This window comes from Cydia pomonella, chromosome 3, assembly GCF_033807575.1.
Source record: "Cydia pomonella isolate Wapato2018A chromosome 3, ilCydPomo1, whole genome shotgun sequence".
In the NCBI taxonomy this organism is placed as follows: Eukaryota; Metazoa; Arthropoda; class Insecta; order Lepidoptera; family Tortricidae; genus Cydia; species Cydia pomonella.
The window spans coordinates 25225751-25369929 of NC_084705.1; the positions used below are offsets into that span (position 1 = coordinate 25225751).

Sequence of the window (144179 nt, forward strand, 5' to 3'; positions counted from 1 at the left end):
TATTAGTGTATCGTTTACATTAATAATAACATACTAATCCTAAGCCATACTCTCAAAGACTGTTCCTAATGGATTAAAAATAAACTTTATTTAAAAAACTATATGTAGTTATTTAGATGTGTCCGAATTCAGAAGAGTGAAGTGGAAGATAAATCGTGGCTCGACGTTTAAGCTGGCCCTCACTGCACTGGTTACTGGAGCTACGTGTTTGCAGCCAGTGAGCTTCCTATTCCCATTGCCTACTAGCGTAGGCGGCTGTGCGCCTCTGACCAGGGGTGTATTTACCCTAGGGCCAACGGGGCCCGGTGCGGCAGGCTGAGAAAGGCGGCGCTGACCCCACATTTCCATAAGACGTCGTAAAAAAATGCTTTTGTGTTTATTACTTGGGGCGGCCCAGACCTACTAGTCTAGGGCGACCAATATTAAAATACACCTCTGCCTCTGACCTTCGAAATCTTTGAATACTAAAATAAGACACCTCGGGGTCCTATAGAAGCGGTGGCTTACAAAACCATGTTCCTTCTACTCTACTTTCAAATTCGTCGTAGAACGACTCTGACCTTGTGTTATATTCTAATCGATACCTGTATACCTACGTGCTTTATTCTGATTTAATTTCTTGTTCTGAAACCGTTATGGATTTGATTTATAAGCTGTCAACAGTGACATTTCTAATACAGAAATCTGGTAATAAAATCAGAATCGGGCTTGTGTCTATGATATATGAGGCCTCGGCCTCTTCAGCTTATGTCCAATTTGCACGATCAGACACGATGCACGATGTCTGTCTTCACCGAAAAGCGCTGGCAAATAAACTGATAATTTCATTATTTAAGTTCAGAATTCATGTTCGAATGCACAACCTTCGGGTTTGTTCCATCACCAATGCTTGGTTTCTTACTAAAATAAGTAGCTCTGTATTTTACGAAGTACCTCTGCTGCCTTGAATATCCAATAAGTACTTCAGTAAGTAATAGCTTATTATAGAATATGTATATCAAATTCTTAGTCTTTTAGAGTTAAGTTAAATATGATTATTCCAGAGATTGCATTTAAACTGGTTCATCTAAAACGCATCCTCGCCTATTGCAAGAACAGCCCTGAAACTGGGGCTTACAGTTGGAATGTGGGTCGCTCCTATTTGTTTCCACATAGTTTTTTCAAGCATTAGCGTACAGATCGAGGAACTTGCATTAACAAGTTTCTCCTTAGCTCTGAAATGGTTTCAACAATTCAAATTAGCTTATAGGTACAGTATAGACGTAGTAATCCTTTACCATCGTACCTATTTTCACGGAAACGCACGAACGTGTTATGATATTTCAGTCAGTCTCAGTACAAAAAGTACTGACGTTGACTGAAATAGCATGACAAATACGAAAGCTTTCGAGCAAATACGATGGCAAAGGATTATTGACTCCGTCTGCATTCTGGTATTTTCGTTTCTGAACTCTAGCAAATATGCACTGCAGCCACACATGCACCAACAAGCGCGAGTGAGATGCACGGCGAGTTGTGTCAAGTTCGTATCAATAGGCTTGCGAATGCATTTCGGTATGATTTTATTAGTTCTATTAGTAAGCTATTATGGCGTAGATGGAGGGATTCGCAGCAATCATGCGAAAGAGCGCAGCAATCATCGTGTCCCTGCTGGGTGGGGTCGGACATAATACTAATAGCATTCTGAATGTGATTGCAGAAAAATATGATTGCCCAATCGTTATCCACTGGATGGGACAAATCAAACAGCTTAGCCCCCCATTCAAGTATGTGTAAGTTTGAAAATGTAGGGTAACGGCGGCTATTAACGCGGGTATCAAAATCGACGTCTAATACCGCGGTGTTTACAAATACTCATTTTGCAAGCAAACAGATCTATTCCCTAAGAAATAAAGCATACACAAAACAAGCTCATTCATTGGTCTATCGTGTCCATTAGTGTGCATTTGTGTGAGTGTAACAAAAAACTCGCGATTCGTCAGTTTGTGCGACGGCGGCGCAAGAACCGGTTGTTCCATACAGACACGTGACACCACAGGTAAGTGCACTCCAATCTTACTTAGTGTTTTACGAAATAGTTATGGCAAATAAACTAGTGCAATGCCTTTTAAGAGGTTGTGTATTGTTTTCTACACGATTTTGAATTACTTTTAACTTAGTTTTTGACCGGGAAATACGTTTAAAATTGAAAATAAAATACAGCGGTGATAGGCGCCAATTATTTCTGTGGTAAGTAATTCCGTGGTATGCCACGGTAATAGAAAAAGTGGTAGTTTTGTTATTTACTCTTTAGTTTTGGTACAAATTATCAATTTTATAATTTCTTTTATTTACACGCTATTAAAGAGCTATTTCCGTGGTATGGAAAGTATTCAACTAACCCTTAATTTTTGACAAAAACTTCAGCACCGATTTCCTTGTTTCTATGGGAACCCTTAATCTGTCAACTTTTTTTTATTTTGAGTTAAAACCTAAAATTTACTTGCCAGTTATGTGATTTTGTCTTTACAAGAAGCTTGTAATATACGTGTTTGATTTGATTTGAAAAACCATCTGTGTTTTATTCTTTTTATGGGTCGGAATTAGGTTTAATTAAACTCCAAATTAAGCCTATTACCGATGGTATGATCAGATTACCCTCGGTAATAGAATGTATAGAAATCTATTACCGACCCAGAGAAATATCGAATGGGTCGGTAATAGGCTCTTAAAGAGTTATCTATTACCGAGTGACTATTTGGTATTGTATTGAAATATCGCATTTAGGGTACCGCAAGTACAGATTTCGTTGATAAAATTTAGACTTCAGTTATCATTATCAGATTTAAATTCTTCTGTTTTCTGATTCAGTTATTACTCTGACAAGGAAGGATACCCAACTGCCGGACAATTCCGATTAGATTTTTTTTTATATAATTTTATTTATACAGTAGTCCAAAATCTCAGACATGTTTTTTTTAGCTATAAGAATCAGCAATAAGAAAAGTACTGTGATTTGTTAATTATAAACGGGTAAATTATAACACATAATATGTGAGAGACTATTTAACTTAATTACCTTATCAAAAATATTAGAATTAAAAAATTTCATGTTTTTATATATAGTCGAAATTTTATGAGGTGGACGTTTACCATTTCACTGTGGTAAACTTTCACTCAGGTAGTAAACGTCCAGCTTATAAAATTTCGATTATAATTAATTTACGCTGTGCCTTATGAGAAAATGTTACTTACTTGTGTTTTTTTTGTGCAGCTAATTATGTCAGTAAGACACATTCTTATCAATCTTTATAGCATTTAAAAAATACTTTATTTAATAACAGGCAGGCCTATTTGTCATATACGTCCTTAGTAAAACTTTACTAACAATAATTTTTGTTGTTTTACATGTAAAACATTCAACTTATAAATTGTTATACAGGTACTCGTGGGTACTTGGTAAGTTAACTATTTAATAGTATTTGATTGTACCAAAGTGTAATAAAATTATAATCTCTTCGAATATATCTCTTATATTTAAACATACTCCTATAGTTTTATTTTTTATTTTTGTGTCATTATTAAACTTAATGATACAAAAATAATATACAGAACCCACGTCGTTATTATTGTTTTAACCCTCGGTATTAGGTTTCGAATTTTGAGTTTGGTTTCTATTAACGAGTGCAGAAAAATCATGCCAATTGTACCCTCAGTAATGAAAGCTCAATTCGCGATAATAGAATCACAGCCTGTCCCTTGCCACGGTAATAGAAGATTTGGTCATTTTGGCTTCAAAAAATATTTTAATACATATAATAAACCAAAATGAATCCAAAAACGTGTGAAACGGAAAGTTCATTAAATGCTCTGATGAAAAAAAAATATTCCTGGCTGTTAGACAGCATTGATACCCTTAATTTTAGGATCTCTTTTGAAAAGTTCCTTAACTACCACGGTAATAGGTGCCTTTACCCTATGTAAATATTGTAAACAAACAAAGCTTTTAAATCCATTTATAACTAACATCTGTGGAGTCTCAGTGCTTGGAAATAAAGAATTTATTATTTATTTTTGTTATAGATGATGATAACATCAAGAAAGTGTTCAAAATGGCTAACGTAATACGTTCAGCAGCAAATTAAATTGTCAAGCTGATAGTAATCGAGTTCCATGGACGCTTTGCCACATAATTTAGTCACCTGAAATGTAGTATCAAAAATAAAACTCTGTAGGTAGGTACCTACTTAAATGCAGTTACTAGCAGCAGATTGGTTTGATAGACTTTTTTCAAAATCCCTTTCAGTAACGAGAATAAAATCTGTATTTTTTAGACCGTAACTAAATAACGTAACGATTTTTACTCTATCTTTACATTTCCTGTAACGAACAACATTTTTGGAAACATGTAACAAAACATGGCAGAAAAAAGTTTTGCATTTCATCTCGTCGCAATATTCGCAAACATTGCTTTCGGCGCAACCTCTTTCAGAACCAAAAACTACGCAACTAAACAACAACAGTGCAATTACTTTTAGTTGGTGCCTGTTTGTGCTTGGTTTATCTCGAATACTTATCAGGTCCAGATCGGAAAATGGCATATAGCTTTCATACCTTACAGTTCCAAAAAGAAAACCTTATTCAGTATTTACGGAAATACTTGACGATGATACAAAAAGCCTAGTAAAACTAAACGATTTAATTTTTTTAATGGACCTCGCTTCATCTCGGCATATAAGAGATGAAGGTTGAAATGCTTCGAAAACAACTTTTTATTTGTGTTTCTTTCTATGATGCAAAGTGGCTTGCTTGCATCTTAAATTGAAACCATCAATTTAAGATGCAAGAATGCGTTGGAAAACATTTCAAACACATGTTCATCATCATATATTTAAGAGTAAGACTTTTGTCGGTGGAGCAACCCAAGCTCTACCTTCTCTTTGACAGCCCAATACGACACGACGTTGAGTTTTTACTTTATTTGATTCACGTACGCTCTCCTTGGTCTTTCCTTCCTCTTACTCTCTCTTCTATGATATGTTGTGTAACATATATCTTAAAGTAAATAGGTATGTGGTTTACGTTTGATCGTATATAAAGCCGCAGCCAAATATCCAAAGGTGACACGTGTATCCAATATCCTGCCGTCCTAAATGAACAGCCGCCTAGATCTGATTTAATCCCGGTTCATGCTAATAGGTTTGAACTAGAAGGCAATTCCAGTAAGACGTCTGGCAATTTCGGGGGTAGTTACATTAATACGAGCCGCTAGTCGCTTGCTAAATAAGTAACTAGCTTTTAATCGATTATTGCAAACAGTCAATTTTGGAATTTAACGATGTGTAATGTGCATATTTTTGGATATAAAATGTATATACGTAGATACCAGGGACGCAATATATATATATAGGCGAAGCTCTGAGTACATTTTTGACTTCAGTTATTAATGACAGTTATTCCTTTTCCATAAATAAGTATACCCCACCCACAAGCAATATTACCCAATACCCAATTTTCCGCTATTCTTCATAATTAACTATATCAAACTTGCGTCACGTTGTGTAAATCAGTATGGATACGATGGTTGCACTTTTATCGTCTATTGCTTCACTTTCGCACTTACATACCATTTGTTAGAACGCGAACTACCGAACCTATAGGTACTTGTATGAGGTATTTGTATCGCTATCATGGTTTACCGGTCCCCCGGGTGATTTTATAAAGCAGTCAGTCGGCTTGATGTGAATGAAGTGCTTCCTTCAGCTCACGCAAAGTACCTACCTCTTACGCACGAGATGTCGGCGGTCCCTTGACAATTTTTTGGATTCGAGCGTAACGTAGGAATGTCGATTTTTATTCTAGTATAGGAAGCAAATATTATCTGACGAACATATCGACGCAACTGTACTTACCTAGATAATTAGGACGATAATCAACTGTAGATGCATCTATAGCATAATTGTCAGCGACAGTTCTTGTCTAATGCCGTCACATGGTCGCCGTATTGATAGCTTCAGTAAGGGCAAAAGGCTATCTATCTTCTAGGAAATAGTTCGCAGAAAAACCAAATTACTTGATATCCAAGCGAATCATCATTAAGAGGAAATGTCCGGACTCGTACAAATTAACAGCCAGTGACCCACTAGGCTAGTTCTCTGTTCTGTTCTGTTTAATAAAACGTGGGGTAGAGTACTGTTTTTATATGCTCTGTCAATACTTTATGTAGTGAGATATATATATATGCATACAACTTCAATACTCAATCATTTACGTACACACCATTCAATCTATTTTATCAAAAACCACGTAAAAGCCGATTACATATGGAGAGAAATTATTCATCCGTATATTTCAGTAACAAATATGAAAACGATGTTACGAACTAAGAATAGAAGTTCCAAACCGCATCAATCCAATCCGAACAGCCGGAACATGCAAAGCTAGGCTTAAAATGTTTGGCGTTTCTGCATTTTCCGCTTTCCCCCCACATTTGAGCCGAACTCTCAATCCTTGGAAACCCATTGAAACAAACAAAATTCAACCTAGAATTTAACGTAATACGGTTGATGATTGATTAACTTGTTATATATCGGAGTCAGGGGTTGTAAATTCGGGCTACATCGGCCATAGTAATTAAGATTGCATGTCAGCCCTAAATTTAGATTTGGACCAAGTCTAATTTATGGCTGCGCTTATGTTCGGAGTTCGCTTAAGGTATTGGTTTGGGAATATACCTGATCAGGAACGCCCTGAGAATTTGAAACAGAATTCTTTCCAACAGACATGAAAGGCATGAAAGTTGATATACTGAGCCTCTTAGAGATCAGTACCCCTAGTGTAAATTTATTCGACAGCGAAACGTGACGTACGCGTTTGCGTGAAGTCTTATTTTGTATGGAATTTTGAGTTTCCGAAACGTCCCGATTGGCGCGCTGTTCCTAAACCCCATACAAAATGAGACTTAACCCAAACGCGTACGTCACGTTTCGCTGTCGAATAAATTTACACTAGGGGTACAGAAGACACAGTGAAAGAAATTATTGTTTGAAAATATAACTCTTTAGTAACATTTTTTTGAGGTACAACTTATTTTAATATGATGTGTATTTAGGAGTGCAGGCAGTTTGAAAATTGAATGTCGAGCGTTTTTATGATTAATAAAATTTTCGTGCTTGATTTTTATACAACTTTCAAAGAGCCTGTGGACGACCATATGTATACACCAGGATTCGAATATTATTTTATAATGAAGCCCAGTTCACGTGCGACTTTTTGCGAATTTAGTGGCTTTCATATTAATCTGATAATCGAGAAGTAAGTCTTTCAACAGCGACTCTCCAAACTAAAATCTCAGCTTATAGTGTGGTCAACAATAAAAAAACTACTACTACTACTACTACTACTACTACTTAATGGCGCAGCAACCCAAAATGAGTCTTGGCCTCCGACACGAGTACACACCAGTTGTCTCGATCCTGCGCCATCTTCCGCCAGTTGTCGGCCTGGAGATCGCGCAAGTCCGCTTCAACAGCATCGCCCCAGCGATATCTGGGACGTCCGATAGGCCTCCGCCCTACCGGGCGTCCCAGGTATGCCCTTTTAGCGCCGCGATCCTCCTCCATTCTCAAAACGTGGCCAAGCCAGCGGAGACGGTGAGCTTTTGTTTCGCCGACAATATTGGGTGTAGCCACAAGATCTTCAATCTCGACGTTTTTGCGGAGTCTAAGGCTGCCGAGTCTAACAAAAACAAACAGTTACATAAAAGTTGCATATCATCAGATCAGACAACCTTATGTATCCCACTGAGTCAAGTAAAAAAAAAACCTACATGCACGTCAGAAAACATGAATCTAAACAAACGCTATACAAAATCACTGAGGGCTCAAAATTTCATACCAAAAGTGCCTTAGGAAAAATTGGCCGTATACTTTTCAGGGTGATCCTATCGTAGAGAAAATTTGTACGCATTGTCAAAAACAGTAAAGAAAACAAAATGAAACAAAAAATGTTACATATCTATTACTACTATACTATACTACTTTACTTTACTATGACGTCTAGGCCACCAAAAAAAGAATTACTCGAATCGGACCTCGCAATTATCGGTGAACATACATTAACTCAGTTACAGTCAAAAGTCCCACAAAAGTGTGCAAACAGTTTTGTGGGACGTTGTATTTAATACTCTTATTAAGTCATTTTATTGAAATAAAATAAAAAACAATAACAATAAAGAAAACCGCAACCGAATACAGAACCGCCTTCTTCCTAGAATTTAAGTCTGTTGATAAACAAAAACAAGGTTAAACCACAATTAGCATGATAATTTTATAGAAGAGAAGGTTGATTAATTTTAAATGTCATCTAGTCATCTATCACAGAGCGATATAACAAAACTCAGTTGGGAGCGAGTAACAATAGGAAATGGCAATAAAACCCTTGATTCGGGCCATGATTTATTTTGACAGTTATTATAGACAGCTCTATGCGCGATAAAGCTCAAAATATTACTTTAGTAGCGTCTGCCCACGACATCGTTCGCGTAGAATTCGTTAGGCTATATTAGTATACAAACTTCATCCCTAATTTTATACTCCCACCCAAAAACAGTAGAATAGATTGGTATATGTAAAAGCTATGGGTGTTTTTTTGATAGTATCCCCATAATATAGATCTAATACTACGTTGGTGGCAAACAAGCATACGGCCCGCCTGATGGTAAGCAGTCTCCGTAGCCTATGTACGCCTGCAACTCCAGAGGAGTTACATGCGCGTTGCCGACCCTAAACCCCCCCCCCCCCCCCTCGTTGAGCTCTGGCAACCTTACTCACCGGCAGGAACACAACACTACAGCTACAGCAGTTGTTCCCAAAGTTGACTAGGCTCCGACACACCTAACAAAAACTGCCATTTTTGGGGCCCAACTCTTGGTCGTCTTAAAAAGGGGGTACTTATAAAATATTATTGGCAACCCTCAGATTTCCTAGTAGTTAAAGGGTCCACACAATTATCGCTTGCGACAAACCAATGGGTCACGACCCATAGTTTGTACATACACATAGTTACATGTAAGTAACGATAACGACGACGTTACTTACCTACAATGTGTACATTGTTTTAGCCAGTATACGCTAAAAGAGCAGTGCCGTAATTTAAGATCAGCTCAAGCTGATTTTGCGTCTGTAGATATGAAATTACTTCGTACATAAAATAAACTATTCATCGCTGGTTACACTTTTACAGATGTCAAAGTAATTTCCGTTACATTGCACACTTGTACTGGCCAAATTTTCGAATAAATAAGAAGCATAAACTGACCCTCGCTTACGTTTATGCATGCAGCGGCCATTCGGACTTAGCGGATTATCCGGATATAAGCTCAGTTTAACATCTGCGCGGTGAAGCTACGCAAAACGGGTGACGCAGTATAGCAACTCAACGGTTTACAGAAAAGGAACAAAGGCAATAGGCACGGTGGATCAACCCGTTGGACTTCATTTAATTCATCACTAAGATCCCAGTAAGCGACTCCTCATGATCACGAAAATTCAAGAAAGAGTGACAACATCTAATAAAACGGTTGTTTGCGGATAACGAGCGTGGAAGTGTGTGTGACCTATTGCTGCGTTCGACACTTGATTATGGTTTGCGGATCTGAAATGCATGGGAAGATCCGAGTATCCGGATCCAGATCCAGATAATTTCAAACATTTCGGATCCGGATTGCAAACCCTACTCGTGCTAAAATTGTTTTGTGTTTACACAGTTCTGAGGGCCTAGCCAAGATGACAATAGTACTCAAAAAATGTGTAGGGATGACAGAAGCTACGAATAAGGTAAGAAAATATACATTAAGTATTTAAGTTTCGATTGCCGTTTTCGATCAATAATTGTCATCTTGGCTGGCCCCCCTGAGGTTAGGTTCCTGGTTTTCGATTGGAAGGAATACAAAGTAATACCTACCTACATATTAAGTTTAACTACTGTAACGCGCTCCGTCCTGTGGCTTTCCGACGTCTGCTAATAGCACTACAGCCATAAATCGGACTCTGCGAAGTTTGTTAGCCATTTATAGCAAAACATACACAATTTTCATTAAATTTATTACCGTAATTGCTAAGGAAGTTTTTCAATTTCAGTCAGCTTACTTTTTTAGCCAACCACAATTCTAGGTGCTGTACACAGATCAAATAAAACATTCTGGACTCTGGTCCCGAAATGGATAACTCAAAATCAAACACCTCGTTTAATTATAAACAGTAGTATGTTTAATTAGGCTGAACTTGAACTCAATCATCTCCTCTTCCAAAAATAAAAGTCTTATGAAATCCACGATAGACAAACGTTAGCTGGTTATGGAAACTAAAAACGACATCTACCGGGAAATTTAGTAAACATATCTAATTAGGCGTTTTATACAAATTATTAAGTCTTACTCTAATTAACCACTGAATGTCGTCACCCTAGTTCTCAATTGTACTAATTACGGCGAAAATTACTACCATAGTACGCAAACAAAAGGTCTATATTACTGAACTAGGGTGACGCTGACGCTATTAGACCTTACCATGATATTGGTTATATCATAGTGATTACCATCATGTTTACCATTAATCAATGATCATCATCATCATATTGTTTAAGCCAACAACTGTGCTAACGATTAGTTAAACATGTAATAAAAGATAACCTAAAAACTGTTAATGATACCACGAGCGCGGTGAAGTCATAGAAGTCATACATATCCCTAGTGTGCATTTACATTAATCTGATCGCCAATTAGCATTGAAGTTATTGACTTATTTCACAGCTCCCTAATTAATTTCTATGTTATGATATCAGATAAGATGTAACTAGTATAAATTTCTTATTTGATAAAGAAATAGATGTATAGAATCATGTTTATAGTGGTTTTTTTTGTATTATATCTATATATAAGGTATATTATATCTGTATAAGGTAAGATAACATTGCCTGGTAATTCTGCGATTTTCTTGGTACGGTCACGTCTGAAAATATCGATACGAACAAAGTACCAAAAATATGTATACACTACTCTAATATATGGGCCATAAGGTCGTGTATACATAGTTTTGGCACTTCGATCGTGTTGATATTTTCAGACGTGACTATATTTAGGTGAAATGGATGATACTCACAAGGAAAGGTACCCAACTGTCCGGTTCCGATTTGATTTATATTTATATATATATCATAGAGAGTAGTCTAAAATACGTATAAAAAAACCTATTGGGAGAAATTGTCCTCCAAAGTACTAAAAAGTTACTAAATCTTCTAACTCCTATAGAAAGTGATGCTCAAGCAACTTGCTAGTTAATGGCTGGTTTGAGTATATGTTTAAAAGCAGCAAAAAATAATGAGCACGTGTTTTGTTATATCGGCTAAAACTAATTTTTTCCTAAAAAAATCGACATTCGAAGTTTTATAATATCTTATCGCTAAAGTTACACATAAAGACGGGTGTTTTTTTAGGAAAACTTGAGTTTAAGCAGATATAACAAAACACGCGTACATTATTCTTTCCTGTTCTCAAACATATACTCAAACAAGCCATTAACTAGCAAGTTGCTTGAGCATCACTTTCTATAGGAGTTAGAAGATTTAGTAACTTTTTAGTACTTTGGAGGACAATTTCTCCCGTTGAGTTTGGGCAGCTAAAAAAAATAAGCGCCCGTTATTTTAGAGTACTCTATAACATATATAAATATAAATCAAATCGGAACCGGACAGTGGGTACCTTGTCAGTATTAAGATGTCATTTGTTTTTCTAAAACAGGTAGGTATTTTTTATAGCAGAAAAGTATGCTTTGTATGACCCGCTAAAACCACAATAACGTTTGCTATTACGTAATAATGTTGTTATATATTCTATACTTTAGTGAAAAGAAGTAATCCTAATAAGTGTATGTACATTACATAAATAACTCATAAGTCTCATTACAAACATATGTATATACAAAGTAAAACGTCCTGATAACATGCCGCGCTACTTACGGGGATTATTTCTTATCACTAAAGTTCATTCAAACAGGGGAAGTACTTTAACAGGTCATGTTCATTTAGGTGCCTATATTATATTTTTCACGCATGTTAAGATGAATGCCAAAGGATTCCCCTTTGCATCTGGACTTGGTATAAATAGGTACGCATTTGAGACACTGGTATCATAAATCTACTTGTGTTCTTCGAAGTAACACTGAAGTCATATCAAATTTGGTGAGTAATATTAATTAGAATATATTTATTTTTTGTTGCCTACAGCTGCCTCTGACTAACTTACCCATTAAAGAATGGATCACACTAGACCGAGCCTGGGCCGGGCCGTAGCTTCCAGCGCTTCGTTTTTTAAAGCACCACGTGATCACCGATCAAACGTCATAGAAAATGACGTGTCGGACCCTCGGCCCGAGCACGGGGTGGTCTAGCCGTTATGGGAGTTGTATCAAAAGTCTTTTGTATAAGCCGCACAAACACGTGAAACTAAAATAAGCAACCGTTTTTCGGTTAATTAAGGTTCTTACCTGACGATCCTTACGATCCTTCGTACAGTTCATATCGATATGATATACGGAGAGTTTCTATCGAGTTTACTAACCAGTTTAAACTGATACGCCCTTGAAAGATCTAGACGTTAACCCTTAAATTATCTGTGAGTAAATTTCTGTAATTGCAGTAAACATGAAGATGCTGTGTATGTTCGCTGCTCTGATGGTGTGCGTGTTCGCACAGGAGTGGTACGAGGGCGATGAGCAAGCGTTCGTCGACAACAGGTGAGTTCAACGAATACTTACACAAACCGTTTTCTGTCCCTAAAACGATAGCGATAATTATTTAAAAATTTATCATTCACGTACTAGTGAGACTGGACAGACTTTAATATCACCATTTCAATCTATAGAGTATAGACCAACCTTATCCGCCACGTGACGTTTTTTCAGTATTTATGTTTATGTGGTGTGTATTCTATCTTTGCCTTTATCATGTTTAGCCCCAGTTCATAATAGTCTATTGATGTCTATTGCAATAAAACAATAGGGTATCCACCACACCTTTCAAACAGCCATACCATGTTACTAATTCAGTTCCCATTTTATTCTTACTTAACAAAATTAAACATACAGAGTACATTAGAAACCGCCCGGAGGCTTCGAATATTGGGTTACTGATAGGCGATGGATGTAGCTTCACTTCAAATCTGCCTTTTATTCAAATTATGCACCTACAAAGCCGTAATTCATATAAAATTCGATACCTAAAACAAGATTCGAATTTTATCCCACATTATATGACTATGAAAATCTACAACCACCTCCCAAACTCTATCAAAGATCTAGACAATGTAGGTCAATTTAAAAAAACAGCTGAAGCTGTTTTTAATTAATGGATGTTTTTATAATCTTAACGTATATTATGATAGATTCAAGAAATGAAAATATTACTGTGCTTTGTTTATGTAAGGAAATAATGTAATAATACAATCAAGTTATGATGCGTGAATGTATGTGTAATATTAATTTAATGAAATCTGCGAAATAATTGTAATTTAATCACCTACTTGTAGCCCTCTTATATTGCTGTGCCCTTACAGGGTGTCACATGTATACCTATATGTTCCATTCCATCCATGCTTGTAAGGTGATATGCAATAAACTATTCTATTCTATTCTATTCTATCCCTTCACGAATTTACGGCTTTTTTTTTTCAAACAAATGCTTACTACGCACTATATAAATATTCAGAGGTATACTTATTTCAATAATACCGATTAAATTATAAATACTGCTGTTACATCTAATTAGCAGATAAAACCGGAATTACCTAATTACAGGATAAATTGCAATTTACATAAATTGATACTATGATCGTCAATAAAATTATAGGGAGTAAGATCAATGAAATGTCAACTAACACTTTCACGTACGACATATTAGTGATACTCGTAGAGTTAGCATTAGAAAATATTGAACAGGTAATTTTATTATTATAGCGAGTACCAATACAGACTGGATCAGCTGAGAAAGCAGCGCGACAGGAGACCCAAGCGTGAGGTCAAGGGCTCTATTCCCGTCGGGGACAATGGGAAACTCATCGGAACCCTCGGGGATACGGCCAAGGGAGGACTATATGTGAGTACAATAAAACATCACATAACACATTACCATTACCAGCTAGGTACATAGATAGATATCTGCCATCATAGCACAATGTTCAAGTAGTTCAAGTTTAGAAGAACCAAAATTTGCAATTGTATTCACCTGAAAATCCAAGTGACAATGGCATTTTCACTTAGGTGAACGCCCTTGGACGATCATTAGAAAGTTCTAATCTATCTCTATCTCTGTCCTTCCATGTTACTAGTCAACAGTTTAAAAATTACCACGTGGCGCCCACCCGATTTAACATTTGAGTCGGCTAATCCGCATTTGACTTATCCTACACCCTTTGATTGAACAGTAATGTTATTGTGTTGTTTTACCAGGGCACCGGCGCCTACGAGCACACCCTCATCAACAACGACGGTGGGCGGCTAGCGGCGCAGGCGTACGGCACGCGCGTACTGAACCCCAACAAAGATTCCACATACTACGGCGGCAAGCTAGACTGGAGCGACTCCAACATGCACGCTTCTGCGGACGCCAGCCGGCGGATCGGAGGGCGCGCTAGAGTGAGTACTGTCTAATGACCAACGAGCTTTATTCAGAAATCGAGATTCGACCTACTACGACAGCAAGCTCGACTGGACCCTGGACTAACTCCGACATACATACTTCTGAGGACGCGAGGCAGCGTATCGGCGGGCGCGCTAGAGAGTGAGTAATGCCTCATTCCTTTGAAAGTCTACAGACGTAAAGGCACGCACGTCTTCAACCCAACTAGGAAGCTGAACTATGGAAGCTGAGCTTATGTCTGATGACTGAGAGTGTCTGAGTAGAGTGAGTAACTGTCGAGGAAGCAAAATAATCTACGACAGTTTTAGGGCGAGCTCATTGCTCATCGCTAACCGCAACAGAACCGATGACTACACCCAGAACACAAACAAGGTAGGACTAGGTTACAACTGCTATTTAGATACACGAGGTAAATTACAAAACCAAATAGTAATTTATTAAGGTAAAGTCGCGAATTCTTCATGTTAGTTGTACTTCATTTATAGCTTACTAGATTTTTTGTCTCCAGGTGGATTTGGAAGCCGGTGGTAGATGGGAGCCTTTCAAGAACGCAGATCTGACGGCCGGAGGCTACTACAGCCATCGCGAGGGCAGGCCGTCAGACTACGGTGGCCGTGCTAATTTTAACTATCGTTTCTAGATTGTCCCTAGGTCATATTTTATTGAAGAACTTAGGTCAAACTTATCATCATAAACCAAATTGTGCGAGGGACATATTTGCATTTCAGGCAAAATCCTCTTATTTTAAATAAATATCTGTGATGGTACTTTAATGTGTATTTCAATAATTCATATTGTTAAGTACGTTTACATTATTATTAAAAATATATTTATTACAAAAAGCACTTTATTTTGTTTTATTTATGTTTTGAAATTCGTGGGTAGCAGCACTGGCGCTGACACATCGCCACATTCAGTGGTAAAAAATCTGTCTTTTATAGATATTCTTAACCTTTACACACATAAACACACAGAGTCGTAGACGGTATACCACATGCAGGCTATTTCGTTAAGGCGCCATGAGTTCAGGTAGGGCCGTTAAGCACTGAGCGAACAGCCGTGCGCGCCGGGATCACCCATGTTTTTTTATTGAATAAGTATTTTTTAAGAAAAAGTAATCAATGAGTTTGATTAAAAATAGGATTGCGCGTAAGAGGGAGGCCTTTGCCCAGCAGTGGGACAATATAGGCTCATAATAAAAAAATAATTTCAAATTTACCTATACCTTTTGTGCAAAAATTGTTACAACAATTTAACAACCTTTGCTCTCCCTTTTTTTCTACCAATTTTAAGAAACTTTTACCTATTTTTACCAAAGGGCTATAATCTTCCAAAAACTGGATTGACGAAAATTATGTATTTAATCATAGAACTTGTTGTTTAAATTTTCGGACTTTACCCTAAAGGCACGGGTATTACTGGTTAGACTAGAGTAAATTTTAATTTAATTAACCTTCTAACATTACCTTTCACACAACCCGCAAGCCTTCCTGAATTTACTGTGGGCTAATTTGTGTTAGAATGTCCAAGTCATACTCATAACCCCTAGAGTGGCATTGTCTGACACCCGGTCTCTGCCACGTAAGATATATTAAAAAAAATGGTCGTGCCATTTCTCCTACCGTTCAACCGGAGGCGCTGCCACCCGAAGGGTTAAGTAATTTGTTCATAAAACCAATGTACACAAAAATATACCTCTACCCATTTATTCATAGTAGCCCCAATATATCTATTCTATACATAAAATCTTGAATTACATAATATATATAGTACACCAAGGTATTACTATAACTAACTTAAACGTAGAATAGGCCCTTGAGGCATCGTACCAAGGATGCTGGCGGCATTTGCTCGTTGTATCGCAATACCGATACGTTGTGCGAGGAAGCCGCCAGCTCTTCGGTCACCAGTTACATCAACCATCTATATATATATATATATATATATGTATAGGATATCCTTTACCATATCATATTATTATAAACATAATTAGACCCACCACCTAACTGAAATAGTTTTTAAACGTTATACTTCGGGCTCAAATATTCCTCAGGCAGTTTTATTTAACAAACAATTTACTTATTTTTTTACAGTACAGCGGTGTCATGCACACAAATTCGAGCCAACCGTGCAGTCTAACGCCACAACGCGATTGGTTGATGAGTTCACATCACGCGCACGATTGGTCGCAACTAGTTGCGTTAAACTGCACGATTGGCTTGAATTCGTGAGAGACACCTCTGAACTAGTACCATTCTTACGAGTAATAGTGCCCGTAAGGCCCGTCCTTAGATAGCCTGCCATAATAGTAGACTCATGTGCACTTCGTTATATGTAATTAGCCCAAACACGACCAAGATACGTTGCTTTATGGAGTTCCGTTGTCCATTTTTAGGGTTCCGTACCCAAAGGGTCAAACGGGACCCTATTACTGAGACTTCGCTGTCTGTCCGCCCGTCCGTCCGTCCGTCTGCCACCAGGCTGTATCTCATGAACCGTGATGGCTAGACCGTTGAAATTTTCACAAATGATGTATTATTTCTGTTGCTGCTATACCAATAAATACTAAAAACAGAATAAACTAAATATTTAAGGGGGGCTCCCATACAACAAACATATTTTTTTGCCGTTTTTATAAATAATGGTAAGGAACCCTTCGCGCGAGTCTGACTTGGCCGGATTTATGGTATTCATGATCAGCTCTACTTTATTCATTTCCACTCCAGTTAGCGGCTTGACTTACAGTGACGACTGAAGACTTGAACAGTTACAAGTCGGGTAGAATTATGATGATGATTAATTATGCTGCAATAAAAGTTATTTTTCTAAGTTCTGTCTTTTGTTAAACTTAGTTAAGTTCTTTTTTAGATATAATTATTCAATATTCGATCACTACAATTAATTAATATTCTACGACATTTGCTGGCATATGGCAAAAAAAATTGACATTGAGATCTGTATATTTAGTACACAAAGAAAAGATACTACCTAAGTATTTAATAACGCAGGTTAGGCTCCAAATAAGAGTAAGAATAAGAATACAAAAGTTTATTTCAATATAAGAAATATAAAAATCTTTGATAAATGTATAAGCCTGGAAGGATAAAAACCCCAGGTGTGCATGACAATGAGATCAAATCACCAGCCGTTATAACGGAAATTGACGAGGCCACCGTAATCGGAAGGCCTGCCCTCCCTCTTGCTGTAGAATCCTCCGGCTGTCACCTCGGAGTTCTTGAAGGGCTCCCATCTGCCGCCGGCTTCCACGTCCATCTGCAGACAAAACATGAGTTAGATGGGATATTAAGTCTAGTGTGGTGTAGTGAATCATATTGAGTAGCTTGTTTTATAACATGGAATGGAATAGACAAGCAGTATGACTGCTGCCTACTTTTTGCCGTAGTATATAGGTATTTATACTTCGATGAAATATTAGCATAATAGCACGGGCCTGGTAGATTGTTAACCAAGGGATGAAGGGCACTCATCTCGGTCTAGATAGTTTCCGTACTGCATCCGAGACTGCAATGGTGCCTTTCACCCGAGTAATACTAATCTACTACACTAGTTCATAAGTTAAACCAAATAAACTATTTTGTATTTTTTTTTATATTTTAAACACTCAACTCTTCATTTCGAATACGAGGACAGTAAAATACATATGTATTTAAAAAACATGACTATGTACAAACTTTTATAGTATTTCTTGAGGGATATTTTAGTTACAGGTAGCAGTTTAGGTAATAGTGAAAGAGATAGATGAAAATTGTATAATAAATCCCTGTAAATCCAAATATTAATTGTTTATCGTAAATAAATTTAACTAAACGTACCAGGAAAGTCAAATGCTCTAGTGCAGAAACGTGTCACTTTCTGCATACTTTTTAGACAATGACCCACTTTCAGAGCATGAGAAATGAAAAGTAATGTTACTGCGGGCACTAGGCGAAAGAAAATACAGAATTTGCTCAGCTTGACAGTACCCGCTCTAACATACCTTCCGCTCGCTGTTACCTTCAAAAACGTGATGCATGTTAGAATAACTTTAGTTCAACTCCTTCCCGCTTTAAGTACAGTCGAAATTAGGTTTAAGCATACACGTGTCGTAGGTAAGTCTCTTAAGACCTATACTTACTCTAGCGCGCCCGCCGAGCCGCTGTCTCGCGTCCACTGAAGCGTGCATGTTGGAGTCGCTCCAGTCCAGCTTGCCTCCGTAGTAGGTGGAGTCACGGTTCGGGTTCAACACGCGCGTGCTGTATGCCTGCCCCGCCAGCCGCCCGCCGTCGCCGTTGGTGAAGGTGTGCTCATAGGCGCCGGTGCCCTATACACACCGTCGTTCTATGTGAAAGTGCTCTTTCATACTGATCCAGTAGGGCTAAGATAGTCGGCTCTTTATCATTTGTCACCATGCCTGTCACGTTCTAACAAGTATGTAAAGCGCGAAAGTGACGGGCATTGACAACTGATAAAAATGGAGCCATGATGCCACCGCAGTATATACGATTACTTATAAATTTTATCTCCCATTTCATCTTAGGGGCGATTCTCGGAATAAGAAGTAGGTATCTTGTAATATCCTAATTCAGGTTTTAAGCTGTTAAAATTCAGGTTTAAGCTGTTAAAGCATTTATGCTTAGTCATTTTTGTGTGACTGATGAACAAAGGATATGGTAGGCTAGATCGTCATGTCATGTCGTCATGGTGTACTTACATAGAGCCCTCCCTTGGCGGTGTCCCCGAGGGTGCCTATAAGTTTCCCGTTGTTTCCAACCGGGTAAGAACCCGTAACTTCACGCTTATTTCTCCTTTCCTGCTGTTCACGCTCTAGCTCCCGCCTTTTCTGAGCAAGTCTATAGTAGTAATCGCTACAAAAAATAATAAATGTTATAGGGCATTATTTCACAAATTGACTAAGTCCCACAGTAAGCTCAATAAGGCTTGTGTTGAGGGTACTTATAAGACAACGATATATATAATTTGGGGGTATTATTTATTTATTATTTTAAACTTTATTGCACAATAAAAATAAGTACAAATGGCGGACTTAATGCCTTAAGGCACTTAATGGCTTAGGGTACTTTTTTTCTAAGCAAAAAAGTTTAATTAAAAAAAATAAGCAAGCGAATGGATAAGACTTCTGTGTGATAATCAGGTGATAATCAATCCAGCAACTAAAAATTGTCTAGTATACTTACAATCTATCCGACAAAAATTTTGGTTCCTCTGTGCCATACCACGCCTGGATGAAAACGCAGGAAAGCAGAACGACGAATACACACAACAGGTTCATTTTTCAGGAATCACAGAAATAAATTATTACGTTAATTATACATATATAATCAACTTTGTAGCGTTGTTCCTGCTATTTGTTTTGGCTTCTAAGGAAAACCCGGGATCCTGGCAACCTCTTCCCAAGGATTAGCGCAGGCACTAGCTATCACAAAAATGACTGCCATCTAAGTTTTTTTTATGATATTGGAGGCAAACGAGTAGACGAATCAGCTGATGGTAAGCATTTACCGTCACTTAGACTCCAGCAACACCTTCCAACCTAGATGGCAACTAGGCCTTATTATTGGGATAAGTCGGTTTTCCTAACGCTGTTTTCCGTTAAACGACATTGTATATAATAATATAATACTTCGCACCCGCAAGTTCCGGTCTGATTAAAAGATCAGAAAATGTAATTACTAATGGCTAGAAATATCACTAGGTTTAATATTAAATTATGTACATGTATATATATATATATATAACTTACTAGACTTATTTTTAAGTACCTTGTCTGTAAAAACTGTAAACACTGTGGTGAAGAACAGAAAATACTTAAATAACGTTATTCTCTCCTGGACCCCTTTATATAGCAGACCTGCGTGCTTAGCCAACGTTCCAGTCGTTAACGCTCCGTAGCGTAGCGTAGTCACCTCTCTCTATCACTCTTCCTTATTAGTGAAACAGTGACAGTTGCGGTTAGTTCGCTACGGAGCGTAAGCGATTGGCATCTTAGCTACGCACCCTGATAGCTCAGGGGATTCCTTTTGCATTTATCTTAACATGTCTTAGGTACTTAAATATATGTATGTAGGTACAATAAAATAAATGTCTACATAACCTAAGTCTATATAAGCTCCTTTTCTATAAGATTCACATTTTTACGAGACACTTCCACATTCTAGTTTTTTTTTTCAGACTTAACAAGCTTATAAACGCTTAATAGGGATTGTTTATGGTATTGAATTAAAAAGGATATAGGTATGTAACGGATGTTTTCGTGGAATCCTAATTAATTTTTGTTTATAAATAAAGCCAGTTGTACCTTACAATTCTTTAAGACAACAGTTAACAATGCCCCACGTGTCTTAAAGTTTGTCGTGGTACTTGAGGTTGCTAATAACTGGATAATACTGCAGGGCTAAGATGGTCGGATTTTTATCATTGGTAACCATGCCTATCACGTTGTAACAAGTATGATAGTGTGAAAAAAGCGCATAACATGACAAGTGATAAAAATGCGACCATGATACCGCCGTTGAACGACATTTTTTGGTTTAGTTTCCCAATAAATATAATACGTTCAGCGAGCTGCCAAATTGCATGTACACAATATGAATGAATTTATTTATATAGTGGCCATGCAATTTTGCAGCTTGGTGTACCTGCCTAAAATTGGGGTCTCGAGTATGTTTTAGAATTCGCATCTTATTCCATTAAGACGTAAAATGTTTTCTTTTTCATGGACAGACGTACTCGTACCTACCGGACTTCTTTCTTGTGCGGACAGTGATAATATATGTTAAATTCTTATTTTACGCACTTTTTAATTCGTACGTAAGTGTGACAAGGAGGCAACACATCGAACGTGGTTCACGGTAGGCCTACCGTGAACCACGTTCACTCAGAAGTGAATTTCATAGTGGGCCAGTGCCGTTGAATTTAAAACCAGATCTCACTGTCAGATGGAACGGGTATGCGAGCGGGCATTCCAGAAGAGGCAATCATTAAGATCGAATATCGTTACGTAGCTAAAAGTGTTATAAAAAATATACGTTTAAACTACCACGAGTGTTTGTCATCCTCATTGCTAGGACGCCCCTCTCTTACACTAGGTACATAATAACAATAAGAAATTGAAATAAAGACATTAACCTACAGCAATAAAATAAACGTTATAATCAATCTTAAAATAGAACATTGAAGCACCGGGTTCTTCCCCTTCTGTTGTTCTTACGCCAACGAATTTTCGTGATAAGGTATAATTCCCGCTTTAATTGCAGAAGTTATCGTTTTCCTTTCCCTTTGTCTTTTTATATTCAAAAGAATTCGTTGACATTAAGGTTTTTTGTTTAATACTAATGGAAAACGGATTCAATGCAATGATCAAATTTCATTAAAATAAAATCTTCATCATCTTCCTAGCGTTGTCCCGGCTTTTTGCCATGGCTGGCTATGAGTGCCTGGACCCAGAGAGGAAACTAGACCTTACTACGATTATTTCGTATTGGAGCAGCCGAACTGGTAACGTAAGTATAAACTATAACCAGCCTCCCTACTACATACTCCCTGCTCCCTGTACTCTATTATAGTTTGTGTCATCCACGATGACGCGCAGCTCTATCAAATCTAATCTTTAATAACATGAAAATATGAGTCAAGGCAAGTGTCTTCGTGAATGACACGATCTATACTATTGAAGCGTTCGTGTTAGTGTGTAAGATTGCCACCAACAATCATCCGTCTTAAAAGCACTGAATAATATCCAGAATTAAATTAGTAATTTATGAAGCACCTTTCAAAAAAGTTTTTTCTTATCGCTAAGCTACTTAAAACACGAAGTCGATTACGAAGTAAGTAGTTCAGTTAGGATTAATCGATATACATAGTACATTTATATAGTAACAATTCTGATCAACGGTGTTTGTGCGATCCACCACTGGTACCCAACATTTGTGTTTAATTTCCGGCGAAGGGTATGTGTGCCGGATGTGAACGTCGAACGGGGTCAGGCCCTTGCGTACGTATTTATTGAAGCCCAGAGTTGGTACAGGTATAGGATTTACACATATATTTCATTACGTATTGCATGCTAGCTTGAGACGGTCCTCAAACATATATTACTAAAGTGCCTATAACTAAACCTAAACCTCTCTGCTTTACCTATCTACAGCGATCGTTTTCATTCACAAAACAAAAAAACACCCACTTTCTACATTTAACCGTTTTGGCAAGAACCCTTGTAAACCAGTACCTTTTGGAAAATTATACTTCACTTCGTTATAAATCGAAGTTTTATTTGAGTCGTCGAGACCCTGACGTGCACGGCGGCTACATATGGTCCTTCGAGCCGGATACTAGCCGAGCCCGACGGCTGCGTTTAGCTACTGCATTGGGAATATTTTTATATAATAATAAGTTGCATTCGCAACATATAGTATAAAGTGTAGATAAAACGAAATCGACAGGTGCATAAAAAATAATTTAAATGTCTATACTATTAAGAATAATTTAATTAGAAATAGTTAATTTTCACCACAACAGCTAAAGGCCCTCTTGATTGTTCAAAAACTGATGAGAAAGTTGCATTTTATCCACACGTGTGGCAAGGTAGTTTATCAAATGCAAATTTTGAGTTGTTTCCTTATGTTGGCTGGTAGACTATTAAATTATGATTTTGAGTAATAAATGTGCAATAACACTCATTTTGAATTAATTATGCTAAAATAATACATAGAGGTTTTAGTGTTTTGGCATTTAACTCTATAATGAAGGTAAGTAACTAAAAGTTTTTTCAATTAGCAATTAATATAGCTTTGGTTTTAGTGTTTTGTCATTTAAATCTTTAAGGAGGTAGCTAGTTTGTTAAAAAGCATAACCTACTTTTGCAGACAGTTTTTACTGTAAAGTGCTGTACCGTTATTATACAAGCCTATTGGGTCTCTACGAGAACACTGGTTCAGGCCACATGCCTTTTTGAACAGATGTTTATTTTAGCCTAGTAACCTCTATCTATAGTGCGAAACGCTGGCCGATTCGCATCTCTTTGACTTTTTGACTGTGACAGCTTTCGGAGCCGCAAACCTCGGCCAATGGTCTTATATATTGTATGGACTGACGTTTATCTGACATGATTATGAATACGTTATGTACTTGTACAAATTGTACTATTTGTACAAATACATACCGTCCCCCCCCCCCCCCGCAAAATAGGCGTCTGCAGTTGCTAAATGCTCTAAGGTCACAGCGGAGTAACAAAAGGTGTGATGGTAGATGGAAGATAGTAGTAAAGATTATTTATGTCAAGGTGTTTGGGCAGAAGAAGCCTTGGCAGACTTATATATTCCTGAAATGGGGGTTAATATCTACCGGCTGGAATTGGTTTCATGGTGGTATCAGATGGGTGTATCTAGGGGTACCGATGTGACCATGCTTACATTATCTCGTCTGTCAAGTTGTGTCGGCAGGAAAAGCCTTGGCAGACTTATATATTCCTGAAATGGGGGTTCATACCTACCGAGTGGAATTGGTTTCATGGTGGTATCAGATGGATATATTTAGGGGTACTGATGGTGACCTCTTGCTTACATAATGTCGTCTGTCTAGGTGTTTCGGCAGGCAAACATTAACTGCTGTTGGTGCCGACGATCTAAAGTGGTAGCTGACCTAACCCAGGCCACTTTAAAAAGTTTATGAATACCCTATTCCAAGTGACTACCGTAGAGATAAGGATCTTACACCTGGGATTAAATTTTTTAAACAATGAATAGAATCAGGCGTTACTTTGCGGAAATCCATATTAATTAAAACAAAAAATATTACTTTGCAAATCCGCGAAAAGATAATGTCAATCAGTGCTAACCCGTTATACTTATTTGCGTATTTTACATGCAATTAATGTTCCCACGCTCCCACCGCAAAATAAATTCGCAAATAAATATAACAACCCTCCACCGGAAGTACAAAACTCGACACGTGTTTAGCCTCTCTACGAGGCATCCTCAGGAAATGTTGACGGTCCGAAGTCCGACGACTGAATAACGTTATCTTTTCGCGGATTAGCAACGTAATATTTTTGATTTTAATCAATATGGAACAAAACAAATCTGTAAAATAACAAAATACGTAGATGTAAGGGGTCATTATCCAGACAAAAATCTCGATATCACGATTCAGAAAGGGTATAGCAGGATAACCTAAGAAAAATTGCCCCCAGCGTTTCTGAGTCGAAACTATATTCAAACGATGCCTTTGGAGGAGGTAATACCCTGCACAAAGTTTCATCCCTCTGTTACCCCCCTGGGGTGATAAACACCCGATTAACTCCAAAACTGTTTTATTTTATTTTTTTCTAAACTATGAAAGTGACGAATTTCAAATTTTGTACAATCATTAATGAGACTAAAGGCTATATTTAAAAAAAAAGACACTCCTAACCAATTAATTGTTCCAAAAAAAATTTATCACTCTGTATAGGTAACAAGTTTGGCTCTTAGTACACACACACACGATTTTTCTTCCAAATATGAACCGATTTATATTCTACATCATACAAAAGTTTTATCGACCTAGCCCAGAAGGAACATTACGAAATTAATATGAACTGTCTCTTTGGTGCCTACTATTAACTCCTGCTAAGAGCCTTGCATTATTAATAAACAATGGCCTGCGACCGGACCGCTGCTTGTCTCCGATTTAAAAAAGGCGGGGATAAAGAAGTATAAATCAAACTCATTTGTACTTATAAAGTAAATTAAATTAAATATATCTTTTTCAGACCCAGAAGTCCATAAGTATATGGTTAGTAAAATTAACTTAAAACCTATATTATTTACAAAGGTTATGCTATGCCAATCAGACCTACTTGACACTTGACACAGATCAAAATACATCTGACCTGCTCCATCCAAGTATTGACATTAAGTTTCGACCCAAAAACGCTGGAGGCAATTTTTCATACCCTTTAATACATCGTATAGCGCCATCTAGAGTACGATTTGTTAACTAAAGTCTATAGATTTATGAGGTCATTATGAGAAAAATCTCGATAGCGCGATTCAGAATTTTATTACATGGCACAGCACCATCTAGCGTACGATTTCAAAACTTAAACAAAATCCGTAATCTGTTCGTGTCTGGGGTCATAATCCCGAAAAAATCTCGATAGCGGGATTCAGGATTTTTTACTACACGGTACAGCGCCATCTAATGTACAACTAGTAACCTAGAGATAGTCTGTATCCTGGTCGTGCCTAGGTCATCATCCCCCGAAAAATCTCAATAGCGTGATTCAAGAATTTAACTACACGGTACAGCGACAGCTAGTGTTCAATTTGTAAACTAAACAAAATCGCTACGTACCTAGGGTTGTTGTGATGTTGTCCCAAGATTTTAATGGCGCGATTCAGAGTTTACGAGATACAGGTTTTTTTTAATGATAGTTGACTTGTGCCCCCAATAGATACCCTAGTTCAGTATAAATTCATCAGTTCGCTCATTCGTTAGCTTGTGACCCTGAACATCGGTTATGTTAATCTGGCACGCGTGATTAATATTATTTGTCCCAAAATGTTTAATTGCTCGAACAAAACGTATGCATATTGCCAATACTTTGAATGTTTAATATTGAATAGTGTACGCGTTTGCGTGTGTAATTTGGAGTAAGTAATTAATGTAATAATATTTGGTCAAAAAAACAATGACTTTTCTTTTCTTGAACCCTTTATTTCTTACAAACCTTTCTAAACTATATTATGTACAATAGAAACCTTCACACGTGGAGTGTCAAAGAATAAAACATAATTAAATTATAAAATAAAGTCATCCAAATAAAAAACCGGCACGCGGCACATTAGTGAACCATATGAGGAATGAATTTTGAAAACTGCTGTTTCTTAAAAACATGAACTGTATTAAAAACGTTTAGAATTAAGTTTTTCGTTCGCAGATAGCCAAAAAATAATAGTCAGTTTTAAAAAGCCACTCCTCCCTTAGCCTTTACCAGAAATTCTGGCCACCTAAGCGTAGCTTTAATATATATTGAAATGTTACTTGTAGAACAGTTTCTTACTATGCTCGCGGTGCTCAGAATACGCTGGTAGGTTAGGTAACCCCGACCAGTAATATATGATCACGCGCCATGTTGCGGAATTTCACTGGAACTAATTTTCTCATACTAAACTGAACTGTCATCCTATACATGAGAATAACAGCGCCCTCTTGACAATGATCATATATTCCTGGTCGGGCTTTATATCTTAAAGGTAAAACGATTTTAGAGACAATTATGTACATGTTGATATTAATGAGGTAAAGCTGGCTGCATAGAATAATTATAAAAAAAAAGTAAATGCATTAACTTGGCCTGGGTGATTAGGCAACGTGCCAATCGTTAACGCTCCGTAGAGTAGCGTAGTCATCTCTGTCTATCACTGTTGCACTAATATGGAATGGTGTTGCGTAATGGGATATGTAAAACTCTCAGATATTGCGCACTATAACGACAGAGTTAATGTGACACATAAAAAAAAACCTCACGAATTCTAACAGATTAGAGAAAAAACCATACATAGTGCTGTTGCTCTTTGGTAAGAATTTTCTCATGACGATATTTTTACATCAGCACTTTTTTAATAACTCTGTAGATACTATGAAAATATCGATACAGACAAAGTGCCAAAAATACGTATACACTACCTTAATATATGGGCAATAAGTTCGTGTATACATATTTTTCACACTTCGTTCGTATCGATATTTCGAGACGTGACTGTACAACTAATGCAATGTTTGAATGTGCATATTGAATTGTATCACAAGGAAAATTATATACTGCGAATATTGTACAAACAGCAACACTCTTAAGCTCCTAACTGTGCATCTGTGGACCTTATGCCTTTTGTAATAAGGTCCACCGATGTACAATTAACAGTGTGGGTGGTACATAGCATTTCATTGTATGATTTCATGTTTACACATTTTGAAAACAATATGGTGTAACTGTATTTTAAGATAATGAATTACAAACACATGTAATTACTAAAATCGTTAAATACCCAAGATTTTACACGTACGAAGAGTTTATAAATAACTTATTAACATCAAATTATATATCTGTTGTAACCTATCCATGTTTCGTACAATGCTTATTACTTTACTTACTTAATTATGTAAGTAGATCATTTTTTTTTTTTTGAAAAGGAATAATATCTCCAGTGGTCAATGAATAAAAAATAAAATAGCTTTTCTTCGCTGTAAATTTTAAACCCCAAATAAAGCAAAATAACATTATGTTCTTTGAAGAATTATACCTATATTCTGCTACTAAACAAAATCAAAACTAAAATAATAGACATTACAAAGAAAAACATAAAATAAAGTTACTTTTTTATAATTAACGTAATAAAATCGACCATAAATATTGCTTCACTTAAATCACGGTACATTTAGCTTAAATTAGATACACAAGATTACTTAAATTAAAGATGACACCACAAAAAACTTAGACCAAAATTTTAACCTACTTATATACCGTGTTTTTTCTTATTTCCGTTAATTTCAAGGGTGCATTCCTGAGCTTAAATTAAGTTACTTTCTCAAAGACACCGGTATTCTAATTAAGTCTATTTCCAAGTAAATCAGTGTTTTTATCTGGTACCAGCGTGGGCCTGTTTGCATATTGATTATACATTTGCTACTAAACGTAAGTACTATCTCAGACGATCGATGTTCAAAATGACATAGATATGTCACAATTTTCAATTGTTTGGTTCAGTTAAATGTTACACTCATGTTACAACAGCTCTATATGCAACATTAAAATACTTTTTACAATATATATATATTTATAACTATATTTTTAATAACTAACTATGCAATTTAGCTTCCTTAAACGTACTCACCCATACCCCGTTAACGGAATTTAAAAAAAACACGGTGTACTAACAGACTTTAAAATCGTACCAGAGTAAATTAAAGCATGGAATCCAAACACGTGTAGGTACGGTCACGTCTGAAAATATCGATATGAAAAAAGTGCCAAAAATGTGTATACACGACTTTATTGCCCATATATTAAGGTAGAGTATACATATTTTTGGCACATTTTTCGTACCGATATTTTCAGACGTGACTGTACTTTGGTGTTAATAACACCTAAATACTCGTATATAAGGAAAAGATACAAGATTGATATATAGTAAAACAATATATCGCATGAACACTCGTTCACAAACACGCAAACATTAAATTTCTAAATGATTGTAAAGAATTCCAATATAAATCCAAGTGAAATCAAGACATTGTTATCATAATAGTAGGTATGTAATAGAATACTTAACTAACACGATAATCTAAAAGCGTAATGACGTGTTCACACACAAATATTAAAAAAAAGGAACCTTAAAATTATATAAATACTAGAAAATAACTATAATCAAATGTACTCACATGATACGAGCTATTAAAGATGGTAAGCCTGAATATAAGTTTTGTGGATAATGGAAGAATTCTTGAATATTAATCCCAAATACATAACTACAAAATGGTATCGATAACTTTGATTTAAACCTTTGACATAATAAGTGCAGAATCATACAAAATTATTGATAACTTCACTGCACTGTTCAATTAATATTGTATCACTTGTGATACATAATTACCATGGTGGATAGTGCTAGAACTTTTACTACGTAGAAGAATAATAAATGATTCTTAACATGCACATACATTCCATGCACCGTGTATAAAACGATATTAACATGCAAAAAACACGATGTAAAAAAAATATTTGTGACGATTCTGTTTTATATAGTGTTATCAAAAGTTGAGGGATCGTGGCTTGAGGGCAGTTTTCTTGAGGTACTGGTGGGCTAGCTTAGTTAGTTCTAGTTGGTCAAGCGTTTTGCCGCAAGCGAATGTCTTCCACCCGTCGTTCTGGAAAATAACACTCTATTATAGACGCAATAAGCGTAATAAATGAAAACTCGTGAAATAATGGTTATTTTATATCTACTCCGATATAGACGGTGCCATTTCGGTTTTTCGAGTTTGGTCTAACAATCTAAAGTAAATTTTGTGAGAAAAGGCCAGCCTTCCTAATAAAACTTCTAGTGTTATATTTCGTTTTGTTTCAGGAAGAAAGTAAGCGATCTTGACTTGTCTTTTTATTAAAAACACTTTTGAAAAACAAGTCACAACAAATATGTAACAATTATAAACGATTATTTACATTGTTTTGCTTTCATAAGTAATATAATATAAACAAATTAGCAAAAAGCGCTTTTTAATAATTTTCAGTAAAAAAACACGTCAAGATTGTTTACCTTTTTTTGTAATGCTAAAAAAAATTATGTACATTTGTATCAGAATCTATCACACTACACTTACACTTGTGACTAACATATATATTTCCATGGACTTTTCACATGATTGATATTTACTAGTATCTAATCATTAGGTGGACGCAATAGGGCTTTATACTATTGTATGTATAATACTAGAGTCAGACCAAGATAAGTTGGCAGCGATTTTCATACCCCAGACTGTGCAAGTGTTAAGTAAACGTCATAATTTCATAGAAATTTGACAGGGCTATCAAAATCGCTGCCAACTTATCTTGGTTTGACTCTATGGGTGTAAACATTTAAAGTGGTCGTCAATAGAACTTGCAAATTATGTAAACAAATATGACACATTTTGTTAGCATTTGACGTATAACCTAAAAGTTTTACGATAGTTGTTTTCATTGAAATATTAATAATTAACGTATATTTTAACTAGTAATAAATAAAAGATATAAATAAAAGATTTACGTATATAGACTGTTGATAAAATCGTAGTTGTCCACAAAAAGTTCGTGATCACGAAGAAATGAAGGTAAATTGGTTTGTTTACATTATTTGCAAGTTCTATTGACGTCCACTTTAGACTGTCCAACGCGTCCAATATTGACAAGTATGAAATTATTGATAAAATCAAAGGTTTTTTATCCCTTAAATTATATTCATCTTTCGAGTAAATCGTTGGAATCTTAACACATTCACTGCCAAGAACACGTATGTGTGTTTATTTTATTAGACACGGAGCACCCGGCACCGAAAGTGTAGCGTGTAGTACAAACCATAGACCTGAGGCCCTATTCGAAGAATGAAATATGGAAAAGATAAGATAACGATAAGTTCTGGTTTATATAAGTTCTCAATTAGATATCGTTTGTACGTCGTATAATTGGAGAAACAGTACGATTCGGGCAACCAATGACTTTGACGTTAGAAATATCGTAAATAGATCTTATTGATCTCACAGCAGAATCGAAATAAACGTCAATTTTGACATATCGTTGAGCTATCGATCTTTTCAATCTCCTTCCAAGATCTTAAGCATCTCTTAATCATTTTACGAATCGGGCCCCTAGCGTCGTAAGATTTTTATCTCCTTATTACACGTAATTGATCGATACTAACCAGTATGAACTCGACGGGCTCCTCCTTGACCTCCGGCTCCTTCTCGAACTTGATGGAGCGCACGGCGGACTTCTTCACCACGACCGGCTCGCCGGACATGCGGCGCACCTATAATACGAGCTCTATGCAATCTCTGCCTTCTTATCGACCAATCTGTTTTATAAACTATAATGCCCCTCGAATATCTTATCTAATTCTTGTGGAGAATTATGGTACAGATGAAAGCTCTAACAGTTGGTGATATCCCAGTTTTTTATTTATTGTTTCCTATTTCATAATTGCACAAGTGATTTTGGGTTGCTAACTACTGTAATTTTTTTCTCTGTTGTTACCACTAGAGACAAGTCAGAAAAAATCCCAGTTACTACTTGGTTTAAGTGCAAGTATTATTTTAAACGTCATAATTTCATAGATGTTTGACGTTTAAAATAACACTTGCACAATCTGTGCTATCAAAAGCTGCCGAGTTAGCTTGGTCTGACTGTATGTGCTCGGATCGCGCGGAACAAGAAATTACCGAGTTCAACATGTTTTATCGTCAAGGGCATTGATAGATGGCGCTGTACGCCGCGATACGTTTAGTTTAGTGGTAACCTAGGTGCCGCAAAACATACTGCACATTTGAGGCCACGGTATTCCTTACTTCGCGCATCTTACTTTTCCTTCATTTATGCCCAATAATATAGAAATTGCCTATAAACATTGTCCCGCAAGAAGTGAAAAGGCAGCTTTTATCTGTTTTCTTTAGTGTGTATGTCTTTAGGTATTTGGAATACTGATGGAAACTACGAAGGTATACGTATGTAGTGCATACTCGAACTATGGAGTGCGGAATTAAAAGGAGTGAAATCTCTTATGGTAGAACTGTTGCAAGTGTCCAGCTATCAGCTATAAATAATAGTTCCAAATCTCTCCAGAGTAGCGCTAGAGTAGCTAAGAACCTAGTTTTCAAGTGTTCTAGGTATTGTAGCACCACCTATTTAAGATTTCTTGATGACACTTTTTGGTACATGGAGATTTCGTTCCTTACCTCCATCTTCCATAACTCGAACAATTTGCAGCGAATAAAGTCAGTATCCATCACAACACGCGAAATTCTCTTCAATGTATAATGGAGTAGGTAATATCAGATTTGAAACGCAGCAATCGTCAGTTTCTAAACTTGTTTACCTTAGTTATTCAATTTAGGCGATATATTTTGTGACGAGTAATTGCGTTTCTACCAACCTAATATTAACCCTATTCAAGTATAGTAGATGGAATTCATTCCATGCACTTTTGCAGCTGGGTGTGCAAGCACGGTGTGGCCTCGAAATAAAAGGTTCCATTTAAAAAATATAATGATTTTAATTATTCGTTTTTTATCTCTTTTCATATAATTTTATTTAACTGAAGAAGGAGCCTTTGGTTTCAAGGTCATGAGAGGTATTTTAAAAATAAATCAACAGATTAATGTTCCAAAATACATTTATTGAAATAAAAAATGACATTGGATCTCTTTGGACAGTGGAGTGGAAATACAATTTACAATATTGACAGTGACATTAAACTACCAAGAAAAAAAATACGCAAATTAATACAAAATGTTGCCATAATACAGAGGCGCTACGACTATAAAATAAATTAAAACATTTTAAAGAATATAAATAGTAACAAAAAAAAAACAATTTAACAAGATAAATAAGTTTTTTATAAATAAAAAAAAACAACACTGGTCTGTCAATATTGTGGTGAGGTGAGGTGTGGGCAAGGAACGGGTATACGGGGTAATGTCATTTGTTTATTTCAAATAAAGTACTCGTTAAGTATAGCTGCCGATTTATATTTAAAATTGTTATAGTTTTAACAAAAGATGACAGAAATAAATAGTTTACACAATTCCACAACCAACGCGTCAGTGAGACGATTTTAGTCGAAATATTAGATAAATTAATAGAAAAACGTTAATTAATATTTGTACGCAAAATTACAAAGCAAAATGCTATTAACAAATTCTAAATAAATAAATACAGGACAGGATAGGGACGCCTACAGGGATATGTTAGTACATATTTCTATCGTTTTTAACTCGCGAGTTTTTGAACTTTTTACTTTTAGTTATTAAAAAAGATTTTTATAGCTATTTTTTGCAAGTATTTTGAATACTGCGATAACAGCCCATTCATTTGTAGTCCCGAAAATCCATTTTATACAAAAAAAAAACAAAGCATTTTAAACTTATCTTAATACTTGAAATTCTTAACCGAAAATAACACTAAAATAATTTGGTGCATGGTAAACTTGAGGTATATTTTTCGTTAATATTACATCACTTTATAATTAATTTTTACAACTAAAGTTTTACCAATATATTAAATTCACAACGATTCATCTGATGAAGTTTTCATCTTTGGTTCCTACGTTCTAATCTCGTTTAACGTTGTTTGGTGCTCTTACAACTAATAAAACCCTAAAACGTACTTAAAATCGACATAATTTAAACTTTTGAATTACGTTAGCTACGCAGTCCATAAAAATAATTAATACGTGCATTTATCTTAAATATAAATTCATTTAAAACGTAAATCCGTTAATTGGAATTAATAAAAATCTTACCGCGAATTTACATGTCGGAGAACACATAATAATCACTAGAAAACATTTCATCAGTTTGACCCGAATCCTTGTTCTCCATTTGCCACCATTGATTTTCTTTTTGCGTATAATCGGCGCTCCTACTCATTATTTTATTGGTTAAAATTTCATCTATCCTCGACGTCGACGGTTTCTGATTGGTTACCTTATAAATATGGTCCGCTAGAGCATTGGCTAGTATCTCTTTGGGAGCTATCAGATTCGAATTATTCTCACATGATAAATCATTTCCCGAAGTGATAGTTCTTAACCTATCTGCGTTTAACCTCGCGAAGGTTCTAGGGGATTCTATATTAGTTATGTTTCTAAAGACGGTAGGGTTACTATGTTCAGTAGTTACGTAGTAGTACATGTTAGGGTCTAGGTCGTCAGGTAAGGGATTAGTAGGGACATAGGACCTGTGTTGTACCTTTGTTTTTTCGACCGTTTCTATTTCAAGCTCCTCGTATTTGAGGGTTTCGGGGGTGTTTTCGGCGCTCATCAGGCTGTGCAGGCTGGTGGATTCTTCGGCGAGCGAGTTCTTGACGATGGAGGGTGGCGAGAACATCACTGAACTGTCACCGGCTAGGGTTTTGCTCTGAAACAAAATTACAATGCTCAAAACAAGTTTTTTAGGGCTGGGAAAGAAGACGTTTTATAATAATTATTTAAGTCTGGAAGAGAACTAAGATAAGACACACAAAGAAGCATGTCAAATAAAATCGGTTTCACAAAGTGTTGCTTGTGTACGCATTCCAGTAAATATGGTTTTACTAATATCTTACGAATGCAAGTGACGTAGTCGGGGATCAAGTGACAATCGGAAACAGAAATGTCTTTCATGTCTTTCATTTCATTTCAGATTTTCATTGGATAGTATGTTGATATCGGGATCGAATCCAGTACTTAATCTATAGGTCTACGACTTATTTAAGGCGATTGGTAAAAAAGTCAAGCATTGAACTAGTTGATGGTAGCTCAATTTTGTAGTTTAGTTTAGTAGTAGTACATTGTTAGTTATTTATTCAAACTGTATTAACATATCAGTTTCATGCATCCAAGCCGTCGAAAGTCCGTAATTGACCATAATAATTTCTTAGCAACCGCCTCAGTTAAACGATAAACATATTACGTCATTGTTATACGGTTTCTATCAAAACTGTGTAACAATGTAGCTACTAGTAGTATTGACTGACACTATTAGTAGTGTCCGACCGAAACCGGGTTCTTTGCCGAAACCGAAATTTCGGTTGGACACTAGAGCTTGTTCCCACTTGTCGGTTGTCGGGCCCGGATTTTAATCGGATGTCCCAGTGGCGGGCAAAAAGATGTCGGGCAAGTGTGAATAGCTTCATAGAAAGTGTTCTGCCACTGGGACATCCGATGAACCCTTTACTTCCAGTATAGTTATCAACAGAGTTAAAAATTATAACTGCCATATAGGGCTGCGTATGCGGTAAAGGGTAAAAATCCGGGCCTGACATCCGACAAGTGGTAGGATGACGAGTACCCGCTGGACTGACTGGCGTGTCGACGACGCGCCTTCTTGTGCGGCGCTACACCCGCGCTGGCGGTCGCCGCCCCCGGCTGGTGCTCCTCGCCCTGCTCGGTCGGTACTGTGGCGACACTCACCGGCGTCTCGACGATGAAGGCGACGTCGGGCACGCGCGCGGCGCTGGGCGTGGAGGTGGCGGCGCCCCAGGCGTGCGCCAGCGCCTTGCGCGCCTTCTTGTGCGGCGCTACACCCGCGCTGGCGGTCGCCGCCCCCGGCTGGTTCTCCTTGCCCTGCTCGGATGCGCGCCGCTTCAGGCTGCCTATGCCAGAGTCGTGAGCCTGCGAAACGGACGGGACGTTTAGTCCTTATGTCTGCCACGAACGTGCAAGCTCCCTGACCGCCATGCATTTGTGGCGGCGACATCGAACATGCACACGCTCCTGACGTTCCGGGCGTGCGTTCCCGACCCTCGGGTTAGAGTGGCATTAGCGTCCAGCACGCGATTGTTGATGATATAAACGCGATGCACGTCGATCGTTTTTTTTTTTCTGCAGGCACCTACAGTGCAGGATTTTAAAACCAAAATAGACCACCCAAATATTAAACCGTAGCATAGCCTAGTGTGGTAGTCATAGGTTAAGAAAAAATTGTACACTTTTTGGTAAATAAACTAAGCTTAACGGTTTATTTAAAAAATTAAACCGTTAAATAGCTGTGTTAAAAGTGCCTTATTAGCCGGGTCCACACTGAGCGAGCAAACGCGCGAGGCAATTTCCTCACGCACAATACGGCCAGTGTAGACGTGCCTGGGCCGAGGCGGCGCACTCTGCTATTGGATCGCAGATATATTTCATCGCCAGTCTATATAAACTGCTTTCACAGTTGAGCCACCGTCCTCTAATTGCCTTAAATTGTCCTCACACACGAATACACAGATCCCATCCAGCCGTCCAGCTGTTAAAATTAACTAGGTACTGAAAAAAAGAGTAGCAAAAGATACCAGTTCCAGTTATCTCAAACACTCGCGAATGTTGTTTTTAATGGTCTAAGAGAACTAAATGTCTAAACCCAAAAAAAATGTTTGGTAGCTCAAAGAGCCGCAAGCGAGCTTTAACTTGCCCTTAAGATTAGGAAAAAAATAATAATCATATATGTATACCTGAACAGCCGTCCCGTCTTGATCAGCCGTGGACGACAGCATGGAGTCGTTGAGCTGCACCGTGCTGTCGGACTCCTCCCGTTCGATGATCTCAGTGATGTCCTTCACGAGAAGACCCGGACTCGACGGCTCATAGTTAATTCCAGATTTCTTGCCAATCTCCGCCATTGCAATTTTGAAAGGGGTTGGAGTTCTGAAAATTAATAAAGTAGTATTGTTAACTACTAGTTCAGAATAACGGGAGTCTTAATCAATTAATAGGATCTTTTTTATTTATCCAATATTTTCAAACGATTGGTGATACTGATAACATGTCATACGTCAAAACCCCGTTGCATGGAACTTTAAATAGTTATAGCTACTTTTATATGTTTTATTTAGTTTCACCTGTCGCAGTGTCTCTAAACAAGTCTTGCGAGTTAATTTCACCCACTTTCCGGTTTCCGATAAAGCAAAAGCATACCTTCGCAACTTCAGTGACAAAGTAATGTTATGGTTCCATTAAGCGGATCTGATAATAAAAGGTGGCACGCTCTTTGAGACCCGTTTGAAGAAATTACTGTAAAAAATATTAAAAAGTTTGGGTCGACTAGACCCCATTGGTGCGTTGCGTTTCGTTTGCGTTGTCGCAGCGTCGCGAAAGTCCCCCTCTAAAGGGCCCCTCTCTAAAGCGACATCGGTCTTGGAACTCACTTGGGCGTGTTACTCTTGTGCTTGCTGTGGCTGTTGACGGGCGTGAGGTGGGGGCTGCAGCCCAGCGCGGGCGTGGGCGTGTGCAGCAAGGGACTCGCCAGCGGACCCCAATCCTGAAATATAGTACTACTCATTACGACCAATTCTATTCCCAAGAGAATAAAGAGTCATTGGTAAAGGCCTTTAACAATAAAAAGTTACCCCCTTATTCATGAACGTGTACTAAAGTTACGATGCCGCTAATCATCGTTTGTCCCTTTCCGACGTATTGGTATGATGGAAAGGGACAAACGATGATTAGCGGCATCGTAACTTTAGTACACGTTTATGAATAAGGGGGTTCGTATTTAACTCTTAAATGTTTGCAAAAATATTGTAAAAATAAGGTCCGGGAGACTTATAATAAAAACGACGCAGTCGTGAATTCGTCATTCTTCATCATACTGGTAAAGTGTAACTGAAGAAACTTGACAATGATATATTTAGTAAGTGCCACGTTATATGTATTATGTAAGCATCAATCGAGAATCAGTGCTTCGATCTGGGGCGCATTTTAAAATTTGGCGCCACGGGCCAGTAAGTTTCGCCACCCCAGAAGTCAAGGAAAAAAGTCGATTTATATGTGTATATCTATATGTTGCTTCTCACCTTAGTATGCAGTTGCTGCGAGAGCGAGGAAGGCGTGGCCTCGAACGGAGGGAACGAGAGCGCGGCGGGCGAGTTCAGGAACTGAGACGGACTGAACGGCAGCGCCTTGATGGGCGTCGCGCCGGTCGTCTCCATCGCTTTGTTTATGGTCTCGGACCACGCCTGGAATGTTAAAACTTCATACATCAGAGCTGCAAAAAATAAATGGCTCTTACACAGATTTAGCTTCCAATTTGTCTTTTCCTTAAGCAATAGTTAAGAACATTAGTATTACAAATGTCCAATATTTGGGTACAGTACGAACTTACGTTGGGGACAGTCTTGAACGATATCAGATACGAGCAGAAATTAGATTCCCAGTATCGTAAAGCCTTGGGAAAAGATGATATTATTTTTTTCTGCGTGTGACACGCAAATAAACAGAGAATTCGTAGTTCTCAATATAACATCATATACAATCAGGGCCCTTATTCGACATGCTAAAAGTGACGTTTCGTGTTGATTTCCATTTGATGTGAGAAATATTGTGACTTGTCGAATTGCTATTATCACCACCTGTCAGTGAACAATATCCACACTAGAGGCGGGGCGTTGTACCGGAATAGTTTTTGGAACAGGTTATTTGTAATAGACTACTTTTAGCTTATCGAGTATTTAAAAGTACGGACTTTGATTTCTGAAATAAAACAAATATGAAACTTTTATCACCTCGTACCTCCATTCATACCGTTACTTTAGGTAAAATAAAATTTTGTTAACAGATGGTCGTCTGGGTGTCTGTTGTATCTAAAAATAATGTAATAATATATAACAAAAATATGACAATAGATTCATAGCCTTCACTCAAAACGTCACCATATTTCCGACTCTTACCGAAATAATAAGTCGATATTTGTATAAATAATCCTTATTTGTAAGACGCCTAAGCACGGCAAATACGTAAACTGCCTATTGGGGGTCATACTCGTAAAACTGGTATTTTAGACGTACTTTTGGTACGAGTAACAGAGACGTACTTTTGGTACGCAGTCCCAGCTCTAGTCAGGATTCTAGTTGTCAAATATAAGCGTGTCGAATACGTATTAGTTAACTGTCAAATGAAATTAGATCAACGGTAGACTTTTTTGTCGATGGGTATGGCTGCCATGTTTGGATTTATGACATTTAAAAGGGGATCCTAAGGCAGAGAGTAGTTTTACCTGTACGATTTTGATTCTTCTACTGGACGCAAGATGGAGTTAGCTGCCAAATTCCGATCAGGCTGACGCAACTAGGAAGAAAAAAGTTTTGTATGGAATTTGTTTCGCAAATCATTGCCAACGAAGAAAAAGACAACGTCAGTGCTATTTATTCTGTCAAGTTTACATCAAGTCTACTGTCAGCCTAATTGCTTTGTTTGTTTTGAAGGCTTCAATGTTTTGTTCGGGTATTTCGTGTAATTTCTTTATTATTTAGTGCAAAAATCGAAAATAGTCAACCGTGATCAGAGTAAAGAGCGAGTTTGTTACAATGCCAGCGAGAAAACGATTTACTAAGTGTGAAATATGTGGCAAGCGAGCCACTCGAGAAAATCACGAAAAAAGGGATTTTATGGCGAAATTTCCCTTGGATGAAGACTGGTAAGTATTGCTTTAGATACTTTTGACCTTATTTTGGGTCAGCAGGCTATAAACACATCGAAAATTAGATATTTTACATTATTTTTCGTTGTGAACTAGGGATGTACTATAAGTATCGATAACTGTAGTTTTATTTGTATATCAGTGTAAATAATTAAATTAAATATGTGAAATTTCCTTAGAACTAGCATGCAATATGACCATAATTAATTCGTCGAAGATTAATAATGCATAAATTATCTATTACTTATGCATTAATGGTCGTTAGTTAACATATTTTTTTTATCTTTATTCTAAAATGTAAGAAAATTAATCTCTGTTTTTATGATAAATAAAGAAATATTATAGGACATTATTACACAAACTGACTTAGTACTAAAGTATGAATGGCATGTGTTGTGGGTACTTAGACAACAATATATATATATATACCCACAACACATGCCATTCATACTTTAGTACTAAGTCAGTTTGTGTAATAATGTATATATTTATAAATACATAGGAAATACCCATGTCTCAGGAACAAATATTCATGCTCATCACACTAATAAATGCCCGTTCCAGGATTTGAACCTGGGACCATCGGCTTCATAGGCAGGGTCGCTGCCAACAAGGCCAGACCCGTTCTCATGATTAACAGACATATAAATACATAAAAAGTTAAAGCATTGATAAAGGGTTGTTGATAACTGGATGCCGAAAAACATGATTTATAGATGCATATTAGCGCGAAATAATCAGTTGATCATCTCATTAGCAAACACATGGAATATAAACTGTAGATAAAGTCATGTTTTTCCAAGGCTGTATGTTTTCAGATGCAGGCAGTGGGCCAAATTTGTTGGGAACGAAGACCTGATACATCTTCCCATAGAAAAGTTACATTTATTCAAACATGTATGTGCACATAATTATGAAAATCAAGCATTTAATAAAATAAAAAAATACGACTTAAAAACTGTATTAAAATAATTCGGCTCCACATTAAGCCCGACCAGATAGTAGTCCAATTAAGAACTATCCACTATATAACATACAACTTAAATGTGGACTCGATGCTAACCTGATTTCGAGTACAAAGTTTGTAGACAGGAGCCTATGTTTCAACCCTCCCCATTTTATCGATATCGATAAGAATCGTAAGCGTGTAGCGTACTACACTATTTAAATCGCTTATGTTGGTACTATGGTTCTTTGACAGTTCTTTGTCGTACATTTTGGTAATGATTTGCGAAACAAACTGATTCCACTCGCTAGTATGAAAGTCCCGTCTCTTAAAACGTAGTGATTATATGCTCTTTGACAATGACATGCAGTTGCGTCGATGTAGATCTATCATAAAACGTACATGTGACGCATGTGACAATTGTCCAGGATGAAAGAACTATCTTGACAATTAACATAAAGCAATACAATACCACAAAATGTCAACAAGAAAACAGATTTATTATAAAAATACAAATTATATACAAAGCTTCATTTTAAAACCAATGGTCGTGGGTTCTAACCCCGGCTCTTAACAATGTGCATCTTGTAACATGTACCGATTGCTTTTCAGTAAAGTAAAATATATTATCATGAGGAAGATGAAGTAGCCCCAATAAGGTATATTTTCCCCTCTGGGTTAGAAGGTCAGATAGTAGTGAGACAGGGAGTTAACAAGCATTTATTGTGTTGTTAGGCTAGTTCTTTTTTTCAAAATTTGAAAACGAACGCAACAGCATGCTCAAAGCCCCCTGTGAGTCAGAATCTGTTCAATTCAGGCTTAAGACGAAACAGGAGCTGAGCCCGTACACAAATTTGAGATTTTTAGGTAAAAGGTAAAAAATATCGCCGTCGCGCTGACGAGTGTGGCACCCCGTACCTAGCTAGAGACTATCCCTTGTGTGTGTACCAACAAACCAAATTTTAGACAAATATGATACCTCTTCTTCTTCTTTGTCGTTGTACTCTTTGCAGAGCGTCGTGGTCAACTGCTGATATCAGGCGCAGATGTTGCTTGCCATACGATTTCTCGCCATTTTTCGCGGTTGGGGGCCATTCTGGCAAATGCGTTCAGGGGACCCTTCATGGCAGATTTGATTTGGTCAGTCCATCGCATAGGTGGCCTTTTGCGCGGTCTTTTTCCGTTTGCTCTACCCTGCACCACTAGACGCTCTATGGAGTCGTTGTTCCTCCTCGAGACGTGACCGAAAAAACTGAGTATGCGGGTCTTTACGAGAGTCGAAAGGCGCTGCTTGATACGGAGTTCTTTAAGGATGGAGACATTAGTCCGAAACTCGGTCCAGGATATCCCCAGCATTTTCCTCCAGCACCATATTTCTAGGGCGTCTATCGTCTTCTCCTCTGTCTTTCGGATAGTCCAGGTCTCCGCAGCGTATAAGAATATAGGAAAAACGAGGGCCCGTACAAGCCGAACCTTCGTGGTGTTTGTGACGTTTCGGTGATACGTAGCCTATACGTAAAAACTAGCCAAGACAAATCCTTTATAATTTCAGGATTTTCTACACAGCACAGAACATGGCACCCATATAGATCTCAATTCCGTTGTCGGCGAGTCAACAACGACACATATTCTTAATATTGAACTTAATTGGCTCTCATTTCACATTTATGTTTTAAATTAATTATAGGCATAGACATACCATATCCTATTGTAAGTACAAAGTTTCAGAGCAATCTAGCAAGTCATTTTAAAATGAGAGCGTAACTACATTTGTATGGAGAACCGAATTTGCTGCGGACGCACAATGTAGCATAATCGGATTAGGACCAACCTCTAAATCTCTGTAACAGTCATGAAATTTATTATGTATATAAATTAAAGGCCCCTTTTTCATGCCCAAACCATTTAACATTTGGGGACCTCGAGGAATCCGAGCCATCTTGGAAAATGTGTACCATCAACACATTAAATTCTACACAAAAAAGTCCTCGATATCTTTGCAGAACAATACATCTTGTTATAGAGAATACTTGCTGAATCTAAGTTTAACGCTTATACACTTCCAGGGGACATTCTCTTAAAAGGAAACTCGGAGGAATATGAATTCTATTTTTAACTATACATTTGTACGTGGTCTACCCCAATATTAACATTTTACTCTACTGTGACTAAACCAGAAAGAAGGGTTATGGGTGTAAGTACTGATGATTCAGTACACCCAGTAGCTAGGTATTAGGATACTGGACGGATTTTTTTAAATGACGTATCGTTAGATTCCTCTTGCCATTCACAACCTACTTTTACTTGTTCTATTAAAGAAAAATCAATACAGCCGCCTTGAGAGGACTCCGAATATTAAATCATATTTTTTCTTCTAGCGCCTAAACTATTGAGCGGAGTACAGTAAAACAGACATCAGTAGATCCACAGTTAGTATACAAGTGCTATGCAATACAAAGTTACTAAAATTAACGGAAGAAAAAGGTTTAGGGCTAAATAATACGTCATTTAAAAAATCCGTCCAGTATCCTAAGCTACAGGGTGTCCTGAATCTTCAGTACTTATACCCATAACCCTACTTTCTGGTTAAGTTGCAGTCAAGTAAAATATTGATATTGGGGTAGATTATGTACAAATGTATAGTTAAAAGTGGAATTTTTATTCTTCCAAGTTTCCTATTAAGAGAATATCCCATGAAAGGGTATAAGGGCTAAATCTGGGTTTAGCAAGTATTTTTTAAAGCAAGATCATTTTTTTTCGCAAAGATGTCTAAAACTATTTTATGTAGAATTTTATAAGCTTGAATGTTGCCTTACACGATTATTGAATAAAGAACGTAGATTTAGAGTAAAACGCGAATTTCTCCTGGATGGTCCACATTTTCCAAGATGGCTGCCGTTCCTCGAGGTCCCCAAATGTCAAATGGTGTGGGCATGAAAAAGGGGCCTTTAACGTATATACATACCAAATTTCATGACTGTTCAGACATTTCGAGTTTGGTCCTAATCCGACTGTGCTAATGCCACTATGTACGTAAACTGTAATTGTACTGCGGACTCAACCTTCACGTTATAATTTTTTAAGTATTAACGTTGACATAGTAACGAAAATAATAAACACGTCAATTGAAGTAAACAATATTATTATATACAAGAAAATTTTGCAAAATAGGTACATTAATGATTAATATGTAAAACACCATTAATTATTGAATTAAAATTACGATTTTGTGTTAAAAAATATGAGACCAATGATACAGCCCGATTACACGGGCTACATATTAAAAATGATTATCATGGAAACAGTAAATATACACAGGTGAACAAAGTTATAGTAAAAAAGGTGCATAATTTCAGAGCTTGCCTGGCCCACCTGTACCACCTACCATGACCACGGCCGTGTCCTACTATTATTTTTTTCTAATACCTATGGCCTTACTAGCGAACAGTATTCCATGTTCTTGATCCAGAATTTAAACCCTTTACTACATATTTGTGGCACTTGGGGTTGAATTTGAAACTCTAGGGCACTAGTGTGGCTCTATGAGAGCGCCTTATAATAGGCTTCTGGTGACCAGAGGATCAGCATTGTTAACCAGCGCGGAAATGCACCCAGCCTTCTGAGCACCCTACCGAGCGACCAGAATATAGGGCAAATATATTATGTATACGTTTTTGACTTAAGTGTTTTTATCATGTTTTATATTTAAACTTACAGATGTCGAACTACCAGCAAAGTTTTTGAAGAGGTGTAGTTTTTATATTTCCTGGTACCAAACTGATACAGGAAATTGGAACATCAGTAAATAATCTACACCGAAGACAATGAAATATAGTCACATAATACTTTAATGTTTTATTTTATTAAAGAAATCGGTAAAAAAATGTGTTAACTGAAAAAGATAAATTTTATTTTATTTGTAGTTGAATAACAAAATATGTATTTAATTTCCTTTTAACATAGGAATTCTCTTTGTGTAGGTACATATAAATAATAGGTACTTAGGTCTTGGTAAGTAATATATCTGATGGCGACTGTACATACAATGGGGACGCGTATACGAGTACAAAGAGCATTAAAATAGTTGTTGATAGACCAAGTGAGCGAGCTACTATGGTACCTATCTTTATATCTATTTTATGCATTATGTAATAGCGCAATACAGAAAAAAAAAATTGACAAATGTAGTATTATTTTTATAGTAATAAAGGTTATTCATGAACCATCTCGTAATTTAAAAAAAACGGACTTTATCTCTAAATCATATGCCTTATATTTACAGATGTGTTAGGTTACAACTTGGTTCGTGAACGTGGTTTAGAAGCAACTTGAGACTGGGTGCGGAGTAAATTGCATCAATTTTTTTTACTATTTTGAGCGTTTATAGGAGAATATGTGGAGCGAGCATTATTCGACGTGTAGGTGTGGGTTCAACAAAAAGATCGCATGTCAATAGTTCTTTATTGTCGTTAAAATTCAATTAATAATCGCCTTTATCGACCATCAACGGTGTGGTCACTTTTTAATTGATTGACGTTGTCAGGTACAGTTTCACTACTCGCCGCCGCATTGTTCATAGTGCATTACTTATCCTATCGAATACAAGATGTCGCTGATTCCTGTAAACTTATGTTTAAAAAAAAAGACGCTTTACTCTATGCCATATATTGTAGGAAAGGAAGGGTATTCCCTGTCGTACGTCAAAAAATCCAAGATGGTGCCCAAGCCCATGGACAATAAAGTCTAGCAATAAAATCAACACTTGTCAAAATTTGACATTAGCAATCCACAGTCAGGTGACAATCAAATCAAACCGAACCACTTCGAGTTCAGAGCCATTTCAAACTATATAGTAGTAATAAACAAAGTTGATTTTTGTTTGATTATTTTTTCTATGAATGAGTTTTGATTGTTCCAAATGATAATATCCACAGTTGATAGAATCAACACTTGATACAATCAACATGCGATAGAATCAAGTGTTGATTTGATGTGGACGCGAAATTTGACAGTTGTGCATCTCGAATAAGGCCCCAGTTGGGACGGGTATAACGCTTTATCAGCTTCACCAACAAATATATACTTAGCTCAATCATTACCACTACAGCTTATAATACAAAGTCCTCTGCCGCGTGTCTGTCTGTATATTCGCGATAAACGCAAAAACTACCGAACGGCTTTTTATGCGGTTTTCTATGTATGTATATTTAAGTATGTAAGCGCGAAAGTGACGGGCATAGTAACAAGGGATAAAAATGGAACCATGCTGCCACCGCTATATTATTTATATAATGTTTCTTGTGACTAATTTGGATACAAATTTAACCATTTTGTTACAATTTTATCAGCATGTACATATGAGCCACGCTTACAATGAATGTGACACGATACAATACGATACGAGGGCTGCTTGGGGCTCATGTACACGGACGATACAATACATGAACTCACGTTATGGTTAGGCGTGATCGTGTTGGGCTTCTTGCCCTTGCGGCGGAGGATGGGCGGCGGGCTGCTGGTGACGGAGGGCTGCTTGGGGCTCATGTACACGGACGATACAATACATGAACTCACGTTATGGTTAGGCGTGATCGTGTTGGGCTTCTTGCCCTTGCGGCGGAGGATGGGCGGCGGGCTGCTGGTGACGGAGGGCTGCTTGGGGCTCATGTACACGGACGATACAATACATGAACTCACGTTATGGTTAGGCGTGATCGTGTTGGGCTTCTTGCCCTTGCGGCGGAGGATGGGCGGCGGGCTGCTGGTGACGGAGGGCTGCTTGGGGCTCATGTACACGGACGATACAATACATGAACTCACGTTATGGTTAGGCGTGATCGTGTTGGGCTTCTTGCCCTTGCGGCGGAGGATGGGCGGCGGGCTGCTGGTGACGGAGGGCTGCTTGGGGCTCATGTACACGGACGATACAATACATGAACTCACGTTATGGTTAGGCGTGATCGTGTTGGGCTTCTTGCCCTTGCGGCGGAGGATGGGCGGCGGGCTGCTGGTGACGGAGGGCTGCTTGGGGCTCATGTACACGGACGATACAATACATGAACTCACGTTATGGTTAGGCGTGATCGTGTTGGGCTTCTTGCCCTTGCGGCGGAGGATGGGCGGCGGGCTGCTGGTGACGGAGGGCTGCTTGGGGCTCATGTACACGGACGATACAATACATGAACTCACGTTATGGTTAGGCGTGATCGTGTTGGGCTTCTTGCCCTTGCGGCGGAGGATGGGCGGCGGGCTGCTGGTGACGGAGGGCTGCTTGGGGCTCATGTACACGGACGATACAATACATGAACTCACGTTATGGTTAGGCGTGATCGTGTTGGGCTTCTTGCCCTTGCGGCGGAGGATGGGCGGCGGGCTGCTGGTGACGGAGGGCTGCTTGGGGCTCATGTACACGGACGATACAATACATGAACTCACGTTATGGTTAGGCGTGATCGTGTTGGGCTTCTTGCCCTTGCGGCGGAGGATGGGCGGCGGGCTGCTGGTGACGGAGGGCTGCTTGGGGCTCATGTACACGGACGATACAATACATGAACTCACGTTATGGTTAGGCGTGATCGTGTTGGGCTTCTTGCCCTTGCGGCGGAGGATGGGCGGCGGGCTGCTGGTGACGGAGGGCTGCTTGGGGCTCATGTACACGGACGATACAATACATGAACTCACGTTATGGTTAGGCGTGATCGTGTTGGGCTTCTTGCCCTTGCGGCGGAGGATGGGCGGCGGGCTGCTGGTGACGGAGGGCTGCTTGGGGCTCATGTACACGGACGATACAATACATGAACTCACGTTATGGTTAGGCGTGATCGTGTTGGGCTTCTTGCCCTTGCGGCGGAGGATGGGCGGCGGGCTGCTGGTGACGGAGGGCTGCTTGGGGCTCATGTACACGGACGATACAATACATGAACTCACGTTATGGTTAGGCGTGATCGTGTTGGGCTTCTTGCCCTTGCGGCGGAGGATGGGCGGCGGGCTGCTGGTGACGGAGGGCTGCTTGGGGCTCATGTACACGGACGATACAATACATGAACTCACGTTATGGTTAGGCGTGATCGTGTTGGGCTTCTTGCCCTTGCGGCGGAGGATGGGCGGCGGGCTGCTGGTGACGGAGGGCTGCTTGGGGCTCATGTACACGGACGATACAATACATGAACTCACGTTATGGTTAGGCGTGATCGTGTTGGGCTTCTTGCCCTTGCGGCGGAGGATGGGCGGCGGGCTGCTGGTGACGGAGGGCTGCTTGGGGCTCATGTACACGGACGATACAATACATGAACTCACGTTATGGTTAGGCGTGATCGTGTTGGGCTTCTTGCCCTTGCGGCGGAGGATGGGCGGCGGGCTGCTGGTGACGGAGGGCTGCTTGGGGCTCATGTACACGGACGATACAATACATGAACTCACGTTATGGTTAGGCGTGATCGTGTTGGGCTTCTTGCCCTTGCGGCGGAGGATGGGCGGCGGGCTGCTGGTGACGGAGGGCTGCTTGGGGCTCATGTACACGGACGACGGCACCACGATCTCTCGCGTCGAGTCGGGCTGCACGGCGTACGTTACTGGAATCAATATTAATGTTAACATCATCTGTCATATAGAAAATCTTTACTCCGATACAAATAGACAGTGTGCGCGCTTTAGGTACTGACAGCTTCCTAACTTGTCGAAACATGTCGAGCAAAATACAACAAAAATACGCGCTTTTATTAAATAAAGGCTAAGGCGTTCACTGCCACTTGCCAGAGCGAGCTATGCGCTACGCTTGTAGCCCATAACACGTTTTTTTTTTCTTTATAGCAGAGAGCGGCGCGAATATTACAAAAATCGAGATTTCCTGCCAACGAGATTAAATCTCGAAAATTCGCTCGACATCTGCTAAAATCATTTCATTAGCTATAGATGCCTACGAACAGAGAACCCGCGTTGCGGGTTGAGGGCAGTGAATGTTCGAATCACATGCAAAATAGGGTAAAACTCAAAGTAACATTTACAAAGTATCAAAAAGTGTAAGTAAATATTTTATGATTTTAATACTTCTAATTAATACATCGAATATACTCACTGACGTTATCTTTGTTAGAAGTACCGGATGCGTTGGAAAGGTAGTTTTTGAGAGGAGAATCCGTGGGCAACGTTTCCAGGTTGATGAATCTGAAAGTGAATTGCATCGTTAGCTATTTTTTTGTTGAGAAACTATTTATTACATTATTAGACAAAATATCATTATTTTAATAGTCTTACCCAGGGGTCACAAATTAGTTTCTTCAGGGGTCCGATTTTTTAAATAAAATCACCCTCGCGGTCCGTTTCTACTCGAGTTTATAAATTAGAAAATCTCAAAATCGGTCCGCCAATTTGTGACGTCAACTCTAGATTGTGAAATTTTTGAACCTGTTCTTATAATTTGTTAGACCAAATAGTGAAAATGTTATGGTATGTTATATATTTGTAATCTACTTACAAAGTCCTTTCATTTGATACCCCAAATGGTATGTTTAAAAGAAAAAGTAAAACACTTTGTACTGCCAACCTTATGACGTCACAGTAACTACCCCCACAAGTTTCACGCTTGTCATCTCATATATTTGTGTTCAGTACATCAAACTGCATTGATACCATATTCACATATATCCGAGATAACATGAACAGAAAGTAACCTAAAACCTGATTTGCCATCTTACTATTTGGAGGGTATAATACAGACAGCACATTACAAATGGTAACAATAATCTTACTTGAACGGCGAGTCACAGATCTCGACGTCGGCCGCGACCAGGTTGCCGCGGTCGGGCGACTTGACGCGCACCAGTGTCTGCTGCTGGATGTTGCTGAGCTGATCCTTCAGCAGCTGTCGGAACCGCATCACCTGCTTGGAGGCCGGCTGGCTTGAGCCGCTTTGGCTCGAGTCGTTGAATGAGTCCCAGTCCTTCAAACATGCAATATTATTAATATAACTACATTATACGCCAGAGAACACCGGCTGCGAGCGTGTAGACACAAAAGCGGTATGCCGTCTCTCATAAGTATATCTGCATATTACATTACAACGCGCACGCAACTCTCAGGAGTCTAAGGCCCTCAGCACACGGCGCGTAAGCGTAAGAGACGCTTAAGCGTATCGTAATACGCGCGCAGAACGAGAGCACTACGAGAATGTACAACTTCAAACAAGTCCGCACATGAAGCGTGGTCGTAGCATAGCTTATGAGATTGCTGTCGTCATTACGACAGGCGTAGCACACACGCGTAAAAAACTAAACTTCTGACATAATAAAACAGTAAAAAAATCTTCATCTGGCGAGAAAGTAAGATCGTAGATACATCCGCCGAAGACATCTAACGTCTGCGACTACATGATTTCAACTAATGAGATTTCACTTGTAAAACGATTATGCTTACGCGACGCTTGGTGCCCAGAACTCTATGCGTCTAATACTCGTATTGTTTTTACGATACGCCTACGCGACGCTTACGTTCCGTGTGCTGAGGGCCTAAATATACTAGCCGAAGAATTGCCTTCAAGGTTTATATTTAGAACTTAATTTTGTGTCTTATTGCTGGCCCTATATCGAGTGGGACGGAGACGAGGAGTTACAGCACTATTGGAACAACTCCTAGATAGTAACATTCAAAGTTATTCACCGGATGTCACTAAAAACAATTTCTAATATTCGTAGTAATTTACAGTAAACAAAAACTAAATGGTAAGATTTACTTAAGAATAGCACATTTTATTTTTAATGAAAATAAAATTAATTACCGTTAGTAACTGGTTTTCTAGAACTTGATGATCTAGTTATACTGGATTAAGTATGGGGCCGTTAGGGCTATTTTACACTGCTTTTCCCCTCTGGCTATCCTTTGTCGATTGTATTTTTATAAAGTAAATCTTAGGGTATTCCAAGTACCATTTATGATAGGCGTTTTGGTTGTCATACCGCGAGAAATTAAGTTGAAATTGTGTGTGCTACTCTGCAGCGGCGCCACCAAAATGAAAATGAATGAATATAATATGATGGAATTATGTACCTAAAACGCACATCATGTACCTATAATATTTTAGGTACAGACCTCTACTAGGGAGCGAAATAATGCGCATTGAAAGTGGCGCCGCTGGGGAGCATACTCTGTAGCGGCGCCACCTAGTCCATAGAGATAGAAATAATATTAGCTATTTTTTCCTTATGTAAATTGAAGACTCACGAAGACTCGTTGCCTCGTATTGCCATGTTTTTAAGGGTTAGATTTGATAAATCTGCGCGTCATCGTGGATGACACGAACTACTGATTAATTTGACATATAACCAGTTATTGAGGTCATTCACTAGTGGCAATCAAAACGCCGATCACCGTTTATGAAATTATGATACAGGTCCGTTTCCGAGATCAAGTAACAATTTTCTATGAAAATATTCGAAAATATGTGTACTGAGTATTGACTGTTTTTACCACCTATGTTCATACCATTATTTGTACGTTCATTATAAAATCAATCCATAGTAATGATGACAAACTACATTCATAATTAAACTTTAAAAATATGTGACCAAGGTAATACACTTTTATTACACCCAATAGCGTATTAATGAATAAAATAACATGAAGTAATTTTGAGCTCGAAAGTTATTTAAGGATAGAAAAGAAAAACAATGAAGCGAACACAATTATATAAAAAAATCAAGCATCATGACACAAACCGATGAAAGTCGGATGATTATATCGCAACGTGATTTTTTTGTTGTAAAAAATACCCAGAGACAGCTTAAATTGTATAGGTGTTCGGCGTAAAATATCAATGATTCCAATAAGTTATGCAAAAGCTTTAATAAAAAAATGCTGTGTTAGAAAAGTTAGCGACAACATAAAGAATAATAATATGCAGGCATTCTGACATCATCCAGACATGGCAGAAAAACACAATGTTATGGATCAGAGCAGTAATAATAAGAATACAGCACTAACAGTTGAAATGAAGATTATGATATGGAAGCAAAGAAAAAGAAATGAAGGGTCAATATTGATCGTGTATTTTGTTTTACTATTTTGCTATGCGAAGGCTGGACGTACAATAAATACTGTAATTTACTGATATTTATCAAATATCGTGATATGTATTTATTGTCTAGATGGATCACAATATTTATCATGGAGATTTAGATTTCTGCATTCCGACCTGCAGTTCGTGATAAATATTGACATCCGTCAAAAATATTGATATTGATAAATATTGATATCCTAGACTCCTGCGATATGTCAGTACGCAATACGCAACTCTATGAAATACGTTACAGTACTAACGTGATAAATATTGCACGTGTAGCCTTGTTGCGTGAACAGAATGTGAGTTTATGATCCTTCAGTATTTATCACATTGATGGATCACAGTATTTATTTTACACCCAGCCTTCGCCTTAGAAGAAAAAAAAATACACCAACAATACCTTCTGAGCTCTGTTTATATCCCTGATACTAAAGTGGCAGTCATCCTTGTTTTGTACCTGTTGCATGTGTACTAGCAGCAAGCGGTGGTTTCACTTGACTCATCACCTACGTAACTATTATTGACGACGAGGATGACAATTTTGTACTCAAATGAGAAATTGGGGCAATTGAACTGCGATTTTAGGATATCTGGGATATAAAAGCAGAGATCAACGTTATGACATTTTGGAAGAAACTCGATAACAATGGAATACAAATAGACAAAACAAAAATATTGGTTCTAGTTCAATTTTGACATGTCTATTTTAATACTTAAAAAAAAAATCAAGATTCACAACGTTTTCGTAGCGCTCGTGCTACACGCGTAGCCGATTCTAGCATTTTCTCGCTTTGTAGAGGAAAGCGACTACGAACAGACTCAATGTGTTAGCAAAGTTTTGATTAATTGAATTTTCAAATATTCCCTTTAAATTTAATTTTCAAAATTTTCAAAATTGTATTTATACTTAAAACAAACAATAAATATCGGGATAAAAGTGCGTCCAGGACTGGTAAATGGTAAAAAACCGCGAAGGGTGCGCGAGCGGTAAATTGATAAGATCTGGACACACCTTAAGAATATGAATGATTTTCACCAAAATGTCATAACCAAGAAACGAATCATAAAAAGCGACTAACATCGTTATATGCGACTTGCACCCTCTGCAGTGTATCACTTTGGTCAGTGTATGGGTTAGGATCGCGCTTTACCCGGCCCCGCCGGCGCAGGCTCTCGAAGCTGTCCAGCAGCTCCGGCTCGAACTTCCTGCGCATCGTCGAGTTCCAGTGGTTCTTTATTGCATTGTCCGTTCTGGAAGTTAAACTTGTTGTTATGTATTTATCAAGGTATGTGTATCATTGCCAAATACGTAAATTATACTTCGGTTTGTTAGCAATAGAAAGAACTTCGCAGAAGTAAGCTTGTCGTTCCAAATCGGGCACTTATTGCAGTAAAATTTTGAAGTAAATTAGAAGTATTGACCATGCTACATTTGATAATTATTATTAACAATTGAAGAGCCTGATAAAAACTGCACGATTCCTTTTGTGGAGTTCTTTCTAATGCTAAAATAACGAAGTATAGGAGGATTTTTATCTACATTACAAGGTCCCGTAATCTAGATAAAAATCGAAATAATTACGTCTTACAATAACATGTGCTTAGTGTGCGCAGTATTAAAAATACCATGGTAGTTCTGCGGTGGAGATGCTGTACACGAAAGAAACTACAGATGTAGTTTTTCTTCTAATGGATAGAAATTTGTACAAATTTTAGAAAGAAATTAGAAATTTGTAGACATGTAGATATTGTCCTATGTATTTAACTTAATTTATATGCGGTGGAGTATGCCGCCATAAAATGCACTTATATGAGCTGGAAGCTCGGACCGATAAATTGCCCGACTAGATGTTAGGCAATGTTGTGTTCTCACCTGCCCGGCAGTAGTTTGGCAATCTTAGCCCATTGGTTCCCTAGCTGCTTATGCGCCTGGTATATGACGCGATCTTCGTGCTCCGTCCACGCGGTCTTCTTTATAGAAGGGTTTAAGTGGTTGTGCCATCGCTCTCTGAAATATGACACCATTTTTCGGTTATTAAATGTGATTAGGAAGGGGCTTCGGAGGGGATTATCGTTGATGAGACGAGTGAAATAAGAAATTTGTCGGCCTTATTGATGATGGTATTAGAATTTTAAATTTATCGATACCAGAATATGCTTCGCAGAGTTTTAAATATGCAATATAAATAAACAATGTTACTTGTATTATCAATGTAAGTATTATCAACTTCTTGTCTTTTATAGTTATTAATGTTAGTATAGGAAGCTAAATTCATTATGTTTACCTGCATTGTTTCCCTATTCTGCCCTTGAGGTGTCGCGCAATGACTGTCCACTTCTTGGGACCATATTTTTGGACTAACTCTACGACCTTTTCATCTTCCTGTAAAAACAAAGAATATGGGATCAGAATACATGTGAAATATATAATGCACATTTTAAATATGCTTATACTACAAAATTGGAAACAAAAAAATACTAATTAAAAATTATATGATAATACATACATAAAAATGTGATTAGACATTTAAATGACAGTACCTAATAAGTAATAATAATAACATAAAATTCCTAACTTAGTTTACCACCAATAAGTAATAATAATAACATAAAATTCCAGCATAACCAATCAGCAAACGGAACGGAAGATCCATCACTAATATTCAAAAGGGTACCCTTCTCTTAATCATAATCTTTGCTAAGGCACTTAAGGTAACACATAACATCAATAACTACCTACTTAAACCTCATCAATTAAAACTAAGACATGCTTTACCCTCTCATTCTCCTTTAAGGATCCTCAATCCAGTACAATGGGTGGTAAAAAAGTATGACCAATCTGATTGGAAGCGTGCGAAAATTCGTTACTACACAAGGTGAGCTGGTTGCGTGGGTGGCGTAAAAAATACGAATTTGTATACGTTTAGAGAGCACGCAATTAGTTTCGAGAGTTCAGTTCTGATTTTATCATTGCTATGAAAGGCAATTCCTAAAAAGTACTTCATGGAATTAATGACTAATAAGTTAGTATTAAACTAGAGGCGAGTAAGGCAGAGAACTAGACAGTGATTTTTCTGTGTGCAATAACAACATATGGAAAACTGTAATGATGTTTTAATTTGTTTAAATAGTTTAAGTATGTCAAAGAGCGGACCAAGACCCTAATTAAAAAAAACTGACTGAAAATTAAGACAAATATGTATGTAAAAACAACAGCAGATCCATTTGCTAATGTTTTATATGGTAAAATCCGATAAACTTGTGGTTTTAGGTACATTAACTGGAAACTACAGAGTGCAAATACATAATTACCTAATTAGATAAAGTCAACTAACAATGACGCAAATAAAAAAGGCGCTTCATATAAGCTTAGTTATGAAAATTACATATGTAGTCATATAAATTAAACGAGTTTTTGAAGGCGTAGTATATGAATACGAAACAAAAATACCAATAGAGTGCGTAATTCGAAGCCCTATAACATTAAAATGATAAGATTATTATATTTAAGAACAAGGATACCAGATTTTTGCCAGAGCTCAACGAGGGTGCGGAAGGTTAGGGATGGCAACGCGCATGTAATACCTCTGGAGTTGCAGGCATCTATAGGCTACGGAGACTGCTTACCATCAGGCGGGACGTATGGAATTGATCAAGCTGCTCAATCAATTGGAGCATACAGAAAAGCTATACGTGGCAAAAACTGATGGGGGGTCCTATTTACTTATATGCTGGATTTGGCCTTAGCCAATGCAATGGCTCCACGTTCTAGGCGCTGATGATAAAATAGAACAGCTCCAGTTCTGACGAGCTATTGTCCGATTGTATCTCAAGAGTGTAGGCACTGAAAAACCAGACGGAAAGCACCATAAACCTTCTTCAGTGGTGCCAAATTTAACTCAATATGGTGTTGGAAACTTCCCCCAGAAGCTACCAAGCCAACTACGATGCATCATATGCCTAATGAAAGCACGATGGCAGTGTAAAAGATCAACCAAAACATTGTGCATTGAAAAGGGATCTTTTGAAAAATATTACCGGTGAACCCATTTGCCCCAATTGGGAACGGGTGTTTTTTTCAGACGCTTGACAATTTTTTCAGTTTTTGTCTAATAATGTTTTGTTGCAAGTCTCGTTTGTATTTGGGTCTAAATGGGGTAAAATAAGTTTTACTTCTCTTTTTACACTAAAATTCTCTTATGGAAATACCGTCGCGTGATAGACAATAAACTTTAAATAGACGGTATCTACCAACAAAAACAAGTGTAGTCAGCAGCACAAGTAGCTCAGTGAGAGAGGTGTTCAAAATTATCTCCACACGCTTTTAATTTAAATTTTAATTAATTTAATTTAGTTCATAAAAATACTTACGACTATATACAAAAGTTACACCAAACTGAAGACAGTTTGTTGGCTAATAGTACGCTCTCAATTATCATAACAATAAAAATGAGCTGAGATCGTAAAATTGAGCTGCCGTAGCTGTTTTACAACTATCAGTATGATTTTAATTGAATTGGATCGTTTTGATCGGGCCTTCAATTAGGGCAATTATTCAATTTTTTAAGTGTAATTATTCAAGTATCTATAAAAAAGACAAAAAAAAACAATAATTGTTTTAATAGCCTTTGGATCTCTTCTCTCAATTTTTATTAGCTACGCGTGTTGAATGAAATACCTAAAGTAATAATTAACGAAGTATACATTAGAAATTGAGGCGGTTATTATGCATCAAGTGATTAAAGAAGAGGAAAGTTTTCTGGTTTCTTTCTACATTTAATTCAATATTTCATCTCCAGGTATAGATCTTTTAAACCAAAGTTCACAATGATACATGACCCATACGAAAGCACGGACAAACGGGGGCAATTAAGGTTTAATAATAGTGCAAAGGCAAATGAAAGTTGAAAATCGAGCAAATATGTCTGCATTATTATTTAACTGATTATTACATTTATATTTAATTTGCAGACATATCAGTGTCCTTAATGTTGATCCAAAAAGTGAATCATTTCATTTCCGATGACATCAAACGTCTCTCACGTTGTCACACCACTTAAAGATAAAATCCTTAAAAAAAGAGAAACCTTTTAACCAAACAAACACGTGTGGTCACAGACAAACAGACAAAAAGCGTTTGACCGAGTCGAGGTCAGAGTCATGGTCTAAATACGCGAGTTAATAATTCATTGGACTGGTTTGGGCCTAGCTAGTCGATAAGCTGCGCCTGCGGTGACGTCATTCAAGAATTATAAATACTTATAGGCAGAATATCAGCTGTGCCCGAGTTTTGGATGGCTATACCTAAATTTTGCGAGTGTTTTACACAGAAATAATCTTTGGGCCTATGCCCATTCCACCACCACTTTTGGAAAGACGAGAATAAAAGTATTTATAGTGTCCTGAATCTGTACGGCTAAGATGGTTGGCTCTTTATCATTTGTCACCATGCCTGTCACGTTCTAACAAGTATGCAAGCGCGAAAGTGATGGGCATAGTGACAAGTCATAAAAATGGAACCATGCTGCCACCGTTGTTTGAACTTTTAAATAGGTACATAATAAAGTGTAAAAAAAATCGATTTAATCCATGCTTTTTGGGACACTTTATTATCAAACGTTTTAGCGTTATGAAGCGTGTAGAAAGATTTGAAATTTCGTTCATTTTTTTGCTTATTTTGTTTAAAATATCTCTATGTATCTTATCCTACACCCTATACATACATACTTATATTCTCTTATGATAACATTGTCATTTCAATAAGTATTATATGTATAGTTATTTGGAGAATTACAAGGTAAGTAAATAAGTTCATATTGTTACTAGGATGTTTAAACCCCTTTAGATTTATTTTATATCCACGATCTTTTCACGTGGTGACCTATGTAAATGTTAAGTCATGGAATTTCTGACAGGTTTCCTTGCCTTGCACGTACATACTATATCCACGTTCGTCTAATAAATCTCACTCTATGACGTCATTCTAAACATATTTCTATTCTTTATGACAAAAGTTAGTACATAACTATGTGACCATAAGAATTATTTGTATTCATAAGGTGTTAGGATTCACAATGGCATTATAATTCGTCAGTTTCGACCATTATTTATATTCAGTCGTTCCTCTAATTAATAGTTCTTTAGGTCAAGAATATATGTTACATCACTCGCGTTTAGTAGTCTAATAGAGTTGTTATTAATGACTTTGGAGACTTTAGCCAAACTTATAGGTAGTTTTTTGGAATTCATATTAAATTTAAAGTATAGGTACAAAAAGCCTACAAGGAAATCATTCATTCAAAATGAAATAGAATTTTCTTAACGAAGGAATGAAGAAGGCTGGACCCATTTGCATGCGAAATAGTCGAAGTGAATTCTACAAAACAATCAATGGTATTAACTTTATACTCTCCGCGGGAAACTAGTAACATTATATAAATCAAATGTAGGTAAAGAGAGCCCTATGAGTCATTACGTAAGGTTTAAAGTGAAATAAATGTAAACAACTTAACAATGGCTTAAACTGATGGCGTTCACTGTTTAATTATGCAGATATTCCTTGCATGTAGGTAACCCGTGAGTCACTCGTAATACGTCCTGTTGCATATCGGATAACTTTCGCAATTACTGCACACAGTTTCAATTGAACTTGAAAAGTAATATCTAATGCGTGGTGACATGGTTGCTTTTTAAATGGCAATAGTGTGAGATATGCGTGTCACAAATGTTACTCGGGTTTTAGACAGATTGGCGATCGATGCCTGGACGTCCATTCATAAAATATGAATGTGTTTTACTATGCATAACTCGTTACGAGAATACACGTAGGTATTATGAAACAGAGATTCTAGCGATGAGCTAATGGGAGCTATTTGTGGCAAAATAAGGTGGCAATAACAAGTGTGTAGATAATAAAGTCACATTATATCTTAATCAATAAGTGTTGCAATAGGTACTTCGTCTACATCGCTTACAATTTTCACAAAATACACTTATGCCTATTGAGGCAAATTGAGGGAATCCATTGGGATATCCCATTAAGCTAAGTCATCCATGAAGCAAGCGCCAGGGAAAGGTAAAAACTGCCATCTTAAAAACTTGGTGAGCGAAGCAGATTCCATATTTAGCAGTGAGAAAGCAACTTAGGCCTTTTACTGACTTGGCGGTATGGAATCAGTACCTGAATGACGTAGATGCGAGGGTGCGTCAGTGCCGATAAATCAGGCAAGAGTCTTAGAAAACAAGAGAGAACTCACCTCCTTGGTCCAAGGTCCCTTGACTAGCTCGGGGTTGACGACCTTCGTCCAGCGCTGCTGGCACTGAACGTCGGATCTGTCTGAGAACTGAGACGCGATCAGCTCCCAGTTCTCGTTATACATCTTCACGTACATCTTGAGCCTTTTATCCTGGAAATAGGATTTACGTTTGAGTGGTAGCGTCGTGTTCCCAGATTTGATTATCAAATATATACGTTACGTACATATTTAAGTAACGAAATTGTCGTTTGAGGTGAAAGTGTAAACAATGGGAAAGTGTCAATGTTTGGTGTTAAATTTGTAACAAGATCTGTACGTAACTGAGTTGAATCCAATTCTATACTCGTAGGTAACTCAATACTGTTGCATCTATTATGCATATCGTATCATGTTCTAACTGCGCCAAAACAATTTAAAATAACTTCAACTTAAAAACAATTACTACAAATTTCATACCGCGACATTTTACACTATACCATTCGTCTTCTACCACGTCGACCACCCACCTCATATTCATTTTGGCGAGTCGGCCGAATGGGTGCCCAGCGCATTTCAAAACTGTATTATTGAATCTAATTCAACGCAAGAATTTTTCAAAAATGAAAAGCGGGACTGCATTGATAATATAACCATAGAGAAATAAGAAGTAATAGAGTGCTCACTCCATACATCAGTTTTGGTACCAAAATGATTATTATATTCGCAGTCGACATCTAGCATCAAGTAGCGGATCTCTCAGTACTGCTACTCGACAATAGATATCGCAGCAAACAAAAAGTCTAATGCTCAACGATTTTCAGCTAATATTATAACCAGAGTAAGTGTAGGAGTTGAAAATAGAGTTCCGGTTGCTCTGGTTATAATATTACCGGCTCTCTATTACTTCTTATTTCTCTACGATATAACAATTGGATCGGGTCTGTATCGCAGTAATAGGCCGCCGTAAACGATAATTATGAAATAAACATACATTATGTACATATTAAGCTACTCCTTACCTCCTCCTTCGTCCATCTCCCCCTGTTGATATTCTTCCTCGACCCAGAGCTTTTGGTTGTAGTCGTGACATCCTCGTAGGCCGCCGCCGAGTCCTCTGAATACTCGCTACTCTCTGACTCATAGCCGCTACGTCTGTTGGCAATGGAAAATTGACGTTAAATCAATTGGAAAAATATATTTTTTAAGGAAAGTTCTGAGCAGCCTTAGTACAAAAGTAGTAACCCTTGTTGACGGAAAATAGTAAATAACTTCAAAAGAAGTTCCACTGTGGCACGAGGTTAGAGTGCCCTATTATATACTTTACAGTACATATGGTGCTACTTTACCGCACTAGTTGCGAAAATTAGTATATTACGTTACTATGTCGAACATTTAAAGGGCCATATGTACTGTAAAACGTTGTACGATACATGTGCGAATAGGTAATTCGCAAATCGTGTCGATTTAAAACACTCCCTTCGGTCGTGTTTTAATTTATCGCCACTCGTTTCGAATTTCCTATTTTTCGCACTTGTATCGTAATGTACTATTACCGCACTAGTGCGATAATTAGCACATTACGTAAGTATGTCGAAGATGTAAAGGGGCCATAATGTACTGTAAAATGTTGTACGATACATGTGCGAGTCGTACGATACAAGGCAATTCACAAACAGCTATATGTAGAAAAACTAATAATAATACTGGAAATATTGATTGACAATGTAATGGTGATTGAACTAACAAGAAAATAATGGTGACGAGTAAAGCACCAAATCTGCATTATTCGTTAACATGGGAGGGTATGTCAAGATTGATTAAAGACAAATACCTACTAGCGTTTACCTGGCCATTAAACACAGTTAAGGAATATAAGTTAATATTATTGGAAAAAGCACAGTCATGGTTTATTTATGTCATGAAATCGTAACTGAAGAGAGAGCCTACAACGGCTTCAAAATCAGTATGGCTATGCCAATGACTAAATTGCCTGCGGCCGTCAAAACGTCCCACTTTGTCGCTTGACATAAGGACAAGATTTGCTGGATGCATGTATCTTTATACGAATAACCTGGCAAGACGTCCTTAAGACAAGTTGATCGGTCAGACGATAGTACTAAATACCAAAGAACAGCCAGGATCGTGGGTACCTATTTAGACAAGACTGATAGGAATGGAAAAAATAATGATAAGTTCGTGTCATCTACGATGACGCGGCGATTTGTTAAATCTAACCTTTTTCCTTTCGTTTTTGTCCTTTTTCCTTTTTTCGCGTCTTCGTGAATTACACGATATATAACTAATACAAAAGCGGCCAAGTGCGAGTCGGACTCGCGCATGAAGGGTTCCGTACCATTTAAGACGTATTAAAAAAAAATCTACTTACTAGATCTTGTTCAACATTTTACCACTTTGGACACACATTTTACCACTTTGGAAGTGTCTCTCGCGCAAACTATTCAGTTTAGAAAAAAATGATATTAGAAACCTCAATATCATTTTTAAAGACCTATCCATAGATACCCCATACGTATGGGTTTGGTGAAAAAAGATTTTTTGAGTTTCAGTTCTAAGTATGGGGAACCCCCAAAACTTATTGTTTTTTTTTTCTATTTTTGTGTAAACATCATAATGCGTTTCATAGAATACATCTACTTACCAAGTTTGAACAGTATAGCTCTTATAGTTTCGGAAAAAAGTGGCTGTGACAGAATCGGACAGACAGACGGACATGACGAATCTATAAGGGTTCCGTTTTTTGCCATTTGGCTACGGAACCCTAAAAATCGTCATTGTCAAGGGTCAAGGGACATGACTTTAACTGAAGAAACGGACTGAAATTAAAGAGGAAATAGGTTACATAACATTAGCACCTCAAATTGCTCATTAGAAGTGTCTTTTACCCTACTCTAAATGACTAAATCATTAAAATGTAAAAGACATATTATGAAAAAAAAATATAGAATCTTTATCAATTGCTTGCTGCCGCGCAGATAGGTACACGATATCATATGACATGTCCGTTCCCAGGGACATTTAAATTAATATCACCAGAGATAAATGATACACGTGTATCTTTGATATCAACCGGAATCCTGTTTGTGTCCTGAACGCCATCACGTTCGTTGACGTAATCCTTTATTTTTGATCATATAGTACCTACGAGTATATACTCTGCCATAGCCTTGGATAATACTAAAATACCTATGCGATTTATAACATGGTTGTTTTATAGTTAATACCAAACATCCGAAATAGGTAACAGTCGTGCGTTACCTATTCGTGTAAGCTCAACAAAACAACATGCTCATAACTAAGCTTATTAGTTACACGTAGAATAAGTATAGTTATTTTCATCGAGACAATCTTGTTATTTTAGGAAACCGTGATACCATTTTTATAACGAAACCAAGGTCGAAATGGTCAATCGTCAATATGGTTTTGTTAAGAAACTGGCGCCAGCTCATTCTTCGATTCGCAGACATGGAGGTACCTCCGGCAAAAAAGAGACCGCTCTTTATCCTCTGTACTGCAATAGATAGTAAACCTTAATGCTAGGACTGAAAGTTTAAAATTCAACGAGAGGAGTGTTGTGGTATTTATGTGAAATAAATCTGGAAAAAAACTGTTTCAATCTTTTGAGACACTTGTTTTTTTTTTGCTCTTATAGTTACCAGGAACTACAGGTCATTATGGCATGTGATGATTGCCTTAAAGCGACCCAAGATGAAATGAAGTAGAAGTCAAACGGTTTGACTTAGTCTTGATTCAAACCCATAATAAATAGCAGTAATAGTAAAATTAAGGCGTGTTTAGGAGGTAAAAGAGGGTACCAAACATTAGTTTTATGTAGGTACCTTTTGAAATAGTTTTTAGCACTCACTTTGGGTGGCTGAAAGTATAACTCTTGATAAATTGAAATAAAACCAGATGGAGTAATACAAAAAAAAATATTGAAACGATAAATTTATGCATACCAAGAGTCGGCCATCAGCTGATAGCGAAACGTGTTTTTGTTCTCATTCAGTATTGTGAATACTTGATGGGCTCAAACGGGTTTGCTAAGATTATAAGCACGGATACGAATTTATTCTACTTCGGTCTACTCACGATATATGTACTGAAGTCTGAAGTACTGTGTCATAATTTAATTTCAACTTTTATAAACCTATAACTTTTTCTGCACTATATAACATAAGAAAATTGACAATATGTACTTAATATAAACTTTAAAAAAACCTTACTCATATAACATGACGTTAAATGGATCCATGAAGAAACACGACGATTTCGCACAAATCCAAAATAGGTCTCCATTATTCACTTGGCCGTAAATAAACACATTTTAATGAAACTGCAAAATGTTCCATCAACAAATATTTCTATGAACGCACATTTTTATCAAACAAGAAATACATGTTTTATCAACTAAGATTTCCCGCCAAAACAACTCTGAACACCATCATCCCACGGCCGAAGACTCACTACGTTTATAAAAAAGAACAAATTAAAGTCCCTGTTCCCACACTCCCATAATGGTTCTGTAATATTCACTAACACACCTACACCAGGCGCGTACGCAAGACATAATAAGGGTGAAGGGAATGCAGGAATAAAGGTCCCTGGAAGGGATGCCACGAAAAGGACGAGGATGGAATTAAAGACGTGTAAGAAAGAGACGGAGGCAAATCATACCCTGTGAGAATGTGTGACGCAACACAGGCAAATTTAGGCAGGTGTAAGCTGGTATAGAAAAATGAACAAAGAAAAATCGATTTCATTGTTGTATTGGATAGGTCAGCGTCTAAGCCCTATCAAAATTAATGTAGCGATTAATGAAACCCATAATTTAACATGTGTTTGTACGTCTAGTAAATGGTACCTGATGCAATACGGTTTAAATATATATACTATATTTACTGGCGTTTTACGTAAACTTTAAATTTTCTTAAACAATTTTCATATTGCTTGGATTTAAAACAACCTAAAAGTCAGTCCCACTAGTTACCGGTACCGGTAGGAAATTTTGCAAGCCCACCGCAAAAAAAAAGCAAAAACCGAGGGTTCGGGACCGCATGTGCTACGGATGCCAATCTAATTTCGTACCGGGGACTTTTTGCAACTTTCGATTGACGGTCGATATAACGGGACTGAATGAGCTGGAAATGTTTACAAAATCAGCTGATATTTAATCAAAGCATGGACTCCAATTTCCGATTCAACCGATCTAGAAAGTAGGCGAGTTTTTAATGTAGATTTAATAATATACATTCATGTATTTATAATAGAGAAATAACATATTCGGCAAACAGACAGTAAATACCTCTATTTCACAAATTCGTGGTGGTAGTGTTGCGGTATTTTACAGTTTAAAGCTCAAGTTATATGAAATTTTATGTTACGTGATGCTAATTTAATTTCTTGTATAAACATATGACATTACTTAAATGTATATAACATCCAGAACATCGTATTTTTCATTTCCTGTCATATGATAAGATATTAATTCTATGAAGTAATTTTAGGGCAATGTCAGATACCGACGGATCTCTTGATAAGGTAAACTTTTTCACATCGATGTCTAAGTTCCAGTTTTTATTATTATTCTTAGCATTATAAATTCAATATTATCTTAGGGATAACAGCGGAAAAAATGTTCCGTAAAAATCGACGTCATAACAATAGATTTATGCGACAAAATAAAATATTGACTTAAATTTATTTTTATTTAATTACAAACACTCCAAATTGATACAATAATCATAACGCAAAATTGACGTTTAATTTAATCACTTAATGAAAACGTGAGCTCTTGCAAATTCCCAATAAGGAGACATACTTGGCATATAAGGCATAAATATGGTCTGCTTTTTATTTTAAATGGAAGTACATAAATGGCATCTAATTAAAAGGAGGAAGTCGGTCGTTTACTTGTCGTCATTTCCACCTGTCTTCTAGCAATCTCCCATCTTTGAAGGGCTTTTGATTGAAGCCCGATTACAAATGAAATAGGTTTAATAATGGACCGGCCACCGCTACGGACATCTTTTATTTATTTTATACTGTGCAAGTCAGCTTATGAGGTACCATATTTATAGTATTTATTACGTGAAAACCTGCGTGCGAACCCGCTCCATAACATTTAATGCTAAAGTAATAAATACACTTCGATAGTACGTCGTTCGCACTCAGATGTCACACATTTCAGGGCATACAATGTTGACATTTACTACTAACCAACCCTATGATTTTTCAAATCACAGGTCTGTCCCTAATTATAGGCCAACCTTATAAAGCAGGGCAAATGACAATTTCCTTAGACAAAGCACTGACATTAAAAAAATGTCCACAAGGGGTTCCTTGAGGAAGCGGCGTGTTAACTCACGCATCGGGCGTACTTCCTGTCTTGTGCCCCTTTATTTTCTTTATTAGCAACTTCAAAGTTCACGAACATAGTCGAAAATTATCCAACGAGCCGAATGCCGAATATATCAGCATTATCGACTCGCGCATGTAACAATTGATAAGCTGAACGCTAACGAGAAAGAATGGGGTCACGGAATCATATATGTGTCGGAGTTTGTTTAGCAACTATGTAATTAGAGTAATGTCATTAGCAGTCTGGATGAGGATCACTGTCATGTAAGTACGGAAACGTCTGAAAATATTGATACGAAAAAAGTGCCAAAAATATGTATACACGACTTTATTGTCGATATATTAAGGTAGTGTATACATATTTTAGGCACATTTTTCGTATCGATATTTTTAGACGTGACTCTGTACGTAATAACGTTTCAAGATGACTTAACTAGTTACAGAGTTTTGTTACACATCATTTTCCCTTTGAATGACAATAACATATTAAAAGTTATCTTTATTGGATAATATCCGTGCTACAATGCGAATTCCTAGAATTATCTCAAGTAACACGCGACAGAATTCCAAGCGCCATTGAGTCGCCAAGGCTTCAGACGGAGTCAAATGAACAGTGGAGCTACCGAGACAAATGGCTGAGCTCTAATTTCATTTAACAGGATGCCTTGTTGCCGAAACATAAATGAATAAGTCCTTACTAGATTGAGATTAAGTTGAAGTCAATATTGTTTAAGAACATCGAGATAGGTAGAAAATATCTTCGTCCTACGTAACATGACACCGGATGGAATGAACCCGTGTCATGAGAAAAGCTTTAAAAAATACGTGAAGTGGTTTACTTGGTGGTCTTTCGCGTAATTGTATCCAGATCGATCAAGCGGAATGAATTACTCTCATCCTTGAGTCAAAAAAAAGAAGGATTTCTTGTACATATAATATTTGAATGGATTACTAATTAGGTTATATTTTTGTTAGCTGTACATGATAGAGCATTATATAAGTCCAGAAACTAAACGTATTGTTGTCTGCCTTTCAATGCGGTTGGTGACTATAAAGTATTTAGGGTCAGCAAGGACAGAGATTCATCCCTTTATAATGTAAATGTATCGTCCCTTAGCTTTTTAGAATCTCAGCCAGGCTGAAATACTATATACAAAGTCGACACAGATTGTATAGGTATTTTAATGGACAATGCGAAGATGTGCCTGCTAACAATGTTGACGTTGACATATTATAAATAATAAAAATTATTAACCACTAGCAAAAGCATACAGCAGCTAGACATTCCAAAGCCCTTCTATCTAAGCTTAGAATAAATAGAGGGTTATCTACGAAACAGGTTTCAACCACGACGTGAGATAAAAGGGCTAAAAAGAATAGAGTAATAGACATCCACTGAAGGGGATAGAAAAGTGAATCTAGTGAATTAAGCCCAGCTATTATTTGAAAGAATAATTCTCACGCGAACAATAGAATCTCTGAAATTGAGTCATGTGCAAAACTTTTCACCAGAATAGTTATTATTAAAGGACTAGGGTAATTATTGCATAATAATAGGTATATTTAGGTAGGTAGTCAAAAACTCAAAATTAAGCTCAGCTTTGAGTGTCAGCGACGGTGATGCTTCAGAGTGCTCTGTTAAAATAAAACTAAATGAAATGCTTTGAATGAATTAAAACTAAACTAAATGATCAGCTGATTTGTTTATACTGAGTTAGCGACACCTAATTAAACGTTTGGAGATCTTAAGTTATAAAAAATTTGCTCGATATAAAATCTAAATAATATTTCATTTGCCTGCGCGTAGATATCCCGCCTTAACTAGGGACAGGGGAACACCATATGGCGTTATTCCGAAAAGATGACACATTTACAAGACATGTGTGAACTTTTTGCTTGTTAGTAAACTCGGACCGTACACTTAGCGGCTCTTCGCCAAATCGTTTCAGTTATCATCAATTTGATAAAAAAATTAAGTTTACTTTAACGCGACATACGCGAAGCATTTAATTAAGAGTTATTAGTCGCTACTGAAACAAAGACGTATTTTAATGGTAGGTTTTTACATGGATGGCATTAGTGAGGGAGCAATGTGTGGGGTGCATAGCGTTAGGTACGAGGAGCAGCTGTTCCCTATAGAAGTGATTAACATTGCGATAGACTTGTCTGGACATGTTTCAAGTTGCACTTTATTATTACACGCAAAGAAATTGCTTTCCTAAAATTTTGAAATTGATATTTTTTATTTAAAAGGTCTTACGGTAATCACCTGGCCTCCCTCCAAGATTAATGTCTTGCGACCTAGCACAAAAGCACCCCCGCTCCCGGTCTGACATTTCTTAACCCCGTATGTATTTTTTCTACTTCCTCCCCTTCTTATACTCTTACAATTATAGGGCAGCACGCGCGCGAAAGGTGTTTAGAGAAAGCGCTAATGAACAAAGACTGTTTACCTTTATTTCTACACGAGAGCTATTTAAGGCTATTATGATTTTTTTAAATTCAATTTCAGATGTCAGCAGCAAAACAAAAGTAGGTACTTGCATAAAAAGGTAACCAGTTTCACAAAATACCTTCCGAGATTTAAGCGACTGTTACATTCTATTATATTATAAATGAAGATTATAAAACGTAGAATATATGGCAAATATTTAGCTTATGTGTGTAGGTACTTTAGACCGTTGTTATCAAAAAGTCTTAAACATTCTGCTTGAAACGTCTTTGAAGTTTGAATCTCCAAGACATCTTTGTTGGCAAAAGAATTCGCCTTCATAGTACAAACGAAGCTTATGTAAAACACATTTGGGTCCGAGGGGCCTCTTGAAAGGAAGACTGTGTTTATTATATGAGGTCATTGTTCCAAACGTCTAGTCTAAATTGCCTTAGTTATGAAGTCAAAATCCTGTTCACACATATTAGTAGTTTGTTACTTTAGAAATATTTAGAGCAACGCATATTTCGTACCTATGAATAGCAATAGGAAAAAAAATAGCAATTAAACTTTCGTGTTCTGAACAGTGTTGACACGCAATAATATTGGATCTTATCCATCCATTCCATCTGTTGCGAGAAGATCCCTAGATTCCGTGGATATATTATGCGCTATGACTAGCATTATGTCGGGCAGTATATAGGTTTAATAAAGGAAGAAACTCAAGTTCCGCTCAACAACTTCTTTTTTTTACGATCCTCGTCGATTTTTCATAATTATTTATACCCGAGCCGCATTACCTAAAATGCAGTGTGACAACTTGAAAAATCGAGCATCGAAGTCAACGACCGTGCGTAGTGCCGGGAATTTGTTTTTGAAAAGGAATGCGGTCCCGAACGGAGTTCCGCAAAGTCTGGCACTGCAGACCAGGCAGGTGATGCACCATCTGGCCTTAAACGCGTGTCAATGGACGAATTTACGGCTCCGATCGCGCCGATATCGCAAATTTGATTAAGCAAAACCATTTCTTATGGGAATTTCGATTTGTTAGTTAATGGCTTTATCGGTTTTTAATTGGGTTTTCGATTTGATTAAACAAGGGGAGATTAGCGGTAGTCTGTCATGGTGTAGTGATTAAGGAGTTTTAATATAGGAGAGCAAATCTCGAACCCATTGTTCGGCCCGATTGTTGTATTTCAGATATGACAGCTTTTGACAGATTTCACGTGAGACACCGTGTATCATAAATACATATAGTATTAAATAGGGGTTCAAATCTTTTCTTACAGTCCTAAAGTTAAAATTTGTCTGAAAACGATGACGTCACCGGCCCTAGGATATATCAGGCATCCTTCGAAGGAACCATGATGTATAAGCTGATGAATTTCGTAATTTGGTTTTCACTTGATATTTCTGTGATAATAATTTGATAAACGCAAAACTTCAGTAACTAAAAACTCAAATGACCTAACACTATCGATCTACAACAACAAAGTCGGCGGGAGCGCCATCTGCCCCCCACGCACAAAGCTGCGTTGATTGCCAGCAGCTGCGCGGGCGCAATGCCACCGGGGGATGCGCGCCCATAACTATGTAAGTACAAATCTTATAGACTAACAGATCTAGTTGATTAAATTGTGCTTTAAACTTTCAATGAGCAAAGACTTATTTTTATAACTAGTTCAAAAGTAAAAGCTTCGGGCTTTTAGCTCAATTTGGAAGGTAACATCAAACGTATTCGTAGGAGAGCTGGATAGTTAGTCTTTCCTTTTATTTATGTGCCGTAGTCAAAGTACTCAACTAAATTAAAATTGGGTAAGCTGTCTGGAAACGAGTTCTATGCTGGGCGCTCCGCCATTGAGTAATTTGACATATCGAGTCTATTACGGGTTGCACCAAACCGTCTGTCAACGGTAAAGCATTCGCTAAATTCTATTATATGTTAAGTTTCATAGTGAAGTGATGAATGACGTTGATCAGTCTCTGTAAAGTGTGGCTGGTGCAACTGGCCCTAAGTATATAATATTTAGTGTTAATCTAATATTCGTAATTGTATCAATATGAAACTTCTCTTGTTCACAAGCATCCATATTTTAGCTTAACTTTGGTTGGTGTCTTACAGCGTGTTTTGTGAATCTAATATCCGTAGTTATACAGGTTTAGTTTACCAAACTTTTATTATAATTGTCTTAAATGACTTGAATATTAAATTACGTAGGGATAAAATACAGATGTGTAGCTCTTAATTTAATATTCACACATAACAAGAAATTAAAAGAACAAACACTACAAAAAGGTCTTACACAAAGACAAAGTGCAAAGTGACCCATTTTAAGGGCATTGCACTACTGAAATTACGAGTATGTTAATCTTTAACAATACAACCCTTTCATATAAAGTAGGGGTTTGTAGTCAAAATCAGGTTTGAGCACAATTAATTAAAGTTTAATACGTATATAAATTGTAATGTGAAAGTGAGCGAACTTATTACACCTACCTTTGCATTTAGTTCAACAGAGTAAACAAAGGCGATCATGCCTTTGACAGACACAGTTGTCTGGTAAAATAAATTAAAATGTATTGAATGGAATGAAGATAACCTTCGAGATAAACTTCTTTAAGATCAAGAATTTGTGAATGCGTGTAATAAGAAATGTCCTTGAACATTGACTTCTATTTTTTCATTTAGAGTTCCGAACCCGTTGGGTATCCATCAACATTAGCGATTACGGATAGATCTATCCCTCTGAACCGTTATTTGGAAAGTGTATCGTGTATTTTGCTGCGATACATACAAGTAATAAAAATAAAATAAAATTTGTAAATACCTAAAGGAACCTCTACAAGGAACATATTTTTATCGACATTTCTATAGTATTAGGTACGGAGTTCAACATGTACGGTTTCGCGACACGCATTATGAACTTTTGTAAGCCTTATTACGATTATAGATGGCGCACAGGGTATTAAACCCTGTGCGCCATCTATACCTGCGTCAAACCTTAAATAAACCATTTTTAACATATGTAATGAATCGTCATTTAATATATCTTAGCAATAGCAAGTACCTTCTAAATTATTATTATGAAGAATGACACCTAACAGAGTCCTAGTCGTCCTAGTGTCCGAGCCGACCTAACCATCCGGATCACTCGACCATCCTGAAATATTATGCAGGCACAGGCACCTCTCTTAAATCCCACATGTTCCGCACAAATAATCAACCGAATACACGTAATTGTTCTCGTTTCTACGAACACTTAGAATTAAACCAATCTAATCAGCTTATTCATCTCGGAGACATCTAGATCACAATACATTGTTATGAGGGGTCAAAGTCGCACGGGAATTGCATTTTCTAAAAAACACGGACTCATCCCATCTGTACAAATTTGGAATAAAAGATCAGGAGGACATGCACCAATGACTTGCCCCTCTTTCGAGCCCCTTCAAACTTAACGTGGGAATGTTCTATGGTTACCTGTCCGAGGGTACATACCCTTACATTAATTATAAGTGCAATAAATTACAATCAGTATTTTGATTTCGTTCCGCGCGTGATTGGGTAATTCGATGCAGGCATTACCATATATCAAATTTCTTTGTGATTAAACTAGTAAGAAATTATATGACTAGTTTTATTCATCAGTCTCGCATCGTACTTACTATTTGCTCTCTAACGTAATATGTAGAAGAACTTTACTTTTTTTATTTGAGTATTTCAACAGAATTCCGACAAAATTGATAGGTAATTTTCAGGTCAGCTAGTTTACTGAATTGTGAATGTGTTTATTATACGAGTGACTACTAACCAGAGTAAACGTCCTAGGGGTCGATCAGATAATAGTTGAGACGTTGCATGTACTGAAACAGTAACGAGCATTCGGATGTCTACCATGTCAGCATGAGTCATTTGGTTTTGTTGAGCCGACAGAAAAATTTCAAATCCACAGTTAATAAACATTTTTTTTTTCATGTTTCCTTTTGCTGTTTTGCACATAAATTGACAACATGGAATGTAAACAGACACAGTTCTCACCCTCGCCTGATGTCTTATCCATCAGGGTGTGAAATGACTCACGTGCAATATGGCCGTCACGGTAGCTGATACTTAAACGATGGTTAACGGGAAATTAACATTCGTTTAATTAGCTGCATTCACATCATTCATCCGATTACATGCTCTAGTAATCTTATGATTTACTACAGACGAAACTACTACGATTTAATTTAATGTATGCACTTCAGCTATTTTCATTTAATTTCGGCTACATAATTATATAAATACTAACTTCCCTATTCAAAATTATCGTAAGTATTCAACAAAATTGGACATCTGTCTATAATTCTCATGGTTCAAAAATATAACTACCAAATATGTACATCAAAAGTAACATGTGATTCTCCCATCACAATCAAATTTAAATAATCCAAAACGTAACAAAATAGGGAACAAAAGCCATAAAATCGATTTCAAATACGATCGCCATATGCCAGTGGAAACATGGTGTATTGATAACAGTTTAAAAACCCTCATGTATGATAATGGTGCCTACGTTGTAGTGTAGTGTAGGTACCTTTCCTTAAAACAGTATAATCTATGCTTCATAGGGGTCGGCCCCCTTGAGAACTTGTTTTACCCGCATGCGATGCAGGTAAAGGTGCTTAGCTATTAAAATGTTATGCTTTCCTTGTGGTTTTGAAAAACACTATGAATCATTTAGGAGACTTAAAAACAAAGACCTTCTAATGTATGAAAAATTCGACCCAAGACATGTTTACAAGAAATGCACGAAAGATATTATAACCCATTTATGGGAGTTAAAAAAAATAGCGTACCCGATTAGCGTGAGTTGTTAAGAAAATTTAATCACTGTCAGTTTTGTAACGATAACTATATTAAACATTAAGTTTAAATAACAAATTAGTTTTGGTGTTCATTTCATAAACTATAAGTGATATTCCAATGTAAAAAAGGCAAAAAGTTGATTCCAATAAAGCTTAATTTTTTGAAAACTCCCCTATAGTTACAGTAACGCACAGTGACAGTATTAAAACTGTCATATAATTTATTTTGTGCCGTATATATACACATATATGTATGTGCCATGTGGTAGTATGCCTGGTTTTCCTGTTCCCAATAAGGATAAACATAAATACTTTATTCAATTCCACTTAGAATCTACCTCCTACTAAAGTATTCATAAAATAGGAACAAATAAGCGCGACGATGACATGTCTTATGATTAAAATAAGTAAAAGAAATGTAATTTAAAAGCTGCATTTCCAACGAAGAAACTAATTTGAATATAAGGAGTACGGGTGCATAAGTAATTTCTTAGAGCATTGTGCAGTGCGCACGCGCCGCGCAGCTGTTGCGGAGATATGAACTCCCACACGACGAATCGATTCATTCATGGTAACAATCGATTTTTTGCGAGTTTGTCTACATCGAGCTGTGAAAGCCGAATCTATAAAGATGTTTGCACAGGAAGAGCTATATTTGTGTTTGGAAACCATAAGATACTTTTTGATCTCGACTTTCTTAAAAATTGATAATCCTATATTTTTTCTCTCGGCCTAGTAAGTAGTCAAATTTATTTTACATTTTAGGTGATAAATGTGCATTTCCATTAATATGTATGAAATAATAACATAAATATTCCATAGTAAATAATGATAAAGTTATCCCGTTAAAAATCTGAACCAGAATCTCTTTTCGATGCACTAGTTAACAAATATACGGAGGGTGGTAAAATGTATTTTAGCTCAAAAAAGTCGTGATGAACTTTGACACCAGAACACGGCCGAATAGTGTTACAATTTACGAAATTCATGAGCGCAAAAAACATCTGACGCGGGCCATCAACCATTGCGAATGTTGCTTCTCTAACAAAAGCTAGGCGCGTACCTAAAGCCTTTTTATTCGACAGACGGCAAGAAATAATGTTCTCCCCCAATATCTTGAGCTCCCCTTGTAAATGTATACAATATTTCTTCTACCGGGTGTCAAACCAGCTGGTCTATTGAATGTTTTTTTGAAAACATCTTTAAGCTAACTGGGGTTGTTTGCGACCACGTGGTCGGAAATTCGTCCAAAGTCCAAACCAGTTCATGTTCAATAGGCGAGACGGCGATTTAATATCGTTGTCGAAACTTTATACCTAGGTCATATACAATACCCTGAGTGTTTAAGCCCACTTGCAAAGGTAGCATTGAACCCGAAATTTGTCATTCCATAAATTCCTGTCCTGATCAAAATTAGAGCTTAGAGGTATGTAAACTTATCCGCTTTCCTCTAAATAATCATAGTTTAGCCCTCCCCACACATAAATCTATCAAGAGTAGAATAGATATCTAATTTTCTGAGGTCGGTAATGAAGTGTTACCAGAAGTGAGGACTTTAAAATAGGGAACAGTCAAAATATTTGAAGAGCTACTGCAGCACTTGATAGCTAAAACTTCATAATCACTTGACTGTCTTAGAAAAAAGGTCTGTTTTGCTACGGCTTTTTAAATTCTACTCAGTAACCCTAGCCTTAAAATATAAGATGAACAACATAAATAACTTATTTCATACAATAGTAGGTACATTAAAGGATTAAAAGTCCTGCCATAAAATATCTACTTGGTGCGCTGAGATTGGTTTATTGTCAACTAATCAGTGAGTAGAAAGTAAAGGTGTAGTACCTAGCGCTAGATTATAGTCAAGCTTTACACTATCTGTTGCTATTTCGAAGTAGTAACGGAAAATAGTTATTTACGATACAAGTGCAAAAATTTATTTACCTAATCGCCCTACCTATTCGCCCAAGTGTCGTACAACGTTTTACAGTACATATGACCCTTTAAATTTTCGACATAGTTACATAATGTGCTATTTTACGCACTAATGCGGATACAAGTGCGAAAAATAGGAAATTCGAAACGAGTGGCGATAAATTAAAACACGACCGAAAGGAGTGCTTTAAATCGACACGAGTTGCGAATTATCTATTCGCACATGTATCGTACAACGTTTTACAGTACATATGGCCCTTTAAATGTTTGACAAAGTAGCGTAATATGCTAATTTGCGCACTAGTGCAGTAAAGTAGCACCATATGTACTGTAAACAAATTTTCCCTTACAAACTAGACGCTTAGAGATTTATACCAACCAATTAATAACGGGTAGTTAAATAACACCTATTAATAAATAATTCGCAACAAAGCATTAAAAATATAGGTTTCCTGAAATGTCAAGTTGGCACGAAGCAAAAAGTTTATTAAAGACATAAAACATGCAGTAAGTGCAGTTGCAATCGTGTGAAAGTTACGTCCTGCACTCACCCCAATTACATCGGTATTCATAGCAAAGCCATGTTAGATACAGTAGTGATGCCTTGTTCATTAGAATCGATTTTATCGATTAAGAAGTTAGAGATATTATTTTGTTTGTATTTAGTATGCTATGTATATTTACTGCACAACCGACACAGCCAAGAAACTGTTTATTCTTTTCGATGACTGTATCACATAATCCAAAATTAATTCGGTCCTTCTAACACCTAGCACCACTTGAAAATTCATACATATTTTCAGGAATTTTGACTTATAATGGTATACTCCTCTGTCGCCTGCCGTATCGACGTAGAGCTAGCTTAGACGGAATCTAAAGTCAGTCATTCGCATTTGTATCTAGCACGATTAATATAGATCGCAATCAGAAAAACATCATTTTGGTAAAAATAATAAATTCGATAATTTCTAAATAACTTTGTTAATACTTGTTGTCTGAGTTAACTTATCACTCATAATCATTTAACACGAAGTGTTTGTGGCCATTTTTTGACCGAAGCGAAGGTCTCCGTTTTAACTTTGGGAGAAATGCTTTCGTATATCCGGATGTTCTTCTCTACAATTCTCAACCGATTCTCGTGAAAATTTGTGAGCAGTTTCAGTAGTAAGATAGAATTTTTCTGTAGTTTCGTTATTTGGAAAAGTTCAAATTAGCGGAAATTGGCAAAATTAAGGACTTAAGCGCCAGGTCAATGACAATTAAGACCATTGTAAGTTCGCTGTTATAATGACTTGAAGAAGTATGTTTTTTTTAACACTTTTAAGCTAATTGCGAGGTCTACAGCTCACAGAGCTAGAGAGCTACTAGTTATATTTATAATAAGAATAATTCAGCCCATATACGTCCCACTGCTGGGCACAGGCCTCCTCTCAAATAGTAATAGTAGTAGTAGTTATATTTATTTTATAAATAATATTATAAAGTAATTGAAAAATGCCAAGAACACAAACTTCCACTTTACATCGCCTTCATAGATTATTCTAAAGCTTTTGACAGTATCACCCACGCCTCCATATTCACTGCCCTATTCAATCAAGAAATAGATCCATCTTACATAAAACTCCTGAGCACTATATATAGAAATAGTACCGCCACCATCAAACTGCAATCTTCTGGCCCGTCCTTCAAAATAGAGAGAGGAGTTAAGCAAGGAGACCCGCTATCGCCGAAACTTTTTACAAGCACTCTGGAACAAGTCTTCAAAAAACTTGCGCCAAGTTGGGGAGAGAAAGGGCTTGTCGTCGGAAATCGCAGATTAACTAATCTGCGGTTCGCTGACGACATTGTCATTTTCTCTTCAACTGCTTCCGAGCTACAACAAATGCTTGAAGAACTAAGCATCGCAAGCCTCGAAATTGGACTGAAGATGAATATGTCAAAGACCAAACTTATGACTAACAACAAACCACGTAGGATAGAGATAAATGGAGAACACATTGCATATGTCCATGAGTATATTTATTTGGGCCAATTAGTCTCCTTCCAGGCGCGTCAGGAAAAAGAGGTCGAAAGACGGATTGAAAACGCCTGGAGGAGCTATTGGTCCATGAAACACCTGATGAAAGGTAATCTTCCGATATATCTCAAACGGAAGCTCATGGACATGTGCATACTCCCAGTTCTAACCTACGGGGCACAGACTTGGTCTTTGACTAAAGCTCAGAAGTCCAAACTCGGAGTTTGCCAACGAGCTATGGAGCGTAGCATATTAGGTGTCAAATTGGTGGATCGAGTCCGAAACACCACGCTGCGCTCCAAGACACAAATCATCGATGTAGCTCGGAAAGCGGCCAAGCTAAAATGGGATTGGGCTGGTCACGTCTGCCGAATGCCGAATGAGTTGTGGGGCAAAGTCACTACAGAGTGGGAGCCCGAAAACTCGAATCGGGGATCTGGCAGACCTCACCGGCGATGGCGGGATGAACTGGACTCCTTCTTGTAGGAGTGGCCAGACATAGCACTCGACAGAGACCAGTGGAGAGATTGGGGGGAGGCCTTTGCCCAGCAGTGGGACACGACAGGCTCCAAATAATAATAAATAATAATTGATAATCGTCATACGTTTACCTACATAATAGATATTTCAACATATAGTTACTTCCATCGTTTTATCAAAAGTCAAACAGGATATGCTCAATTGTTTATTAGCTTAAAGAACACGTACGTAGTAGTACGTTTTTTATTTTATTATAACACTTTTAAGCTAATCGCGAGGTCTACAGCTCACAGAGCTAGAGAGCTACTAGTTATATTTATTTTATAAATAATATTATAAAGTAATTTAAAATTGACAAATGTTTACCTACATAATACATATTTCAACATAGTTACTTCCATCGTTTTATCAAAAGTCAAACAGGACATGCTTAATGGTTTATTAGACACACAGCAACTATACTTGCACCTAACTTTTTATGCTATTTTATTTCAATATATGATGTACTTTACCATGATAACGATGTACTTAGGTCATAGTTACTTCCTTGTATTTATGACCCATCGATAAGGATGTGTTTGTGTTCATCGACATGAGGCCAACACTGTCTTGCACCTTGCCTACCATCTGCCGGTACGCACGTGAAGCAATTAAGCCTCGGGGGTGCCACCCTCCTGGTCGTTTACCTCAGAGGGTGAGTGGTCAGAGCTTGTCATTGCTCATTTTTTAATTCTCACGGTGAGGTAAAGGTTGAGCTAATAGGACTTAGACATGAACTGTGGAGAATGTATAAGGGTAGTAAAAATGGGACACAATACAAGTAGATGTTTAGTTTTAAATGGAAATAAGGTCAGTCTAAGACATGTTGCTTGCTGGAATAATAGAATTGTAAGTTAAAATACCTAACGCCAAATACTGGGAACCTAGGACCCAATTGGGTCCCATTAAATCGAATCTCTGGTCTGGAAGAGAAGGAACGAGAATACCTTGGTTCATTAAAATTTGTTTAAAAAAAATAGTAGATTTTTTTAAGTGCTGATAATTGCGAGTCTCGACCGTTTTTTTATGTATAAATAATTTTGATTGAGTAAACATTAATTATGATTTAATAGGCGTTAACAAATATAAAATAAAAAACTAATCGCCTTAGTTTTTCATGGCCATAATTATAAATAATATTTTAATCGAATGAGATCACGGGAGTGTCATAGGATGTTTTTTTTTTAGGATCCTCCTCCCTCGTTTTTGTTAGGATCGTCAGTTATAAACTGCAAGGAACCACCATGAATCTGGTCGTCGTCGTACAACTTTCAAATGGTACTTACATACATAACAATCTACAAAATTTTCGTTAAATAAAAACAACGAAATAGTTAAAAATAAAAAAATATATTATAAAAAAACAAAAAACCCGCCTGCGATACTTATCTTAAGCTCACAATATTCTCGTGGGGCTTGTTTGCCTCTTTTTAGTGTGCAGTCGGTTTTTTTTTACGAAATTATTTAAATACTCAAAAACTATGAGCCTGAGTAACCCGATATTATAATTACTTACGCCTTTCTAAGGTCATTTCGAAAAAACCTTATACATAGTTCCCCTCACTAAAACGAGTTATTTTCGCTGTACTACTATGCCATAGAATCAAGACAAGTTATAATATTTTAAGCGTAACTACATAGTTGGGTTTTTTCTCCTCTCGATATGGTAATTTTACTTAAAATCTAGGTCAAATTGTGGCTATTTAATACATTTTCGTCTTGCAATACGAACAGGATTACGCTGTTTAAATGCCTGGTTTCTCGACGTAAGATGACCTATGTAGCGCGTGGGTCTCCTCGGTTTTCGCATTAGGTACTTTAGGTACCTACCTAGTAGTAGATAAATCTACTACAATACCTAATGCGGACTTTTCACCCATTTAACTGGGAGTTGTAATCGCAATCTCAATAGCGACTAGTCCAGTCTTTGAATGACACCGACGCGCTTCATTCAGTGTAGAGTACAATCACGAACAGAAATGATTACGCACTTTACTTTCAATATTGTTCACTTACACTACCTAATGTGGCCCTGTGCCCTGTCATTCATGCGTTCTTATTGCCGGTGTGTATTAGTATTAGTTAATCAGGCGCAACAGCAGACTTTCATCTATCAATGAGTGATTCTTAGGTATATAACTTGGTTGAAATATAACGATGTTGTCGGAAAAAATCACGCTGGCTAGGAGCTTTAATCGAAAAGGCTGCCTAATCCGTTTGAGCTATAACAACACAATGTATGGTGGGGTTGTCTCTCTTTGATGGATCTACAAAAAAGTCCGTGGTGTTGAATGTCTATCTTTTAAGGATAACTTACTATACCCATTCTTAACTTCTAGAAAAAGCTCACATAATATGTGGTATTTGCAAAAGTTATTTACACGGATACAGTAATAATAATTATAGTAAAAGTTATGCCACGTTTATAGTACAAGTCGATGTGGCTCTTTAGCTAAAAAAAAATAATTAAAATACCTATTAGATTTTAGGAAGCCATAGTACTACCTAAACTCAAGATTAATGAAAATGGAACTCACAATTCGTTTAATTTCTGTCGACTTTACGTACAAAATGACCATATTTTCATTGCTCTCGGAGTCTTGAGTGTAGTAGGTAGGACACGTGGTGGTTGACCTTCGGGTACCTACCTGTTTTTGCCCTTATGGAACCATTCATATGTCTGATCAACAGAGCTGTGGGTCTTTTGTCTACTTTGTAGTCGTAGTAAATTAATAATCTAAAAAGTCGAAAGAAAACATTTTTGACCTCATTAATATCATAAAGATTGCAACAAGTAACGAGATTGACAATGATCTTTAAGACATTTAAGCCTGACTGTACTCGTCCGCCTACATATTTAAAGGCTTTAGGTACCTACGATCTACATACCTCTTGTAGCCTCTCCTACCTCTCATTTGTCGCCTTATTACAAGGCAATAAGATTCATATCTTGTCCTAGCGGTGGTCTGTGCGTGAGACCTTGTACATGGGCACGTTCCAAGGTCTCTTAAAGCACGCAGGATAATCCAGAAGTTGAAGGTCGAGGGAGTTCGTATTCAAATCGGGAAATAGATGGTAATACAAAGAATAGGAATGAAGTGTTAGCGGATGTGGTACATTAGTATCTATTTTATTTAAGAAAGTAGATTTTCGTGTCTAAAAAATTGAAACGGTTATCGATTCGATAGTTACCGACTTATCTTTAAAGAACTAAAAGAAAAGGAAGGTAGCATTTAAAATGTATGCTACCTGAACCTTGATTACCTACTTCCACTTTATGATTCACAGATTATTTTTTTTTAACTTGTGATGACCTATAAAATATGCATCTTGTTGTATCCCTTATGGGACAGATCCGGTACCAATATGCATTCCGGCCGAGAGGCTATTTAAACGTTTACGATGAAAATGAGTGTGTCCATTTATACCCAAAAAGACATGGCCATGTTAGTTGTTATTTTCAGTAATGGTTCCTAGATAGGTTTTAACTCACTAGATGATACTGTTCATTTTTTGGATTTTAAATTTAAAGTTAATTAGCTTAACTGGGTACCTCTATCGTAAATGCGAACCATTGACATATAATTCATCAATGAAATCAATGAAGTTCTGGTTAAAATGACTTGAAATAACCATATAATACAAAAACAACCATTACAATTTTGATTTTAAATCTAGATACTAAGGTACATATTCAAATGGTTCATTTTATTGGAACTTGTTCATCTCAGATGATTTGGACCATATCAACATGCTTAAAAATAGCATACACATACACAGCCGGATGATAGAAAAGAATAATGAATGACTTCATTAACAACTTGTTAATTTGTATTGATAAATTATGCTGATGTTTAAATAATTTATTTAGTTATAGCAATATAAATTCCTAGCACAGACCCCAGTATCAGTATACACTTTGCATGGTCTAATAATTTTTAGCCACCTACACCAGGACAAATCATAGGGATCATTCTCAAATTACAGTGTAATCTGTATAATATAGCAACACTGAAGTGACATTATATGAAGTTTACACTGTATATGACTATGGTTGATCCCACTTAACTCCGTCTAACTTTTCATTTTAGTATGGTTTGATGGAGTTTAAATTTTAGATAGAGATTTAAATTTAAGGTAGGACCTATTTTAAAAGTCGCATTTAGTTGTTAGAGAATTCTTGAACTCAGGTGCTTTGTAGACCGGCTGCAAAAGTGTATTGCCACTTTATGAATGAATTCCATTCATAATATGTTCATGCAATTGTGAAGCTTACTATGATTATGAAAATTATGATTTACACTCTGTTTGAATTAAATGTGAACTACTTAAGTATTCATAAAACAAATAAAGTAATGTTTCTTTTGTTTCATAATTTTTTTAAACAATTCGAAATTCAGTTCAATGTAACATACATACATCTAGATTCAAATTTCTTTAAGAATCATTTTGTATGGTGGGGTAGAGGCTATAGTACTGTTTTAATAATTCTAATATAATGCCCCTAAAATGTTTGAATGGCTAATTTAGGTGTTGAATTTTAACCAGGAAAGCAGATAATTAGTCATTACTATGGTAAATATACCTAGTAAGGTATTATGGTTATTTTTTATGCCACTACCATGATGTCGGAGATATCTAAATTAATACTTAAAATATAGTAAATTTATTCAAATCTTTCATGTGATGGAATCATCCATGTGATCATGACATGAACGTCAATCATATCAATCAAATTTATTAGTTGTCCAGCTGAATAATCATACATTTAGCAACACCATGTGGTTTGTTACAACTCAGACAACAAATATAAAAATTGTGTTTAAAACCATCTCAACATTAGGATACAACCTAACACTGCAGCAGAACAATTAACTGCATAATGTATAGATACTTAATAGTAATTGGTATCTATTTAACTAGGTTTATTGCTGTAGGTAATTTTCTGATCCCTAAAAATAAAAGACTTTTACAAAGATTTTGGTTAATTCTTTTGAAGCTTGTGGAAGCATTAAGTTATGTGAAGAGGCATGGTAGGATTCCGATAGTAATTATGTTAGAGACAGGTTCTGTAGAATTTTACAATAAACTTGGAAACGCTCTGACCATGTATATGATAATGAAATTTAATGGATAGGTTCACATTAATCCTATAATTTATTCTAAATAAACAAAAGCAAAGTAATAAATTCACTTTCTTCGGCCGTGTTCGAACTAGGCATGGTAGGAATTCGATAATAATTATGTTTCATCTGAATGATCTAGGTTCTGTAAAATCTTACAGTAAACTTGAAACCGCTCCGGCCACGTATATGATAATGAAATTAAATGGATAGATTCATATTAATCATATAATTTTTTGTAAATAAACAAAAGCAAAGTTATAAACTCACTTTCTTCGGCGACCGCTGCCGGTGTTCGAACTGTTGCTCTCAGCTGGAAAGTTGAAGGATTCGCCAAAAATACGATATTGCAGATCGTCATCCTCGTTGCTTTGATATTGCATCGCTTTTCACTAATTACAGAACCGAACAACTGAATTAACCACCTTTTTCATTACTTAACTTTAGTATCATTGTTACGAAACATTATAAAATAACTACATTCACTTCTTGTCAGATGACGATGACATATCCCAAAATTCCCGCCTAAATGCCCTAAAGGGTCAAAGACAAAGAGTGTTTACTTTTTAATTTTGATTTTTTAATTTCATTGGACCCCGACGCGATGAATCTCGGCCGTAACGCGCGCGAAGCCGGACTGACTGAACGCAGCGGGGTGCGCGGTGGTCGTCACGAGCGCGGGAACCGGCGCTGCGCTGAGGCCCTCCCCGTCTCGCCCTGGGTTGTTTTATTATGGCCAATGCATTTCACATTTCATTGTGGGATGAGACGTGAGATCCTTATTGAGGTGTGTACAGGTAGGTTATTAAGATCAGACACCTACCCACGATTTAAACGAAGAAGAACTTTTAGGTGCCATACTAATTTACATTTTTGAATATTTAATAAGTTTATAAAAAAAATACGTCAATATCAGGATAAATTTTAAGTCCAAGGGGACTGTTAATGAGTGGTTAGTGATGAGGAGTGTTGGGCATTCAAGTCAAGAATAAAATAATTGTGAATTCGTAAGAATAAAAATCATGTCGATTTTATTCCCGTCAAAATTATTCCAATAATGTTGGTCGGAACGGGTATAATTCGTATGGGATAAAATTGAATGAGAATAACTTATTCTTAATCAAATAAGTATAATGATGATTTTTTATTCTAAATAATATTCCTATAAATAAAAACGTAGTCTGGGTACTGTATAAGATAGGTATTACGTATAGGTAGAGGTAATAGTAGTCTGTTGTCTAATTTATACCTATTATTAAGGGAAATCGACCTCTTTAGCAGCGTTCACTTTAATAAATGATATATTGAGTTACATGAACCAGAGTTTGCCAGTAACTGCGGTCTTTTTTGACTGAGCCGGGCTTTTGATTTTGTCTGTCACGCACGAAACCTTGCTAGCAAAATGTGAACTCTACGGCATACGAGGAGTCGTTAATGATTGGCTCAGAGATATTTTCATGCCAGGACTCAGTTTATGAAGGTATTACAAATTGATTCTAACAAAACAGTAACTGCTTATCAATCGTCTACTAAACTTAACAGTGTGGGAGTGCCTCAGGGGAGTATTTTAGGACCCTTACTGTTCCTACTGTACATTAACGATTTACCAAATGTAACGAGGTTCAAATGTACTCTCTTCGCAGATGACCTGTCCGTCGTCATCCCTTGTCGTGGTCGTGACCCTAGGACATATGACAATGACACAATCAAATAATTTGAATGTTAATTTATAAAAGACAACATTCATCCAGTTTGTAAATAGGAATGCTCTCAAACAACCTCTCACAGTTACTTTTTTAAATCAAATTGTATCGGAGTCCCATCAGACTAACTTTTTAGGTATACGCGTGGATGATACTTTATCCTGGAATGAACATAATTATTACAGTACATTGTAGTAATTAAAGAAAATGTATAATGTATATGGAAATAATTTTCTGGATTATATTTCATTCATTCATTCAAAGACCCGAGTTTGCAATATTCTTACCCCCGGAGTTGCACACAATGCTTTTCATCACACTTGCGAAGAAAAATCATTCTATGACAGGTTAGTAGGCATCAAAGGTACAGACTTATCCGGCATTTAGCCACGATTGAAAATTCTGTAAAAATATTTTAAACGGCTATTACATTCATCAAATTACATATTTTATAACAAAAACAATAAAAATAAACTATAAACGTCTGTACTTATTTTAAAAGTAAAACTCATTTATACCTACTTGGTTCGTATGAATAAGTGACACAATCAAAAATAAAAGCTATAACTCCCTAGGAAGTTATAGCTTTTTTTTCACAATCCATAACTCACGCGGCAACAATATACGCCTTTGTCTTTCAGTACACCTGCATGAAATAAGATCTCTTTCAAGCAAGTGTGATTAAAATAAAGTATGCAGTAAAGAGACTGTAATACAGGCGTATCGCGGCTATGTTTGCTCTGTACTTACGAGAGCGGTTTAAGAAGTCAGTGACTATGTAAAACAAAAATCATTTGAACATATAAACTTTTTAATTACAATTCTGAACTCCTTGGTAGCTGGCAGTTTTTTTTTAAAGGCGGGGCAATAAAAAAGTTGTTGAGGCATATGTCAAATACGTTCGGAAAATTGTTGGAAAATGGAGAAAAGCGAATTTCGTGTGTTAATTAAACATTACTTTTTACGTGGAAACACTATTAAAGAGACTGAAAACTGTTTCAAAAATATTATGGGGAATCTGCTCCTTCTCATGAAATGGTACATAAGTGGTTTACTACAACATCATCACAGTAAGAAATGTGTTGTAACAAAACAGTTTATCGTAATGTTGGCCATTATTTACGGATTTTGAAGACATTATAGAAGGTTTATGATATGTGTGTAGATAAAATAATAAAAACGCTCGACATCCAATTTTTAAACTGCCGGCATTCCTAAAATACACATCACATCTAAGAAGAGTTATGTTCTTATGTTTTCAAACAATAAACGTTTAGTATTATGTAGAAGCAATGTAGCGCAAAATTAAATTTAACGTTTCAAACCTTTGACCTATTGAATTTACCTCTATGATTAAATTAGCAGTACCTGGGCGACCGAGCGTTGCTCGGTTATAACTATTTATTGTAATATGGTGGTGTATAGGTGATAATCTTAACTACATTTTTTTACTAAATTAAACTTGTCTAAAACAATAAAAATTAAAAAAAAATATATAAACTTGAACATATATAAAAAAAAAACATTCGTCACCGGGCGAGATTCGAACCCGTAACACTCGTTTCTAGCCGTCCGCGTCTTATCCCGCTGGGCCAGACGGACAGTGGCCGCCGTGGCCGGCAACACGAAATTAGCGACCATATTCTGCGTCGAAAGAAAAACGCATGAAAACTCGAAAACACGCGTCTTCCCAAACATAAGACTAATCTAGATAGATTGTATACCCCCAAAAAACCCCATATACCAAATTTCAGCGAAATCGTTAGAGCCGTTTCCGAGATCACAGAAATATATATACAAGAATTGCTCGTTTAAAGGTATAAGATTTGGTAACTAATTTTATTTCTCATGCACCATAGAAAATGAACCTTTGAAACCTTAAAAACATCCAAGTACTTACTGTACTTCTTCTTTGACGATGACGTAATCCTCTTCTGCTACAGTGTTAAGTTTCGCCCGCAAAACTTGAAGGCGCTCTATCTGCATTTGCAGAGACGTCTTCGATTGGTCATCCTGCATGCTAGAGCTGTAACAACATATTGATAAGATAATTATTTATATAATTTAAGAGGAAAGGGGACGACCATTTCTCCATACAAACGTATCTGTATCTACTAAGTCCCCTATTTTTTGCTATAATCGCAAATTATGTAGTAGTTCTTAAATATATTAACTTTTTACACATTTTATTAAAGGGCAAATCATATGGAAAAATTCACACGGCAACTAGATTTGCAAGGGCAGACTCCAACCAAAACCTTTATAAGTTATAGTTGGGTCGATAAAACCAAGTGCAAGTCGGACTCGCGCACGAAGGATTCCGTACCATCACGCAAAAAAGATCACGTTTGTTATATACCGTGCGAAGTGCATGGTGGGGGTAAGTAAAGCGATCCCAGCGTATAAGTTGGTAAAAATTATAACTAACTGCGAATAGCGTCTTTAACATTTCGCACAAGTTAGGATATGGATCGAAATGAAACTTTAATTTACGATTACTCCTGAAATATTCATTTAAATTGTATGGTGTAAGGGAGCACTGTAAGCTGTATGATTTAGATTTAGATTTATTTATTTTCATAACGATAAATTACAGTATAAATTATTCTTATGTTAATCTATATGAATTTACATTATGATCGTCAATGATTTGGCATGCAAACATATAATTATAAAACGTCAATAATAATTATCAAAAAAAAAAGCAAATTCAAAATTACCGTCAAATTAAAAACTACGAAACAAAGGAAACAGGAAACTAAAAAGAAATAATGGAATACATGTCAAACTAAATATTTAGTAGATATCACATAATGATCGTCATTAAAACTAAGAGCAGTAATAATAATATTAAATTATATTATTGAAATGCTTAATATAACTAACGTATTAATTTGATAATTATTAATACTGTATCCGTGTAAATAGCTTTGCAAATCCTACGTGATCTTTTTCTAGTAGTTAAGATTTGGTATGGTAGTTATCCTTAAAAGACAGACATTCAATATCGCGGACTTTTTTGTAGACCCATGAAAGGGAGACAACCCCACCATACATTGTGTTGTTATAGTTATAGCTCAAACAGATTAAGCGGCGTTTACGATTAAAGCTTAGGAGCTTTTTTCGACAACATCGTTATATTTCAACCAATTTACACAAAACCTTAACAAGTTACCTTCCTCAAGAATCAGTCTATTGATAGATGAAAGTCATACGAAAATCTGTTCAGTAGTTTTTAGTTTTGGAGTAGTTTTATAAGATGTAGTGAATTGACGTTTTCCCCTAGACTTGCGGACGCTAGGTTGCGTGACGATCGTGCACATAGCCAATATGATATAAAATATATAATGGGGCCATATTATTACCATAAATATTTATTTCATTCCGTTTTTAGTATTTGTTGTTATGGCGGCAACAGAAATACAGCATCTATAAAAATGTCAACTAAGTATCAACAACTAGCTATATCACGGTTCATGAGATAACCTATTCACAAAGACAGACGGACAGTGGAGTCTTAGTAACAGGGTCCCGTTTTTTAGGGTTCCGTAGTCAACTAGGAACCCTTAAAGTTTCGCCATGTCCGTCTGTCTGTCTGTCTGTCTGTCCGAGGCTTTGCTCTGTGGTCGTTAATGCTAGAAAGCTGAAATTCGGCATGGATATATAAATCAATAAAGCCGACAAAGTCGTTTTTTTTTAGGGTGCCTCCCCTACACGTAAAGTGGGGGTGATTTTTTTTTTAGCTTCAACCCCACAGTGTGGGGTATAGTTGGAAAGGTCTTTCAAAACTAGTAGGGGTCTTCAACAAATATTTTTTGATAAAGTGAATATATTCGGAGATAATCGCTCCGAAAGAAAAAAAAATATGTGCCCCCCCCCTCTAACTTTTGAACCATAGGTCCAAAAAATATGAAAAAAATCGTGGAAGTAGAGCTTAAGAAAGACATTAAATGAAAACTACAGCGGACATGATCAGTTTAGCTGTTTTTGAGTTATCGCAAAAAGTTTCCCCTTCATAGTAAAAAGACACTTTAATTAGGTACTGATTATGCAAATTTGCCTATTTGTTTAACTCGCGTGAAAGGTACCGTTTCATCCCTTGGTTAACAATTTACTATACTTTAAGCTCCAGTTTAGCTTATTGTGACGGAAGAGTAACTACGGAACCCTACACTGAGCGTGGTCCGACATGCTCTTGGCCGGTTTTTATACCCTGTGGGAACGGAACCCTAAAAATCATGAAGACATGGATCATTTTCGTTTATTTTCAGTTATTTGTCGTTACCCTGTACCTGCATACCATAGCAGTATAATTTTAAACAGTGACATATTTTCAGAGTAATCGAGATAAAAGGTAAAAACTCGCGCGATGTCTTTATCTTCCGTCGAAAGTCCATACAAAAAGAGAAAAAGTATTTCCACTTCTAAATATTTTCCGTTCTCCATGATTTTTTAGTATATTATTGACACAATTTACAATACAAAAAAAAAATCATAAAATTTAATGTATTTATGCTCAAGCGGTCGACATCAAAATCAAAGTGATTTGTTAAGATTTATTTAGTGGAAACCGTTTTCTCCCGAAATGGAATTTCATACCGTTATTTCGTTAGATTCAAAAAGCTATTCTTTCATTAGAAAAAAAAAACACGGAACTGCCATTGTCGATGTTAGTGTCAAAAGGCCAAAATCGTAGGTAATAGGTATCATTAATCAGGTTTAATTTTATATCTCACACCTCGCTCGTGTATGCAATAAACTGTTTGGGTGCAATTCACACTGCAATATAAGACTAATAAGGCAGCAGGTATTTTGATGATGTCATTACTCAGAAGGGGGCCTACCGCGAAAACCGAGAATCGCAAATTGCGGGGATCTTTCTCTTTTACTCTCACTAAGACGTAATTAGGGTGACAGAGAAAAATGCCCGCAATTGACGAACTTCGATTTTCGCGGTTATAGCCCAGATTGTGGCTTTCAAAACTATTAGAGACCTATTATTATGTATAACAAAATATTAGTCGGTTCTAATACTAAGTCTGAACTATGTGTAATCTTTTATCATACCTATACTGCTGGTCATAAACCTACTTAAATTGAAAAAAAAAACGAGCAATTTTGGGCAACTGTATCTTAAGACCTACTTATATGAGATCTCCAAATTGGACTCATTTTACCGAGTCTTTAGTAAGAAAGTGTATATATATTTTGACTAAGGTGTAGAGTTTGTGAAGGGCTTGTAGAGTTAGAAGCTTGGCTCTACAAGAGATCTGATAACTTTTTGACAGTGCGAGCCATATGATTTCGTCTTGGCAACACTTTGTATGAAAATGTTTTTGATGGGATTTCACTTCTTTTTAGGGTTCCGTAGCCAAATGGCAAAAAACGGAACCCTTATAGATTCGTCATGTCCGTGTCTGTCCGATTATGTCACAGCCACTTTTTTTCTGAAACTATAAGAACTATACTGTTCAAACTTGGTAAGTAGATGTATTCTATGAACCGCATTAAGATTTTCACAAAAAAAAAACAATAAATTTTGGGGGTTCCCCATACTTAGAACTGAAACTCAAATTTTTTTTTCATCAAACCCATACGTGTGGGGTATTTATGGATAGGTCTTCAAAAATAATATTGAGGTTGCTAATATCATTTTTTTCTAAACTGAATAGTTTGCGCGAGAGACATTTCCAAAGTGGTAAAATCGCCGAAGCGGTTGCTGTTCATAAGCTACTTTCGCTGCCTATCAAAACCAAAGTTTTATTAATTAGTTCCCTTATCCTGCCCATTATTGATTATGGTGATATGTGTTATCCGGACTTAAATGAAGAACTTCTCGACAAATTGGATCGGCTGCTCAATAACTGCATTCGCTTCATTTTTTGCCTTCGTAAATATGATCATGTCTCATCTTTTCGTTCCCAGCTTGGCTGGCTCCCCATCCATCAACGACGCAATGTCCGCATGTTGTGTACTCTTTTTTCTGTGTTAAATGATCCTCATTCTCCTGAATACCTTAAGTCTCTATTTCAATACTACGGCGTTACCCGGGACCGTCAACTTCGCTCTTCCGGCAATATGTCTCTATCTATCCCTCTTCACCGCACTGGGATCATGTCGAATTCATTTTCCGTGCAGGCGGCCCGTCTTTGGCACGGACTTCCCTACGGCAACAAAAATGCTCAAAATAAGTTGGCATTTAAAAAATCCTTACATGCTTTCTTTGCTAGAAGAATGAAAAAATAATAATGTGTGTGTAAGCTCTATATGTTTTGTCGTTATTTATGTATATATTATAAGAAATATAAGTATTTATATTTATGTATTTTGTATGTATGGTATGTTATTGTATTATATTTGGTTGTTGTTGTTAAAGTAACACCGCCCACAATCTCTCTCCTTTGCCTAAAGGTTGACTGGTAGAGAATGCCTCATTGCATTAAGTCCGCCTTTTGTACTATAAGGTTTTCTTTTGTGCAATAAAGATTAAATAAATAAAGTAATAAAATGTGTCCCCCCCCCCCTGTAACTTCTAAAATAACAGAACGAAAAATCTAAAAAAATATATGATATACATTACCATGCAAACTTCCACCGAAAATTAGTTTGAACGAGATCTAGTACATAAGTAACTTTTTTTCTAAGTCATAAAATTAAAAAAAAAATTTTTTTCGTCATATCCACACGTGTGGGGTATATATGGATAGGTCTTCAAAAATGATATTGAGGTTTCTAATATTATTTTTTTCTAAACTGAACAGTTTGCGCGAGAGACACGTCCAAAGTGGTAAAATGTGTCCCCCCCCCCCCCCTCCTGTAACTTCTAAAATAACAGAATGACTAAAAAAAATATAAGATATACATTATCATGCAAACTTCCACCGAAAATTGGTTTGAACGAGATCTAGTAAATAGTTTTTTTTAATACGTCACAAATGGTACGGAACCCTTCATGGGCGAGACCGACTCGCACTTGTCCGCGTTTTTTTTAAGTTGCTTATGTCATTCTTCCGTCCCCTTGACATTTAAGGAGTTGGGGGTGATTTACTATTAAAAATCCTGCGGCGGTATCATGGTTGCACTTTTATCACTTGTCATGTCATGCGTCACTTTCGCACTTACGTACGTACTTCAACCCTTCCCCCCCTAACGTCCATTTCCCCCTTTTCATCCTTATGGGGTGATTTTGGGATTGAAAACTATTATGTATCTTTCCCCATAACAAAAACTATCTACATACCAAATTTGAACTAAATCAGTTCAACGGTTATTGATACCCCATTAACCCAATACAAAATTCCACCCCTCTTTTCAATATCCGTAATCCTTTGAGGGAACTTATCGATTACTTTTTTATTTATTCAGACTACAAAAAATTAAAAAAAAATCATGATACCCGCGATCCAGGGCACACTTGGTGAGAGTCTAAGCAATTTTTTGCGTGGCATCATTTTTGCCTTCAACTAGGAAAGGTGTCAGTTTCAAGATGGCATTTTCATTTATTATAATATACCGCCTTCCACTTCTAAGCAACGAGGACACCTTTTTAGGGTTCTGTAGTGTAGTACTAGGAAGGAAACCATATATTATCGCCATGTCAGTCTGTCTCGCATAAATACATTAAATTTTTTGAATTTTTTTTTTTGTATTGTAAATTGTGTCAATAATATACTAAAAAATCATGGAGAACGGAAAATATTTAGAAGTGGAATACTTTTTCTCTTTTTGTATGGACTTTCGACGGAAGATAAAGACATCGCGCGAGTTTTTACCTTTTATCTCAATTACTCTGAAAATATGTCACTGTTTAAAATTATACTGCTATGGTATGCAGGTACAGGGTAACGACAAATAACTGAAAATAAACGAAAATGATCCATGTCGTCATGATTTTTAGGGTTCCGTTCCCACAGGGTGTAAAAACCGGCCAAGAGCATGTCGGGCCACGCTCAGTGTAGGGTTCCGTAGTTACTCTTCCGTCACAATAAGCTAAACTGGAGCTTAAAGTATAGTAAATTGTTAACCAAGGGATGAAACGGTACCTTTCACCCGAGTTAAACAAATAGGCAAATTTGCATAATCAGTACCTAATTAAAGTAAGTCTTTTTACTATGAAGGGAAAACTTTTTGCGATAACTCAAAAACAGCTAAACTGATCATGTTCGCTATAGTTTTCATTTAATGTCTTTCTTAAGCTCTACTTCCACGATTTTTTTCATATTTTTTGGACCTATGGTTCAAAAGTTAGAGGGGGGACACACAGTTTTTTTTTCTTTCGGAGGGATATCTCCGAATATATTCACTTTATCAAAAAATGTTTCTTGAAAACTCCTATTAGTTTTGAAAGACCTTTCCAACGATACCCCACACTCTAGGGTTGAAGCGAAAAAAAAAAAATCACCCCCACTTAACGTGTAGAGAAGGTACACTAAAAAAAATTATTTTTTTAGATTTTATTGTACGACTTTGTCGGCTTTATTGATTTATATATCCATGCCAAATTTCAGCTTTCTAGCACTAACAACCACGGAGCAAAGCCTCGGACAGACAGACAGACAGACGGACATGGCGAAACTATAAGGGTTCCGTTTTATGCCATTTGGCTACGGAACCCTAAAAAGGTACCTATTTCTTTTCGCTTTAATCCTATGATGTGGGATGTCGTTGGATAGGTATTTCAAAATGAATAGGCCTTTTTGAGTTTTTGCGAAAAGTCTTCCCTTAAAGTGTTCCTTAGTAAATGTTCTGTAAAGCTACTCATTTTGCTTGTATACACAGGCACATTCAAGGCAGCCTATTAAATTGTGACGGGCGGACTACGGAACCCAACACTGAGCATGGCCTCACAAGCTCTTGGCCGGTTTTTTCTTTCTCGTGTTTTGGACTAACAACGAAATTACTTATTAAATTACATATGATTTTTAAATCTGTGTGTTTAAATGAGTCCAGAGCCGTCATATGAGCTTCTTGTATTTCAAAAACCTGTAAGTAAACTTTGTTTTTATATTCCAATTGACTGTCCTAATTTAACTAATCAATACTCATTTTAGTAGAGAGCTACGGAATACTACTACTTACGGAATCAACGGATATAAAAACAGAACTTTAGTACCTATACAACTTTTTTAATAAACTCAACCAACGATGCCTAGTACTATTAGTTCCTATAGAAAACCTTGATAATATACATATTTAACTATGTATCTACTTGGTTGTTTACCTACTTCGTTATGCCTCGTTGTAACTTATTAATGATACCTATTAGATAATTAGCATTATCGCTATTCCTTAGTCATGGTCATTTCTGTAATGTCCAAGCAGATTGAATGCGCCAACCAATGCCAATAGAGCAGACTTTACTTACTACTTAGATTGACAGGTAGGTATGGGATTACCTCAGTGCGCCGTTGAATTGTTATTACTGGGTATGCGATGCACGATGCGCTAGAACTCTGAAGGAATTCTATCACCTAGGTAGGTAGTTCTATATTCTATAACCTATACCTATACCATACCTAAATTCATTCACTTGACGGCTTTGAAACAAGAAAACAGACCATAATAAATGTAATATATCTCTCTCATAATACAAGCAATACAGCTCGCAGTGTCAAGTGACGTCATCGTCGTCATACGGTTAATGATAACAATACGCGAACGCGAATCCACTCAACGTACATATCTCAAGCGAAATAACCTCATCCAGCGCAGCGAAACGTAACATTGCATTATTTACAGTAACCGCTACCTATCTTATTGGAGCTGACCAATTGACACCTCATTGATATCCCTTTACAAATGTTATTGCTCGGAGAACCCTTATGACTAAATAGCATCGCTTTTCATTGCATAATAATGGACGACATTGAACCAAATGCGTTAATAAATGCACGTTTGATATGAATGATGCGACAAAAACAGCATCATAAGAAAGAAAATTGTTTCTGTAGTCTCTTTTCAAGGTCCTTTGCAATTGCAAAAACACGAAAAACATTCAAAACAAGAATCCGTTAAATATTTAAAGATCGAATTCGAAGGAAAAACGTTGGAGTTAACGGTAATCTATATTCGAGGTTTAAATTGATATTATTAAGCGAATCGGGCATTGTAGAGTCATTAAATTCGTCATTAAACCTCGTAAAAGTTACTTCAAAGTCAAAATTGGATGTCCTTCAGTCAAAATTTAACTCAGACAAGTGAAATTTGTGGTTATAACAACTACGGAATGACGCCATTATCGATTGTACACATACCTGAAATTTTCATTATACGCCATGTAATCTTCCCGAGACCAATTTAATTATTTAAAAAAGGGTATACACAAAACAGGAAATATAGTCACATTATAAATATCCGTTAACACTACAAGTTATTAAAATAAATAAATCTACTTGATGTGTAAAATAACCACGATTCGTTAGCATTCGTTACAATCAAAAGAGAATCATCTATCTCTTACACACTATTTAGAATTATATTGTGTCTGAGAGAGATAGCTAATAATGCAACGTAAATAGAACTCTACTTGGAGCGCCATCTTTGATAGGAAGTGGGTTACGCTTCTTGTCTATGAAAATATGTTGCCAGTGTAAAAAATGTTGATCGCAATCGAAGGGTTTTCTGATACCGTTTAGCATAATTTGAAAAAAAAAATGGTAGAAAATATTGCCGCTGATAAATCAAAGCGAAATCCTGATCAATCGTAACATTCGTGACTAACTAGATTTGAATGTTTCCATTTACGTAAATAAAAAAAATACGTGAAATATTTCAGGGCGCCACCGCCACTTAGCGCTCCTTACGTTACATACACTTGCTAACATTATTTATTATGCTGCATGCATTTACATGCATGATCGTTGCGAACATTCATATTCAATATTCATACTTATATTCATCTTACTTTAACGTATAAGTGCGCAATTGACGTTGTTGTTTGTTTTGATTTTGACACATATTTCACAGAAAAGCTGGCTTGGTGAAGTATAACATATATATTGTAGTTCCTTTTTATTTAATTTAGTTTTTTATTCCTAGCGGTAGCGTGTCCAGCCAAGTTCAAAGAAAAAGGAACTGGTAACGCAACCGTGTGTAATATTACACTAACTATTTCGAGCTACTTCTGACCCTTTTACAACTTGAAACCCATTTAACCTAAACACATGAAATTTGACACATTTATTCAAGCTCCTTTTGTGGATTTGTTGTTGGCAAAAACTATCCAAGTCAAATCATTTATAATTTTAGGGTTTTCTACACAGCACAGAACTTGGCACCCATATAGATCTCAATTCTTTTGTCGGAGAGTCAACAACGACACATTCTTAATATTGAACTTAGCTTCTTAATATTAATATTGAAATTTCGTCAGTAACAAACGACGGCGAATTTTAAAACTGTTACCGATCTCCCATACAAACTTTGAATTTGATGCCTTCTTTCAGTGACAAATTGGGTTGCCAAACTATAGCCGGTCAAACAAGTTTGTCAGTAGAAAAGTTGCGAAATTAAAATTATATGGGATAATAATAGTTTGCACCAATTTTTTTTTATTTGTCGTGTTTTTCGCTGACTTCTTTAGGGACTACTAAAACCAAAATATTTTTATTGTCTATGGTATTATTGGGGGATTTACTCTTTTTAATATGGCAACTAGATATCAATGAATGTCATTGAAAATGCATTGCTTTTGTGTTTACTGTGTTTCTCTTGGCGCCAAAGTAAATAAAAACAACAGTAGATCTGCCTGCATTGATTTAACTTTAAATATTGGAATTTACATCTAGTTAATGTGTAAGAACAATGAAGTTTCGAGCAGTGATGGTAGATGCTGGTCCAATGCGAGAATTTACAAGTAAACATGGACATAGTTTGAACTTACCGACGTTTGAGTAGTGTAATCAGGGTTTTGATATCCACTATAGTTTACTCATTTTTCAGATATAGTTAGCACAATATCAAAGCTTTCTAAAGAATGTGTTGCAAGAATAGCCGATGATCAACTTTATTTCATTGTCAGCGATGAAAACTGTGGCCCCGCGCCACCAATATTATGGTGTGAAATTCCACAAGCTATGTTTTTTTCTGAGTACCAAATGGTGGGTTTAGATGAAGATCACAAGGATATATACTTAGAATTCACTTCTGGTAAATATGAAGTGTAATGTTTGTAATTATTGTTAAGATAGATAGAATACTCTTTATTGGCAGAGATAGATTGGTAGAGGCAGAGAAAGCTTAATCAAACAATTTCAAAATCTATCAGTGTAGATAATATAAAATGTCTTCATTTGAAAACTTGTTTTTATGTAACAAATTATATGTTTCCAGCAAATTTAGCAAGGTCTCTGCAAACCTTGAAAAGTGCAAAGGCTTTTAAAATGAAACTGACAAAGAAGCAATGCCCATGCCTTACATTAGAAATTGAAGTGGTATGTATAAGGTTAGCACCATAAAAACAATTGTGACCTAAACTGGCAAAACTTCCAACATTGTCGCTTGCCATAAGGATGAGATCTGCTTGTATCTTTATAGAAATAACGAAAAACGACAGATCACGTAAGGGGGTTGGCGTGGTATAAGGAGAGATAATTGTAAAAAAATTATCTGAAAAAACCTCGTGTGATTTCTGCACAAGGCCTAAATAATAAATATTATTGGACATTATTACACAAATTGACTAAGTCTCACAGTAAACTCAATAAGGCTTGTGTTGTGGGTACTTAGACAATGATATACATATATAATTGTTACTTAAATACATAGAAAACACTCATGACTTAGGTACAAATATCCATTCTCATGACACAAATAAATGCCCTTACCAGGATTTGAATCCGGGACTAATTGGCTTTATAGGCAGGGTCACTACCCACTAGGCAGTTATGAAAATAGTCATATGTTATGTCAAAATATGCAAGTCGGTTTGCCAGAAACAACTGTCTTGATTTCATGGCTTGGAACCAGTTTTTTCTTCATACAAAATATACTGGTATTATTACGTTCTTTGCTTTATTAATTCACTTTTAATGGGACTGTCTAATAATGCGAAGTTGTAACCTAAATACATGATCCAGTCTTACGTAAAGAATATAAAATAATTCAAATTATTGGGCTATTTCGGGATTTAAATATAACCGGTTCCGAGCCCTGCTTGATTTCATGTATTTTCCTCATACAATTCACTTAGGCACTGTTGAGAGCTTTATTTGACGTTCATAAGCGCATTGTAAGATGCCTACTTGGAAAATAAACTATCTTTATCTTAGAGTATTCTGAGCATATATGTATTCAACAGAAACATATAGTTATCCTACATCAATTATAAAATGCTAGGTTTTGTTGGTAGCAAAATAAGACTTTCCTGGTTTTTTGGGTCAAATCAACACATATGACCATGGTTCGGTCGTCTATATTGTTCTTGCTGGCCAGATCCTGGTAGTTTTCTTTGGGCCAGACGAGAGAGCCTGCAGGCCGTATTAGACTATCATAGTGAGCTCACAATTCAGAATTTTATTTTAGCCATCATCAACATCACAGCAGACCCGGCAAGTTACTCATGACATACCTGTCAAGGTCATCCCAAGGAAGTCGTGGTCAGATTTCCAAGAACCAAAGATACCCAAACCAGATGTAAGTTGACATTGGCACATACGTACTTTTAGTAAACAGGCTTAGATTATATCTATCAGGGAATACAAACAACAGGTGTATTCCCATCAGTGCCCGACCCCTGACCTATTCATATCTGTCGCCGGCGGGAACTAAAAGGGAATGAATCCTTCCCCTGTGACGCCTTGGTTTTTTCCTATCTTTATTATTGTACAAATGTCAACACAGATGGGAATACACCAAACAACAGGAGCAAATTCCATTCATTGGAAGATTGTATTAGGAATGATGTTACATTCAAAACTAAACTTTTCTGCAGCTAAACTTCATTTCATGAATTCTTTCAGATATCAATAGAACTGCCAGCGCTCAAGCAGCTGCGTACCACAATAGACCGCATGAGGACTATGGCTGCTGAAGTAATGATACGAGCCTCCGCTGAGGGCCGATTGACATTACAGATTAAGACAGATACTAGCAAAGTGTCCACTAGATTCAAGGACTTGAGGGTGGAGGCGTTTGAGGGTATGTATTCTTGTAGCCAAAGCGAAATGAACGTTATAAAATATTTATCATTATAAATTATCACTTATTTAAAAATGAATTCTTCCAACTAACATCAGATTACTTTGCCACTATTGTTGATAAAACGCCACTTTCTCAGCAGTTGTTGAAGAATAAAAAGAGCCTTTGCGAGATGGTAAAAATATAAATTGTAACGCGCGTTTGATACCATAGAAATAAAAATGTGTTCCGATATAATATATGTTTTTTTAATAAACTGCAATATTTTACTATGTTAATTTATGGGTCCTACTCCCCCATAGAAAATATCAATATCGGACACGCTAAAATGTATGCAATAAAAATATATTTTCGTGATTAGCCGGGTCCACACAGAGCGAGCATACGCGCGAGGCAATCTCGCGCACGAAACGGCCAGTGTAGACGTGCCTCGGCCGAGGAAAACGCACGCGTATGCTCGCTCTGTGTGGACCCGCTTATTTAGGAGTTGGTCCCATAGTAAAAGTTGCTCAGTATGACCTATATATCCACATCGTAAAATATTGCAGGTTATTTAAAAAAACAGGCTGTATTTGGCACTTTGGCCGTTATTATCTATTAGATGCTCATTGTTATCACAAAGACCTTAGTTGTTTACTTCTACTGAAATATGTGCTTATTTATACAATGGCACATATATATTTATTGTTATTGAATAGAATGATAAAAAGTTGCTTATACATAAGTTGCTTTTGATTCTAGCATATTGTGTAAATCTCTGCATAATCTAGCTGCAGTGCATGTTGATCTGGGCCTTAATTTCCAAATTTAAGAGTTTCGTCCTACTAGGAATAAACATTTCCATGGTTTTGTAGGAAACTAACCACTGCTACCCTGATATAATGTTGAAACTGCCAACCATCAGAGGATTGATGTGTAACAGGCAGACTGTATATGTAATATTTATTTAGAAAAATGTAAATAGTAAGAAGGTATTCTATTCTATTTTAGGTCCCATAGAGCATTCCGACTCTGAAACTGAAACGCAAGCAAACGAAGACATGTCCCACATCTGCTATTGCCGTGTAGATGCTAAGAAGTTATCCATGTTCCTGAGTGCAGACCAAATCTCACATAACAGGACCGTGTGCAGTATAGTCCATAAGAAATTAGTAATTCTATGTCTGCAGACAGAAGAAAATGTCAAGTTGCAGTGCTTTATCACTGGTATTGTATTTTAAGACTAATAGTTGCTAATAGGTTAACCTTTTGACCTGACTGAAAAAAGGGTTATGTTTTGGACACTGCGCCTGGCCGTGGGACCCATTACAAAAAATATTTGTTATAAAATAAAACATTGAAGACATTGCAAATTCTTTTACTTTTATATAACAATGATCGAAAATGTTCTTAGTTTTTATAATACAATTATGAATCTCAAATCTTCGGTTCTCCAATTTTCAGTAATGATTTTAATTTGAAATGCACTTTTGTTATTAACGAGAGAAAAAAAATCAATGGTAAGTAGATGTGGTTTAATTTTAATCATGCTGCTGGAATTAGTTCTGACCGACTGCAAAATGCAGTTTTGTTGCCGTCGACTGCATTACATTTGTATTTGGCGTTCGTTATATTGTACTAGGTACGCTCCATACTATACTTAAAAGAAGCTTGTTTATATTTTCTCAGTATTCACGTACTTAATGTTTTTATTTTAATAGAAAGCCTAGCAACAAATGTTGAACTAATTTAGTTATAAGCTAGATGAAATGATCTTTCGTTGTCCCGCCTCAGCGTGTCGTGGGTGGCTTTCAGCTGGTCCAGTTTGGTCGATATTTGAGCGATGGAGTTGTCTATCCATTGCATAGACGACATGTGTGCGTTTAGAATGCGCCCTATTTGACCGATCTGAAATCAAACATATGACGGTTAATTTCACCCTTAGCCGTATAATACAATTGTTCCATATTTCAATTGGTTGATAGAATCAGCTATTAGTTTTCTGAAGAGTCAGGTGGGTGAAGATAGATTAATCGATAATAGCAGTGGGGCGACACTCCTCCTTTCGGCTTTTCCTGGCTCCGTTCGGCTCAGCATTGCTCCTAGCAATTATTAGGGTTGGCACAACTTGACGTCCCTATACGTGCACGACCACAGATAATGACTTAATTACTTGAATTTTGACAACCAGAAATGGCCGAAAGGGATAGTGCCATACATTAGAAAGGGACAGCATAATTCGTTCCTGAATCGCTGTCAAACTTCGGATTTGTAGTAAGTGTCATTTCTATATGGTAGTACTATTATTTATTTATTTAACCTTTATTCCACAATACAAAAAAAGTACAAATGGCGGACTTAATGCCTTAAGACATTCTCTACCAGTCAACCATTGGGCCAAACAGAAACTTACAATTGGTGCGGAAAAGAAAATCAGTACAGAGAGATAAAAGTCACTATGTGTACAGTACACTACTATTTATTCTGTAATAATATTGCATGTTGAGGAAAAAAATTAACATTTCATGACACGTATTACGTTTCAATGGCGCCAAGGCCTCGCAAAAAGACCCAGCACAAGACACAGCTAAAAGACATTATTGGCGTTTGTAACGAAGCTTGTGAGATAACTGAACTTATATTACTCGTACTTACTGGATCATTACTGTCTTGGCTTCTATTGGTCTCGTTGAGGTGTTCTATAACTTCCTTCAAGTCTTGCGACATTGTCTTCAGCTGCGAGTCTAGATTTTCGGCTAAGTTGTACCTATAAAAGATTAATGGTATTTTAAATATGATACGCTGAAATGGTCGAACTTTGCCCTTGCAAGTTCGAATAAAATTCCACGTAATATACGTCAATAAGTACACGTTGTTTATAATTATAAAAGCGTTCCTCCAACATTGCCATTTGCGACGAACTGCTGAAAGTAGAAATGTATAAACTTTTTTTTCTTTGTCTCTTATAGTGTCTCAATAAGCGGGTCCACACAGAGCGAGCATACGCGCGAGGCAATTTCCTCACGCACAAACCGGCCGAGCCACGTCTACACTGGCCGGTTTGTACATGACGAAATTGCCTCGCGCGTATGCTCGCTCTATGTGGACCCGCCTAATGATGTGAAGAGGTCTCTCCTCTTGATATCCATAACTCCCGTTGTTCTTTTTCCAGCAAAGAAAGCCAGCCGAGACAGGCATTTAATCCGTCCCACCCTCGCCGTGTACGAGTATTAAATTGTAGAAAGAAAAAAAAATAGGGCCGTATTTTCTTATACTTATAGAATAGGCTAGATGACAATTTTTTATTAATGGTATCAATCGTTCAGGTTCGTTTTTAGAATCATATGTCTATTATGTCTATATTGTACCGGCTTCCGACACGTGAGAAGGGAGGAGCCTAAGCCATATCTTACCGAACAAATAATTCTGCCAGTTTTTGAGGGGGGAAACGTGCACACAGTCGCACTTCTCACTCACTACATACAAAATCCAATCTGTAATGACGACACAAATACATAGAAAATGACACACGTCAAAGACAAATCTTGCAGACCTCGATCTCTTTTTGTGTACGGACGAGTCACAACATGCACCGCCATAGGCACAGTTGTGCCTATGCTTTGGCAGAGGGGAAATAGTATGAATGCAGTCTCCCTTCCCTGTGTTGCTCGAAGGTCTATATGGGACCAATAGCAGCGTACAAGCAATACAAAAGTCAGAAATGATAGTCAAAGTCCGACAGTCGTACTTCACTCGCGAAACGCTCCCAACTAAACGATAAGCAAACGTGACGTCACGGTCACCAAGAGCCCATCTTGAAGTATGAAAAACTTTAAAATTGCGATTTTGTCGGTGAAATATTGCGTTTATGTACATATTTGCTATACAATATGTTTTTGGATAAAATGTAAGGTATCGAATGGTACCCTTATATTTTAGTAACCACATTATTCCGATAAACTGCTCATTTGATATCTATTTTACTAGATTTTGTTATAAAATTCAACATGTGTCATCATCCCTATTGTAAGGCTGACATTTCCGAAACGTTGAAAGCAATGGAAACCTGTATCGAGTTCTGACTCACATCTGCTCCCGCTCGGGGTCCCGCGGCCGGTCGCCGGAGCCGAGCAGCTGCTGCTCGAGCGGCGCGAGCAGCTCCTCGAGCTCCTTCTGCTGCGCCAGCACGAAGTCGAGCTCCAACTCCAGACTCTGCTGCTCGTTCTTCACGGCTTGCACGGTGTCGTTTACTTCTACTATCTGAAATGTAACCAAAATATATTAAACTGTTTTGTTCCAAAAAAAAAAAATATCTGTGAAAATGTCGTAATAACTTCATTACTACATCAAAATCGATTTGGTTATGACAATCAAATTTCGAACATCTCTGAAAAAAAGCAATTCGATTCGACCTCTATTCTAATATCGGTCGAGATGCCTTTTTGTTCGACATGAAATGTAAATTGCATACAATTTTGACAAGTCTCGCAGGTTAGTTTGTATCGAATAATACGGAAATAGGCCCTCGACTTTAGTTTGTCTCTGAATTTAAAAAAACTACGAATGCGTGACATGCTTGAAAAAAGAAAAATATGAACATACCCCGATTTACGATCATATGTTAAGTCTGTAAAATTAATGAATTTACAGGACAAAATTGCGTCCGGAGTGGTTTTGGTTCAACAAACCATTAACACCAAAATGTGTACCTTTTCTCCATTAGCAATAAGTAGCCGGTCCCACGCATTAATCTGAGTAGCCTGGTTGATGAACGTCTTCTCCTGTTCTTCCAGTTCTAGCGTCCACTTGTTGATGTTCTCTTCGAGCTGCGCGAAGGTGATCGAGGTGATTGGCTGGGGTGGCGCAGCTGCTGTAGTCCTTAAATTTAATACTTTTTTTAGTCTATTTAGTCCCACTGCTGAATAAATCAAAGTCGTTTATTGAAGCCACATTGAAACATTTCTTTAAAGCGAATACCTACAGGTAATTTATGATTTTTTTTCAATATGTTACTTACGTCACAGGGAGTAGAGACGGCATGGTGGTGGCTGCGGTGGTTTTTCCTAACGCTGTTATGCCGGACGGTGCTGTCGTAGATGCTATAAAAAAACGGATACTATATTATAATATACAATTAATATGACAAATAAAATTTAAAACTTACTCTAAAAGTATACACTACAAATTAAAGAACACCCTCGAATATCAATTTATCTGTCAATGTTTTTTTGTATTTCTTTATAAGAGTTTGAGCACAGATTTTAAACAAAAAAATATCACTCCTGTTGAATAAAGTAGTCATCTTGTTGATTATGTAAGGTATCAATCACAAAATTAGGATAACTTTATCGTATAAACCTGATTGTTGTGTATGATGCTAGTAAGCAATGTTTAAATAACGCTAAAAATGAATAACAATTTTACACAGACCAAAACGTTGAGTATGAGAAGTCCGAAAAGACTTATTCGATGCTATTTTGAACTGGAATTTTGTAATATTTTTCCGATTTATACATTTTAATACGAAATATCAAGTATTTGTCATCTAACACGTTTTTTTCTTAATTTTATTAAGGTACTAGCCAGTATGTAGTACATACCCGCGGACGAAGGTTGTGTGCTGGCTGTCGAGGTGAGACTGAATCCACCAGCGCTGGTTGTGGCCGGTTTACCAAGCTGGAAGCTCGCTGGAAACATTATGTCAATTTTACTTAAAACGAAGTAACGATTTTTATTAATATCACTAAACTCTTCACCGTCTGGTATCTGCATCTACATTTAATCTATTGTTTCTTTTCTTGTTTCTTTTTTATTGAGGTGTGCCAATAAAGAGTATTCTATCCTTACCATAAAGATCAAACTTGAAAAATAGAATACTATACGTGAATAAGTAAATTAAAAACTCAATTTTTTAAGAGATAACGAATATTATAGTAGAATCTAATATAAGGAAAAAAGGCATGCTACATTTTGTTCACATAATAGGTACATTTCGTCATAAATATATTTAATGGAATAAAATACTCACAAGCGGCAGTAGTCGCAGCAGTACTAGCAGGTGTTTTCCCGAAACCAAGTGCACTACTAGTCGCAGTCCCAAAACCGAGCCCGGTCGCTGCTGAAGTGGCCGCGGTCGACGTCGTTCCAAAACTGAGCCCGGCCGTCGTCGCCGCCGTTGAAGTCGATCCAAAACCGAGGCCTGCCGTTGTTTGAGCTGTAGATGCAGCTCCAAAAGAAAGTCCAGTCCCACTTGAGGCTGGAGTTGTTCCAAAACTAAGCCCAGTACCGGTGGAAGCTGGCGCTCCAAAACTAAGCCCAGTCGCTGGTGTCGAAGCTGGAGTTGCACCAAAACTAAGACCGGTTCCTTGTGTTGATGCTGGTGTTGTTCCAAAACTGAGCCCAGTTCCTGGAGTAGCGGCAGTAGTTGTTCCAAAACTGAGGCCAGTGCCTGTCGAGGCGGGTGTTGTTCCAAAACTAAGCCCAGTTGCTTGAGTAGATGCTGGCGTGGCTCCAAAGCTCAGTCCAGTTCCTTGAGTTGATGGTGCTGTTCCGAAAGCAAGTCCCGTTGCTTGAGTTGTCACTGGAGTGGTACCGAAACTGAGGCTCGAAGCTTGGGTGGCTTGTGGTGCAGAGAAACCTAAACAAAGTAGATATTTTTATCTACGAAAAATAACCTGAAGCGGAAGGACTACTAGAAAACTTTGTTCCAGAAGTGTCCTTGAATTTGTACTAATGGTATTTAGTAGAAAAAAATATAGTTGTAAGAAATTTTAGTTTGGCTATAACTCTGTACACACTGTACACTTTATGAATTAATGAATTCATAATGTGCCCATGTAACTCTGCAGCTCGCTGTACAGGTTTTTACCGAGCTGGGTCGCGTTTTATAAAGTTCGCTATTTGTCTTTACTTCTAATAACCATATATGTTAGAAAGAGAGGCAATCAGTCAAGTTGTAACTTGTAGCTTCTAGACCAGGGGTCTCCAAACCCCGGCCCGCGAGGCGTTCCAATCCGGCCCGTGGACACCCTAAGCGACAACCCACGTTCCGGCCCGCGGGAGGTTGACTCCAGAGGTTCAATTCATTGAGTGTGAAACTGGTCCTAACAGATAGTAGACCCCCCTGTCGCAAAAGCCGATGGTGGTCTGCGCGAAAGTTTCTGAGGTGCAATATGGCCCTCAGGTAAAAAAGTTTGGAGACCCCTGTTCTAGACCCCAATTACCAATTATTATTGGGTAGACCCAATGAATTGAATTAATTTAATAAATGTTAAAAATGGGACGTATATTGGCTATTTTCAAAGTGCTTAGAGGAGGAACGGCCTGGGCTTTCAATGTGAGCTTTCATGGGACTACACCTTCATAATATCTCACAAGGCGGCGCCAGTCACACACGGAGCCAGGCTGGTGATGATTTCACAACTTCTGTTAGCATCAGAAAGTTCGGTAAAAATTCGGTATTTTCTCATATCTTTGTATGGAGATCGAAATTTCTGAGAAAATTATCCAAGTTTTTGGAATTTTTTTTATACCACGATGGTGGCAAACAAGCATACGGCCTGCCTGATGGTAAGCAGTCACCGTAGCCTATGAACGCCTGAAGCTCCAGAGGTGTTACATGCGCGTTGGCGTCACTTTAAAAATCTGTACACTCCTTTTTTGAAGAACCTCATACTTTCTGCAACTTCACATCTGTATTTACGACTCACCTAAACCTGTTCCAGGTTGTGTTGTAGCAGGTTTTCCGAAGGTGGAGCTGAAGCTCAGGCCCGCGGCCGCGCCCGACGCGGGCTGGGCCGGGCCGAGGCCCGGGGCTGGACTCGAAGTCTGGCCGAAGCCGAAACCAGAGGCAATTGTCGCCGCTGCCTGTGGTGCTGTGAAAATATTCCGAGAACGCCGTTTGAAATTATCCAAACTTGGTCTTAACTGTTGTTGGTTGTCAATAAGGCGCAATTTCCATATAGCTTCAATTTGAAATCAATCTTATTGATAACCGACAGTGTAGTACATTTTGGTTGTAAACTTCAAATATGGTATACTTACTAAACGTGGCAAATTATCGCCCTTATGAAAATTTACAAGCCTAAATAACTTTTTTTTGTTCCCTACTTTAGAGTCCCAGTCCCACTGGTGGGCAAATGCCTCCCCTCGTTTTATTCGCAAACAGGCGGGTCCACACAGAGCGAACGCAATACTCTCATATAGAAAAATTAGATTGTTTCCCAATGTTCTTGGAAAGGCGAGGACAAACATGTTTTAGCGCTTGTAAAGTTTTTCATCATCTTATTAATGATGAAACGTGTGTACACGTGTCACGGTGTCACATTCAATATTACCTCAATTCATTGTAACATCCCAGGTGGAATATCTCAAGTATCTCAACTTCATTTCTAGTTTCATAATTTGGCTGGTACGAATTTGTTGTAGAGCCGACGTACTGATTGACTTTAAATTTCAGTGACATGACGTATAGCAGTTAGCAATAGGGATGATGACAAATGTTGAATTTTATAACAAAATCTACACTCGCGTGCAAAAGTATTGCATCACTTTGCATTTTTTCAACTGCACCCAATATCTTTGTAATTCTAGAGCCGATTCTGAAAATTTTGGTATCAACTGAAAGCTTATAATCTAACGCATTAGAAAATTGGGAAATTTAATGAAATTTCAAATCTGAAGACTGAAAAAAATCAGAAACTGAAAGTAGCGACATATTGGTCGAGAAATAAATTTAGGAAAGTTAAGAATAAAAGTCATTTATTTAATACAAAATAAATTATTATTATTAAATTAATACCTGGTGTTGCCACCCCTAGCCCTCCTCACACAAATCAAGCGGTTTTTCATAGACCTAATTAATTTTCTAATGAAATCTTGTGGAATAGCGTCCCACTCCTCCAGCAAGGCTCCCTTCAGCTCCTCAACATTGGCCGGGGCAGGATTCCGCTTCCGAATCCTCCTTTTCAGGTAGTCCCACACGTGTTCAATGGGGTTAAGGTCCGGGCTCATCGCTGGCCAGTCCATGGTGTCGATGCCCACTTCGAGAAGGTAGGCTGCGGTGGCCCTAGCGGTATGACACGGGGCATTATCCTGCATTAGGATGAACCCCTCATCAAAAATACCGGCATAAGGAACAACATGTTCCTCCAGGATGTCAGTAATGTATTTTGCAGCGGTCAATCCACCGCCACGGCCCCCGCCAGGCACGAAAACCAGCTCTGTTCGCGTGGCGTAGGAAACGCCGCCCCAGAACATCACGGATCCACTGCAATAGGCGACCCTTTCGGAGAAGCAACATTGGGCGAACCGTTCTTCTGGCCTTCTGTAGACTCTTCCTCTTCGGTCACATCCATTCAAACATATTCTGCACTCGTCCGAGAAGAGAACTGGGGTCCATTGCTCAATGGTCCAGTCCATATGATTTTCTGCAAACTCTCTTCGGGCTGTACGGTGTCGCGCCAGCAATCTGGGCCCCGTTGCAGGCCTCCTGGGTGTCACGTTCGCTTTCTTGAGTCTTCTTATTATTGTCCACTCACTGGCAGCCACTCCTCGTATCTCACGCAGACGCTGCTGGATGGCAACGCTTGTCAGGTGTCGATCTCGGAGAGATGTTGTGACAATGAAGCGGTCGTCCCTCTCTGATGTACACTTTTTGCGGCCGCTTCTTGGTCTTGAAGTAAAGGATCCAGTCCGTTGGAACCTCTGGTAAACTCGGCAAACTGTAGATTGACTTAAATTCAGCGTGGCAGCTACTGAACGTTGGCTACGCCCCTCTTGCAGGAGCTGGACGACTTGGCGGACTTCAGCTTCAGTGGTTTCCATTTTTCACAGGTCTTCACGGGAAAATATGCGGAGATGTGTACCGGTCAACTTTTGATAAGTGACTGATAACAACCCCTCCCCTACCCCCCATTTTATAGGGGTCAAGGGTAGCGCAACTCGTGCGCGTGATAACGCGAAACCGCTCACAAATCAGGAAAATGCCGATAATTTGAAAAATACTGGGCCGTTTTCCATGTTTTTTAACTTTTCGTAAAGCTAAAACTTCAAGGGACATGATCCCATTAAAATAATTAATCGAAAATAACCGGTTTACAAAATTATTGGGTGCAGTTGAAAAAATTCAAAGTGATGCAATACTTTTGCACGCGAGTGTAGTAAGCAAATGAGCAATTTATCGCAATAATGTGGTTATTAAAATAATATATAAAAAAAAAAAATATAGGACCTGAAAGTTTCAAAATTAAAATTAAAGGTTTATTTTTTTCCATTTTCCATTCGATCCCTTATATTTTATCCAAAAAAATATTGTACAGCAAATATATATATAAACGCAATATTTCACAGACAAAATCGCAATTTTATTGTTTTTCATACTTCAAGATGGGTTCTCAGTGACCGTGACGTCACGTTTGCTTATTTTGTTGGGAGCGTTTCGCGAGTGAAGTACGACTATCGGACTTTGACTATCATTTCTGACTTTTGTATTGCTTTAATGCAATATAGACATTTGGTTCTAGAAACGAACCTGAACGATTGACAAGAAAAAATTGACATCTAGCCTATAACATCTATGCAGAATAATATGATCGTCTCACCAGCAGTAGTGGTAGCGAAACTGCCGAAGCCTCCCGCCGGCGTGGCGGCGCCGAAACTAGGAGCCTGCGCGGTTGTCGCCTTTAACAAACACAGAAAAACAGTGTTAGAAGGATTATAATTAAGGGTTAAAATAACGACATACATAGTTTTAACTCGTTTTAGATTACACTATACTATTTCTAGAATAGAGCTAGGGCAATTAGGGAGTACAGAAGCAGGGTACACGAGAAACAGGGCCTTGGAAATACCGTAGTCTAAAATGGGTTTCAGTCGTAGATAATAGTACGGGCTGCGACCGTATGATCTGCTACGTCATCTAATACTGATAAGCCGCATGGCAGAACCACTCGTCTCCAGCTCCTGCATGGCCAGAATTATCTCAGTGGAGCATTACAAAGTTACGTCAACAGTAGATGGGGATCGTCGTGCTTTCGGCCAATTCAATTTTTTTTACTATTTTTTTCGAAACTTGATGATGATGTAATGCTGTTATCCCTCATTATGGACATAGGGCTCGCAGAAGAATTTTCCATTTGGCGCGATCCTGTGGTACGAGGCCGCCCTGACCGTCTACTGCCAGTCTATTGCCAGCGGAGACACTGCTTGGACAAGTGGTTGTCCGGTCTACGGAGCGTGTGTCCGATCCATCGCCATTTCCTTACAAGGATTTCCTGGCCTATGGGTTTCTGGTCAGTCATCTGCCACAATCTGACGTTCGAGATAGTTTGTAGCCAGTAAATCCCTAGGATGCACAGCAGGCACTTTCTTATATACACCTGCAGCCGATTGATGATGTCCTTCCTCACAAGCCATGTTTCGCAACCGTACAGCAGGACCGACTGGACGTTGGAGTTGAACAATTTGATTTTCGTACGCCGAGTTATCACGGTGGACGTCCATACAGGCTTCAGCTGCGCATATTCTGCTCGTGCCTTGTTGAATCGGGTCTCAACATCGCTGTCCGCTCCCGCTGACGCATCGACCATACTCCCCAGAATTTATTTTCGAAACTTAGAATCACTTTATGGACGTGTGCCATGGGGCTTATCAGGGTATCAGATGACGTAGCAGATCATACGGTTCCCGCCCGTACTATAAGTAACAGTTATGATAAAACCAAGACGACTGCGTAGCTATCAAAGCTTGTGTTAATAAATGAAAATATGAAATACTTTAGATTTTCTCTACTCGTCGTCTCTCGTGACTGAGGGTCGCACTCATATAGAATACTCGAAAATCACCGTCAAGTTGGGTTGAGCTGATGTTGTTCAAGATGTTTTTCAAGAATCATTGAAATTATGGTACGGATTTGGAGAGTTTTGGCGTAAAAACTTTCATATACCTATGCATCAGTAGTTCCAATATTTAAGCATTGTGAATTCGTTGTATGTCAGTAGTCAGCAATGTAATGAAATTCGCATGCGAGTACTCGCACAGTCTAAATGAGCTTTTAGATACACTGAACAGCAATGAACAACTTATCTGCTTTGCCTAAAGGTTGACTGGTGGTGAATGCCTTATGGCATTAAGTTCGCCATTTGTACAGCGTGTTTTCTTATGTGCAATAAATATTAAATAAATGAATACTTACGGCCGGTTGAGGCGCGGAGAAGCCTGACGTGGGCGTGGCGAAGGCGAACGCACTGGCCGGCTTGTTCGCGTTCGCCGGCGAGCCGAATGTTAACCCTGAATTCACAAACATACACATAAATCGCAGTCTTTTCCATGAATAGAACGTAAACAAACAAAATTGAACAACCGAATCACTTGGTTTTATTTTTTGGATTCAGAATGGAATTGTAACAAAGTTTTATAAATCTTATTCCCCTTCAATAATAATTACAAAAAAAAAACCTGAAAAAAAAGGTCATTTAAGAAGTGTCTTTTAAAAAAGGCTTATTTCTCTATGAAATCCATACAAAAATAAGCCCTTTTGAAAAGACATTCCTCATTTTGGACCAAACCGTCCCACCGATAAAGCGTTCGCAAAATTTTACTATAAGGTCTCTCTGCTGTGTGACGTTGATCAGTCTGTTAACTGTGGCTAGTGTCGCGCACAGCGCGATTCGCCATGTAAAAGTCGGTATGTATCAACATCAGTAATGTCAATCTATATTTTGAGCTGTGGTAACACCACTCTTGCTTTGACTAACTTCCGCTTGTTGGTATGTGGGTAGAAAGATGGCGAAATGGTTGTGCCGCGGAAACGAGGAGAGAGATGAGCAGATTACGTGCACTTCAACCCTTTTGTGGTGAGCGCGCTGCAACCGCTGCAGGGGCTCGTCGAGTGCGCCGACTTCGGGCCAAAGGGTGTCATCTTTCGGAGGTTCCAGAGCAAACTGCTGAATCTGACACAAGACTGTTTTGTCGCCAAAATTGTGTTTGGTTTATAAAATAATATACATATGTCTGTAAGATGTTTGTAATATAGGCCCTTTTGCCAAATTTAAATTTTAAATAAATTAATACATTTTAAGGACGGTAATATGTAGTGTGTACGACAGGAAATAAGATCAAAAGTCACTAGATTCTACATCTGTTACGTTACACCACATCAAGTTAGTGACTACCCGAGGGGCATCGTTACTAGTTCATGTTTAAGAATAAACGCAAATGCGTAAAAGTGCAGGATATATTTTTTGCACCATAAAAGGCAATATTATCCCAGCACCTCCACCAAAATGTCGTCTTTCCTAAATAATGTATGTATGAAATACTAAATGCTGGGTTCACATTATACAATTGGACGACATGGATACATATATATATATTACACTTTTATTTATTATCACGAGAATGGAAAGATGAGTCGACCACTTTTAATCCATTCTACTAATTTATGTGTATACAGATACGATGAGGTCTTGCCTCTCTCGTGTGGCTGTGCGACTCACATACATGATCTTCATTGGTGCCTTTCCATCTCTTTACCCTTTGTGTGGCTGCTAAGCCACACATTTCACTGCAAGAGGAAATCTCATGATAATTAATGGCTATGCACCTCCAGTTGGGCAACGGTCGACTTGCTCCGGTCTAAACAGGGGTACATCCCTGGTGACTCTTATCATATTTCGTACATTAGTCACTTAGCCGGACAGGGGGGGCTATGCCCCCCCGGAGACCTCCACCTTCCCCATAGTCTCCCCTCGGTTGCTCCAACTTAGTCGACCGTGCCCGTGTGTTCCCGGACACACCTCTAATACATGGGAGCCCGGGGCTTCCCAGTCCAATGTCCTCGACTACCAAGTGTGCTGTGCACTGCAAGATTGGACTACTACTCACGGAAAGAACGATATGCTATAACCGTCTCCTCATCTTTCCACCTTATGATGCATGTTTAGGTCGACACAATAATATGGCAAAGCAAACACTCACCTGAGGTGTTCTCTATGGGGTACAAGCCTCCTAGAAGCTCGTAGCTCCTAACTTGTCTTACGACCACGAAATCTGCTCATCTCTCTCCTCGTTTCCGCGGCACAACCATTTCGCCATCTTTCTACCCACATACCAACAAGCGGAAGTTAGTCAAAGCAAGAGTGGTGTTACCACAGCTCAAAATATAGATTGACATTACTGATGTTGATACATACCGCCTTTTACATGGCGAATCGCGCTGTGCGCGACAGCTAGTGCAACTGGCCCTAAGCCATAATTATTACCTTGGGGCTGTGCGGCTTGTCCTAAGGCGGGTGTCTGCGTGGCTCCGCCGAACGGTGAGCTTTGTGCTCCAGTCTGAATAATAACAAAAAATAAATGAAAACAGATGGATTCTAGATGACCCGAAATCGAATATTTCATGAATATTAGTCCTCAAAAGTGATCCTGGAGATATAAGGGAAATGGCAATAAGCGAAAGAAAGCAATTGCACAGGAGACCGCTGCTATGCTGCTGTTAGGCTGTCAGAATACTTAATTTTCATCTGTTTTTCGCGTTTGAGCAAGAAAATACAAATATCTGTGCAATTATTAGTACATTACGATACAAATGCAAAAAATAGGAAATTCGCACATGTATCGTACAACGTTTTACACTACATACTTATGACCTTCAGTCACGTAATGTGCTAATAATCGCACTAGTGCGGTAAAGTAGCCCCATATGTACCTACTCTAAAATATCGAAACATACTCACATTTATAAGATTAATAATAAAAATAGTTAAAATTTAAATGAAATTAAATATATTTATTTCAAGCAGCTACTGGCCCCTATAGGCCAGTTTATTTATATAAATACCTTTAAAATTGAAATCTAAAATCAAAAACTCTAAAGCAGAAGTGGTCAAACATACTGACTGAGTGGACCCCACGCTACAACACAAAAAGAAAAAGAGGCAGACAATACAAAAGATGGTCAGATGACTTAAACAAAACTGCTGGTCCACTATGGCCAGGACTAGCCAGAGACAGAGAGGCATGGAAGGCATTGGAGGAGGCCTTTGTGTCAAAAGGCCACATCGAATCAACTGTTGTTGCAAACACATAAATAAATAAATAAGTATTGTATTAAATATTATTAACCGTATGTTCGATAATAAAAGGCTTTGAAATTAAAAAATTGAAATACATGCCTGTGCAGCTTGGCCGAAGCCAGGGCTCCCAACTGTTTGGTTGGGCGGGGAAGAGAACCCACCAAAGCCTCCTAGAGGCTTGCTCGCTCCAAAGGCCGGTGCTGCAGTTGTTGTACTAGGAGAACCGACTGTAAAAAACAATGTCACATTTCATGCAATTACCGCGTACAATTTGAACAAATCTATCTCTATTTTACTGGCAACTCTTCATAAAAAAGTTTGAATGCCGTAAAGTTATTTATCTTGTCTAAAAGAACATGACTGAATAAAAAATATTCATTATTGCATTAATTAGACATAACCTAACAATGCTTACTAAGAATATTAAAGCATAAAAACTACTTCCATAAAGCCAATCTGTGAAAATGTAAATACAAAATACAAATACAAAATTATTTATTAAGTAAAGTCGTTGTGATACTGCAATGTATGGCTTCCCTATGGTTGCCAATATTCAACTTCTAGGCTTTATTATCAATGGCTAAAACAGACACTGAGACAACAAAATGGGCTTACATAATGATGAAGTGGGTGCTGTGGTTTTAGCTGCTGATCCAAATGAAAATGAAGAGCTGGCCCCAAATGCTGGTGCATTGCTGGTTGGATTGTTAAAGCTGAATGGTTTATTCTCTGGAATACAATTTTAATTATATAATGATAATCATAATTTAGTCTAGCAGGCACACACCTCCTCTCATGCGACTAGGACTATAACTCCCACGCTGGCCCAATGTGGGCTGTGGACTTCACATACAACTTTGAATATTTTTGTGGATGTATGTTGCTTAACAACATTTTCCTTCACTTTAAGTTCCGAAAAACTCATTGGTACAAGCCAGGATTCAAACCCGCAACCTCCAGATTGAAAGTCGAACGTCAGGTCCACAATGGCCACCACCACTCATCCATCCCATCATTTCCCATCACACATTTTGATATTACTTGAATGAAAACATACAAAGGATATAGGAACAGTTACGCTGGCTAAACCCCTAGCTGGTCTACATGCCATCCACATGCGCTTAAATCTGGTGGGCTAAGTGTGGAAATAAAACATCCATAACTCAGGAACAAATATTTATGATAAACTCACAAATAAATGCCCTTACCAGGATTTGAGCCCGGGACCTCCTACTTCTCTGTCAGGGGCACTACCAACTAGGATGGGAGGTAGTTAAAAAATTGTTTATTGATTGTAATGGATGATCCAACTGAAATATTGAATATGGTATTACACATGCACACTAAAAATAAAATTCACTTGTAGAAACTATAATAATAAGCAAATAACTTATACATGCAACATACAACATGGTGCTGTTACCAGTAGTTGCTGCTGCTCCAAAAGTGGGCTTAGCCGCATCACCACTACCAAAAGAAAAGCCTGCAACATTTCAATGTATGTTTGAAATTACTGTGCTAATATCAACTCTACTTTCTAGACCAGTGGTGGTCAAAGTACGGCCAGCGGGCCAACTCTGGAGCGCAAAAGGAAGGCCCGCTACCGGTTCCATGAAATAATTAGTATATAGCATTGGCCCACGATAATCACAAATCAAAATACATTTTTGCTGCAATTCTGGCCTCCCCTTAAACTTCCTTAACTTTTTGCTTCCTCAGACCTCTTTGCTTTGTCAGGCATAACAAATGAAACTTACATTCATCTTAGCAGTTTTGGTTTGTGGGCTAATAGCCTTGTTTTTGAATTTCGAACTTTCTTTCTAACAGTTCAAAACTCAAATTTAATTTGTACTTTTAAGTATGCGGACACTAAAAAAAATAAGGAAAAGATCTTCTATGTTCACCCAAAAATATCTATGACAAATTAGTAATTCTGGCTCTGGATGTTAAAACTAGAAACATTATAATATTGAGACTTATGAATATCTTATGATTTTTTGGCATATTAGCTTATAATGGGAGTGCAAGATCTTTTTGTGTAAAATGTTTAATACAAGGTATCCCACAGAAACTGTAAAAGCATAACATACCCGTGTTTGCTGATCCAAATACTGATTTATTATCTCCCGTTCCGCCAAACGAAAAGCCTGAAAGTGACTTTTCATTAGATGAATCTTATCATACTTCATTTTTTATAGCATTAAAAAAAGGGTAAACAATCTTCATGTGTATTTCTGTTAAAAACCACTTTAAAAAAAATCTCACACAAAATATGTAGCAATAATACACAGCATAGTTACATTCTTTTGGTTTCTAGAAGTAATAGTTTGAATTTAAAGTGGTTCTCAATAAAAAGACATGTAAAAATTGTTTACCTACCCTTTTTCTAAACCTAAAAACAAAACGAGGTATAGCTCCAAGCATTAGGTATCTTGTAAAAAAGAAATCAATAAATTGTAATCAGTATGATGCACATTGACTGGACTTATTTTAATACTAGTAATAAATACAAACATGTAAGAACTTATATTTGGTCTGGGTCTAATGCCGGATTATCAGGCATTATCTAAGAGGCTTATATTAGGTTTTAGAGGTTATGTATAAATGTTTGTGTATGGAGTATTTCTGACAAAACATATTATTTACTAATGAAATGATAAATTGTATAATTTTGATCATTTGTTTTCACCTGTAGAAGGCGTAGCAGTGCCGAACGTTCCTGCGGAAGTCGTGGCTGGTGATCCAAACAATGACATGATTTCGAACAGAGTTCAATTTTTAACTCACAAATATTTGACACGTGTTCTCTTTAAAAGTTTATTAGCAATGGTTTAATTAAGCTGTATTAATTTTTTTGTATTACTATACAAATTTGCATAAAATAGACAACTCGTCAACATCAAAGTTCGCGATTCCGATTGTAGCGGTTGGTCAATTTGACACTTTTGACAGTAAACGCAATCATTTTTTTTTTACGCGTCAGTTTTTTTTTTAATTATGATATATGATTGATTCTAGGTTATTGGCCAAACGTATATTGATGTTGATTTTAAAGCCCACACACACAAATACACATACACCCTACTGTTATCGCCATTTCGCCATTATCGGTTCTGCAAGAATCGCAGCAACAAACCACAGCTACATGCGTAGGTAACCTGCACTGCACGATTTACGAAACTGGAACAAGGCTTGGGCTCTTGAGTTTGAGTAGATGGATGAATTAAATGAATTGGAATATGTAATTTGTCGTGTATTATATTAATTGCTGTTCCGTACGACACCCCCACAGCTTTTGCTAATTCGCGCACCTTGGTAAGCACCGTCGATCGGTGAGCATCATGTTTTTTAGGGTTCCGTAGCCAAATGGCAAAAAACGGAACCCTTATAGATTCGTCATGTCCGTCTGTCTGTCCGTTTATGTCACAGCCACTTTTTTCCGAAACTATAAGAGCTATACTGTTCAAACTTGGTATTCTATGAACCGCATTAAGATTTTCACACAAAAATAGAAAAAAAAAACAATAAATTTTGGGGGCTCCCCATACTTAGAACTGAAACTCAAAAAAACTGTTTTCATCAAACCCATACGTGTGGGGTATCTATAGATAGGTCTTCAAAAATGATATTGAGGTTTCTAATATCTTTTTTTTCTAAACTGAATAGTTTGCGCGAGAGACACTTCTAAAGTGGTAAATTGTGTCCCCCCCCCCCCCCTGTAACTTCTAAAATAGGAGAATGATAAACTTAAAAAAAATATATGATCTACATTACCATGCAAACTTCCACCGAAAATTGGTTTGAACGAGATTTAGTAAGTAGTTTTTTTTAATACGTTATAAAATAATAAATTTTTTTTTTTTCATCAAACCCATACGTGTGGGGTATCTGTAGATAGGTCTTCGAAAATGATATTGAGGTTTATAATACCATTTTTTTCTAAACTGAATAGTTTGCGCGAGAGACACTTCCAAAGTGGTAAAATGTGGGTCCCCCCTGTAACTTCTAAAATAATAGAATGATAAAACTAAAAAAAATATATGATATATGATCTAGTAAGTAGTTTTTTTTTATTTGCCTTTTCTACGACTTCTTCGGTAACCACGTCTGCCGGGCGCCCTGGGCGGTCCTCGTCGAAGACAGATGTACGGCCTCATTTAAATATCTCACGGTTGTCATAGACGGCGAATGACCTCCGTAGACAGCATCTAACTTTACTTTTATTTGATCGCATGTTTTTCCATCCAAAAATAAGAAGCGGATTATGGAACGATATTGCTTTTTCTCCATTTTGTACGAAAAACAGAACAAGTCTTACAAAATTAGCCGCCACAAAAAAACTACACTACAGACAATTGTCTTTTCTTTTTTTAGGGTTCCGTACCCAAAGGCTAAAACGGGACCCTATTACTTAGACTCCGCTGTCCGTCCGTCCGTCCGCCCGTCCGTCTATCACCAGGCTGTATCTCATGAACCGTGATAGATAGACTCTTGAATTTTTCACGGATGATCTATTTCTGTTGCCGCTATAACAATAAATACTAAAAAAATAATAAAATAAATATTTAAGGGGCGTCCCATACAACAAACGTATTTTTTTGCCAGTTTTATGGATTAAAAAAAAACGTTTATTCACGTTTCATGCCTTATAAATATTTACAATATACTTCTGCCAAACCACAGAACCCACAGAATGGTACGGAACCCTTCGTGCGCGAATCCGGCTCCCACTTGGCCGGTTTTTTATTAATACAGGGAGTATACTACATGATGGTAATGTTGGAACGATGTAACTAATTGATAATCTTAATCAGTGATGGCAGTAGTTGGAGACGTACTAAACGCAATGAAGTGCCGGCACTTTTTGCGGAAACATTTTGTTAGAAATGCCGACTCTAGTACTATATTTCAATGAGGTGAATATTTCTTTATTTTATTTTACCAGATAAGTTATTGAGTCATGCAGAAAGAAATCTTTATAGGGCAGTATCTATCTCCTAAACCGTGCGTTGTAGCGCAAAAATCAAATTATCGCTTACGTACCTACTAATGTCATAACGAACCAAAACGCAAACACCTATTGCTTGTAGTTTTTTTAATGGCTGAATGCCATGATGCTGTGTCACAAATATGTGAAACGGAAATTTAAAAAAGAGCACCTTCCCGGCCTAGACTTGCAATTTTGTATGAAATTTCATTAAAGACCTCTCGTCTAGCCGAGCCCGAAACGTGTTACTTCCCACCAGTGCTGGCCCAACCTTATTTGCAAGTGACCATTAATCATTATAAATTGAACCGTACACTGTAACCGTCCGTTACGTTTTGTAATGGTTAATGGTCAATTGCATTAACGTTTCAGCCAACGCTGCTTCCCACTCTTCCTAGCCTATTATAAGAAACAATATCAATATATCATTGCACGTTTGAGAAATAGCAGTTCCCTGTCGGTTCTTTCCCGTTACTTCAATTACCTTACCGTAAAATACCTTGCTACTTTAGATATTCACATTGGATAGGTACTCATTCAAGTTACTGCATGTAAATTCAGTTAAGTCACTGATAAATTATCCTTCCACAAAATTCAATAGGATCCGGGCTGAATGAATGACAAAAGCTTCCACTAAAATTTTACCTAGCCAGTTGAACGCAGGACTAGTAAGAATAAAACTAGCAGACGTGTAACGTATGAGTTTATTAGCTCCCTTATTATATACCTAAGTCGCATTTACATACGCTAGGCGAATAGGTAGCGAACAGCGAACGCGAATATGTGGACGCAGGAAAAACGCTGTTCGTCTCGTCATTCGCTTCACCACAAATGCACGCTGTGGTGAACCTCTTTACTCACAGCATTTATTATTTTTCTATCTTACATGCCGAATTCATATTGTCATTCACATACGTCATGTTTTGCTAATTAAATTGAAATAATAGACAAAACCTTATCTGTAGGTTTTAAACTCATAAAAGCTGTAGCGCCATTTGAAAGACTGAGCATGGATTTTAAAGGACCCGTACCATCCAGATCAAGCAACAAATACATTTTAACAGTGATCGATGAGTATTCCCGATTTCCGTTTGCTTTTCCATGCTCTGACATAAGCGCCAAAACTGTTATTAAACATTTAGACAGCATTTTTAGTATGTTTGGCATGCCAGCCTACATACACTCCGATCGAGGGACATCTTTCTTGTCGGCAGAGGTGAAGGACTTTTTCAACTCCAGAGGAGTAGCAACAAGTCGTACAACGCCATACAATCCGCAAGGAAATGGTCAAGTTGAGAAACTGAATTCTACCCTGTGGAAATCTATTCAGCTAGCGCTGAAGTCTCGAAACCTACCAATAGAATGTTGGGAGGATGTTCTTCCACAAGCGTTGCATTCGATACGTTCGCTGCTATGCACAACTACGAACTGCACGCCACACGAGAGGATGTTCCGCCATCCGCGAAAATCAGCAAACGGAGAATCAATTCCGACATGGCTAACTAGCTCGAACAAGGTTCTTATGCGACGATTTGATCGAAAATCGAAGTACCAACCGTTAGTAGAAGAAGTGGAGGTATTAGAAACCAACCCCACTTATTCATACGTACGGACTGAAGATGGACGAGAGACGACTGTGTCCAATCGTCACCTAGCTCCTCTCGGGTGCTGTGATAACGGTGACAACGAGTATGTAGCTGATGACCCTGAAAGAGCACCGTCACCGCCACCGTCATGTTCGCCACCTAATACGCCGATTTCATCACCGACACACTCATGCCACGATTCGCCGTTCGCTACTCCGTCGTCGCAGTCGCCATCCGAAACTCTGCAAGAAATGCCAGAGCCACCGAGCCCTGATAGAAATGAACCCACAGGTGCGGAACAACCCCGGAGGTCCGGCAGAATCCGGAATTCGCCTAAGTATTTATCCGATTATATCTGGCCCGGGTGAATGTGGTGAACCTCTTTACTCACAGCATTTATTATTTTTCTATCTTACATGCCGAATTCATATTGTCATTCACATACGTCATGTTTTGCTAATTAAAACCTACAGATAAGGTTTTGTCTATTATTTCACACGCTTAACAGGATTTGACTTCTGGGAGTTATGGGTGGACCCAGGCTATTGTCAAATAGATGAAAAGAGCTCTAAAGTTAAACACGAGAGCAGAGGAAGCGATAACGTCCCTAAATCACCGCATCACATAACTCTTTCGCAAATTCGCACGTCGCTGCGGTGTATGAGCGTGGCAGGGTATAGGTATGCGCGATGTCCCGCTGGCAAACCGGAGCGCCGTGCGAATCCGCCTTTAATGTAAAGAAGTAGGTATGTGGTGCGGTGATGTAGGGACGTTATCGCTTCCTCTGTTCTCGTGTTTAACTTTGGGGGTCTTTTCATCTATTGTCGTAGCCTGCCACCCATAACTTCCACAAGTCAAATACTGAGCTAAAAATTTAAGCAGACCTATTTAGGAAAACCACTGCCATCTTCCATCCGACCTCCCCTTCTCGCAGAGGTTAGCCTAGTCCTTAATGAGATTATACTTATTAGTTCAGATTCCTCAAGATGTTTTCCTTTACTGTGGAGCTACTGGTAAATGCTAGTGTGCTGTCATGACTTGAATTTAATCTTATCTACGCTAGCCTTTTATCGTCGTGGTTTAAAAAAGAAAAAAAAAAACTGATACAAATCAAAGATCCAGTTCTGTATTTTTATTCTTTACCCAGAATGTAGGTCTGGCGGGTTGCCAGCGGTGGAAGCGATGGCAGCAAATTATCCTCAATGCCTATCCTATGTTAACGACGTGTAAACAAGCCAAGCAAAGAGTCATACTTTGGATTTTTTTACCTATAACATTTTGCTTGTACAACCAGTTAACTGACTATTTTCGGGGATAGTATACATCTGGACTTTAAAAGATTAGGTTAGGAAGGTTCCATCTTAAAACGTTTAAATTCCAATTATTAAGTAAGTTTTTTTCCGCGACTTGTCTTCGTGGGATGATTATGATTCATAAAAACTATCCTGTCTTTTCTCGGGCCTCAAACTTTCTCCATACCACATTTCATCTAAATCGGTGCAAGCGTGAAAAGTTAGCACACAGACAGACAGAGTAAGGTACTTTTTTAAGCTTACACACCGGTTTTTATCTAAATACTTCCCTGAGTGATGACTGATGAGACTGATCGTGATCAGACACTTACAGACAACTTACAGATTCAGACAATTTCAGAACATTCTGTCAAAAAAGGGAAGCTTCCGTTTAGAAATGGGAATGGACATGGTAAATTAGGTATATTTGTTATATAAATAACTAGTTTGTCTTTTAAGTTATAGGAAACGTGCATGAACTGTAGGAGGCAGCACAAGAGCCGTCAGATTTTTGGCGCGAGGCGTAAATGTTATGTTTATTGTTCCGATTTAGCCCACAAGATGGCAGAACCTACTATGCACAAGAAAACACGTGACGTGTAAATGTACATGTATATAATTCCGATTCCGACCACAAGTCCCTATATTAATTTTTGCTTCGTGTTGCGAATCTTGCCAAGTTTGTGTTGTGGATCTTGCCAAGTAGGTACATCTCAAATCTTAATTATTGTTCTTAAAAAATGGTCTGGTTATAAAATAGCAATTTTTAAACAAAGGAGGAAAACGAGAAAAAATAACCGCCGCAAATCTCATTCGCACTCGCGACTCTGGGACACCGATCCACCTCTCTACCAAATGACCACAACGCACTTAATGCGGTAGAATGAGATAAATGTATGTGTCCCTGATGGATGTTTGTTGTTTATCACCATCTAAGTCCGATTCCGATTTTCCAATTTGTTATGATCTTATGATGTAATGGCAAAGTGTGATGATGTCGTCATTGTCATTAATATCAAATTTCTATGAATATATGACGTTTACAATGACACTACTTCACTTTGTTTCGTTCAAGTCGGTGCAGTTATACTTTTTTGGACCAGGGTATATCCTTAAACTACGTCCAGAAGAGAGGTATGGGCACTGTGAATATCATCTCGCTTTGTATGGTAGCGCACAGCACTGCGGATATCATTCCAGATCTAGAACAGAGCCCAACTGGGGACGTACCTTCACGTTACAGAAAACCGCAGCCAAATAACACTAGACCCTCATAGTGTTGTGTTCCTGTTGGTGAGTAAGGTTGCCAGAGATCAACGAGGTTGCGGAGTGTTAGGATCGGCAACAAGCATGTTATTTGTCTGGATTTGTAGGCGTACATAGGCTACGGAGACTGCTTACCATCACGCGTGCCGTATGCTTGTTTGCCACCGACGTAGATTACAAAAAATACTCTGGCACATCCAGCTTGTCAGTGGAAAAAGGCGCGATTTTTTTTAACGGGAGGACGGAGAACAAACCTTCGCGCATTTTTTAAATTTGGCGACTTGTTCTACAGACAAGCTGGGCGTGCCAGAGTATCGCTTAGACAGACTCTATTCACACGACTCACCGTGCATCGCAGGCGCACCAATAAGCGTGAGCCAGATGAATGATGATGATGGAAACATGATCAAAACCGTAATTAATTGTTAAATCAGAATCAGCCACTTGTACTTGCAGCATTAAGCCCGACTTAAGCTTCCTGCTGACTTACGAAGTTATTGTATAATACGTTATCACTGAAAGCCATTAAATAATTGAAGCCCCGAGTGGAAATAGTCGCATTTCAGTTAAATTGTTTCAAGTTGAAGCATAAAGACCGAAATTCCGAGTTCTGTAATGTATGTAGAAACTTTTTCAAGGATAAGAACTTCGGCATACTTGCAAAGCGGGTCAGGATACACGAGTTTGCAGTACTGTTATTATATCCAGAACATTAACTTGTTGAAGTTGATTTAACATTATACGAGTATGAAGACTAACCCCCTTATTCATAAACGTGTACTAAAGTTACGATGCCGCTGATCATCGTTTGTCCCTTTCCATCATAGCAATACGTCGGAAAGAGATAAACGATAATCAGCGGCATCGTAACTTTAGTACACGTTTATGAATAAGGGGGTAAGCGTTTTGCAGCTCCCCCGTTCTGGGAATTCTTGGATACTATACTATTAACATATCTAAGGACGGGCCTTACGGGCAATAAGAATAGCCAGTACTGCGAGTACAGGTGTCACGCATACGAATTCGAGCCAATCGTGCAGTCTAACGCCGCAACGCGATTGAATGATGAGTTCGCATCACGCGCGCGATTGATCGCAACTAGTTGCGTTAGAATGCACGATTGGCTCGAATTCGTGAGTGACACCGCTGAACTAGCACCATTCTTATTGCCTGTAAGGCCCGTCCTTAGATATAAGTCAATGTACTAAACCAACTAAAGCCGAACCTCGCCTACCTAAACCTCACCATCCTGTGTGTTTCACCAATTGGCTGGAAACTTGTCCGTTAACCCATGAAATGCTACCTAATTGGATGTGCAAGCTGTGTACCTATATTGCCTTCAGTTGTTGGAGTTTCGTTAACCACATGTAACGCACTGCGAAATGTAACCATATGTGACGTTCTGCACGCTGCTCAGGTGCATAGCCAATGTGCCAATCGTTTACGGTCCGTAACGTAGTCATCTCTCTCTATCACTCTTCCATATTAATACGACAGTGACAGTTGCGTTTGGTGGCATGTTGGCCACGCACCCTGATGAGCGAGACAGCACGTACGATGTACGCGAGAGGGATGTGCAGCATCCACGGCGAATATACGCTTTCAATATGAAGACCGCCTCGACATCCATAATATTTATGCTTAATCGGAGAGCGTAATTCTGAAGAAAAAATATATTGGGTAGTGTTGAGAGTCCGCAATAAGCTCGGCCGAATTTCACCTTACTCATTTTAAAACTAGGTGTTGGAGTAATGAAACTTTGCACATACAGGACATGAGGAATAAATATACCTGTAATTAGTTCATATAGCTCCAGTTTGTAAAATAAAAGAAATAGAGCAAAAACAAGTTTTGTATGAAAAACTTGAATTAGCTGTATTTTTTAACTGTCTGAAGCTTACATAAACTCACTACAGGCACAGATATACCTTATCGTACTGTAAGTACAAAGTTTCAGAGCAATCTAGCTAGTCGTTTTAAAATGAGAGCGTAATTACCTTTGTATGGAGAACCGATCTTGCTGCGGATTCTTAAGTAGTTGCTGTTAAAAAACTTATGTAAAAAATATTAGTAAGTATGTATGAACTCATTTGCCCATTGTACTCATTTGGGGATTTACCGTTATTTATTAACGGTAACTTACCGTTAAATAAATGCACTAATCCAGTGCATGGGTGGCAGACCCATGGATCCACTGGATTAGTGGATGTACCATGATGCATACTGATGAAAAATAAAATAAAATTACGAAGTCAAATTACTGTTGCTTACATCTCTGTTGTGATTCGTCAGAATATATCACTCGTAGAGTACACGGACAAGTTTAACGGATTGCGAGCAAAAGTAAAATAAACACACAGCCAACATTCTATCCTCTCGATTGGTAGGTACAAATGCAAGGTTCGGAAACCGGTTAAACTTCCAAATCGTTATCATGTACTTGGCACAAAACCTTTTAATTTCGGTTTAGCACGAAAAACCGTGATTTTAAACCGGTTTTATGAGAACCGTTCTTATAACATTAACCAGGTTTTGTGGCTAAGAATTGACTACGAGTAAGTCAGTCGAGTGTTGATAAAGTAATGAAAATGCTGAAATAAATGTCGTATACTAAGATTTTTTATTTATTTGTTCCAATACATCTAATAGTAATGCAAATGCAACGAAAATCCTACTTTAAATATTCCCTACCTATTTTTTCTTATCTAGTAACCAGAAATAATGTCAAAGAGGAAAATATATCGGTGATATTTCTCGCCATTCAGATAGTACACTAAGATTTGAACTTGATCGATTATTTTACAAGTGCAGAGGTGTGAAATAATTTTCGTTCTGAGACTACCAAAAATTATGCAAAGCTCTTCCAAAACCGGGCTCCTTCATGCCACTTCTTCTAGGATAGGGATCCAATGCATAATATTATTATCAATATTATCATAGATAGACACTTAGTTTCATCCATATGTCTACCTACGTATAGTAGTATGGAGTATGGAGGAACTTTAATTTAAACGATACTTTAAGAAGACCAAAGATACATTGATTAAGATTAAGTTTGCGTAAAATCTAAGACCATTTGGTGTTTCGAATTTGACAGGTAAACGAAATGACGCTGTACAGATCCAAGATACATTATGTGATAAGTTTGCGGTAACTCTGATTGTCAAAAGTTGACATTGACGCAGTACAGCGCAATCTGTTTTGGATGTCAAAATGAAGAGCAGTTTTTAGGGTTCCGTACCAAAAAGGTACAAAAGGAACCCGTATGTTGCGACTCTGTCCGTGCGTCCGTCTGTCTGTCACATCGCTAAATATCTCGAATTCTCGAGAACCAGGAATAGTTATGAACAACGCTAACCCAGACACATTGAAAGTATTTCTTTTTAATAACTAAATTTTAAAGTCTATTGGGGTATCATTTGAAAGAGCTCAAATTATAATATATTCCAAAACCATTTTTTATTATTTTTTGTAGTGGAAAAAAAATGATTTATGAAGGAAAATGTGAATAAAAAATACCACCCCCCCCCCCATTTCTCCAAAGGTTACCGAAGAAAAACTAACTTTACGTGTGTTTATTACACTTGAAATTTCTATGAGATTACAATAAAGACACCTTTTTTCAAATAAAAAAAAAACAATTTTTGAAATCGGTTCGCATGAGAGAGAATTATCCTCGAAAAACCAACTTACGTGCTTTACATCGCGCAAATTAGTAAGAACATTTGGCAATAGATGGCGCTATAGACAATTATACTTAGTATAGGTACTTCTGATAATTATGACACGAGATAATTCAAACTTTGTACGGAACCCTCGGTGCGCGAGTAAAACAAACTCGCACATCACCGGTTTTTTTTCTTAGATATGTCTCTATTACAATCGATTATTTTTGATAAGACAAAGTGTTCTTAGATAATATTTGTTTACAAACTATCAAGTATCAATTGACTCAATAAATATTTCAAACTAGTATTGATAATATGACACATTGTAAACTGCAATCAACATTGTTTTGAGTAAACACAAATGACAAACAGCTATACGAATTAATTACTTAAATTAAACATTACAGTAACAGCTGTAACAATCATTATAACAATCCCTATTAATAACAGGCCGAATTAAATATATTTCGAATCTTATTTAAGTAGGTCAAATAAAACTTTATGTCAAATGTAAACGTCTAATAAAGCATTCAAACGTGCCATACAACTAACGGCACGGCTCACACTAAATATATCGATGTACTGCCTCGGCGCGATGGGCACCGGGTCGGCGTCGGCGGACAGCAGCAGGTGCACGTGCGCGTTAGCGCGCCGCAAGCGGCTCCGCAGCACGTGGTGTCCCTTGCACAGCAGGTACACCGTCACTGAGTCGCACAACACTATCGCCATGAACAAGTTTATGGGGTTTGGACAGTTTAGACATTTGAGCGAAAATAATTTGAACTAAATAATAAATCATATACCTAAATAAAGTCTGAGGTATGAGATCTAAGAAGCAATTAAAGCTCTATTGATTTACCTATTCTGTGCCAGCGACCCGCTAGGCGAATTCTCTGTTCGTAGGCGCTTTTCACTACAAACAGGAAAAACCGTGTTATCGGCTACGCTCACAGTGCGTTGCTTGCGCTGGTAATGAATGTGTTAAGGTCAAATTAAATGTTAGATCGAACGAGATCGGATCAAATGGGGCATTTCACCTAATGAGGCTTTCTTAGGTCAAATAAAACATTATGTCGAATGTAACATTACGTCTAATAAAGCATACAAAAGTTCCATACAACTAACGGACCGGCTCACACTATATTGTTGTACGGCCTCGGCGCGAAGGGCACCGGGTCGGCGTCGGCGGACAGCAGCAGGCGAACGTGCACATTAGCGCGCCGCCAGCGGCTCCACAGCACGTAGTGGTCCTTGCACAGCAGGTACACCGTCACGGAGTACCCGCACAACACTATCGCCATGAAGAAGTCCATTGCGGTCTCGGTTATGCGGTGCGATATGCCTGGGGATATAACGGTTAAATAGAATTGTGAACGAGCTTTCATTTGTGGTTGCAACGTTGCAATCATCTGAGCACATTTAGTGACGTCACTGTGGCTATTTCGTACAATACCGGCCACAGGCCGCACTACACGTGATGGTGGTCCGTGTACGAGTTTTCCACGAAACGAATGTAACATGGGCGCCGGCAGCGGGGTGCAAGGGGGTGCACTTGCACCCGCCTGGCAGGAAAGAAAAAATATAAAATAAAATTCATGTCTTTTACGCGTCTGCACCCGCATTAGAGTTGGACCAATATAAGTCTGCAATGATTTTGATAGCAAAACTCGGAACTAACACAAGAAAAGTAAATGACTGCATCGATTCTTCTACTCCATTTATTATGCACCTCCCTGAAAGTAATCCTGGCGGCGCCCATGGAATGTAACAGGTTATTTTATGGGAACAAAGTTGTAAAATTAACTAGTTTCTTCTTAAGAATCAGCAGCAAGCTTGGTTCTCCATACAAAAGTGAAACTTGTAATTACTTAGTTTATGTAGCTTCAGATACCATAGTTAAAAAAATACAGCGAATTTAAGTTCTTCATACAAAACTTGTTTTTGCTCTATTTCGTTGTTTTTTTATAAGCTGGAGCTATATAAACTATACTGTATACTGTGCAAAGTTTCATTATAATCCAACACGTAAATAGTTTTAAAATAAGAACGAAACTTTAGTTTGTATGGGAAGGTGAAATTCGCGCGAGCTTGCTGCGGACTCTAAAGAAATGCAACTCGCGCAACTCGCTCGCTAGATAAAACTATTTTTAAAGTTTTTCCGTTTTATTTGCAAGGGCACCAACGCGGTTTACTATACGAAACTACGAGTTACGGTCTATGCGGCCAAATCCGTCTGCGGAAAACTTCGTACACGAGTGTATTTGCAATGAGTGTTGGTGTGTTAGTGTGGGTCAAATCTTGGTAGCTAAATTTGATCCACTTCCCGATTTTCGATTGAGCTAAAAATTTGCATACATATGTAAATCGGATGACAATGCAATATTATGATGACATGGAGCTGATTTGATGATGGAGACAGGAACAGAACAGGACAGGTAGCTATGGGAACTCTGTGATAAAACAACGCAAACTCATTGTTTTTGGGGTTGTTACAATTGTCTCGATGAGTATTAGTTGCTTGTGGAAAGAAGAGTCAGCGATAAAATCTTGTGCCAAAATGAAATTTTTGCCAAAAATAATTTTCTTTTTTTTTCCCGTAAGCAATAAATAGAGCACACTTACTTTTGACTACTGAAATAAAAAGCAAGCGCTGCTTTGTCGATGATGATAACAATTGTTTTTTTTAAAGCGGTCATATACGGAATCTTCCACAGACAGATTTGGCCCCATAGGTCTTATTTATTAAACTGGATTTCGCCCTAAAACTTTAGAAATGGTATCGAACAATAACGCTGAGTTCTAATACTTCTAAACAAACCTACATTATCAATAATTATTTCATATTTTTGTTCGAGTCATTTAGAATAAAGCTCTGAAATACCTAAGAATTAATTGAATACGTAATACTTTACAAAGAAATTAAAAGTTCGTACATCACAATTCATAATTTAGCTTAAGCTCTTCTATTTTCAATAGAGCTTAGCGTTATATCGATCGGCATAACTATAATGTAATAAAGGAATATCCAAAATACTTTAAAGCATTCTAGATTGTTCGAAACACTCCACAATGTTCTAAAGCGTTGATGAATGTGCCCGTTGCAGCCACCAAATACAAAGAGCAATGAAACAATTTCAAAAGTAGCACAATATAGTACAGAAAATTTACCAAACTTGTTCATAGAACAGTATTTATGGAATTTATTCAGATGAGATATTAGGTACGACACTCTGTGGGTTTGTAAGACTTGACCACCAATCGCCTAGTCTGACCTGGGTGCGTAGAAAAGATGCCAATGGTATACACTCCGTAGATCATTGACAATGTTCCCATAGACATATATATATGACTCTTCCATATTAATGCGAAAATGACGGTTGCGTTTCGTTCGCTACGGAGCGTTAACGTGCCAATGCACGTTGGCTACGTACTACGTACCCAGGGGGTCTAGCCAAGATGACAATCGTTGATCGAAAACACCAATCTGTACTTAAATAATGGATGGAATTTATCATGTTTCTTATAAAAGATTGTCACTTGACTAGTACCCCCAGGTGCCGTACATGATCATTGATCACACGTTGCTAAATCAGAGACGCTTTCCTTATAGATTTTCGTACATTGACTCGCCTGTTGCTATCTCTATTGCACGCGCCTAATTATATTGCTGTCAAGTTGTCAAGTGTGGGACTACTCGTATGTGGGATATGGACCTGTAGAGAAAGTACGACAACCTCTTATGGAAAAACTGTTGCAAAAGTGACCAGCTTTCCGCTTTAAATAATAGTCCTAATCTCTCCGGTGGCGCTAGGTAGGCTATGGATATTACATGTACGGTCGGTTCCCCAACTTAAGTAACTAAGTAGCCATACTAAGCTATAAGTATAGAAAAGTGGATACTTATGTTAGGGAACCGACTGAACCATAGAGGTATAATAATATAGATGATAGATGAAATGGGGGAGGGGCAACAAATAACCCGACCAAATTACGTAGGTGGTTTTTGGTATAATGTTAGGAATTTAAAACGTGTTTTTAATTTTGTCTCATTACTTATGTTCTATCCCTCACGGGCGCACGCGTACATATCTATATAAAATACCTACTAGGTCTATGACAATTCACTTCGGTGTATTGTTGCGCCACCTATTTAATGTTTTTTGTTGGACATTTTTCATACATAGAAAGTTAGCTCCTTTTTAGGGTTCTGTAGCCAAATGGCAAAAAACGGAACCCTTATGGATTCGTCATGTCTGTCTGTCAGTCCGTGTGTGACAGCCACTTTTTTCCGAAACTATAAGAACTATACTGTTGAAACTTGGCAAGTAGATGTATTCTGTGAACCGCATTTTTACACAAAAATAGAAAAAAAAAACCAATAAATTTTGAGGGCTCCTCATACTTAGAACTGAAACTCAAAATTTTTTTTTCATCAAACCTAGGTTTCATTAAACATAGGTCTTCAAAAATATCATTGAGGTTTTTAATTTTTTTTTTCTAAACTGAATAGTTTGCGCGATAGACACTTCCAAAGTGGTAAAATGTCTCCCCCCCCCTGTAACTTCTAAAATATTCTTATTTTAATGATAAAACTAAAATTGGTTTGAACGAGATCTATTAAGTAGTTTTTAGGGTTCCGTACCCAAAGAGTAAATCGGGACCCTATTACTAAGACTCCGCTGTCCGTCCGGCCGTCTGTCACCAGGTTGTATCTCATGAACCGTGATAGCTAGACAGTTGAAATTTTCACAGATGATGTATTTCTGTTGCCGCTATTACAACAAATACTAAAAAGTACGGAACCCTCGGTGGGCGAGTCCGACTCGCACTTGTCCGGTTTTTTTTAATACGTCTTAAATGGTACGGAACCCTTCATGGGCGAGTCCGACTCGCACTTGGCCGCTTTTTCTATATTATTATTATTCTATATTATAATAATGCGCGTGCAATAGAGCGTACAGACGCGTAAAGCGAAGGCTTTATAAATATGTTTATATGATATTCACATAATTTGATTGTCAAAATAATGCAAGACTAAACAGTGTAATAGCAGAGAATTCATTTGCCCTGGGACACGCCGCCCATTTTATGAGAGTAAAATGTACCCTATAAAACTGTCCCTGTTTTCCTAATTGCTGCTCCAGTAATAATCAGTGTACGAAGACCGCGAAATTTTCACACATTAAGCGCTCTTTAATTGTATATTCGTCGTCAGCCGTACCACTCAGTTGAATTTTACTCCATTACATAGGTAAACCTATATCCTCTTGTTCCTCAGTCAAGAGAATACGATACTACAACAACCCACCATATATTCCCCTCTCTCTTAACTTATGTATTTACATGAGTGAAGGTCCAAAACGTTTACCTACTCAAACTCATCCTAAAATACTCGTGATATGGAAGATGGAAGCATTAATGTGCGGTGACCGCGAGTCGCCTTGAGTGCATGATAGCGATCGTTTAAATTACGAATGAATTCATTGATAAAGTCGCCACGCACTTTTATGCCCGATTATACCTACACTAAAGGATTAGCACAACTGACAAGCTTTCGTTAACATTTTTTTTGTGTCACACAGTACTGATTAGAAAGAGGTGGGTTGTTTTCACAAGCGCAATTCGACTCGTCCAGTCAGTAGTGCTAAACCTTGGCTATTAATAAAGAAAAAAGAAATAAAAAACAAAAACACACCTTCCTCTTTCCGGGCAATTCCGTGAATCTTACCAAATTTGTTGCCCTCAATGACGAAGTACTGCGTGCCAACGATGCAGACGGCGAGCAGGCCCGCGGTCACGGTGGACAGCAGCCAGAATATTAAGCAGTCAGACTGGAACAAAAATATTTCATGAATCCCGTTTTTATTCCATGGTCTGGTTTAACAAAAAAACTACCACAAATTCAACAATTATTATGGTCTCGTTTCGTGTTTAAAAAAAATGAAGTATCTTTAAAATTAAAAATGTAGGTAGAATATACCTACCGTACAGTAAAACATACACATGTAAAGTTTGATATTTCGTAGTTTTCGTACCTTTTATCGTTTCAGTGTCAGTCTCGTTTACAAGTGTTATATTTATTTACAAGTACATATTACTAACTATAAATTATTAATTTTAGAAAAGCGAATTAATATTATGTTTAATATTTTCTAGCTTGCCTAATAGATTAAAGACTACAAACATACTTTATTGATTTTCCAAAAAAAAAACATATCTTGTGGGATTTATCCCAGAAAAATGTTGAGACTTGGGACTAGAAGTAGTCCCAAACGAGGAAGATAAAATGAGGTGTATGTATGCCTACGATTTTTTAAAATAAATCCTATTAAGCTAGTATCAAATCGTGCCCCGTTCTTACTTAAACAAACCTTTGCAAATGAAAATAACGTCACAAAATGAACAGGAAAGTACACCAAAGTACCTACCCGGTAAAGGGAATTACATTTTATTAATGTTATTACTTCCATAATAACAGGCCCTGTTTCACCGTGACTCAATAAGTGACAGAAATCCAATATGCTCGTGTCTTGTCAACGCAAGACGCCAACGGTGACGCTTGCGGTTACGGCATCGGCAAGCGACAAGGGACTGACTGGATTGCCTGTCTCTAACTGTAGTATTCTGTTTTTACTTTGAGTTCAATATTAATCTCTAATAATGTTAACTAACCCCTTGGTACCTCTCGGCGCTATATGCGTTCTGCAAAAAGAAGTTAAGGGACTTGAGGGGTTAAGGTTTTCGTTCATAGAAGAAATCGGTGAGGATTTAACCGTTCTCACAGCAATGTCTCGGGGAATCAAAATAGTATCAGGGAATAAATAAAATACTTCTTAGATTCAAGAAAAAGAAGCTTCTTCAACATAAATTTGTGCATTATTAGAAAATAAAAAAAGTCATACTTTGACCGGGAAGAAATAGATGGGAAACCAATGAACATTTCAATAGTTAGAGGTGGATTGTCAAAGTAAATTTTGTAGCCACAGTAAATTTACTGCCATCTTTCGACACATGATTAAAACTTTTAGAACGCCATTTCGCTTTGATCCTTATTCATTCACTGACATGTATTGTGTTAAATTCGTTAAATATCAAAAAGTGGCGCCATCTACTAGAGCATAGGCCAAAGGTGCCATCGCTCGAAAATATGCTCTTTGCTGGAAACTCTGGAAGTATTAATTTTCTCTTTCTCATGAGCAACTTTTAGTACCTACAGAATCCTGACTATCCTACAAACGTGCCAAAGACAAGCAGCATCTTGCGGTCAGTGCCGCCGCTGAAATATCGTCGCAGCTTGAACGACTGATTGAATTTTGGCCACGTTCCGTGTTTCAAGCAATATTTGACATTGACAAACCTTGTGGATGTTCAACTATTGATATTAGATTGAAAATGAATTGGTTGCGTGCACTTGCCCAATTTACTATACTTCTATAACTAAAAACATAATATAACTAATTTCTGCCCGCAACTTTGTCTGCGTAAATATCTTCATACTTAATTTCATTTAAATCGGTTCATATTATTTATATTTATTAAATCCCTATTTAGAAAACTATCAATTAGCGACGCATTCACACTGTCAAAATATTCTAAATGATTCTATGAATTCGCAAACAAGATTAGTGCGAGCGTTTTAGAAGGTAGGTGCACGTCTATTACACTGTATAAATATTATTATACTATATCATTGATACTATTATTGTACTTGCTTCTGTTGTTTCTCCAATAAAGAAAATAAGATAAAATAGAATAAGATTTGAACTAGTCTTTGATATCAGATTCAACATAAAAGCGATGACAATGCACAAACCTCACTAAGCGGTTTAATGGAGACTGAAAATGCCTTTAACCTTCCTCAATTCAAGCCTCATCGTCATTCTATAGTTCAAAAAGGATGTACAAGAAAAAAATACGAAAGGATGGGGTTATAGAGTGGTATTTTTTGTGACCGTTGCCCTAAACTCTTCATTTACCCCATCTTTCCTATTGGGACCGTGCGAAGTGCATGGAAGTAAAGCAATCCCAGCGCATAAGGTGGTAAAAATTAGAACTAACTGCGGATAGCGTCTTTAACATTTCGTATAAGTTATATGGCCCGAAATCAAACTTTAATTTACGATTATTGTATGGTGTAAGGGACCATTGTAATCTGTATGAAATGCTTAATATAACTAACGTATTTAATTTGATAATTATTAATACTGTATCTGTGTAACTGTACCTTTGCAAATGCCACATACTATGTGATCTTTTTCTAGAAGTTAAGAATGGGTATAGTAAGTTATCCTTAAAAGATAGGCATTCAACATCGCGGACTTTTTTGTCAACCCATGAAAGAGAGACAACCGCACCATACATTGTGTTGTTATAGCTCAAACGTATTAGGCAGCGTTTTCGATTAAAGCTCCTAGCCAGCGTGATTTTTTCCGACAACATCGTTATATTTCAACCAATTTACACAAAACCTTAACAAGTTATATACCTCAACCTTCCTCAAGAATCACTCTATTGATAGGTGAAAGTCGTATGAAAATCTGTTCCGTAGTTTTTAGTTTCCCCTAGACTTGCGGACGCTAGGTTGCGTGACAGTCGTGCACATAGCGATTTTTTGTTTTTTTTTCTTCTATAGAATTTTCAGTACCGTAATTATTTAGCGCCAAAAAATGTACACGAAATTGGCATTGACGAGAAAAGGTTCGTCGAACGAAGCCGTCACGCTCCATGACGTGCCGTAATATAGAATAATGTGTAAGAAGTACAAAGGCGAACTTATCCCTTTGAGAGATCTCTTCCAGTTAACCTTTGAGTTGTATTTAGCTAAGCTAATTAATAAAAAGTAAAACAAATGCCATTGTTATTGTTACCGGCAGACATGATATGATTTCGGAATAGCTCCAATGAGTTACTCGATTCAGAGTTAGAAACCTTTAGTTTAAAAGTTGTACTCAGCTGCGCCCATTACTCTCGTTATCATACTGAGAAAGATAGGCAATAAAAATGACAATCGAAAATTCCTACACCTAAACCTGTTTTTACAGACGTAGCGTCACGGGTTATTACTTTATTAGGTATAACCTTCTAAGGCAAGCTTGAACTGTGGCAGATGGATAAAAACAGAGTCTTGCAAATCTTACATGGGTCGTCTCATCTTACGCAAAGGTTAAAAACTCCGTAATCATATTTAAAAGACTCCGTAATCAGATTTCATACGTAACACGCATAACGGAAAGGAGATTTACTCGTAGACTTCGGGCAAAAAGTCCTTCAATAGGAAAGGCGACAAATTTGTAAGAAAGAAAACAAAATGAAGCAAAATAATTCACATATTCGACACTCATTGGCTCACACGTGGCTCATTCGAATTTTGTTTCAAGTTTTTTCGAGTGTTTTCCCGTTCCCTCATTATTTTATATTATTACGTTTTTTAGGGCAAACACGTACGTTTTAGCTTTTAATGTTACGTGACGTAGGTATTATCCTCAGATCATAGCGTATTATCCTTAACAAGTGAAAATCAGACGGGCATACATTGTATACAATGCCTGTACCTGCCTACGCCCATAAGCGAACCAGTTACATATTAAATAGTGTAGGGTAAAACTCTGCAGCGCTGCTCGCGGCGTAGCATTTTAGGCGAAAATAAGCATAAAACCTGTGCGTGGGGAGACTGGGGAGGTCATCAGACATACCTACGTGTAATTTTCTCGAGCGCCCTTCCTATGCGGTGTCTAGTCTGTAGTGTGTACTTCAGGTCCACCGGATCAGTGTGATCGCAGATTATGTATAATTTCGTATTTTCATAATTTATTGTATTCTATTTTCTACACTGACATATATGTACTAGACAGCCTATCGAGAACAAATTGTGTCTGCCATTTTCGGCGTTTGACGTCTGAACCTAAGGTAAAGAATAAGCGTAGCTAGCCAGAGGCGAAACTGTTATGAAAACTCTTCATTTTCTGCCTACATACACACTGTAAAGAATCTAGACCAAATGTATTTGTTTCACTGTTATGTGACACTCACGATATTAAAATTTATACGAATAGTCATAAGACTTTCTGTTTAACTCCCGTACTCGTAGCAATTTTGATAAAATCGTGTTTATAGCATAATATACTCATTAAATATAGTAAAAACACTACAAAATTTTACGAGATAAAGAGTAATAAGTAAGTATATTATTATTGATTTATTGTGTATATATTCTGCAAACAATAAGGTAAGTATAGTTAGGTGTTACGCCAAAGAAAATGGAAATAGCGTACTACCGCGAGTGTTTAAAGTTGTGTTTCAAAATAATCTAAATTACCTTAAAATAAGAGTTTTTTCACAGTGGCTTGTTATTATTGCCTTTACTATGTTTCTTGGTATTATTAGAATACAATTTAATAAGGCCCATAGGCATTTTTTTATGTTCGTTACATGCGTGGCGTGGCACCTCGCCAGCAGTCGGAGACGTACTAACGCAATGAAGTGCCGGCACTTCATTGAGGCGCGGAAATATTTTGATACAGATGCAGACAGTACTATACCTTAATGATTTTCTATTATCGAGCGAACCTTATATCGTGTTACCAATTAGCAAAGTAATTTTGATTGAGTTGAAGTTCCGAAGTTACAAACTAGCCAATATATTTGTTGATTACACTTGAATATAATTTTGCCTTAATTTAGACGAACTTTAAAGGTCATACAATTATGTTTCTAGTTATTTTGGGCCAAGCTTTGTAAGCAATGTTATATATACTTACCAGCCCCAACAACACGGGATATGGAGTTAAAATAAACATTGAATAGAAGATAAACAATAACAAATAGATAACAAGAGGGATTATTATTATAAAAACAAAAATCCGCTTGCTTACATATGTATGTTTGAAAAAAAAAAAAAAAATAGTAATGGTCTTTTCACTAGCTTTCATTCGATACCCATTTTACTATGGTAAGAAAAAAAAAATATTAAAAACTAAAGGCGCCATTTTCAAAATTTATATAGCCTAAGTTACTACCAAAATTCTCAAGAATTCTACGACACATGAAATGTCAAAAATCGTCCAGCCGTTTGGGCTTTAGGGCGCTGCCAAAGAAATTTGGACCCGGGTACGTCCTTAAACTACGCCCAAAAGAGAGGTATGGGCATTGTGAATGTCATCTCGCTTTGTGTGGCAGGGCACAGCCAGTGGATGTCATTCCAGATCTAGAGCAGAGTCCAACTGGAGAAGTACCTCCACCTTACAAAAAATAGCAGCCAAATAACACTAGACCCTACTCATAGTGTTGTGTTCCTGCCGGTGAGTAAGGTTCTCAATGGTAAGGTGAGCTCAATGAGGGGGGCGGGTTTAGGGTCGGCAACGCGCATATAACTCCTCTGGAGTTGCAGGCGTACATAGGCTACGGAGGCTGCTTACCATCAGGCGGGACGTATGCTTGTTTGCCACCGACGTAGTATAAAAAAAAATGGACATACATATGCTCGAAAATATTACTCTTTTTTTTTAATACCACGACGGTGGCAAACAAGCATACGGCCCGCCTGATGGTAAGCAGTCACCACAGCTTATGGACGCCTGCAACTCCAGAGGTGTTACATGCGCGTTACCGACCCGCTTTCTGACGCAGTCGGGTAAAAACAACAAATATTTATTTCGGTACATTGAATTTAGCTATTGTGTAGATTGCCTTCTACTTGTTCCGAATATTGTTAACAACATACAAAAGAAATACATAAGACAAGTACATTATTATATGAATATGTATGATATAAGTAGGTTTAGTTTTTATTTACTTTGTATACACAATGGGTACTGACTGCTTGAAATAAAAGCTTTTTATTTAACTATAAAAGTTTAATACTGATGATGCTTTTATCCATTGTTCAATGAAATCAACGGTTTACTTTAAATACGTAATACCGAGATAGACCGCATAAACAATGATCAGTTGTACTTAATAAATAATACAGAAGTGAAATAGAATGCAAGGATTCAACTGCAGAACGAAAGTTCAAAATTCATTTATTGACTACATACTTAATTAACACTCGAGCAAATAGATATTGCTAGAAAATGGTAATTTCTTTGAGCCATGTAGCGGAAAAGTTTGCACAAGTATTAACAATAAACTGCGACCAGTACGGGAGTAATAAACAAGCAGTTACGATCCAAATGGCCCTTTAAAAGCGGGCACCGATTTTGAATCGTCGAAAAACGCGCAAAAAAAGTTTGAAAATCGCGGCAAAAATGTGAAGACGAATCGCCCGACGGTCCGCTGGACCCAAATGGCCGCAGCCAAATGGATGTCCGAGTAGGGTCGGGGCTGATATGACGACAGGAAGTAAACAGGTATTTTACATAAGGTATTGGGATAAACGATTACAAAAAATGCGTTTTAAGAATTTATGCGCTAATCGTCAAAATTTGCAGAGTCGTTATAATTTTTTTTATATGGCATTAGTGGCAATCGTTTATAAATACGAATTGGTATTTTGGTAGAGTAGATAAAAAAAAATAGGCTGTATACCTATTGTTCATTGTCACGAATTTCACTACAAAAATACCCACATGGCCTTCTCTAGGATCTTATCCCATTTTATTCCTCAAAATAACAATAGTTAACTATTTCTGCCAAGTATTTTAACAACCTGCCTCGTCTCACCTGCAAATGGCTCCTGCTTCGAAGATTGCCAAACCACACTTGCAGGACCTACAGCACTGTGTAGCGCGGCGTGCGGATGTCCGGGGAAAAATATTACCTAGTATTTTAACAATAACTTTTACCCGTTATTTTACTTTGTAACAATAGCCCGTGCCTTATGCATCGTCTCAGCTGCAAAATATGGCTCCTCTTCCGTAGGTTGCTAAACTACACTAGTAGCAGTCTTAGCAACTGCTGCACTGTGTACCGCGGCGTGCGGCCATCCGGATGAAAATATTACCTAGTATTTAACCAAGTATTTTTACCTGATATTTTACTATGTAAAAGTAGCCCGTGCCTTATGCCTCACCTGCAAATGGCTCCTGTTCCGTGGGTTGCCGAACCACAGGCGTAGGGCTTGCAGCACCGTGTAGCGCGGCGTGCGGATGGCCGGGTAGCTATGGAACAGTTAAGTGTCACTCACACGTACAGATATACCTATGAGCAGCAGCTGCCAGTGCAGCTCACAGTTACAAGTTACAGTAACAATGAATACTATTTTGAATGTGAGAATGAAAGTCTACAATCTCGAAAAATTTACCACTTATAACGGATTAAAAGGTGTTTATTTAACTTTTATCACACCAAAAATTCTCCTTTCATCAGAAAGTCTAAAACTTCGACAATGGAAAATCCACTTACTTAATATTATAATTATAACTGATACAATTTTTTAACGCATGCTTTGCTAGCGCGCGCTACGAGTCCGTTTGTAGCGAAAAGTGCTTACGAAAAGGGAACCCGCCTGGCGGGTCACTGGCAGTGAATGTGTTAATATGCTAAAGCTGGTTACGTAATTTTCTTTGACTAGCAAATAAAGATTTGCAATATTTTATTATAAATTCAGGTATGGTTTTTTAAACCTGAAGCATTTGAGGCTAAATTTTTAGTGAAAGCACTACATATATATAGGTTAATAATCCAGTAAAAGAAAATTATTTTTTTCGCTAAGGGCAGTTTGGCCATGCTTACCCGGCCATGCTTATACTATAACCTAACCTAAATGGCTCAACAATTAAAGTTCGTGAATGTACCAAGATGGGTGAATCAACTTTTTCTTGTCGCTCGTTGCCATGCTTACGGTCGCCCGGGTGACTTTTAAGCCTGGTTTAGTACTTAGTTAAAATAATCGAGCATACATATTTATGGCATTTATAAGCCCTTTTCATAATGGGCCATCTACTTCGCATATTAATAGAACGTAGTATAACATTTCTTCTAACAAATTGCTACTATTGTCGTCTGGCTGACGGGTATGAATCAACAAAAATAAAGTTGATCCACCCAAATACGCACAATACACACATACTGTATGCGATACCCTAAAAAGAATTTAAATTGAATTCTATACCCGGTACTTACGTAACGCGATTCGACAATATGAAACGCAAAATCGTCAAATGAATTCATAAATCGCAGTGAATGGGTGTTTCATATTTTTATTGTGAAAGATTTTGTGTCAGTCATTTTGTATTTGATTACATAACAATACCAATTCGAATTTTTTGGATTCTTATTCAGGTGCGAACGGTGGATATCCGAGCGAGGATTGAAAGGATTATATTGAAATTTACAAATTTACGATCTTTTCACATCGTTTCCTTGTTTTACTCCACTATGGTTTTTCATCTAGGTACATGCATAGGTACTGATTTTTAAAAACTTCAAGGGAGATTCCCAAGGAAAAATAGTTGATTTCTTAAATTCACTTTATTCCAATAATAATTCGAGGTTACTTATAAATTTAATTTATGTAATTTATTGTGCGGAAGGTAACATAACATAGGTTGTAAGTTGATACTAACAAATATGGACTGTATTAATTGTCTGAGAATAAATAATTTTTGTTTTATTTATTTTTATAACTGTGGAAAATGTGGAAAATATAAATATGTCGAATGATCCAAATGTTTTTTCACCGGCCACACCTTTGTTTACTTACATTCCGGGAAATTGAGAATCAGATCTTAGCCACAGTATAGTAATTTGCTTTATCAACTAGCTAGCTTGACAAGCAATAAATAAATCAAAACTTAATAGGTATTTCATATAAAATGTTCAATAGGCAATTCACCCGAATTGCCTATTGAACATCTACATGGGACGTCTACATGGGATATAGACGTCTATACGACACACGTTTAATAAAAACGTAACGGCTCAAAGCCCACCGGTGTCGCTGCTGTCTTCATTTCGGCGATTTGCATACTTGCATATATTAAAGCTGTATGTGGCGTGATTCGAAAACACCGCATATGCCACCGAGCTTACATTGAGCAGGCGAGCTATCGCCTGATAAAAACCAATGTTGCGATTTCTATATAAGAACAGTTGGTAAAGATCTTGATATCACACAGGGCTCGCTTGAGGCTAATGCTCGCCTGCGCTCGGTAAGGTACAGGGCCAGGCTACGTTAATACGTCCTTTTAGTTTGGCGAGAGAAAGGATCGTAACAAGTTAACAACTTTACCAACGTGCATTGATACGCGAAATTGCATATTGGTGATTTAGCATTTTAGTTTGAGATGTGGTTCTATTGTTTATTTATGGATGTTTGAACACTAGAACATTATTTTATAGTATCTTTTGTAGAGTCTATGCATGAAAATAAATGTATGAAAATGATTAAAATAGATACAAAACGCTTTGAAATTAAAAAAAGATATAAATGTTATATTCTTGATATTTTCTCTTTGATGAATTTCAACAAATACAGTCGAGTAAAATGAGAGTTCTTTTTAAGCTTTGCGTCAAAATCACGTACAAAATCTAGTTCAGTTTTATTATACCTGAAAGTACCTAATTTGTAAAGCTCAAACGAAATGTATAAAATGATCGTATTTAAGGGCAATATAAAAGTGCCTTGTTTTGTATTGTGCTTTGTATAACTCCGAAAAATTCTTTTGATTTTTATTTATTTTCAATGTGTATGAAAATTCGGTGCCTTAAATAATCATGATGAAATGTGTAGGAAGGTACCCACTAATAATACATCTATAATATGTTTACACATCGAATACCAAGATAAATTTAGACTTTTGTTCGAGAGTATAGAGAGTACAGTATTTTTATTAACCTAAGGAATATTAACGGATATTAAGTGGAAATTCAAACGGGACTGTTATTATTATCGATGATGGACGGGCTTACCAAGCTAACTCTGCGCCAGCTTTACGTACCACCATAAACTTCAAGTTCCTATGAAAATCATCAATATACTCGTAAACTAGTCTCTCGCGGTTCCTACAATAATTCTAGAGCCACGGATAGACTACGGACGCATTTTTTTTTCAGTGTGATTATTTCCGAAAATACTCACTTTATCAAGAAATCGTTATTGGAGGCTCTTATTTGTGTTGATAGACCTGTCCAACGATACCCTACACCATTGGGTTAAAGTAAAAAAAAATATATATGGGAGGTACCATAATAAAAAAAATACCATTCTGTCGTCATGCATGTCTGTGTATCTAAGCCAAATTGCAGCTTTCTAGCACTAACGATGACGGAGCAAAGCCGCGGACGGACAGACAGACAGACATGGCGAAACTAAAAGGGTTCCTAGTTGACTATGGAACCCTAAAAAGGAGACGTGTATGGCACTTTAAAATCGGTACCGAGTTAGCTAAGAGCCACGCCACACTAGCGTTTCCCGAGCGTCGGCGTCTAGTCAACTCAATGACTGCTGCTCGACGCAACGTTTGGCGAAACTGCGCAACGACGTCATTTTCCATAGTGTTGACTCCGACACTCGGGAGACGCTAGTGTGGGGTAGCCCTTAGACGAATTCGAAAGATGTCATACCTAAATCCACAAAGTTCACAATGGTTTCTCCCGACTTGGTTCAGCCATCGCTCCAGGCAAGTCAAATGCACGTTCGCCAAGGACCCTTTGCAGTTGCACGGCGATATCAATCTAGAATTAAATATTATTTTATAATTGGGTAAATCAACTTTTTCTTGTTGTCAAGGTAACGGTCTCCTGGGTCACTTTAAAACCCTAGTTTTATGATTTTTAAATTACCAAACATACATGTTTATGACAGTTATAAGCCCTTTCCATATTGGGCCTCCTCCTAAGCATATTAGGAGAACGTAGAAAACATTTCTTATAACAAACTATGCTACTATTGTCGCCTGGCTGACCAGCCCGCGAAGCCAAAGTGCCAATCGTTAACGATCCCTAGCCTAACGTAGTCATATCTCTCTATCACTCTTTCATATTAGTGCGACAGTGACAATTGCGTTTCCTTCGCTACGGAGCGTTAAGGATTGGCATGTCGGTTACGCGGGCAGGCCAGAATAACTACAAAAAGTTGATCCATCTAATTTACAGATGGCGAGGCAAGGGCCGCATGGCTTGTTGGCCAGGCAGCCGAAAAGAGAAGTAAGGTCGTGTTATATGAAGCTACAAGTTACAAGTTCGCTCCCTAGCCTCTCTTTCTTTTCTGACCACATTTGTGACTTGTAGCGTTATGCAACGCGACTCGGTTTGAGTAGCTTGTTTGCAAGAACGCTATTTAATGGCGCCATCTAGTATTAGCATTTTATTAACCTTCTCTAAAATATCACTAGATGGCGTCCTTATATAAAAAGCGGCCAAGTGCGAGTCGGACTCGCCCATGAAGGGTTCCGTACCATTTATGACGTATTAAAAAAAAACTACTTACTAGATCTCGTTCAAACCAATTTTCGGTGGAAGTTTGCATGGTAATGTATATCATATATTTTTTTTTAGTTTTATCATTCTGTTATTTTAGAAGTTACAGGGGGGACGACACACATTTTATCACTTTGGAAGTGTCTCTCGCGCAAACTATTCAGTTTAGAAAAAAATGATATTAGAAACCTCAATATCATTTTTGAAGACCTATCCATAGATACCCCACACGTATGGGTTTGATGAAAAAAAATTGGAGTTTCAGTTCTAAGTATGGGGAACCCCAAAAATTTATTGTTTTTTTATTCTATTTTTGTGTGAAAATCTTAATGCGGTTTATAGAATACATCTACTTACCACGTTTGATGAGTATAGTTCTTATAGTTTCGGAAAAAAGTGGCTGTGACATAAACGGACAGACAGACGGACATGACGAATATATAAGGGTTTCGGTTTATGCCATTTGGCTACGGAACCCTAAAAATGGTCTAAAATGCTTTCGTTGTGCTTTAATTGTACACCGCGCTGAAGAAGTGCATGGACACATTATGAATGGAATTCGGTTGGTAGCTCGGTTTACTTTCGTGCATGTGACAGCGCGCCAGGCCAATCGAATTTTACGTTTAGGTGTCATAAATAGGAGTAGGTGACAGATTTTATATGCATAAAGCTCAAGTAGAAAAACAATATAAAGCGCCACCTACAATATTTATGAGGCACACGGGGAACGCTGTGTTATATGGAGGTTGTTTGTCTTCGTTATTTATTAGTCTCTGGTACATAGGTATACATGAGAAACTTTCAAAAAATTGTTGTTTTTGCACTTATTGGCTGTGACTTTCGATTGTGGTAGGAAGGTAAACGCTACAACATGAATATTGGGACATGAATATACAGGCATATGTGTTGCCAGTACTTATCATACCTTCTAATTTCATTTTGTAATTAAATATAATTCTAGTATAGATCGTGTCGTTCATGAAGACGCGTGCCTTGGCTCGTAATATTATTTTATTAAAGGTTAGATTTGACAAACCTGCGCGTCATCGTGGATGACACGAACTATATCAGTTTATTGACGTCTTTTCCAAATCTGGCGCATAATTATATGTATATGGCTGTCCCGCCCATGATGCCGGTTGTCAATGTCGCTGTGCGAGTTTAACAACAATAATCATGCGAGTGCAATAGAGATATTAGTAACAGGCGGGTCAATTTACGAAAATCTATCTGAAAATGGTCTCTTCTTTAGTCAGCGTAAGTTTTTGCTTTAGTTGTGAATGGTTTTGAATTC

At 37.5% G+C, this 144179-nt stretch overlaps 7 protein-coding genes across 17 annotated transcripts in view; 3 read left to right on the forward strand and 4 right to left on the reverse strand.

Annotated features, from left to right (window-relative positions):
* The window catches only part of LOC133516389 (gloverin-like), a 3051-nt gene extending 2950 nt beyond the window's left edge, over positions 1-101 (forward strand). The window contains exon 5 of the mRNA XM_061849295.1: positions 1-101. This exon is cut by the window's left edge and continues 910 nt beyond it. The gene's annotated coding sequence lies outside the window, so the exon portion shown is untranslated.
* Positions 102-11937: 11836 nt separating this feature from the next.
* LOC133516390 (gloverin-like) lies at positions 11938-15515 on the forward strand. The gene is made up of 5 exons (XM_061849296.1): positions 11938-12216; positions 12674-12770; positions 13989-14127; positions 14481-14666; positions 15179-15515. The coding sequence occupies exons 2-5, from the start codon at positions 12679-12681 to the stop codon at positions 15308-15310; spliced, it is 549 nt and encodes a 182-aa protein (XP_061705280.1). The 5' UTR covers positions 11938-12216; positions 12674-12678; the 3' UTR covers positions 15311-15515.
* A 2158-nt stretch (positions 15516-17673) lies between these two features.
* On the reverse strand, positions 17674-21153 carry LOC133516392 (gloverin-like). Its single transcript, XM_061849297.1, has 5 exons — positions 20451-21153; positions 19866-19964; positions 19382-19535; positions 18806-18991; positions 17674-17943 (listed from the first exon to the last, which is right to left on the reverse strand). Exons 2-5 carry the CDS (start codon positions 19958-19960, stop codon positions 17809-17811), a joined length of 570 nt encoding a protein of 189 aa, XP_061705281.1. The 5' UTR covers positions 19961-19964; positions 20451-21153; the 3' UTR covers positions 17674-17808.
* Positions 21154-26364: 5211 nt separating this feature from the next.
* LOC133516394 (mucin-2) lies at positions 26365-93957 on the reverse strand. Of its 5 annotated transcripts, XM_061849304.1 has the most exons (17): positions 93793-93955; positions 85440-85565; positions 59608-59740; positions 58610-58759; positions 53639-53736; positions 53227-53361; positions 52433-52604; positions 49048-49238; positions 48375-48463; positions 45752-47871; positions 37733-37894; positions 37085-37197; positions 36392-36584; positions 35370-35570; positions 34168-34335; positions 31125-31232; positions 26365-29595 (listed from the first exon to the last, which is right to left on the reverse strand). In XM_061849304.1, exons 1-17 carry the CDS (start codon positions 93813-93815, stop codon positions 29479-29481), a joined length of 4299 nt encoding a protein of 1432 aa, XP_061705288.1. In that variant the 5' UTR covers positions 93816-93955; the 3' UTR covers positions 26365-29478. The 5 variants fall into 5 exon arrangements, with proteins under 5 accessions (XP_061705288.1, XP_061705286.1, XP_061705283.1 ...); XM_061849302.1 differs by lacking the exons at positions 26365-29595; positions 31125-31232 and having other exon boundaries at positions 32574-34335; positions 52505-52604; positions 93793-93957; XM_061849299.1 differs by lacking the exons at positions 26365-29595; positions 31125-31232 and having other exon boundaries at positions 32574-34335; positions 93793-93957.
* LOC133516401 (checkpoint protein HUS1) lies at positions 82543-99021 on the forward strand. 5 transcript variants are annotated; one of them, XM_061849315.1, is made up of 7 exons: positions 82543-84577; positions 85735-85919; positions 95480-95686; positions 95870-95970; positions 97061-97171; positions 97498-97675; positions 98666-99021. In XM_061849315.1, exons 1-7 carry the CDS (start codon positions 84459-84461, stop codon positions 98893-98895), a joined length of 1131 nt encoding a protein of 376 aa, XP_061705299.1. In that variant the 5' UTR covers positions 82543-84458; the 3' UTR covers positions 98896-99021. The 5 variants fall into 5 exon arrangements, with proteins under 5 accessions (XP_061705299.1, XP_061705300.1, XP_061705302.1 ...); XM_061849316.1 differs by lacking the exon at positions 95870-95970 and having other exon boundaries at positions 95480-95637; XM_061849318.1 differs by lacking the exons at positions 82543-84577; positions 85735-85919 and adding an exon at positions 95084-95393 and having other exon boundaries at positions 95464-95686.
* On the reverse strand, positions 99017-115671 carry LOC133516396 (nuclear pore glycoprotein p62). Of its 2 annotated transcripts, XM_061849306.1 has the most exons (16): positions 115418-115670; positions 114819-114875; positions 114152-114211; positions 113344-113457; positions 112828-112955; positions 111916-111988; positions 109848-109942; positions 108256-108334; positions 105364-105528; positions 103683-104291; positions 103255-103341; positions 102672-102753; positions 102364-102532; positions 101742-101914; positions 100310-100421; positions 99017-99562 (listed from the first exon to the last, which is right to left on the reverse strand). In XM_061849306.1, exons 1-16 carry the CDS (start codon positions 115482-115484, stop codon positions 99404-99406), a joined length of 2229 nt encoding a protein of 742 aa, XP_061705290.1. In that variant the 5' UTR covers positions 115485-115670; the 3' UTR covers positions 99017-99403. The 2 variants fall into 2 exon arrangements, with proteins under 2 accessions (XP_061705290.1, XP_061705291.1); XM_061849307.1 differs by lacking the exon at positions 114152-114211 and having other exon boundaries at positions 115418-115671.
* A 10924-nt stretch (positions 115672-126595) lies between these two features.
* LOC133516406 (E3 ubiquitin-protein ligase MARCHF3-like) overlaps positions 126596-144179 on the reverse strand; it is a 19071-nt gene continuing 1487 nt past the window's right edge. The window contains exons 2-5 of one of the 2 annotated variants that reach the window (XM_061849323.1): positions 142031-142141; positions 138537-138624; positions 131256-131358; positions 126596-126869 (exon numbers count right to left, since the gene is read on the reverse strand). In XM_061849323.1, coding sequence (XP_061705307.1) covers positions 126661-126869; positions 131256-131358; positions 138537-138624; positions 142031-142141 — 511 coding nt within the window. In that variant the 3' untranslated portion in view covers positions 126596-126660. Of the gene's footprint in view, positions 126870-131222; positions 131359-138536; positions 138625-142030; positions 142142-144179 lie in introns of both variants that reach the window. The other variant, XM_061849322.1, reaches the window with a different exon arrangement.

Coding starts and splice junctions, on each gene's coding strand:
- LOC133516392 (XM_061849297.1), bottom strand. CDS start 19,960: ATGAACCTGTTGTGTGTATTCGTCGTTCTGCTTTCCTGCGTTTTCATC. Junction 19,536..19,865: donor AAATTTTTGTCGGATAGATT/GTAAGTATACTA, acceptor TATTTTTTGTAG/CGATTACTACTATAGACTTG. Junction 18,992..19,381: donor CCGCCAAGGGAGGGCTCTAT/GTAAGTACACCA, acceptor CGGTGTGTATAG/GGCACCGGCGCCTATGAGCA.
- LOC133516401 (XM_061849315.1), top strand. CDS start 84,459: ATGGAGAAAAGCGAATTTCGTGTGTTAATTAAACATTACTTTTTACGT. Junction 97,172..97,497: donor CAAAGATACCCAAACCAGAT/GTAAGTTGACAT, acceptor GAATTCTTTCAG/ATATCAATAGAACTGCCAGC. Junction 97,676..98,665: donor GAGGGTGGAGGCGTTTGAGG/GTATGTATTCTT, acceptor ATTCTATTTTAG/GTCCCATAGAGCATTCCGAC.
- LOC133516390 (XM_061849296.1), top strand. CDS start 12,679: ATGAAGATGCTGTGTATGTTCGCTGCTCTGATGGTGTGCGTGTTCGCA. Junction 12,771..13,988: donor CAAGCGTTCGTCGACAACAG/GTGAGTTCAACG, acceptor TTATTATTATAG/CGAGTACCAATACAGACTGG. Junction 14,667..15,178: donor GGATCGGAGGGCGCGCTAGA/GTGAGTACTGTC, acceptor TTTTGTCTCCAG/GTGGATTTGGAAGCCGGTGG.
- LOC133516394 (XM_061849299.1), bottom strand. CDS start 93,815: ATGGCGTATAATGAAAATTTCAG. Junction 37,895..45,751: donor CGATCACGCCTAACCATAAC/GTGAGTTCATGT, acceptor TTAACATTCCAG/GCGTGGTCCGAGACCATAAA. Junction 34,336..35,369: donor CCTTCATCGTCGAGACGCCG/GTGAGTGTCGCC, acceptor ATTTTGTTTCAG/AGCAAAACCCTAGCCGGTGA.
- LOC133516396 (XM_061849306.1), bottom strand. CDS start 115,484: ATGTCATTGTTTGGATCACCAGCCACGACTTCCGCAGGAACGTTCGGC. Junction 105,529..108,255: donor TTTCGCTACCACTACTGCTG/GTGAGACGATCA, acceptor ATATTTTCACAG/CACCACAGGCAGCGGCGACA. Junction 102,533..102,671: donor CCGTCTCTACTCCCTGTGAC/GTAAGTAACATA, acceptor ATTAAATTTAAG/GACTACAGCAGCTGCGCCAC.